General features: G+C 37.4%; 2 protein-coding genes across 2 annotated transcripts; one reads left to right on the top strand and one right to left on the bottom strand.

Annotated features, from left to right (window-relative positions):
- Positions 1 to 80,645: 80,645 nt before the first annotated feature.
- Positions 80,646 to 117,176, bottom strand: LOC149220330 (aspartate/glutamate/uridylate kinase family protein). Its single transcript, XM_089384754.1, has 7 exons — positions 116,219 to 117,176; positions 113,533 to 113,674; positions 113,296 to 113,349; positions 112,910 to 113,001; positions 81,483 to 81,709; positions 81,208 to 81,384; positions 80,646 to 81,095 (listed from the first exon to the last, which is right to left on the bottom strand). The coding sequence occupies exons 1-7, from the start codon at positions 117,076 to 117,078 to the stop codon at positions 80,998 to 81,000; spliced, it is 1,650 nt and encodes a 549-aa protein (XP_089240880.1). The 5' UTR covers positions 117,079 to 117,176; the 3' UTR covers positions 80,646 to 80,997.
- An 8,814-nt stretch (positions 117,177 to 125,990) lies between these two features.
- Positions 125,991 to 126,668, top strand: LOC149220329 (uncharacterized). Its single transcript, XM_089387052.1, has one exon. The coding sequence runs from the start codon at positions 125,991 to 125,993 to the stop codon at positions 126,666 to 126,668; it is 678 nt and encodes a 225-aa protein (XP_089243178.1).
- Positions 126,669 to 144,179: the final 17,511 nt, after the last annotated feature.

Raw genomic sequence — 144,179 nt, 5'->3', positions numbered from 1 at the left:
TATGGAATATATCACGTCTTTGTAGGCTCTTCTAGCTTCTTCTCTCTTCTTATATTGACCACAAATTAGATAAGTGTTATCTTACTTCAATTATGTTAAAGTACCACTTATATATACCTTTTCCAATAGCTTCTTTAAGCCCTTTAAGGTCAACATGAGCAAGCTAGCCGACTTGTCATTTGGAGCCCTTTAGATACCTTCAATTACAAAAATAATATTACTTTCTTTGATCCAAGAGCCCAATAGGGTCTTTTACATAATGACAAAGACACTTTGACTCATGACAATCCCTAAAGGCATGCAATGGAAGCCTTGACCTAGTTTGACCAATGACCCAAGCATGAAAACCATGCTTCAAAATATTTTTTCTTTTACATTTTTCTTATTTTGATCAATACATAAGAATTACATCATGACGTGATTCAAATGGAAATTATGAAGATTGAAACTAGTTACATTGTCCAACACTCCCTCTTAACTAGGGAGGTATTCATAATTGTCCAACTAGTACAAGGACAATACTCCCTTTGAAAAGTTATCATAAGAATATATCCAAATTAATAAGCATCACTCATCATAGCCAGCATGGCCATATTACCAAGGCCTTGATAGGATCCCTCAAAGATATTCAAGACTTCGGACTCATGTAGCTTCAATTTTGGATAGACTTTGGACTGCAATAGCTTCGACTCAGAGTTTCAATTTTGGATCTATTTTTTTAGCAGAAAAGGATAACAAAAAATAAGCCTAATCAGGCCTTAATCAACCCAGAATGTTGGATATCTTATCTCAAACCCTCCTTGGAAAACAACAATCTTTCAGCAACCTAAAACCTTTTCCTTAGCTTTGATATTGTTGTAACATGATTTATTTTTTATAAGTTAGTTTTTATTTTATAAAAGAGGGTATGAAAAAATAAAGAAAAATGAAAATATAAAAAATAGAAAATAAAAAAAGAGATGAAATAAAACCCGTCAAAAGAAAATCAAAAGATTTGTATAAGTGTGCTTGTTTAAATGCCACTTCATGAATAAATTCCATTTGTAATAAATAAAGGTCTGTGTGCAACTTGTTTTTATGCCACGACCTTTTCTTATGATCTAAATCAAACTATTTAATATTGATAAGATCATTTAATTTTTTGTTCTAGACTAGAGAATAATTTCAACCAAACAGTTTAATATTGGTTGAACATTAGAAGATAGAATAGATTAGGATAAATAAAAGGCCTAATATGCTCAAAAATTGGCCTAAGGTTATATTAGATTAGGTTTAGATTAGTTAAATATTTTTAAAAGGGAAGCTAGCCTAAACGTGCCCTAGTTAGATTAATTTTGCATTAGTGTTTAATTACCTCATTAAAAGGGTTATTAATCATTGTAAATAAATATGTTTATAATTCTTTTAGCCAAAGTCATATGCAACAAAAAATTTTGTTGGCAAGTGTTAAAGTTTGGGCAAGAATCAATGGTTATAGGCATCCCCGCCCAGATCAACGGCGGGGAAGCCTCTTCGCACCCCCTCACCATGAAACAAGATAATGACAAGGGGAGGTGCAAACAATGGTTTTTCCCACGCGAGCCCCTCATGTACGTGTTGCCACTTTAGCGCTTCGCACCCCCCTTGCTCCATACCACTTACCGCTACCCCCCCCCAAAAAAAAAAAATTTGTTATCCACACTTCCTGTGCTTCCCGATACCACACCAACAATCACTCCTCCCGTGCCATCCACCTCCAATCACTCCATGCCACATGCCCTCACCCATTGTTTCCTATCCATTCCCGCGTATCCGTTTCCGCCATTAATTCCCTCCCATTGCTGATATTCTTTCCCATTAATGAATTAAATTCCCAATTAGTAATCAGCAACGACTTCTATTGTAATGGTAGACTAATCCATTTATAATATCCATATCCCATATTACAATATCCTTTTCTTCTATTTCTCTTTCACTGTTTCTATTTTATGTTCATTTTCTGCAAATTCTCTGCCAAGCCGAGTCTGCAACTGTAACCTCCCCCTCAACATATCTCTGCAACCTTTCTGCCCTTCACCATTACATTCATGTTATACCATGGTTCCCAAGAAAAACGATAAGCCTTCTGCCATCTCTTCTACAACATAGGAAACCCTAAAGGCTTCTGATGCCTTGGACCTGGACCATATCCCATTAGCTGATCAATATTTTAAAATTGTAGACACCAAATGTGAATTGGAAATGTTTGAATTGCACAATTGGCTGAAGCAAACTTAATTTGATTCTGAGAATGAAATAAACCTATGGGAATCAAATATACCTTTGTATATGTGTCCCCATACTTATTCCTATCTTGATTTAGTTATTTGGTACCAATCCAGGTATAATCCTTTACAGAGAATAGTGGTAGCTCAAAATGGAGACATTCTGATAACTATCACTGCAGAAACCATAAAAAAAATGCTTCTGATACCTGAGAGTGACTTCCTTACATTTTTCTCCATTGCAGCCATAATCAACCTATATCACAAGTTGACCTTCCCTCAGAGAGCTCAAATATTTGAGATCTTTCTCCCTAAATATGTTGAGATCCCCAAAAAGAATCCTCCTTACCCAGCATCTATGTTCCCTAAAAGAGCCAAACATATAATTTCCCTTATTTCTTTCTTATTAGGCTACAAATCACACCAACGGGTAGATGAAGCTATCCTAGGTTATCTGTCCATCTTTTCTAAATAAAACAAGTATTCCTTCATGTATAACTACAATCAATTTTTGGCTAAAGCTATGCATGAACAATTGATGAACCTCACTACTGAAGGAGTGTTTAAATACTCCTCTATCCTATTTCATATGTTTATTTTTTAGTAGGGAGACATGTTGTGTATTGTTTTGCACAAGCAGGATGATCAACAAGAGAATCAAGCAGTTATTCACTGGATCTCATTGATTAGAAAGAACTCAATTGATTTTAGATTTTCAGACTTCATAGATTGTTTCATTCACCCAGTTGCACAACTTCTCATAAGTCAGAGTGAACCCAGAATCAGCATAGAAACTAAAAGGATTCTACACCTCAGTAATCAAGTCAAAACAGGAGACTGGTATCTTTACCAGAATTACAGAGAGATCAGAGTATATGGATGCGAGTTGGCTCAATATAAGTTTCCAAAATATGTTCCAATGAGAATTTTCTCTCTGGAATATATCAAGAAAATGATGAATATGGGTGAGCTTCATTTCATCTCAGGGAAGAGGAGATCACAGTTCAAGATAAAGGCACAGGTTGGATCATTCATTTGTAACACCAAATCAGCTGGTTTAGAGGCAGATGTTATATTAAAACAGATGGGTTTCCAACCCAACTTCACCTGGTCCTATGATCCATTCAATATTATTTCGGACTTGAGGGTGGAACTCAAAATCACTCCTTATAATCATACACCAAGGTCAAAAATTTATAAGTTCATAAATCAAGAACAATGGGAAGAGAATACTCTTCAAGAAGCAGAATAACTGGTTTTACCTCCTTCTACTCTTCAGAATCCTACTTCTCAAACTAAGCATGAAAAGAGGCCTAGGGAAGGATCATCATCATAAGCAATTGGAGAGAAGGAATTCATCAACTATCCGAAAAAATCAAGGACTGAATCAAAGGTAACTACAACTACTACTACTACTCAGGTTCAAAAAGAGCCTATTATCGTCAACCTGGATGATTCACAGGTATCTATAGGGACAAAGGAACCCGTAATTACTACTTCTTCTTCTTCTTCTACTTCAAAAAATTTGCTATAAATTACTCAATTTGCAGGAGCAAGTGAAATAGAGGAGCCAAATTTTTTCACTAACTTCCTTGAAATCAAGCAGAAGAATGAAGCTTTAAGTTTATGCACAGTTTTGGAAGCACACTTCCACTTCACAACACAGGTTGTTAACAACATTTGACAATGAGAAGGGAAGAATGCAAATGGCCTTTCTACAGGCTCAAGTTCCTTTTCCTAAAGGTTCTTCTTATTACAAGAAAATTGTATTTACATTTGATGCTAATCAGATACATCCAATTGATCAAATGGACATGCATAGGCAGTGTGGTGAGATGTTGTTCTCAACCATGATCAACACTGCTATGGCATTGTCAAAGCTTAAAATTGCTTTGTCAAATGTGTTGTCACGATTAAAGATTGAGAAAATATCATCTTTATCTAAGGAAAATAGGGTTAATTCATTGGAGGAATTAGTAATTAAAATTGGATATGACCCTACTGATGTCAAATTTACTGAAGATATTATCATAAAGAAGAACACAGATATTGCAGTGTTGGCCCTCAATTTTGGTCATCTTCACCTATCCTAAATCCATTTATTTACCACCATATTCCATCCTATTTCACCCATATGTGCCTCATTTTAGTCCTATTCTACATATTTAGGTAATTAAATTAAGTTTTTCAATTTTTGAAATTTTTTGTAAAAATTGGGTTTTAAGAGTAAATTTGGACTGCATTAAAAAGTCTTGTAATAGCTCCATTGAATTCATATGTGGAAGACACCTAGGAAATATCTACGCGCATATTTGGAAAGGTTGGGAACCATGGATGAAGAAACGCCTATTGGTTCATTCAAACTGAGCAAAAACAGGCCCGGTCAATGTTGGTCAAACTTAACCTGCCATTCAGGAATCCCTAGTAAAAAGGGGCAAATTTATTATTTTGTGGGATTTTTCCTAAGTTTGTGAACCATACTTGATGATTTCAACCTGTATGGATGGATTAGGATAGATAATTTTGTTAGAGCCATTATAGCAAAGTTTGTTTATGATTTTCTTATTTAAACACAATTTATGGACCATTCAAAGGGAGGAGAGTGTACTTTTGTATTAAGATTATTGGAGACTTTTGAGATAAATTGAATAATAATTTATAACGTTCTATATGTTGTTCATGTTGTGGATGATTTATTAAGTTAGTTGTCATTGAATAGTTCTTCAGCTGTACAAGGAAAGGTTGGAGGGCCCCCATACCAAGCTAAGTACACTTTGGTTAAATTTTGTAAAAAATAGCATAGTTTTGATTCAGTATTTCTTGTTTCAGTTTTATAATTCAGTTACTTAGATGTGTTATGATTTCTATATGATTTTTTGATGATTTTTGTTTAAAATCTAATTTTCGTACGAAAGGACAACCAAGGATTTAAGTTAAATTCTCTTTCTATCAAATTATGAATCACAACTAACAATCATCCTTTTGCATTTCTTGAATTCTTTCTTGAATTCCAATTTATGATTTGATGCAATGGTAATGTTGTTGGAGTATAACTGTGAAGAAGGGAAACCATGACCTCCTAAGTTAGGAGCCCCTTCTCTTGCTTTCTACACATCACAAACTTCTACTCCTTAGTTTCTGTTCTTGAGGACAGTATTGTGGGGAAGGACAACCAAGACCTCATAAGTTATGAGCATGTTCCTTCTCTTATTGCATCTTGAATCAAAGAATTTTTAGTTTCTTTAAACTTAGAAATTATTTGTAATATGCATTTATGTTATCCTTTGAGCCTTTCCTTCTAAAATTAACTTTACCTGAAATCCATATACTTTGGACAGGCTTCCAAGTCTACAAAACCGGATTGACAAGTAAAACACATGTGTTAGTTTACTTAGTAAATTGACCTGACATGCAGCATTGAGAAAATAGTTGAAACTGCCTTCTACAGTGGACCCTCAGACCAAGGAGATAGCAGAAAATGAATAGCACAAGGAAGAAATTCTCAAACTGATAATTGAGAAGAATGTACAAATAAAAACTATGGAGGAGTAGATTGAGAGATTGCTTAAGGAAAAAGAGCAATTTACTCAGTTAGCTATAGCTCCCATCATAGCTCTTCCTATCACAGTGTCCAGAACATCAGGGGAATCTACATCAACCACAAGGGAATCTACATCGACAATGGAGGATTTGAACAAACTCTCACAGGAGCTCACGCACCAGAGGCAAGAGAATGAAAGGCTTCATAAGAAATTCCAAAATCTGGAATCTCAAAAAATAAAGAATGATAATTTGTATGTTGAGGAAATGCATAAAACACACAGGTTGAACAGAAGAATTGAAGAGTTCCAGTGTCTGTCATTGATGGGTTAGATCTTGGCCCAAGCCAAGGAAATCATATGGGCAGATATCATTCAGGCCATAACTAAAGTATGGCCCTCCATTCAGATCATTTTCGAGCATGAGGAACTCATAAACAGATGTCAGGTAGCCATTGATGAAGTGAAGCAGCTTCTTAAAGATAAACCAAGTGAAGTTGCAGACATGATCAAAGTTCTTAACTCGAAAACTAGAGCCGAGTTGGAGCAGATTCAAATTTTGGATAGAACAGAAACCATCTTGGAAATCAAGAAGGTGTTGCAGAAAAATAATTTGATGACTTAGATAGAAACTAAGTGTCAAACCTTGAAGAATTTTGTCAAAAGGTTTAATTTTAAATTTAATTTATTGAATCAGAGAGGACTGCCAGGATTAGTGGCCCCAAATGACATGTTGATCAGTCTGGAAGAATACTACCAGAAGATTTATACCATAGCCACTAATAAATCAAACTTTGCAGGTATAAAGGGGCATATTCCAGGGAAGCAAGCATTAGAAACTTTAGATTTTGATTTGACTATTAAGCATGAAAATAAACCTCTTTTTGTAAATAAGCCCACTTTTGAGAAATACATTGAGGTTGATGAAGTCTACAGAAAATTGGTAAATATTGCCATACCAAGTGAAGATCGATGGGATCACTTGTCTGAAGTTATTAGGTAACTTTCATCAACAACTAAAGGGCAGTTGGGCAGAAATTTTTGGGGACCACATCATCAACAAATTCCTAAAGGATAGTGCCGGCACTTAGCAGTTTTGAAATTCCTACAATTTTGTACTATTTTTGTAATTTTGTTTTGAAGTAGAAATTTTTGTATAAATAACTCCTCCTTCAAGTTATTAAGAGTTGAACCCTTGGATGAGCTTTGAAAACATAATTGTATCCGAGCTGGAGATTTTCCAAGTTAACGAAAGGATTCTGAATTTGCCTTCTATAGTTCTATCTTCTTGTAAGTTTTTCATATGTGCTTATTTCATTATGTATTGCTTCATATATTCAAGTCTTTATGCACAGATCTGGGTAAGATCATACTGAGTACCAGTCAGTCTTGAATCCCCTTTGGAATTATCAACAATAACTAGGGACTAGCTTATAACACTACACGTTATTATAAACTCCCCTATATCAATAAATTGTCACACAAATCTTCATTCGTTTAAATAGATTTTGTTGTACAAGAAACGTTGTTTTCCTGTATCTTTGCTTATAACCAATAAAATATTCTTTCTGGATATTTAGCAAGTTATACTTCAACAATATTATGTTATTCATTCACTTTAAATCAATTAACTATAGCTATACAAATAGCAGCCCTTTCATCTAGCTTAGTAATTGTTAAGGCTTAAGCACATGTTTTCAATAATTCATATCATTGGTCATCCATAAAATTTAAAACCAAAAAAATATTTTAGATTCTCCGGCATGACTAACTGACCTAGAGTCATCTCAGAGGACAACAGATACCATGTTGGAAAATGGATTAGGACAGCATGTTCAAGTTTACATTTTTCTTTACTTGTCATTTACTTATGACGTTAGGTTCTTCTTTAATTTGATTATGCTTATGTTCTTATCATCAAATAAATGCCAAAAAAATTAATATCACATGAACACAAGATATAGGCCCCAATCCAGAGAAAAACCCCTCCAAGGGGAAAACCCACAAGAACTTCTCTTCATATCAACTTCAAAGGAGAATTCCAAGACCAAAACATAAACCAAGGCTCCCACAAAGACCAAGTAGACCAACCTGCCTTCCCACAAAATCTTCCAAAATAGTGAAGCAACATCTCTCCAAAGTTTGTCTTATTCTTCCTGCAACTCAGTTCTTAGGAAAACCTAGCAGAGCCTAGGGAACTCACATAAGTGAACAATGTATGACATATATCAAATATTCGTAGGCTCTTCTAGCCTCTTCACTCTTCTTATCTTAACTGCAACTTAGATGTGTGTTCTCTTACTTCAAGGAGGTCGAAGTACCACTTTTATATACTTTTTCCAAGAGCTTATTTAAGCCCTTCAAGGATGACATGAGCAGGTTGGCCAACTTGTCATTAACATCCCTTTACATACATTCAATTACAAAAATAATATTACTTTATTTTATCTAAGAGCACAATAGGGTATTTTACATAATGGAAAAGACACTTTGAATCATGACAATCCCTAAAGGCATGCAATGTATGCTTTGACCTATTTTGATCAATGAACCAAGAATGAAACCCATGATTCAAAAATAATATTTCTTTTGCATTTTTATTCTTTTGATCAATCATAAGAACTACATCATGACATGAGTCAAATGACAATTATGAAGACCAAAACTAGTCACATTTTCCAACATGATACAGATCCTCAAGGTGCCATCTTTCTTCTTGGCCAATATTACTAAAGAAGCAAAGGGACTAGAACTAAGATGAATGTGGCCCAACCTTAACAACTCCTTAATATTTTTTTGGATCTCGTCCTTGTATACCTTGGAATGGTGGTAAGGGCTAGTTATAAATGCATGAACCCCCTCCTCTAACTCTATAACATGCTCAAACCCTCTATCTAGGGGTCTACCTGGAGAAATACCACCGAATATTTGTTGATGTTTAAGGATTAATACCTAGATATCAACAGGAGGTTGTTGAGGTTGATATGGTGGCTTCCTGTCAGAAATATAGCACTCAAATTCCCACTCAATGTCTCCATGTCGCAACACTTCCTCCATGCTGCAACATTGCATCCATATCATGAGATGATATTATCTTGGGTGGATGCTAATGCATGGCTCGCAAGACTACCTTTTTCCATTATGGTTCGTAAACTCCATCTCCATATTCCTTTGATCATTAGTGTATCTCCCAATGGAATAAGCCACTGAAATCTAAGTACCACATTGGTATCCAGTACATCCAGCATAAAGAAGAAATTTGTCAATGTGTAATTCCCCATGGTTATTTTCAGTTTGGGGTTCCATCTAGTGCACTCCAACTAATAACCACCCGATATTATCACTGTGAAACTATTAAACTCCTCCATCATAATCTCCTTTCGATCCACCATAGTTGCATCTACAAAGTTGTGGGATGCTCCACCATCAATCAATATTGTCACCTTATGCCCCAATAGAACCCCTCTCACTTTGAATGTGTGGTATCTAGCAAGGTCCTGATGGATGCCATAACAGGGCCTTTAGCCCTAGCTTGTGATATCTCCTCTCCTGCTTCTCAGTGCCCTTGTTCCTATACATGTCCTTGTGCAATCTTTTCATCCTCCTCGTCACTATTACTACTCAAATAAACATCAATGTAATGGGCCTTTCCAGCCTTGTCCTTCCATGAACACTTGTGCCCTAGTACCTAAGGCTCTTGACAGATGAAACAATTTTTTCTTCCTCAAATCTTTTTGAGTCTCCTCATCCAACTTGGGTTTTCTAGTCCACTCCTTCTGAAAGGTTTTAACCTCTTTTTTTCTTTTGGGAAGAGGATTATTTAGAAGGGACCTTTCTCCTATGAACAACATCCATTGTGTCTCTAGTTCTACTCATTGCATATTATAGAGTGGAAGGCTTATAAGCCTTAAACCAACCACGTAGAGGCTCAAATAGCCCCTCAAAAAAGGACATCACCAATCATGCATTAGATATATCGGTGACCATCACTACCAGCCTCTGAAAGTCCAAAATATATGACTCTACACTGTTAATATTCTTGAGTAGTGCAAGCTCTCTAAAATGAATCTTTGGGTCCTTCTTGTTAAAGTGTTTAATGAGCTTCTGTGTAAACTCATAGTATGAGGTTATGCTAGCATGACCCAAAGTCGCTAACGCATGGTACCACCACTCATGGGCCTCACCATCCAAATGAAAAGTAGCCAACTTGATGATATTTATCTCCGTCATTTGATGGAGTTGGAAATATGTGTCCAATTTTTGAGCCCATGATCTAGATAAACATTTTGAGCACACACAAAGGTTGGAATGGTCACTTACCCTAATGTCTTTTGTAGCTCCTATTTTTGTAGCAGAGCCTTTGTAGCTCCCTTAGGCATAGTTTTGCATTGGAGGTTGCAAAAATTTGTGAAATTCATGTCAGCATGACATTCATCCCCAACTTCCAATACTCCTCCAAGTAGGCCCCTAAAGGCACATCTTGGTCATCTTGCATCATTTGGCCTATTGTTGTCTTTTCTAAAAACTGTGGCATAGTGGGCCTAGGTTTATTGTTGTATAAGTGTAGGTTTTGCATGCATGGTTTCTTTCTCCACTGTTAGATCCTTCAACGTTAACGGGATCTTTCTTATGTTGTTCCCCTAATGTGTTATTGGCTAATTTCCCCATCAACTCCATCATCACCTTTTCACCCTTGGCTAAATCATTTAGGATGCTAACTAAACTATTATACTCTTGGTTCTCCTTATTTCCCATGACTTCCTTACCCTTTTCAAGTGACACTTCTTCCTCTTCTTCTGGTTCAGAAATTTCTTCTTCCTTTGAAATTGGAGTGGGTTCTCCGACTAGTGTCTCTTATAGGTGGCATATGGGTGGTCTTCAAAACTCATCAACTATTGTTATAAACTGCCCCTCAAACCACACAGTTTTCCAAGACCATGCTTTGATACCACTGTATGATACATCCCTAAGAATATCTCAAAATACCCCACTAAAATTTTTAAGTTTGTTTTAGTTTGTCACTAAGGTATTTCGTCAAACAGTTTTCATGCATATGGTTATAGGTGCATTTCTTTATATTTTTTTAAAACAATTAAACACAATACCAAAATGCACTTCAAACAACAATATAAAGTTTGTATTAAATTTAGAAATTTACATACCATTAATAGATGCTTGTAACAATAGTATCGAAAATAAATTAGAAAGGTACCAACAATAAATGGATTTCTTTAGCAGTGACAACAACATATGTTCGACCTTCAAATCTAGTACACGTACTTATAAAATTATCCCCCATGCACAACAATCCATCTCAGGTCCAAAAGATCAATAACTTGGCACTCATAGAGTAACTTGAACCAAGAAACATAGGTCACTCCTAACAACAAAATCAGTATTTGACCCCTTCACAAAGACTGCTCATGTCCATCCTAAATGGAATGATTTTAACTTGCTAACCAAAAAAGTTACTTGGCTTTGAGCTATAACAAACTCGGCCTTAAAATTTGATCGCTTTCTGTCAATGCCTTCCTCTTTGTCAACAATGAAATGCAATGTCAAAACTTGAATGATTATGCTCCAATACTAGCTAGAGTGTATAGTTTCAACACCAAAACAAGCAACAAGAATGAGAGTTTCCAAAACTCTAGACTCTTTTCTCAAGAGCTCTCCAAAAATCTATTTTTCAAGTGATCAAATGCAAGAATGAGGAGAGATTCCTCATTTCCCTTTTTTATAACTCATTTGACCCTTTTGTCACATTTTTACCTTTTATTTTAATAAAGTCACTTTATTTCCTTTTGTCATTTTATATTTAAAAGTGACTTTTCCATCCCATTTTCCCCCAGTTAGCTTTTATAATGTTTTCTCATAGGCGAATGGTGTTCCCTTGATTAATTTTCCTCGTCCTAGCCTACGGGGACTTAATTAGGCTAACAAAATCTTCCCCTTATGTCTCCTAAGTGAATGGGGACATTACAAGACAAACAAAGAGGTGGCACATTAATGATAGGTTTTGGAAACATTGCCTTAGTTGACCAAGTTAACGTGTCTCCATTAAACTTGCATTTAACTTTTAAAAAATTGAAATTTACATTATAATTTCTTTCATAAACTTATGTTTTTAAAACTACAAATGAAAAGTGGTCCCCTCATCCTCAGTGTTTCATAATGGTCTCAGAGATGGTATAATTTCACTTAATTGGGCCATTTTTCATCATTTCAACACCATATGAGACAAAACAATGTGACCTTTATTTTCTACACCCCATGAAATAAGGATAGAGATCAAAAAATTGTAAAATTGAATCCTTTCCAATAAGGAACAATTTTTTTCTTAGAGAACATGTGTTAGTGATGAGATTAAACACTTCACTACTACATAAGGTTGAACATAAGAATTGTATTATTTGAGTTAGCTACTCAATGATGTACACGCATTGATTCAAAAAAAACCAATATGCCATAGAAACAACTCAAACTAAATAAAACTTTTGTGAATAATAAGAATCACAAGTCATACAAGGGATCACAATAGAACAATGTAGAGCACACTAGACACAACATCCATTATACACTAAATACTTCAAACAAAAAACAATATGTCATGGAACTATTAAACTAAGTAAATAAAACTTGGTAAACAACAGGAATCATGTACCCTTAAAAAAAGTCCAAAACCCTATTGGCTTCACGTGGAGTTTCAACAATGAAAATGTATGATCTTGTAACAACTCTATGCCTTATTCCCCGTGCATGTATGTTATATTATTGTATAGAAGATGAATAGAACAAAACATTTTTCCATTCCTTAATCAAGGTATTTACACTGCTCATGGTATTTTAAATGAATTGTTCAGTTTCTTAAATGTTCATGTTTGGTAACATGCTTTCTACATTCTTTGTTAATCAAATCCAAAGTTGATTTGATGCTAAAAACAATTCCACCAATATGGAGGGGATATTTGTTTAATTCGTTAAATTTATGAATTACATAATATTTATAAAAATTATATAACTTGAAATGAACTTTGTACATTGGCTTCAACTCATGCATTAAGGTAATCCACTCCCCTGAAATCATATTAATAAAGTTGTCAACTTAGCCCCGAAACCCATGAAAAAGTAAATGCTTTACCTAATAATGGATCATAGAAATGCATGGACCAAGTTGAATGTCATTTTTTTTAATTCTATTGTGTGCATATTTATAGTTGTCCAACATTTTGAGTGGACTCACGACCCATTATCAAGGATTGAAGCAAACTATAATGGATCAGGAAAAAGTTTTAGGAGGGTTATAAAGGATTTACGAGGTACATGCAAATATTAATGTTAAATTAAATTAAAAATAGAGATCGATTAAGAAAAAAATCTAGAAAGTTTTAATAAGAAACATTTGATGATCAACCAAATAATTAGAAAGCAATTTGAATTTTTATTTTCTCCAAAATAGAAAAACTCAAGGAGCACTCACCAAAAGAGATTAAGACATTAATAATTATTTAAATAAATTATTAATAATTAAATTAACTTTTACACTAATAATAATATTATTATGAATAGTAATAAAGGAGAGGGAGCAATTTTATTAATAATAAAATAATAAAATATTAACAAGATTTGGCATTACTAAATATTCGACCCTTTGTTCTCTATGTGATTTCTCTGGAAAATCTAAGCATTATATCATGAATCATAGAAGCATAAAATCTGAGATTAAAATAAATTGTTAATAATTAAATTAATAAACATTTAATGTAAAAATAATATTATTAATAGTAAGCCCTTAGGGTTAGTTCAATTGGTCAAGTTCTCGTTGTTAAAACCACTTTTCTAATGGGAGGGCATGAGGTCAATTCTCCTAATGAGCCAGAAGGAAGTGATTCCTTCAGGTGGATTTGCCCAAATATTTTCGTGGATGTAGTGGCCACCGATCCTCAGTGTGCGTGAACCACACTTGAAAATATATATATTATTAATAGTAATAAATAAGAAGGAGCTATTATAATGAGGAAAATCCAATTTTTTTGTTAGATATTAATTTGTAAGGATGGAAAGAGCTAGGGTATTCTGCTATGGAGCCGCGACTATTGTCAACATTGACCAGGAGCATGTTACGGGCGACAGGGGAGGTTCAAGGCAAGGGGAAGTTGAGATTGTTCCTCCTCATGATTAAGGGAGGGTTCTACTGCTGACCTTGCCTACAGAGAAATGGTTGTTCTTTCGCAGTCATGCATGCAATTTGCAATAGGGGAAATGCTTGATCGACGTTGTGGTAGTTTTTAGCGTCATGGATCAATGTGGAAATGGATCCAAGGTTTGTAGATGGTGATTGTATGTCTTTTAAGGACAAGATGGGGTGGGACAAGTTATCATGGTTATGACCCGATCTGTTTTATCCCATTCATCTATACTTATATAGAGCCAAGATGGTATCTCAGCTTATAATGGGACAGATGGATGAGGATGGAACCAAGAAGGGCTCTTAGATCGTGAAGGAGCAACTATCAGGGTTCATGGGGGCCCCATTTGTTCACAATCTGGAGGAGGTTTTTCGGCAGGTTAGCCCTCTTAGACTCCTTTTTCAAATCTCCTTATCTACTAGATTGGGGCTTTCCTACAAATGTTATTATGGGATTTGGCTTCTGTCTATGAAAGGTGGCTTTCTAAGAGTGCATGGGTTGTGCATCGAGTTTTCAATTTTCGATGGTGGTTGCTTTAGTGCTTTCCTTCTTGGATTGAAAGATCTTAGTTTAAAAATCCATATTTTGAGGAGTGCTTTCAGATCGAACTTAGTCCTTCTATGGGTGTCTGAATCTGATCTAGTGGGGGATATAAAACAGAAGATAGAGCATCAGATCAACATCCATGTGACTTTGCAACGCTTATTACAGAAAGGGAAGAAATTAATGGATGTATCTCCCTTGCATGAATATGGTATCTCAAAAAACTCCACCATAATCATGATTGCGAAGATGTGTGGTGGAGCTATGAGAACCAACGAATGAGAAGTTTTAGGATCTTACAAGGAAGTTGCTTGCTTTATAAACACTAGTGGATATCTCTCTTTCAAAGATGAAATGCAAGGGAAGGTGCACATCCCATCAAATCAGATCCAAAACAACCCTAGACCCTACATCATGGAACAAATGGAACAAGCACCAACCATTGAATTTAATCTTCAATAAGTAAATTCTCTTTTCTTTTTCTTTTTCTTTTTTCTGATCTCCAATCCATGGTTGTTATATGCAGATTCAATTGTTTTTGGCCCATATATGACGCATTATACTAGTGTATTTTCTCTACTTGGTATCCCAACTGTGATATCTATTTATGCTCCATAAGTTTTTTCATTGTACAATTTGATACAAAGAAATATCTAGAGTATGTCCTAAATGAGGGGCCTTGATTTTTTGGTAGAGTTGGACTCTTTATTACCCCATGGTTCCCAAATTTTGATGCTATAAATATGTTGGTTTCAACAATGTTAGTTTGGGTAAGATTACCCAATATTCCTCTTCCTCTTCCTTTTTGGTACCATTGGGTCCTAGAGGATATTGGAAATACTTTGGGAAATTCAAAAACATGGACCGAGATATAACAAAAGAAGGTATCTTTACTTTTTCCGTAATTTGTGTGGTGATCGACCTTAACAAAGGTCTACTAAATTGCATCTGACTGAAACATTAAAAAAAATTCAATGGAACCAAGTATTAGATTACGAGAACACGACATTTAGATGTCGAATTTTTTTTTCAAACAAGACACTTGGAAAACACACACCCTTAGGCAAAAAATATCTATTTATGTTCCCTAAAAAGAAAGAGGAAAATCCATAATCCAAAGGGTTGGCAAGTATATAATCCTCATCTTTCTGAAGAAGATGAAGGAGAAACCTTGGAGAATCAACAAAATATGGATGCATAGGCTCAACAAGGTAACCAAGCAGATGGAGGTGTTGTGGATTATTTTGGAACCATAACCCATGTTGGAAATATAGTAGCCATGGTCGGTATTTTCATCATGAAGAAATTGAAAATTTGAAATTTTATTTGGCCTCCTAAATACGATCAAATCAACCTCCTTTTATTAAAGTCGATTGGGCTCCTAAGAGGAACCCATTCGACCCCCTCTTGAAAGACTTAATAGGATATCACTCTTTTTCATTTTGTACATCAATTATGTATCTTGATGTCTATAATCCAATGAAGGAAGAAGAAAAATAGCGGGGTCAGATTTCAGAAGGGTGGCTTGGAGAACTTCATCTTGTTTCTGTTTTGATTGTTCTCTTGATATGGTTACCTCCGATGTATTGATGAAAATTGAACTCTCTTTGTCACATAAGGAAAGACTTATGGGTTTTCCCATTGTGGGTTTTTCCCTAGCCTAAAGCCTAACTTTTTTGTCTCTTGTCTCATGGTTTCATAGTTATTTTTCTACTACTCTTTCATGGTTTAATGGTTGATATGTTATTCTATATAACTTTTTAATGATTTTTTAATGAATATTATGTGAAATTAATGCTAACTATGATCATTGGAAGTAGTTATCATGTAGAAGAAAAATTATTTCTAGCATGTGCCCTAGAAAATCAACATGGTATCATAGGTAGGTTGAAGAGCAGATTGAAGAAAACAACAAATTGGTAAAAGTATAGTTGATTTTATTGCAAGTTTTTGGCATACGAATAAAGTGAAGAAGGTCAAATCTGCAATGAAAACAGAGTTACGAACATGTAATAAAAATTGTGATAGAAGGCAAAATATCATCTGAGGTATGTAACACTTCTTTCAAACCTCTTGGTGGATATATCCGAGAATATTATCTCTTGTGCAAGAATTTCTGAGGTATTGATTCTCTGTGGAAATATGAGCTCTATGACATGATATGTGACATCCTTTATGCTAACTTATGGCATCTTACTTTTTGTGGTATGTGAGCAACCTTTTTGTGGCCATGTTAATCTTTGTTATACAAGTTATTTTGCACCTATGGAAGTTTGTAGACCTAGTTGAGTGGAGATCAAAGTCTATGAAATGAAGAGCCAGTTTTGTGTTGAATCTGAATCCTCCTAAGCTGAATTTTGTATGGTTCATGCACACTCCTAAGGCTCTTAACGACTATGGAATGACACAAAAATCTAAGACCATATACCTATGACTCCATGTGAATTATATAAAGTACATTACACTGTGTTGAAAATGTAACTAGTTTCGGTCTTCATAATTGTTTTACTCATTTCAATATGCATCCTATGTAACAAACAACAGAATAAAATAAAAAATTATTATTATTAAAGCTTGGGTTTCATTCTCATTATTGATGGTCTTCTAGGTAAAAGCATACTCTTTCGTGCTTCTAGGGTTTGTTAGTGCTTAGGATTTATTGCCTTGAGTCAAAGGAGTCAACATCATGTTTATAAGACCCTTCTGGGAAAAACTATATTTGTAAAAAGAATTATTATTTATTCTATAAAGTCATATAAGCTCCAAAGAACAAGTTGGCCCTGGGATCATCAAGTCGGCCTAAATGATGGAATTTGACCCCTTGAGAAGGTTATATAAAGGAGCAATTCGACCTTATTTGAGATACACTCACTCACAAGTTAGATCTATCAAGAAAGTGTTTGATCTGTAGTTGGGAAGAAATAAGAAGAAGAGTGAAATTCAAGGATAAGTTAGAAGGATGAAATATCTTGTTTTTGGGTTCTATTTATCTCATGCAAGCAAAAAATCTAGGTTTTATGGGCTGCAGGAAGAGGCCGAAATTACAGGTCTTAGTTGCAGGAGGACGAAGTGAAGTAACTTGTAGTTGGAAGAGAAAATACTTTGTCCAGACCTCGTTGACCTTGGGAAGAAATGTCTTGCTCTAGTAAGGTCTCAGGAGGAGGTTGTATTAGGGTTTCCCATGAAGCTGCAAAGTTGAAATTGTAGGGTCGAAATTGCAGGATGAGTTGCAGTATCAAAGTTGGTAGGTGAAAGTTGCAGTGTGTAGAATTTTGGTGTAGAATCAAGCAAGGACTTGAGGAAGGGTTGACTTGGTACCAGTAGAAGGAATGTTCTAGGGTTTGGGTCTTTGTATCTCATTTGAAGCAAATTTCTAACAAATAAGGGTTTCTGAGTTTTCCACTTGGAGGTGTTTTTCCCTAACTGAGAGCCTAATATTTGTGTCCTCTATTATTGCAATTTATGTTCTTGATATTTGTTTGATGAAATATATAACTAAAATAACACAATAAAGATAATAAGTTCACAAGAAAATATTAAGGTTAATGACACTAGAAAGAGTTACCTGTCAAGGGGAAGGGAAAAGGAAACTCTTAAGAAAACACTGAAAAACAAGACTTCAAGGAGGATTGAAGACTCATTAGTAGAAAACCAAGAAGTAGGGTTTCTACATTAAAGGAGATCAAGTTTACATCAAGATCGCATCAAAAAAAGATCTATAAGTAAGGGTGTTGATCTCTCTTTGGAAGAATATCTATTTGGAAGGCATCTTTAAAGAAAGCATCAAGGATCTTGGAAGTTGTTTTTGTTGAATACTCTTGAGGAATCTTGAAGGCATCAAAGAAGGTTGAAGGAATCATCAAGGAGAATCGTGATCTCAAGTAACATATTATTACATCATGCCTGAATCTTCAAATCATATGGGTTTTTTTCAAAGAGAGAAACAATCTCATTAAGGAATAAAACTATCTAGCATGGAAGAAAAGAATTTACTTGATACTCACAGAACAAGAGGTGACGGAATATGTTACTGGGGAGATTACCGAACCTGAAAACGATAAGATAAAGAACTAGAAAAATACAAGAAAGGGGAAATAAGAGCTCAAATGATCATATTTGAATCAATTAAGGATTCTCTTGTTTCATTTTTTGCGAATTTGAAGACTTCCAAGGCCATGTATGACAAGCTAGTGAATTTGTATTCAGTAAGTACAACGGGACAAAAGATGTCGTTAAGGAAAAAGTTGTACAGGATGAAGAAATCAAAGGATAAGGATCTGGCATCCTTTCTCGCGAGAGTATCTCAAATAAGAGACCATATGTAAGGACTTGGAGAACCAAACATTGATTATAAGATAACCATCTATGTATTGAATGTATTACCACCAGAATGGAGCAGCTTTGCTACAAGCATCTTCTCCAAGAAGTATTCAACTCCCTTTGATGAGTTGTGGGTGCAATTCATATTGGAAGAATAAAGGATCAAGGTCAAGGATGATATTGGATCAGATGATAAATCTCAAGCCTTTCTGGCCCAAATCAAGAAGTTGAAGAAGGGAAAGTTTGGTAAGTCCAAGAAGAAAGACATGTCCAAAGTGCAAGGTTTTGGATGCAATGAATTTGGACACTTTAAGATGGATTGTCCAAACAAGAAAAACAACAAGAGAAAGGAAAGGATTGAAGCTCATGTAGCCGAGGAAATGGGAGAACCTAAGAAGAAGAAAAAGAAGGAAGAAGTGAAGGATCTTTACTACTAAAGAAATTTCACTAACTGTAGGTTATTTATGAAGACTAATTTTTTTTAGGATCGTATGTTTTGCATGGAATCATAGAAATAAGCATATGATAGTAACATGATGAAGTAAATTTGTAGATATCATCTAAATAAATGGATATATAGACCATTTTTGCATAATGTTCATCCATGTATTATCTAACATTATGTTAGAGGTAGTCATATTTCTTAGGTGGATCATCATGATCCTAGAAGAACCATCATTATGGAAGGTTCTTGGGAAAATCACTATGAAAAGGTTAGTATGCATTCCATATAATGTGGAATCAATACTGCTAAAGGGATGAAGGAATGCAATGGGTCAGGACATAGGATCTTTGTGAGATACATGAATAGTGAGATGATCGGGTGAAAGCGAAGGAATGCATGTTCGATATAAAATTTTGGATAAGATTCATATGTGTAGAATATTGTGGAAAGAAAGTTGGTCATAAAGTATGCTTAGGTGTATGGGTATATGATGCTTGAGAAGAATAGGATTTGCTTTAATTAAGGATGTATAAATAACTTAAGACTTTATCTAGAATATGTATATAATAATGATTAACATCCAGTAGAGTCTCCAGAAGAAAATTTGTAACTCAGTAATCAAGTTAAATCCTTGGGCACTCTGATGCTGAAGGAAGATTCATATGGATATGAACCATGAGGATGTTTATGGATTCATAAATTCATTATGATGAGGTAAGTTTAATTTTTTATTATTGTTGGTTATCTGGTTAACATATTATTTGGCTACCTACAAGAATGTTGCAGGAATATATGATGGCATTTGAGACAATTTCAACTGTATGAATGAAGGATATTGAGGGAAGCTCGATATCTGGTACCTGGAAACTATGAAGGAAAGATATGTACATCTTGGGATTAAAATGTAGTGATGCAAGAACATAACCCAAAGATCAAAGGAAGATCACTTTCAAGGATAAGCTATGATCAACTTGAATTTTGGGAAAGCTAAATGTAATGCATGAATATCAAAGAAGAAAGTGTTGAGCAAGAAGATTGGCCTGGAACCTATCACAAGATTGAAGAGAGAAGGTGGCTCCATGATACCTTGAAAGAAAGAAATCTCAATGATGCAGATGAAAGAGGGAGTCAAACAACTATGAAGAACTAGTAGTTGATGCTCTTATGAAGACAAGTTGTAAGGCTTGTGATGATGACTTCCCAAATAGAATGGAAGTCTAGATCTCCTCTGATTTTGAGAGTGAGTAAAGTAGTCTCCTTGTATAGGATCAAGGTTCTATTCTTGAGACTAAAGGAGAATAGGGGTGTCCTCTCTAGTTGAGAGGGGGTGATGTTGGACATCACATGTGCATTCTCCTCTTCAGGTGATGAAGAGAAAATGGTGGAGGAATGGACAAGCATTTGGGGTTTCCTTGAGGATATAGCATCCAAGAAAGGAAAGGTAATGACACTCTTTGAGGATGGGATAGGTATCCAAGAGAAGAGTGGTCGAAGAGGATTGATATTCTTTGAATACTCGGGATTGGAGGTCCAAGATAAGAATAGTCCTAAAAGGACATGCCTTGTAGACATCCAGATGGGGTATGTACCTTGTATATGTAGTATGATATCACATGTAAAAGCCTCCCAGCATAATTCTCTTGATTAAAATAAAGTTTGTCTAGTTATGCCTCAAGGACAATGTCAAGCATGATGATGATGCTTACAGTATGGCTTATCAATCTCACTCTTCCTATGAGAACTCTTCTATTTGATATATGATGTTGTATTGGTTGTACAATTATGAATACGACTCTAGTTAAGAGAGTGTTGAAAATGTAACTATTTTAGTCTTCATAATTGTTGTACTCATTTCAATATCTATACTATGCAACAAACAAGAGAAAAAAACAAAAATTTATTATTATCAAAGCATGGGTATCATGCTCATTATTGATGGTCTTCTAGGTAAAAGTGTGTTATTTGTGATTCTAGGGTTTATTAGGTATTAGGATTTTGTGTCTTGATTCAAAGGAGTCAACATCATGTTTATAAGACCCTTTCAGTAAAAAATATATTTGTAAAAAGAATTATTTTTTAGGCTAGAAAATCCTAGAAGATCTAAAGAAAAAGTCAGCCATGGAATCATCAAGTTGGACTAAAGGAGGGAATTCAGCCCCTTGAGAAAAATATATAAAGGAGCAGATCGACCTCATTTGAGATACACTCACTCACAAGTTCAATCTATCAAGAAAGAGTTTGATTTGTAGCTGGGAAGCAAGAAGAAGAAGAGTGAAAGTAAAGGAGAAGTTGGAAGGACAAAATCTCTTGTTTTGGGGCTCTATCTCTCTCCAACATGTAAAAATATACGGTTTTTGGGCTGCGGGAAGAGGTTCAAGTTGCAAGAGGATGAAGTGTAGTAACTTGTAGTTGGAAGAGAGAATACTTTGTCCAAACCTCGTTGACCTTGGAAAGAATTATATTGCTCTAGGAAGGTCTCAGGAGGACGTTCAATTATGGTTTCTAAGGAATCTACAAGGTTGAAATTGCAGGGTTGAAGTTGTAGGATGAGTTTTAGTATTGAAGCTGGAAGGTCGAAGTTGCAGTGTGTAGTAGTTTGGTGCAAAATCAAGGAAGGACTTGAGGAAGGGATGACTTGGTGCTATGAGAAGGACTGGTTTAGGGCTTGGGTGTTTATATCTCATTTGAAATAGATACTAAGAAAGAAGATTTTTCGGGTTCTCCCCTTGGAGGGGTTTTGCCCGAGCTGAGAGCCTAATATTTGTGTCCTCTATTGTTGCAGTGCATGTTCTTGATATTTGTTTGATGAAAGATCTAAATAAAATAACACAAGACAGCTAATAAGTTCAAAAGAAAATATTGAGGTTAAGGAAAATAAGATGAATAGTTGCCATTATTGATTTTCCAACACACTAAAGTATGACCAAAATATATATTGATCAAAGCTTCTTGTGGTTTGCAAGTATGGTAAGAAGTTTGAGCCTTCTATTCTCTATGGACGTTTCAGCATCTAAACTTCCGTGATCTAAGATGAAGACCCAAGTTGTCATGAAAATATAATTTGAAGAAGTATCCAATCTTTATCTAAAATCATGATGATGATTCGAATCATATTTGTGTATGCATATTTGAGACTATATCTCTATGAAAATTTTTGAACATGAGGTACCTAATTCTCTATCTAAATTTACAAAATCTATAGTTATATATTTGTGTAACCTTATAAAGGTTATGAAGGTATGAAATTGATCATAAATATGGTTTCTTTATACTTATGCAAGTTTTGGGTAATCTGAACTCTCTAAGGCGACGTGATGTCCTCTTTTTCTTTTTTTTAAGTTCTCTCTAATAAAGTATGCAAATTTGAATAATGAAAAGTCTGGATCATCCTCTGTGATTCAAATATTCGTGGAGGTAGTTAAGAAGGTCAAAATAAGTCTAGCTCAAAGTCAAGAAGTGATCTAAGTTGTCAATGTGGTCCAAAATTAGCTTTGTAATGCAATAATATGAAGGTCTTGTGGCATCATTTATCCAATCCGAGTTCTATGTTGCGGTATGATGATCTGAATTTTAGCCAAGTCCTTGTGAAGGACTTCTGATCTAGCCTAATAAAACCCACTCAAGATAAATGATAATTAAAAATGAAGAGTCTTTGAGAATTTTGATAAATAATGAAGTAAACAATATGCTAATTCCATGTGGAAACGAAGAAGAATCTGAGTTTTATTATGGTACCTTAGCTACTTAGCATCTGAATTAAATAGTGGTGGTTGAAGTGACTTATAGTATGAACTAAATATATATGGCTTAAGACCATTGAGGATTCAGCTCTATGGAGTGACTATGATAATAATAAAAGGTTTATCTCAGTTTATACAATTTCATTGATGCTCAAGCTAAGTTTAAGGGAAAGGACCGATGCCTCATCTTTACAATCTAATCTCAGAATTCAATCCTTAATCAGATGTTTTGATGTAAACCTAAAGAATCCTCTACCCTATTTATAATAGAAGGACAAGAAACTTTGACTTGGGAGTCAACCTGTCTCTGTTGGTCCAGAGATCTAGATTGAAATTTGAAAGCTTGATCCAATCCAAGGAGAAAATCTAAGTTTTGATAATTGGCAAGTTGCAAATCTGAAAATAATATGAAATTTCAAGCACTTAATAAGGCCTGGAAGTTTCTTACATAAATATTTTCTTAATACTTCATGATTTTAGAAGTGTTGTTGAGCCATTCAAGGGCTAAAGGCTGAGAAATTGAAATTTGATGAGACTGCAAAATATAGGGTTTGAAAGTTTGAATGTCTGACCAAATTCTTGGAATAATTTGAGTTTGCAAAAAACCTAATAAGTGTTTGAACAAGGAAGGCCTTGTTAGTTTTTTATAGTTTGGTAGCATCGAACAGATGTTCTAGTCTCAACTTTGGTCAAAAAGGCTTAGAAACACAATAGCTCCATAACCGAGAAAAAGTTTCAGGAGAAAACACCTAAAGATGGCTCAATTAAGTTAATTAATCAGTAATTAAATTTTTCCTAAGTCTAACTTAGGGAAAATGATTAATTAATAGGAATCAATTGATAAAGATGATATTTCTCTAGAAACTCACATGGATCAACTTAATAATTATCTTAGTCATTGATGAGGATTTAATCATGATCATTGGTGAGCCAACGATATATTATAAGAGGAGGTTGATGGAGTTGAAGTGAAATACATGAGAAGTGTGAGTTCCTTAGCAGATCGAGCTACCTAGTTGCATAGATCGAGAAAGGGAAATAAGTTTGAGCTAGAAGGGATGCTACAGTAGCAACATGTAGCAGTAGTGAGACCCTTAGCAGATTGATCTACCCAGTTGCAGAGATTGAGAAGGGAGATAAGTTCGACACATAAAGGATGCAAGTGTATTTGTAGGAGTAGTCGCAGCAATAACACACCAGTGATCAAGGCAAATCAAATTTCTCAGAGAGCTGAGTTCGGCTAGAGAAGATTTTGAGTTAGGGACCGAGTGGTAGTGACTAAGGGAGAATTGTAGTCACTGAGGGAGCATCAGTGACTGAAGGAGCAACAGATTCATTTCTAGTAGAGTTTCTCAGCAACAGAGCAGTAGTAGTTAGGAGGCCGACTTATTTTTGCAAAGAAGTCAAGCAGCTAGAAACCCTAGTTTGAAGTGTCAGAAAGTGACATTTCAGTTGCAAGAGGTCGGGAGATCACCCAGACAGTAGAGTGATTCACTTCTAGGGCCAGAGGGAGGTAGGATGGCTCATCTAGAGCCATATAGTAGGAAATGCAAATTAGTTGGGCCAAGAATTTTTGTTGTTGCATTATAATAATAAAACCCTCATCTGTTGCACCAATTTTCCTACATTGGATTTTTCCGGGGACAATTGTCCAAAAATAACTGTGTCAAAATTTTATTGTATGTGTGCTCTATATTTCTCAGTTCTCATTTTATTTTAACATGGTTTTAATTTGTGAAGAATTGTAGTTTGATTTATTCGTTGTTTTTCATATTTAATAAACTACATAATTTAATCAGTGAAAGAATAAATTTCCATTTGTTGCATTCCAAGGAAATTTTCACACAGTATCAGAGCTAGTTTGTCAGATCGAGAGCTCAGAGGCAGAAGGAAGAATTTGTGCAAATTCAGAGGAAGTATGGCAGATTAATTTCCATATTTGCATAGAGATGGCCAGGCAATTCGAGTTGTTATGCATAGGGTTTGATTTTCTAGTGGAAAGTTGCAGGAAAAAATTGAATTGAACAAGAGAAATTCCAACAATTCCAATAGGTGAGGAAATCATCATTTTCGCAGAGCAGATTCTTGATCCAGGCACAGTTGTTTTTATAGTAGTTTTGCAGCTGTAGAATCAACATTGAGTGGAAGAGAAATTGCACACACTAACGGATTTTTCTCAAAGGGTTTCAAGTTTAGTCTTGAAGGAAATCTAAAATTTCCAATTATAGAGCAGGTATCCAAGCAGGAGAGGAGGAGATCCCTATTTATTTCTCCAGTGTTTGAGTTTCATATATTTTCCTACTTTACAAAGATGGTCATACGATATTATGAGAGGAGGCCATAGGAATTAGCCAGAATGCAAATCTGGGCAACAGGTCAACTTCTAGATAGGTATCAAAGGAAGTACAAGATGTCTAGTGTGAGTTGCAAAGCGAAGAAGGGTCCCAGCCAAGGACAAGGCTAAAAAGAATATTGTGGGGCACCAGATCCAGGTATAGGAGTATGAGACTCCAATGTCCCAAATGGGAAAGGTCCAAATCAGTTACAACAAGAAGATCAGTTAGATCAATTCTATATTGTTGCAGCATGACCATCACTTTTGTTAGAGGAGCCCATAGTATCACAGTAGTAGGGCATAGTGTCAGTAGAGCTAGTTGCAATCAGTACACATGAGATAGTTTCAAAACTAGATGCAGTGAAATGGGAAGTGTGAATTTCCTAATAGCAGTATGCAGGTGCAGTTCCAGCAAGAATATTCCCAGTGTTGAACTATGCAATCTAGTATCTAGTGTAGGAGGATAGTGCGAGTTTCAAGAAGGGAGAAAAGAGATTTCCAATAGGGAGATCAAGACTCAGAGGGAGTCTAGCTTCAGAGGGAGTATCCCTATGGAAGTTGGTGGTTCAAGATATGGGGAGATCAGACTCATTATTGTAGTAGTTGCAGTAGTAGTGCAGAGATAGCAGCAGAGCAGTACCAGTAGAAATGACAATATGAGTAGATCGAAGTTTAGAGTTGCAGATATTTGGGCAAGGTCCAAGGAAAAATGCATCAGACATGTGTTTCTTCTTGGATAGTTACCCTTTCTACAGGGGCCCACAGTATCCAGCAGTGGATGGATCAGTGTTGAGGATGGCACAGTGAGATCTTGAAGGACAATTGCAGTGCTAGTTGCAAACAGGTGTTGAGGGGCACAAAGCAGTTGCACTTTAGACAATTACACAGTAGACTGTTGTTGGAAATAATACTAAGAGGGGGGGTGAATTAGTATTATCAAATCAATGATTTAATTTTCAAAACTGATTTGTATATGCTTCAGTTCAATGAACTAGCGTGTATACGCGACTGTACTTAATGCAACCAGCGTATATGCAGATATCTTTTGATTTACCCAAATTATCATGTATTGGACTTTAATTAGTATATCAGGAATTCATTAGACAGTGCAGTAAAAATTGATTAAAGCATCACACATAAGCAACACATATGAACACCAAGATATAAGGTGGAAACCCAATGTGGATGAAAACCACCTACTACAATTGTCTTTGTCTTCTTTTAATAAGAAAATTCTGTTTACAGTTTTTGTACTGGTGCAGTATTATACCAATACGCAGGCTTCTACCTGCAGAAGGTAACAACCTTCTCTCGTTCTCTAGCTTCTGCTGGAAGGGAGATACAACCCCCTAGCTCTTGTACTAGCCGATGTGTTTACTAGTACGTAGGCGCCGACCTACAGAAGGCTACAACCTTCTCCTTTTTCTTCCAAGGACCACGTTTCATAAATTTTCAAACTAGATCCATCAACAACATCATATCAAATATATCTGCATCAACCAATCACCTTTTGAACCAACCACAACCGAATCAATCAATCACTTTGACAACCCATCAATCTGATCATTTAGAATACTGTCACCAGAATACAGTAACCAGAACCCAAGCCAGAACCCAGAACACTGCAACAGCAAATAGAAGCAACTAAAACATATTTTATAAGGTATACGCTACTTCCATGTGTCGAACCTGCGTGCATATGCACTTTGCTCAAACAAACCAGCGTACAGATTTGCAAATCAAATTTATGATGTATACACTGCTTTGATATGCAGAACCAGCGTGTATACGCTCCTTTTCTAAAGTGAACATGTGTACAGATCTGTAAATGATGATTTAAACATTACAACTATTCCAGACTTCAATCATACCCAGATCATCATATTTACAGATTGCAACATGCGCCAATTATTCAGATACATGATTAAATCACATAAAGATAATTCACTTCAAGCCTTAAGATCCTGATGCATCATTAGATCTTATCTTTCATCAAACGCTAAGGTTCCTCCCTGGTTCAGATCCAGCAATGCACCATAACCTAATTACCTGCATACTAGATGTCACACTTCATCATATATTCAATGCTTGTGTATATTGGCCTAATGATCTTCTCCTCCTTCTATAGTTTTAGGCCTTCCTCAATACCATGGATCAAAACCACTTAGGACCAATACCTTGGATCAAATACCTAGGGTCAATACCTCAGACCCAATACCATGGACCAAAAACTTCAGACCAAAAAACTTAGTTTCCCAAGGTACACGGGCTTTCCTTTCTGTGAAAGTGCGTATGTACGTTATACACTCATTTTGTTCTATTAACCTACGTGTATGCACGGCTTGGTCAATGGTGAACCTGCATATACCTCTCTTTCTTCATTCTGTGAATACTGATCTATCATTCTTTGTTGTTTACCTGCTATACTATGATCTTTTATCTGAGTGAGTTGCCTACTGAACTGATTCCTTGAAGCTACCCTACATTTCATCACATCTGTAAACACTATTGTCATGCATTCTGTCACATCTGATATCTCTTTTGTATATTCATCTAGTTACCATATACAAGTGAGTTGTTCTTCTATAAGTGGGTTGCCATCAAGTACAACACATACATCATAATGCCAACAATCCCCCCCTTTGGACTTGATGGCAAAAACAACCACACCAAGTCACTCTCCCCCTTTGACATCAAGGGAAAAGGGTCCTACTCCCCCTGAGTGCATGCTAAATTTTTTGATATGATGAAATGTGTTGATTGAGCTCCCATGATCGAGTCCATGCTCCCCCTGAGCATAAGCAAGGTCTGCAAAAAGATGTTCTAAAAGAAGAACATGACTCTATACTTACATCACAAATGACCTTCCTATCACCAATGACATACATACATCCATCTCCCAACCAAGTGGGGATATACCAAATTTGACTCATCCACCCAACCAAGTGGGGATATGCCAATTTTTTATACATGTCAAAACAAAACATTACATCATCCATCCCATGCATAGTGGGGTTACTAGTTAGGTCTTTTCATGACCTTTACATTAAAAGATGTACATGACATATATAACAGAGACCAAATATCTTAAACAAGACCACGATAGTCATCAACAACTATCATATGATCTACAACATCAACAGCATCTGTCAATTAACATCCAGACCAGCAACCTGTATATGTCCATCATTAGTTCCCAAACTATCATCAACCATGTTCTCCCCTTGAATCTGTTCCACTTGTTAATTTTCAGATCTGATCATTCCATATGTCAGTAAGAGATATCAAAGCATCATCATCAATCAAATATACAACAAGTTATCAACAACTTTATGAGAACCAATATATTTTCATATGTTATCAGCAGAGTGAAACCAACGTCAAACAGAGCAGATAATTGACAGAACCATGGCAGACCCCTTTTTCCTGAGTCCGGCCCACTTCTTTCCTTCAAACCAACATATACGCGATTGTGCCCACAGAAACCCGCGTATTTACGCGACTACGCTTTATGAAACTTGCGTATATCCACCTTTCTTTGAAGAAAATAGGATTTAATAGTAGGATGATGCAGCAACTACTCCCAGCTTTTGTCTGAGATATTCAAATGTCTTTCTGGGTAGTGGTTTAGTGAATATATCAGCAGCCTGTTCTTTGGAGGGAACATATTCCAGTTTGACTTTTTGTTCAAGCGCTTGTTCACGTAGAAAATGATATTTGATGGGTATGTGCTTGGTTTTGGAGTGCATGACTGGATTCTTTGAAATATTGATGGCACTTGTATTATCACATAGAATGGAGATAGGTGGATTACATGTGATCTAAATGTCTTGCAAGGTTTGAATCATCCAAAGTAGTTGTGTGCAGCAAGATGCAGCAGCCACATATTCTACTTCAGTTGTAGATAATGCAATTGAACTTTGTTTCTTGCTGAACCAAGACACTAACCTGTAACCCATATAGAATGCACCACCACTAGTGCTCTTTCTGTCATCAACACTTCCTGCCCAATCTGCATCTGTATATGCATGAAGTGTAAGATCGGCATCTCTAGGATACCATAAACCAAAGTTTTGTGTTCCTTGAAGATATTTGAAAATCCTTTTGACTACCTGAAGGTGTGTTTCCTTAGGATTTGCTTGGAATCTTCCAACTATTCCCACTGCATGCATGATGTCCAGTCGGGTACCTGTTAGATAAAGTAGGTTGCCAATCATGGATCTATAAGTTGGTTGATGTATTGCTGCTGATTCATCATTTGAGCTAAGACTACATCCTGTTACCATTGGGGTACATACTGGTTTAGAATCTTCCATGCCATACTTTTTCAGGATTTGTTTGAGATATTTGGTTTGTGAGAGAAAAATACCATCTTATTCTATTGAACTTGTAGACCAAGAAAGTAGGTGAGCTCTCTAAGCAAAGACATTTCAAATTCTTGCTGCATTACTGAGGCAAAATTTTGACTCATGGATTATTCATTGCTACCAAAAATGATATCATCAACATACACAACAATTATTAGCAATTTATCAGTGTCCATCTTTGTGTATAGATTGCTATCTGCTAACCCTTTGAAAAACCTTGTTGGTGGAGATATTTGTCAAGACGGTAATACCATGCTCTTGGAGCCTGTTTTAGACCATAGAGAGATTTTCTGAGTTTTCATACAAGTTTTGCATCATTTCCAAGAATGAATCATTCTTGTTGTTCAATATAGACTTCTTCTTCTAAGTCTCCATTAAGAAAAGAAAATTTTACATCCGTTTGGTATACTTTGAATTTTTGAAAACTAGAAAGAGCAAGAAACATTCTTATGGCTTCAAGTCTAGCAACAGGTGCAAATGTTTCTTCAAAATCTATACCTTCTTGTTGAGCATATCCTTTGCAAACAAGTTTGGCCTTGTTTCTAATAACTTCTCCATTTTCGTTCAGCTTATTTTTGAATATCCATTTAGTTCCTATGATATTCTTATCATGAGGTCTAGGAACTAATTCCCAAGTATTATTCTTTTCAATTTTCTCAAGTTCTTCATTCATGGCCTTGACCCAACATTCATCTCTACATGCTTCATTCACATTTTGAGGTTCAGTGGAAGATAGTAATGCTAGATAGCTTGAGGTTTCGGCAATAGTTCTTCTTGTCTGCACACCTGCCCCTTTTTCCCCCAAAATTTGAGTTTCTGGATGATTTTTCTGAACATACCTGGACGGAGTCTTTTCTTCTATCGTTATCTCTTCTTCTGGTGCTTCATTGGTTTCTTCTTCAGAATCAGTGTGATTTGATGTGGGAAAATGATCCTCATCTTCTTCATTGTCATGATCTTTGGTTTTTATCTGTTTTGGATTTTTTCATGCTTCATCAACTACAACATCAATACTTTCAATAATTTTCCCAAGTCTTTTGTTTTTACATTTATATCCTTTACTTCGGGAAGAGTAGCCAAGAAGAATACCTTCATCTGCTCTAGGTTCAAACTTACCAAGTTTTTCATCAGTCCTTTTGATATAACATTTGCTTCCAAAAACTTTGAAGTACTTTACCATAGGAGTTTTACCATACCAAAGTTCATGTGGAGGTTGAGTGTTGTTTACCCAAACATTTGCTTGGTTGAGAATAGTGACGACGATGAATGCAGCTTCACCCCAGAAGGTTGCAAGAGTTCCAGATTCATCTAGCATAGCACGAGCCATTTGTTGAACAGTTCTGTTCATCCTTTCTACCACTCCATTTTGCTTAGGATTCCTTGCGGTGGAGAACTGCCTTTTTATTCCATGTTGTTCACAGAAGTCAAAGAATTCATCCGAGGTAAATTCTCCTCCTCGATCAGATCTAAGGCATTTGATTTTGCGATCTGATTCATTTTCAACCAAAGCTTTGAAGGCTTTGAACTTTTCAAATGTTTCGTCTTTATGCTTTAGAAGACCTATCCAACACATTTTGGAAAAATCATCAATGAACAATATAAAGTATTCTTCTCCACGAGGTGACTTTTTCCTTGATGGTCCACATAAATCAGTATGAACAAGTTCAAGAGGCTTACTAGTTGATCCTTCCTTTTCGATGAATTGAGATCTGGTTTTCTTACTGAATTGACATGATCTTCATATAGTATTTTCAAGAATGTTGATATCTGGAATATCTTGAATAGCCTGGAATCTGCATGCTTTTCTTATTTGAGAAAAGCTTAGATGTCCCAATATTATGTGCCATAGCCAGTTTTCATCATTTTTGCTTAGATAACACTGTTGTTGTCCTCCCTTGAGTATGTATAGGTTGTTTGGAGTTCTTGTACTTTTAATTACGGTTTCTCTTGTATCAAGCTCACGAACAACACATCCATTTGATCGAAACACTACTTCATTTCCTTGATCACACATTTGACTCACACTCAACAGGTTATGTTTTAAGCCATCAACATACATGACATTTCCAACTTTAACTTTTTCTTTCAATAAAATAGAGACTTTATCTTTTATGACAGCAGGAGTGTCGTTTCCAAATGAGACACTCTTTTCCTTTTCTAAGGCATTATATGAGTGTACTTTTTCTCTATCACCTGTCATGTGTTTTGAGCATCCACTGTCGATGTACCACTGGTTTTCTTGTCCTTCTGCATACAAGGCTATACCACATCTTTCTGTTTGTGGTTCTTTCTTTCTCCATATTTTAGGATTTAATGGAGTTTTCTCCTTTTGAAATATTTACCGAAATTTGCTCCTGCATTCAGATTATTCATGGCCAAAGTTGTTACAGATTGAGCATTCTATTTCATTTTCAAGCAAAGAAAAGTTATTATAGGAACTTTTCTTGATCCCTATCACATTCCTCTAATTTTGTACTTCTCTAGTCATGATGGTTTTGTAAGCAATACATTGGACATATTTATGTCCAAAATTATGACATAAGAAACATTGACCATTAAAGAAGTTCCTGCGATTATCGAATCTACTGACCTAGTGATTGTAGTTTCTATTGATATTCATCTTTGAGGAATATTGAGTACGATTTACCTTAGGATGGTTGTGGCTTTTGTTCATTCTTGAAGTAAATTGAGCCTGATTTACCTGGTGATCTGCTTTATGCCTTTGCTGACGATTGTCAAACTATTCACTGCTCTTTGCTACATCAAGATAGCTTTTGGTGGAGGTTGACGGCTTTTGTGATTGAGATGCTTCTTCAGTATATCCAAGACCTGTATTTATCAGAGGAGAATGCTGCACTTTTATAATTTCATTTAAGGTTTCTGATCCTTTAGCAAATCTAAGATTGAGAGCTTTTGTTTTCTCAAGATCCTTTCTTAGACCCACAATTTCACATTCTAGTTTTTCATTGTGTTTTTCTCTTTCTGCAAGTTGGTATGTCAAGGTATCTATAACCATATTCTTTTCTTCTAAACATATTTTGAGTTTAGATATTTCTTCATAAAGGTCATCTTCATCTAAAGCATCCAAAAAATCATCATCTTCATAAGCCATCAAAAGTCTATAGTCATTCCTATTTTCATCTTCATCACTATTTGATAAACCATCGCTATCTTCATGAGTATAGTAGATCTTTTTACTTACACTTTGTTTTCTATTCCATTTTGCATATTCCTTCCCTTTATCAAATTTATCTTTATGAGGACATTTGGCAGCATAATGACCGACTCTACCACAGGCAAAACATTTGAAAGGTAGTTTACCTCTGAATCTTCCGGAAACCTGTTGAAGGTTCTTGACGAAGTTTGCTTCTTCTTCTTCTTCTTAAATATGTCCTAATTAATTTAGTTCTTATTTTCCTTTTGCTGAAGCTTTAAATTCGGCTTCTCTCATATATGATGGACCTCCTTTTCTCATCTCAAAGGTAGTTAAGATTCCGTGAAGCTGTGTCATAGTAATTGTCTGTAGATCCTGCTTTTCTTCTATGGCGGATACTTTTGATTCAAATTTAGCAGACAAGTATCTTAAAACATTTTCAACTAAAGTAACTTCCTTTATCTCTTCACCCAAATTATTCATACAATTAACAACCTCCTCTATACGTAAGAAGTAACTAGCTATACTTTCATCATTGTGCCTCTTGAGAGTTTCATATTGAATTCTGAGAGTTTGCAGTTTAGCACGTTTTACCTGAGAGTCTCCTTCGTAGCTTAGAACGATTTTGTCCCATATTTCTTTGGCGGATTTGAGCTGCATAACTTTGGCAAACTCTGATTGTGACAGACTTCCCAATAATGTATTGACAGCCTTGGCATTGGTTTCATATTGATCTTTACCTACCGTATCTGTAGGAATTGATGATGGAAATGTATATCCTCCTTCCATGGTTTCCTAGACATCTGTTCCAAGAGATTGAAGATAGGTTGTGGTTCTTACCTTCCAATAAACAAAGTTTCTCCCGTCAAATATTGGTAGTCTGATGGATCCCTCGCTTTCTTGATTACTCATAATGATGCATCTTCCTTCAAGCGATCAAGCTTCTTCTAAAGAACTTGGCTCTGATACCAATTCTTGGAAATAATACTGAGAGGGGGGGTGAATCAGTATTTTCAGATCAATGATTTAATTTTCAAAACTGATTTGTATACACGACTTCAGTTCAATGAACTAGCATGTATACGCGACTGTACTTAATGCAACCAACATATATGTAGAGATCCTTTGATTTACCCAAATTATCATGTATTGAACTTTAATCAGTATATCAGGAATTCATTAGAAAGCGCAGTAAAAATAGATTAAAGCATCACACATAAGCAACACATATGAACACCAATATATAAGGTGGAAACCCAATGTGGGTGAAAACCACCTGCTGCAATAGTCTCTGTCTTCTTTTAATAAGAAAATTATGTTTACAGTTTTTGTACTGGTGCAGTCTTATACCAGTACGCAGGCTTCTACCTGCAGAAGGCTACAACCTTCTCTCATTCTCTAGCTTCTACTGGAAGGGAGCTACAACCCCCTAGCTCTTGTACTAGCCGATGTGTTTACTAGTACGTAGGCACCAACCTACAGAAGGCTACAACCTTCTCCTTTTTCTTCGAGGGACCACGTTTCATAAATTTTCAGACTAGATCCATCAACAACATCATATCAAATATATTCGAATCAACCAATCACCTTTTGAACCAACCACTGCCGAATCAATCAATCACTTTGACAACCCATTAATCTAATCATTCAGAATACTATCACCAGAATACAGTAACCAGAACCCAAGCCAGAACCCAGAACACTACAACAAGAAACAAAAGCAACTAAAACATATTTTATAAGGTATATGCTACTTCCATGTATCGCACCTACGTGCATACGCACTTTCCTCAAAGCGAACCAGCGTACAGATCTGCAAATCAAATTTATGATGTATACACTGCTTTAATATGTAGAACCAGCATGTATACGCTCCTTTTCTAAAGTGAACCTACGTACAGATCTGTAAATGATGATTTAAACATTACAACTATTCCATACTTCAGTCATACCCAGATCATCATATTTATAGACTACAACATGCGCCAGTTATTCAAATACATGATCAAATCACATAAAGATAATTCACTTCAAGCCTTGAGATCCTGATGCATCATTAGATCTTATATTTCATCAAATGCTAAGGTTCCTCCTTGGTTCAGATCCAGTAATGCACCATAACCCAATAACCTGCATACTAGATCTCACACTTCATCAAATATTCAATGCTTGTGTATATTGGTCTAATGATCTTCTCCTCCTTGTATAGTTTTAGACCTTCCTCAATACCATGGATCAAAACCACTTAGGACAAATACCTTGGATCAAATACCTAGGGTCAATACCTCAGACCAAATACCATGGATCAAAATACCATGGACCAAAAACTTCGGACCAAAAAACTTAGTTTCCTATGGTATACACGCTTTCCTTTCCGTGAAAGTGTGTGTGTACGTTATATGGTCCTTTTGTTATATTAACCTGCATGTATACGCGGCTTGGTCAATGGTGAACCTACATATACCTCTCTTTCTTCATTCTGTGAAGACTGATCTATCATTCTTTGTTGTTTACCTGCTATACTGTGATCTTTCATCTGAGTGAGTTTCTTTCTGAACTGATTCCTTGAAGCTGCCCTACATTTCATCACATTTGTAAACACTATTGTCATGCATTTTGTCACATCTGATATCTCTTCTGTAGATTCATCTAGTTACCATATACAAGAGATTTATTCTGCTATAAGTGGGTTGCCATTAAGTACAAAAAATACATCATAATGCCAACAAGTGTGTGGAGGCTAGTAACAGCTAGAGACTTAGGAAGCAGTTGTAGAGACACCACTCCAGTGGCATAGTTGATTCAAGTTTTGTTCTTAGTTGTAGTAGTTGCAGCAACAAAAACATGAGATCAGTTGCAACACAGTGCAAAGTTGGCAGCGGTACAGGTTGTCCAGTGCAACATCAGCAGCAACGCAAATGCAGCGTGGTTTAGCTCAGAGTAACAAAAGAATCAGAGTTTCACAATAGCTTGTGGGTAGTGGCAAGTTGTCACAGATGTCAGACATCAGCAGCATGTATGGGAGGATGTTATGAGATCATCTGAAACACCTTCCTCGCTAAGAGGGAGTGTTAGTTTTTGATGGTTTTGTAAAATTGGACAGGTGTTCTTGTCTTAACTTCAGTCAAAGAGGGTTAGAAACACAATAGCTCCAAAAACCAAAAAAGTTTCAAGAGAAAACACCTAGAGATGGTTCAATTATGTTAATTAATCAGTAATTAAATTTTTCCTAGCTCTAACTTAGCGAAAATTATTATTTAATAGGTTTTAATTGAAAAATGTGAGATTTCTCTAGAAACTCACATGGATCAACTCAAAAATGATCATAGTCGTTGATGAGGATTTAATCATGGTCGTTGGTGAGCTGATGATAGATTTAAGAGGAGGTCGATGAGGTTGTAGTGAAACACATGAGAAGTGTGAGTTCCTTGGCAGATCGAGCTACCCAGTTGCAGAGATCGAGCAAGAGAATGAAGTTTGAGCCATAAGGTACGTTGCAGTAGTAGCAACGAGTTCCTTAGCATATCAAGATACCTAGTTGCAGAGATCGAGCATGGAGGGATGTTTGAGCCAAAAAGGATGCAAGTGTATTTGGAGGAGTAGCCTCGGCAGTAACATACCAGTGATTAGGGAAGGTCGAATTTCTCATAAAGTAGAGTTCAACTAGAGAATAATTTGAGCCAGTGATCAAGTGGCAGTGATTGAGGAGCACAGTGACAGAGGGAGAAACGCAGTGACTAAGGGAGTAGAAAAGTCATTTCCAGCAGATTTCCTCGACAGTAGAGCAACAGTAGTTGGGAGGCTGAATTATTTCTATAGAGAGGTTGAGCATCCATAAACCATAGTTCGAAGTGCCGGAAAGTGTTCATTTCAGTTGCAGGAGGCCGAGATATCACCCAGAAGGTAGAGAGACTCACTTCCAGGGCTAAAGGAAGGCAATATGACTCATCCAGAGCTAGATAGTAAGCAGTGTGAATTATTTGGACCAAGCAGTGCACATTTTCGGTCATTTCCAGTTGCCGACAGGAAATACAAATAGGGCTAGAGGGGCCGAGTTTGGTTGCAGAAGCGAGGAATTTCCTCCAAATAATTTTGGCAGTATATTTTGTTGGAGGATATCTAGATTGGTATGAAAATTTGTTCTCAAAATTTTTGTTGTTGTATTATAAAATAAAACCCTCATCTGTTGTACCAATTTTCTACATTGGATTTTTTCGAGGACAATTGTCCAAAAATAATTGTGTCAAATTTTTATTTTATGTGTGTTCTATATTTTCAGCTCCTGTTTTATTTCAGGAATGTTTTTACTTGTTGATAATTTCAATGTGATTTATTTGTTGTTTGTCGTAGCAAATAAACTACATGATTTAATCAGTTATAAGAATATATTTCCAGTTGCTCCATTTCAAGGAAATTTTCACAACCCTAGTTTTATCGATGTTGAAAATGATAAAGTTGAAATAGAATGCAAGGATGCTAAGAATAATGAAAATAAGTGTTACTCATCTAGGGTTTGTAAACCCTATACTAAACATGAACTAAGATTAGGGTTTGGAGTTAAAACCATTTCCATTCAACTATTAACCTTATCTAGTAAAAAAGAAAGTGTTGAAAAATCCTTGGGCTTGTGGTTTTATTGCTTCCACTTATATAGAGAAACCCTAGCTCCTAGAAGTTTTGAAATATTAATGATAAGGTTGATGTGCAGGATGGATGCATGAAGTTAAAATATTAAGAGGGAGTTGTGATGTTCTCAAAAGATAAGTATCTTGTATTTGTTCTATTTTTAAATTGTTAATAATGATGTGGACTCCTTAATGATGATGTATACTCATTGATAATGACGTAATGATGATGATGATGTATACTCATTGATAATGATGTAATGATGATGATGATGTAGACTCCTTGATGTTCTTGATGATGTGGACTCTTTGGTGATGATATGGCCGAGGCCAACTTCTTGATGATGACATAGACTTTGTGATGATATGATGATGATGATGATATGGACTCCTTGATGGTGTGGATTCCTTGATGATGTGGACTACTTGATGATGATATGGATGATATTAAGTTCTTGATGTATTCAACTAGGTTGACTAGACACAAGAAGGTTGTGATAAAGATGCAGTTGACACATTCTCAAGAGATGATTACTTTCTTGATTGTTTCATTATGACTCTCTTGTCCTTGTATGTCTTACTTGGTTGTATTTGTTCTTCCATGGCATCCTAGCGAGGAACAGAGGAACATGATGAAATATGTCAAGATTGTGGCATCGTTGAAAAGATGGAAGAATAAAGTGAAAAGAAGACTCATGATTGGATGGGATTTGGACTCAGAGGGAGTAGAAAAGATCAACCTGATTAAAATATGTTTTGATCAATGATGGTTTGAAGTATTGAATATTAATGACGATCCAAATTTGTTGAACAAGAGCCCGTGATTTTTGTACTATGTATTCATGATGTGTTTCTGACAAGGATTGAGGTACTCTTTGTCCAATGTAAGATGGAGTTGATAGAATAATTGTAAGATTGAAAGTATGGCACGAGCCTGCTAAAATCCTTGTTGAGGATGTGATATAATGGACTATGAGTCCATGAACACTTGCTTAAAGAAAATTTGAAAAAGATGCGAGAATTTGTTCTTGATTTGATGAATCCCTCCGATTGGCTCGCTGAACCACCTAATGCCTGAAATTTCTCCCTATCTGGACTAGATGTATTCTATATGTTGAATTGGTCTGAACAACATGGATGGTACTACTTCATGTAGCACGATTGAAGCTAGAAATGTAGCTAATTTGTGAAGTTGATTGTTGATCTATTTGATCTTGTGCTAGAGAGTAGGTTGTTGATATTTGCTCCTGTGAGAAGCCACTTATTGTCTACTAGATTTGATTATGGAACATTTTTATGTTGATAAGCGAGTTGTGGATATTTGCTTCTGTAAGAAGCCACTTGTCTGCTAGATTCAACCATGGTTATTGATGTTTGCTTCTGTGAGAAGCCCCAACTAAAGCTGAATGAACAACTGGATGTTGTTGTTTGCTTAAATGTTTGATAAAGTAATGAGATCCACCATGGCTACTTTTTTATTATTGATTTGGTTACCGATGTTTATGGAAAGAAATTGGAATGGCTAAGAATCCCTTTGGAGAGGGAGCATTGATTACATAGCATCATGAATATCCCTTAGGTTGTTTTTTGTGAGAGGTTGTAGTCAAGGAAATGCATTGAGATGATGATTCCTCCCTTAGTTATGTGTTGTAGCAGACCTTGTGGTTAGAGAGATGCATTGAGATGGTGATTCCTCCCTTAGGTTTTGTGTTGTGATACCTTGTGGTCGGCGAGATGTATTGAGATGGTGATTCCTCCCTTTAGCTATGTGTTGTGAGGCCTTGTGGTTGAGGAGATGCGTCAAGTTGAGTTGGATGCTATATATATTTCCATTTGATGAGATTGATGATATCTCCCTTGGGTTTTTTGTTGTAAGACATATGGATTGGTTGAGGATATTGATCCTAATAGAGAGAGAGAGAGAGACTTGTATTTTTGATATCTTCCTTAGGTTGTGTGTTGTGAGACCTATGAACTAGTCAAGAAGATTGATCTTGGGAGAGAATGAAAAATACCTCCCTAGCTAAGAGGGAGAATTGGAAATATAGTAGCCATCATCAGTATTTTCACCATGAAGAAATTGAAAATTTTTTTTTTTTTTTGCCTCCTAAATATGATCAAGATGGCCTCCTTTTATTAAAGTCGGTTGGGCTCCTAAGAGGCACCCATTAGACCCCCTCTTGAAAGGATATTAATAGAAGATCACTCCTCTTTATTTTGAACATCGATTTTGTATCTTGATATCTCTGATCCAACGAAGGAAGAATAAAATAAGAGGGTCGAATTTCAAAAGGATGGCCTCGCATGCAAATTTCGGAGCCTACCTTGGATCTTGTGATCGAACGTTCCTTGGTCACTTATTGGTACGCTGATGATCTCAAGCCCCCTCCTTGATCTTAAAAGTTGTTCATGTTCTCATCTTTATGTAGTATGTGTCATCTTTAGGCATCGGGATTATTGTTTGTCGTGCAAAGGGAATGTTGTTCTGCTTCAAGGGGAAATCTTGTGTGTATGGCTTGTTCTCATCACAGAGACATGTTTCACACTCACTTCATGCACTCTTGTCTTGAAGGTTGTTGCATCAAGAAGAGTATGTTTTATATGTTCTAGATGGTTTATGTTGTATAACTAAGTGTTCGTGTGTGATCATAGTCAAGTTCTATCACTATTTACATCGGTTTTAATGATCTCACACTTAGTCAGTTTCCCAAGCAACGTAGCCTCACCCAACTTTCCGAAATTGCACACTTTGCTTCTCCAACCTTCAAGATTTTTCCCTTTCCTGTTGGAACTACGCAATGTGCAGGGACCCCAGCCTCCCTTGGAATCCAAAATTGTGCAATGGTTTCCTCAAATTTCCTTCCCCAACCGGATCCCACTGTCTTTAGAAACTGTGCAGTGTTGTCCCTCAACTGCTCAGTTTGTCTTACAACCTGAAACTATGCAGATGTGTTCTCCTGGGACCCATCCCATAGCAGTGTCTTACATCTCAAAACTGCGCAGTATTTCCCCTCAGTTTCCCAAACTGCCATGTATTCGGAAACTACACAGAGGTGTCATCCACACCCAGCAGTAGTGTCCTGCATCTCAAAATTGTGCAATATTGTCCTCGCTATCCAATCTGCCTTGCACTCAGAAATTGTGTAGACAAGGCAGCCAGCCTTGAACTAGAAAACGATGTAGAGCAGGCCAGTAACCTTGCTCCTAGAAATTGTGCAAAGCATCCCAGCCTTGCTCTGGAAAACTCCACAGAGCAAGCCATCATCTTTTCTCCCAAAAATTGTGCAAAGCAAGCAACCCAACCTTGCTCTGGAAAACTGCATAGATCATTCAAGCAACAATCACTACCCGTTGAAACTATGATGATCTATCTCTCAGTGACTACAAGAAACGCTGACATGCTACATCAATCTCAAGTATTTGAGGAGAAGGACCAAGAAACGAAGTTATGATAAAATATCAGGACCTCATACAAACTCCGTCGAATGCATATCATCTCAAGGGTAAGTATGGTAAGCAAAGTACATATTTTGAAGCACATCTCTTAGTGTAGCTTAAAGGACTACTTGTCATTGTCATATCATTATGTCTTCAATAACATGCATGTTTGAAAGCACTGAAATTTATGCCATGTGTTTTCCCTACATGTCTTGTTTCATTTTCTCTTGTTGAACCAACTGTCGTCTTTGGCATGTTGATTGTTATGTCATTCTTGCGATCTGATTCTTCTGATTTCGAAGGTTTGTCTTTGTGTGTTTGGGTTGTCTTATCTATGTGAACACCCATCGCACTCACACACAAAGTTGTAATCATTGTTGTACAAGTTCCGTCATGGTCATACGAAGGTCTATCCCAAGTGTTGCACTTATTGCTTTCACCATTAGATAGTCCTGCAAGGGGTCATGCTTTGCCATGTGTGTCTTGTTAGTTTAAGGTGTCTTGTTGTCAAGTTATGATAAGTGTGTGATCACAATTTCATGTATGCATGAGTTCAGTTTCTCTCACACTTAGTCAGTTTTCCTGAAATTTGTCGACCAGACAACCCTCCTTCAACCAAACCCCAATTGAGCTGAATTGTTCAGTCTCAGCTCTTAGTGACCCAACTCTGCTGCCCAGAACTACATAGAGTTTGAGGTTGTCCTCCAAGGTAGCCTTCACTACGCAATTCTGGAAGTGAGCCAGCTCACTGCCTCCCAGAACTACGCAGAAGTTGTCCCAAAGTCCGATTCAATTTGTGCTTCCTACAATATCACTCATCAAGCCTCCCTCTGGTCTTTCGGAAAATCTGAACTGAACTGTGACTCGGGGCTGCACTACTCCCCAACATTACAAAAAAGTTTCCCGACTTCCTACCCTACAGAAACTATGGATACATGTTGAGTCAGGCCTCTGCTTCCTGTCACTGCACTGTCCCAAGAAATTGTGCAAATCTAATTGGTAGGCCCCTGTTGGCCTGCTTTGCTCTCCCTCCAGAAATTGCGCAGTTTTGAGTGGCACTTTCCCTGCTACCCCACTTTGCACTTATTTTAGAAACTACGTAGTTATGTCTGGGAGGCCCTACTGCCTATCCCAAACTGTCTCCTAGAATTGCGCAGTTTTGAACAACAACTCCCCGCAGCCCAATCCTACCTTCCTCTGGAAAACTTTGCAGATTTTCCTGCCAACGCTTCCTGTTGCCCACACTTTCTTCCCCACAAAAATTACGCAAATTCTGGACCACAGGATGACCTGCCCAGTCCTCATCTTTAAAACTGCACAAATTGTCCAGTAGTCCCCAGACACTTTGCCATGTCTTCCTCCTAGGAACTGTGCAGTTCTGCCTCCCAGTTGGGTTCTCTCCCGCAACTGTCACTGTTGTCCTAGATTGCAGAAATCTACCTACCAGTGACATCTGCACATTTTTTCCTGACTGTGCCACGAAACCTCTCATCCCAGCTTGAAATGTGCTCTACACAGTCTTAGATCCTTTTCCTCTCTCATGGTCACCTGCACCCGGAACCGAAAGACAATGCATCATGGCAAACTAGGAGATTTCAAATTTGATGTCGTCTCGTAATGAGAGATTGTAGGAAAAAGTATATTGATAGAACATAGTGCGATGAAAAACGAGATGGAGAAGGAGCGCATGCTAAAAGACTTGCTCAGAGTTGAACGTACACATGAAACACATCAAGCAGCAAGCGAAAGGAACACATGCATGGAACCGCCTTGCAAAGACCGAGACCATTGAATACCCCACAGCACCAAGCTATGTGGAGATGAAGACAAAGTACATTCAAAGACACATCCATCACTTAACAACACAGCAGCTTGACATTAACACCACAGTCAGCTATTACATGTCAATAGTGTCATGTCGAGTTGTGTTATGAGTTGTCTCGGACACCTCACTACCATGAGCCGTAACTATTGTAATCTGATGTAATGTAAAGTGAAATTCCAAGTGCCATTAGTGGAATGAAAATAGTCATATGTAATGTAAAGAGTTATATGTAATGAAGTTGAAGAGTCATGAGGGTAATCCAAGAGTCACAAAGGTTAATGTCAAGGGTCACCCCGCCCTTTTCTATATATAGAACCTCATAACTCATAGAATAGGATTTTGGGAGCCAAGCTTTTGCTAGGCATTGTTTAGAAAAGGGCTTGGAGAGTATTGTGACGAGCCTTGGCTTCTCCACAGTGCAGAGTGAGTACATATCTTTGGAAGAGCAGGTGGTGTTGACTATAACATTCCACTATTGGCGCTAGTGGTTGTCTCGTTGTATGTATGGATGGAACTTTCACTTTATATAATATAACAGAGACAACATGTTTCATGCATATGTTGTTATTGTAGTTCGACTATTCTAGTTAATTTAGAAATGTATGTATTTTTAACTTACGCATTTATGTATGGACTATTTTGTATGTGATTATAGGAATCTTATTGAGCCGTGTTCTTGGTTTAACTCGTCACTTTGGATTGTCGACTATTTTGCTTTCCAGTTTGTGATGTCATTCAGCTCATGTGTTTCTTTCAGGTTGCGTACTATTACAGGCTTCTAAGGGATACACTTATTTTCCCCCTCCGTGTGTTAGAACCTCCCCATGCATCTCTCTTGACTTGCTGCAAGGTCACACACTTGCTTCCAACAAGGATATCTTGTTTATCTCTGTGCACTATCGCATTCAAGGCATAGCTTTACTACCCACCGCTGGGACTCCTACTCCAAACACTCTGAGGTCTAGTTGGGACTTCTTACCGGGGAGATCCCATGACATGTTGGCGAGTCTAGCACCGTCAAAATTTTTGGTGCTAAAAGCAAGGCCAGATGACAAGTTGAGTCCTCAAAGTCTGTTTTGAATCTTCACACATCTATCATGACTTATGTTACAGTTTTTCCTCCGAGATGTATGTCTTATGGAAATCAGTTTGAAATCCCAGAGGATCTCTGGAATTACTTGTCACATAAAACATATGAGGGTGAAGGCGGAACAGCTTGGATGGTACACAGAGCTCTCTTGGTAATCCTCTGTCAAAGGTATGGAATCCATGAGGATTACATGATCTGCATGCTGTTCACATTCACGCTTCAAGGACACCCATTGTAATCGTGTTCACACTACCCACCGCTGGGACTCCTACTCCAAACACTCTGAGGTCTAGTTGGGACTTCTTACCGGGGAGATCCCATGACATGTTGGCGAGTCTAGCACCGTCAAAATTTTTGGTGCTAAAAGCAAGGCCAGATGACAAGTTGAGTCCTCAAAGTCTGTTTTGAATCTTCGCACATCTATCATGACTTATGTTACATTTTTTCCTCCGAGATGTATGTCTTATGGAAATCAGTTTGAAATCCCAGAGGATCTCTGGAATTACTTGTCACATAAAACATATGAGGGTGAAGGCGGAACAGCTTGGATGGTACACAGAGCTCTCTTGGTAATCCTCTGTCAAAGGTATGGAATCCATGAGGATTACATGATCTGCATGTTATTCACATTCACGCTTCAAGGACACCCATTGTAATCGTGTTCACACTACCCACCGCTGGGACTCCTACTCCAAACACTCTGAGGTCTAGTTGGGACTTCTTACCGGGGAGATCCCATGACATGTTGGCGAGTCTAGCACCGTCAAAATTTTTGGTGCTAAAAGCAAGGCCAGATGACAAGTTGAGTCCTCAAAGTCTGTTTTGAATCTTCGCACATCTATCATGACTTATGTTACAGTTTTTCCTCCGAGATGTATGTCTTATGGAAATCAGTTTGAAATCCCAGAGGATCTCTGGAATTACTTGTCACATAAAACATATGAGGGTGAAGGCGGAACAGCTTGGATGGTACACAGAGCTCTCTTGGTAATCCTCTGTCAAAGGTATGGAATCCATGAGGATTACATGATCTGCATGTTTTTCACATTCACGCTTCAAGGACACCCATTGTAATCGTGTTCACACTACCTGATAAATCCATTGTCTCTTAATCAGTTCATTGGAGAGGTAGATGATGCTTTACATCATTTTGACCATAAAGCACTCAATAAAGAAATTCTAAAATTACAGAAAGCACCTAATGAATCCATTGAGCTATTTCACACACGCTTTTGTAATCTCGCATTTCGATTTCATGAAGATGAAATTGGTTGGGAATTTCTCGATGGAATATTTAAGTATCTTCTTCACATATCTGAAAATATGTTAATCTTATAATCATTCGAACCCCTCTCGACATACCTCATTGTTAAAGCTACCAAATCTAAGACAAACAAGGTCATTGTCACAAGTGATTGTCCATCCTTTTCTCAGCAAACAACTCTAGCTCCACAGTACGAGCTGGGAGAAGGTGTGCACCCAGTTGTTGAATTGTCACATCCTCCCACCCCACCTACCCTTAATATCTTCGCAGATTTGGCTTGCAAGACTGTTGGTTGTCACTTGGACTTGTTTTCTCAACCTCTATCCCTGCATTCCGTTGATCCTCCAGATTGTATTGTGTTGTGTTCTCCCATTCCAGACTCCACACTTAGTGTTCAGAAGGATCAAGTTGTCGATGGAGTTGGTTTTGTGTAGCCAACTTGCATTGTCATTTATAATGAGTGTGTGTGGGAATCTAAAGAAGAACCCGCGGGGAAGGATGATATCCTTTGATCCGCACGTCCTCCACTCTATCTTGAAATCTCTTGTGATTCTACCACTTTTAATTTTCCTTGTGAAAACCCATCACCGAGTGTTTCTACTTCGATCATTCACAAGACACGCCGGATGTCAGTCTATCATTGCATTGTGGAAAGGACACATCTTTCTCTAAAAATCCATTCGATCTTTCATCTATCATTTCTGGAAATGCTGAGGATGAACATTCTTGTTTCTCATTAACCCCTCTGCGTGATTCATCAAATCATGAGGATGTTGATGAATTTTCTGATCGTGGTTTTCGTGATCTTTGTACTCCATTCGATCACGATGTTGGTTCACTTTTTGTTAATCTTTCTAATCCATTGGTCTTTGATGATCTATCTACTAATGAAGTGGAAACCCTTCAAGTTGTCGAGGTACTTCAGCTGACGCTGATGGTTATGTCAGGCCTTTGTTGTCCTGAGGTCAGTTCCACTCCTGATCCGAAATCTGTTGAAACACCCAAGACTCCTCGTCACTCTCCTGTGTGCATTGAAGATCAATCTAGTTCACAGATTTCACATCCTCCACCAAAATCACAAGATCCCATCACTCATGCATTGGAGGAATCATACACAGCAAGCACTCTTGCTAAGTGTACGTTGTCTTTCTTTCTTATGTTTGCTCATTTGTCACTGTCAAAAGAGAGTATGTTCTTATTTTCTGCGTGTAGTGTGTTGCATAACCATGATAGATCCGCAGGATGTTTATCTTGTGCTTTTACTCTTTTCTCTTTTGTGGACACTTTTAAACTCGGAGCATGCTGGCCTTCACTGTTATATCTTTCTTGTATGATGGTTTTCATGCTTATCCTTCTCTTGAACCATGCCTTCACCAACATGGGTCAACCAATGTGTTGGTGGTTGCATTGGAAATATCACCTTACATGATCGGGCCCATGCACTGTTTAGTTTAGGAGTAGGAGTAGTGTTTGCTTCCCTATTTGTTTTGTTTGAATGTTTGCATGTTTGCATGTTTTCTTGCTTACTTGGTTTGGTTTGCTTGCTTTCTTGCTTTTCTTACTCGTTTTGCTTTCTCTTTACTTCTACTTTTTTCTTTATTGTTTGTTTGTTTGTTTGTACTCATAGGTTTAGCCTCACATGAAACCATGTTTGGCTCTCGAGACAAGCTGGGAAAATATAAGAGGACTTGTACAGCTCTCAAAATTTGGGTATTTGTTTTCCTCTCTCTTTATGAAAAGCTTTTTGTCTTCAGTCGATGATACCTGGATGGAAAATATGTTTTGTTTAGAGTGAGTGTTGGTGAAAACACAATTCTTGCACTGTTAACTAGTACCATCTACTCTAATCGGTTTTTTTTGGGTTAACCCTTGTCAGCTCAGTCAAGTAGAGTAAGGTGAGGGGAAAAACCTTAACATGTATGTTAGAGGTATATATAACATACTTCTCTGAAGGGAAAACCTCTTCTGCTCTCAATAAGTTGAGATCCCTCTTCTGCCTCTAAAATAAATAAGTGCCTATGCACAGTTCTTTGAAAAATGAAAAAATAAAGAAGGCGAAAGAAGAGAAAGGCTTCCTGTGCAGAGAGGTGATGCAAGTAACTCCGTCGGGGTACTATCTAGGCTCGCTGGCAGCAAAGCGATGCTTGTGTTCCTACATGACTCCATCGGGGTACTGTCCAGGCCTGCTGGAAACAGAGCAACACTAGAGATGAAACTAAAAATATGACAGTTATATTACTTGTGCATCCATATACCCCTCATCCCCAATCGAAACAACTCAGTTGACTTGGCTTGGTATGTGTGCTGACTAGTCAAGAGAATGGTAGGGACTACATCTTTCACTCAAGCTAGTGAGGAAGCCATGATGATCAAAGAATTGAACAATACTTCTCGAAGCTTTAGACTCGCTTTTCACTATACAAGATCAATACAAAGATCTCAAGTTCTACCAATCTGTTGTCAGTGTTGTAGCAGCTACAACCACCTTCTGAAATTTTGGCTTGCATGCAAATTTCAGAGCCTACCTTAGACACTATGATCAATCGTTCCTTGGTCTCTTATCAGTAATTGGATGATCTCAAGCCCCCTCCTTGATCTTAAAAGGTGTTCATGTTCTCATATTTATGCAGTGTATTTATCCCAGAAATTGCATAGAGCAGCCCAGCCTTGCTCTGGAAAACTACACAGAGCAAGCCAGCAGCCTTGTTCCCAGACATTGTGCAAAGCGGGCAACCCATCCTTTCTCTGGAAAACTGCGTAGATCATCCCGGCAGCAGTCACTGCCCACTAAAACTGCATTGATCTATCTTTCAATGACTACAAGAAAAGATGACGTGCTACATCACTCTCAAGGAGTTGAGGAGAAGGACTAAGAAATGAAGTTATGATAAAATATCAGGACCTCATGCAAACTTCTTCGGATGCATATCATCTCAAGGGTAGGTATGGCAAGTAAAGTACATATTTTGAAGCACATCTCTTAATGTAGCTTGAAGGACTGCTTGCCATTGTCATATCATTATGTATTCAATAACATGCATGTTTGCAAGCACATAAATTCATTCCATGTGTTTCCCTTATGTATCTTGCTTCCTTTTCGCTTGTTGAACCAACTGTCGTCTTTGGCATGTTGATTTCTATGTCATGATTGTGATCTGGTTCTGGTGATTTCGAAGGTTTGTCTTTGTGTGTTTGGGTTGTCTTAGCTATGTGAACACTCGTCGCACTCACACACAAAGTTGTAAGAACTATCGTGCAAGTGTTGTCACGGTCAACCGAAGGTTTATCCCAAATACACTTGTTGCTTTAACCATTAAACAGTCCTTCAGGGGGTCATGCTTTGCCATGTGTGTCTTGTTGGTTTGATGTGTCTTGTCATCGAGTTATGCCAAGTGTGTGATCACAGTGTCATGTATGCACGAGTTCACTTGATCTCACACTTAGTCATTTTTCCTGAAAATATGTTGACCGGACAATCCTCCTTCAACCGGACCCTGACTGAGTTGTAATGCGCAGTCTCAGCTCTTAGTGATCCTGCTCCACTTCCTAGAACTGCGCAGAGTTTTAGGTTGTCCTCTAAGGAAGCCTACACTATGAAATCATGGAAGTGAACCAACTGACCGCCTCCCAGAACTGTGCAGAATTTGTCCCAAAGTCTAATCCAATCTGTGCTTCCCGGAAGATCACTCATCAAGCCTCCCTCTAGTCTTCTGAAAAAATTGAACTGAACTGTGACTCGAGGCTGCATTGCTTCTCAAAATTGCGCAGAATTTTCCCAGCTACCTGCCCTACACTGCCTACAGAAATCGCACAGACATGTTGAGTCAAGCCTTTGCTGCCTATCACTGCACTATCTTAAGAAATTGCGCATATCTGACTGGTAGGCCTCTTGTTGGCCTGCTCTTCTCTCCCTCCGGAAATTGTGCAGTTTTGACTGCCACTTTCCCTGTTGCTCCTGCTCTGCACTCAGTCCAGAAACTACGTAGTTATGTCTGGGAGGCCCTGATTCCTGTCTGGGACTGTCTCCCATAATTGCGTAATTTTGACTAGCAGCTCCCTGCAACACGATCCTGCCTTCCTCTGGAAAACTGCACAGATTTTCCTGCCAGTGCTTCTTGTTGCCTGCACTGTCTTCCTTGGAGAAACTATGAATATTCCCAACTAGATCCTAGGATGCCCTTCCCATGCCTCATCTTCAAAACCGCGCAGAAATGTCCAACAGTCCTTGGACACCCTACCATGTCTTCCTCCCAAGAACTGCGTAGTTCTGCCTCCCTGTTGGGTTCTCTCCCGCAACTGTCACTGTTATCTCATATTGTGAAAAAACTACCCCCAATTAAATTTGTGCAGTTTTTCTCAATAGTGCCCCAGAGCCTCTCATCCCGGCCTGAAATGTGCTCTGCACGATTTTAGAGCCTTGTCCTCTCTCTCGATCACCTGCACCCGGAACCGAAAGACAATGCATCATGGTAGACTAGGAGATTTCAGATTTGATGTCGTCACGTCATGAGTGATCGCAGGAACAAGTACATCAATAGAACATGGCGTGACGACGAACGGGATGGAGAAGGAGCGCATGCTAAAAGAATTGTTCGCAGTTGAATGTACACACGAAGCACATTAAGAAGCAAGCAAAAGAAACATATGCATGGAATCGCCTTGACAAGACCGAGACCATTGAATACCTTGCAGCACCAAGCTATGTGGAGATGAAGACAAAGTACATTCAAAGACACATCCATCACTTAATAGCACAGCAGCTTGACATGGACACCACAGTCAGCCAGTACATGTCAATAGTGTCATGTTGAGTTGTGTTATGAGTTGTCTTGGCCATCTCACTACTATGAGCCGGTAATTGCTGTAATCAAATGTAATGTAAAGTGAAATTCCAAGTGTCATTAGTGGAATGCAAACAGTCATATGTAATGTAAAGATTTATATGTAACAAAGTTGAAGAGTCATGAGGGTAGTCCAAGAGTCACAAAGAGGAATGTCAAGGGTCACCCCACCCTTTGCTATATATAGAACCTCATAACTCATATAACAGGCTTTTGGGAGCCAATCTTTTGCTAGGCATTACTTAGAAAAGGGCTTGGAGAGTATTGTGACAAGCCTTGGCTTCTCTACAGTGTAGAGCGAGTACATCTCTTTGGAGGAGTAGGCGGTGTTAACTGTAATGTTCCACTATTGGGGCTAGCGGATGTCTTGGTTGTATGTATGGATGGAATTTTCACTTTATATAATATAACATAGCCAACACATTTCATGCATATGTTTTTATTGTAGTTCGATTATTCTGGTTACTTTAGCAATGTATGTAGTTTTAACTTACGCATTTATGTAGGGACCATTCTGTATGTGATTGTATGAATATTATCAAGGCGTGTTGTTGGTTTAACTCATCACTTTGGATTGTTGACTATTTTTCTTTCCATTTTGTGATGTCATTTAGCTCGTGTGTTCCTTTCAGGTTGCATACTATTACAGGCTTCTAAGGGATACACTTATTTTCCCCATCTATGTGTTAGAACCTCCCCATGCATCTCTCCTAACTCGTTGCAAGGTCACACACTTGCTTTCGACAAGGATATCTTGCTTATCTCTCCGTGCTATTGTAGTCAAGGCATAGCTTTACTGCCCACTACTTGGACTCCTACTCCAAATGGCCTGAGGTCTATTTGGGACTTCTTACAGGGGAGATCCCCTGACATGTTGGCGGGTCCAGCACCGTCAACAGACTGTTAGCATTTTTATTATTATTTTTTCTTCCTACATCAAGCAATTATCATAAAACATGAAGACCACAAAATACAATAGAACACCAGATATAGGATGCAAGCCAAGGAAAAACCCCTCCAAGGGGAAAACCCAGAAAATCTCTTCTTATAAAATCAAGTCAAAAGAAATATCCAAGACCCATAACCACAGAAATTCCCACCTTTTAATGCCAAGGTTGGCCTTCCTTCCTTTCAACGGATTCAACAACAAGAGATTAGCAACAAGTCTTCAACTAGGGAGAACTTCCACAAGCCAGATATCAAGAGAGAATCTTCCTCAAACTAGACTTTGGCCCTCCTCTTTTTCGATGTCCCTTTTTGCGATATTTCAGAAGAAATCATTTGAAGTGTGTGTCCAAATGAGCTCTAATGTCTTTCTATTTATACTTGTCCAAGGGGGTGCAAACAATCATGTATTTTGGGGCATGGGCAACTTGTTATGTAAGTATACTTGGCATCTAGAGGGGTTTCTATCCCAAAATTTACATTCAAAAAGTTATTTTTCTTTTTTCTTTTACAATAGGTCCAAAATAGAACTTTGACTCTTTGACTCAAAAACCTAGAAGCATGAAGAACATGCATATCTTGAAAAGTAATAATAATAATTTTTGTTTTTGTTTTCTTTTGTTTTTTACATAAAAACATAATGGTACAAATTATGAAGATCGAAACTAGTTACTTTCTCCAACACTCCCTCTTAACTAGGGAGATATTCATAATTGTACACATGGTACAAGGATATTCTCAAAAAGAAATATTCTCATAAAAAGAGTCAGATTGATAATCCATTTGTAAGCATTAACATTATGACCAACATTGTCATTGAGGCTTCACTTGACAAGCTCAGCGGCATTCAAGAGAATTATGTTGGGAGACTTTACGTGAGATACTACACTACCTCTAAGGCACATACCCCACCTGGAGTTTCACCGGGTGTGTCCTTTTAGGACTATTCTTATCTTGGATTGTTAACCCTCAATCCTCAGAATATTGGTCCTATTCAACCACTTGTATCTTGGATACATGTCCTATCCTCAAAGACTGTTGGTACCTTTCCTTTCTTTGTCTATGTATCCTCAAGGAGACCACATATGCTTTATCAAATTCTCCACCATTCTCCCTCCATGGCCTTCACTTAGACTTATGGTTGTTAGTCCTAGTCAAGTACATGACACATGAAGAATAGAATGCACATGTGATGTTTATCATCACTCCCTCTCAACCAGAGAGGAGATCCTTTCTTCCTTTCAATTGGGAAGTCATAACCACAATCTCTCTACCTTGTTCCCATAAGAATATCAACTACCAATTCTTCATGGAGATAGTCACATGGTTATTTCTTTCTTTCGTATCTCTTCCTTCAATCTAGTGACAGGGTTCGGGCCATCGACCTTTCATATCACTTTCCTTTCTTTATCATCAATGAAGGAATTATATTGAGCCTCAACAAACTTCAAGCCAACCGTAGCTTCTTATGAATGTGATCTTTGTTGTACTAACATGAACTTCATTTTATCTTCTCACTATTGCCTTTCAATCCCAAGATGATAATGTGAACATCTCGACCATATGTGTCAGAACCATATATTCAATCCAAATAGTTTAACTTGACTCAATTGTCATCATGTATTCCTACAATATCCTTCCATGCAGCAAAACAATATGTTAGCCAGATAACCTATAACAAAAATATTAGTATCATACTTACTTTATCATCAAAACATCATTTTTCTTGAGTTCTTCGAGATCAACATCCTTTTGCACGATCCAACTCCACATGAATCCTTCTTCATGAATTCATTTTAATCACAATTCCCATGGATCAAACTTGATTACCAAGTTACAATATCTTCCTTGGAGTTGTTGTTTTTAACTCCCTTTCTTTCTTCCGAAGACTACTCTTGATGTTGATCAATATCTTATGTAATCTTTGTTTCCATACAACCATTTAGCCACGGATATGCTTTTCGAAGATAGAGTTCTTTCCTAGGAGTGGAAAGAATACAACTTGACCATATGCATTCCTTCATCCTTTAGAAGTATTGATTCCATACTAGATGGAATATATACCAATCATGTCATAATGCTTCCTCCATGAAACTCCTAAATAATGGTCCTTATAGGATCTTGATTATCCATCTTTGCAAAATGACTACCTCTAAAACTATGTTAGAAAATGTTCAAAATATGAAATGTGGTCCCAATCTTCTTAATTTTGATAGATAGATGATTTTGTCCAAAACCACTTGATAATGTAGAATCTAATTTTACTATCACAGTGCCATGCTTTATCTTCATACCATAAATTTGTTCCTATGAACTCATCATGTCCATTAGGGTCCTTACAACTACCTCTTTCCATCATGCTCATCATTTAATAATTTGTTAACAAGCACAATAACTACTTTGCATTGCCATCCTTTATTATGTACCTGCAATGACAAATACAACCAAGCAAAAATATACAAAGACAAAAGCATGATGCCAATCTTATCAATCTAGGGTTTCCATGGTGTCCCAAAGGGTGAATTTCTAAGGTTTTTAAATACAAACCCTAAATTTCTTGATCTTACCCTTGATAAGATTTTTACTTTTAGTGGAAACATCAATCCTAGGATTTTTTATGTCGGTTTCTAGGATTTATCCAATTCAATCCTCGCTAAGGTTTTCCATATACCCTAGATTATCTGCAAAACCTACATGTTTTTATTTCAATGGCTAAGGTTTCTATAGAGGAAATAACCAAAATAGGGTTAGGGTTTTTCACCTTCTCTAAGGTTTCCAAATCCCATATAGGGTTTACAAACCCTCGATACCAGAAATGTAAGATTTATTAACCCTATATTTCTATCATACAAAGTATGCTTGCAAAAACCCTAAAGACTATTCAAACCCTTTATCATCATCACAATTTTGACATAAACAAATTATACATACCACTTACCGTGCCTTATTTTTTGCAAGAATCCAGTGCTTCTTCAATTGTTAATGGCCAACATTCGACAAAGGTGTTCCATCCTTTGTTCTTGAGGTTCCCAAGTTCATAGGTTGGGTCCCTCCTTTTTGTCATAGCACGGTGATTCGAACTTCTTTCTTGCAATGACCAAGTGTAAAGACATGGCCAATTACTTCAATGTCATTGATACTCTTAGTGTCATCATTCTAAACATAATCACTATAGAAATATATTTTGGTCTTAAGACAGTGAATTATGTTGCCACTGTAGTTACAAGCATCAATCTTTCAAGGAACTTCGAGACCATTTTTACGTCAACTCTTACACAATGGTTATAAATAATGTTTTCAAACCACATCTCGTAACTTCAAGTCATTTACAAGCTATGTGCCATACAATTTTAGTGAAGTCGCGATGATTAAGTCATTATATCAAATCAATGCGTTATTGGGTCATAGATATAGCATATGATTTGTCACGACTCTCCATTGACTATTATGTGCTTCTCCTGTGAGAAAATTCACTATAAATTGATGGTGTGGCACAGAACCCTTGAGCGACTAAACCATATATATTATTACTGTGTGAGCCATATAATTATGCAAACCATTATATGAAACACAGTCAGACATCAACAAGCCATTCAAAACTAATTATTATATAAGCCACTAGACTGTGACGCGACTACATTGTGATTGTCGACACAAACAGCCCTGCAAGATTCATGCGCCATGTCACAAAAAGAGTGGAGAGTGGCCATTACAATCTTAAAATGAAATGATCCCTTGTAATGAAGTGGGCCACAAAAATTGTAGAGTGTGCCATATGTGATGCTATATATACCATGTAGCTATTGAAGATAGCAACAAGAAATGCTAAAAATAGAAAATGCTAAAAATAGCACTGCTATAAATAGCAGTTCAGCAAGTGTTGGACTTAGCAACAATGGATGAAAAATGAAAGTGTTAAAAATAGCATTTCTATAAATAGCATTTCGGGATCCCTTCCTATTTTAGTCAATCCCTAAACTATAATAGGAAGTAAAATTCGAATTTGAACTTAACAGCTGTTTGAAAATAAATTAATTAATTCACCATGAGTTAATTAGTTGTGAAAAATAAAACATGAAGTCTATGTGAGGACATGCAACAGTTTCTCCATTAATTGAGGAATTTATCCGTCAGTTAAAGAGATAAGGATGAGTTCTAATTTGAGTAGTAATTAGTTGGCTCAATTGACTGAGTCAAGTCCAGTTAGATTGATTTAAACAGTTTGTTTAAATTAATGTAAGTTCAGTTAGTTAATGCACGATTGCATATAACTACTGCTCTTCAGATAATTGAATATTCTCTCATACATAACTCATGCATGTCAGTTCAGACATAGACCCAATTGAGATCAGACGGAGGGACAGTGTACTATCAGTTGCTAGGATATTCCTTGGTGAATATTCCTTGCATGCAGAAGGATTTCTTTCCAAGAGAATTATGTTGTTACTTCTTCTTGTTTAGTGAGTTTGATGAGGCCAATTCACACATGTGGCTTCACTGGACCCCAAGAAAAATTACGCAAAGAAATAGGGGCTTGGAGGACTTGAGGAGGATATATACTTGTCTATTCAGTTTATGAGCTTCATTGTTTTGATTGCAGAGAGAGCAGGATAGCTTTTGAGCTGATTTTTTTTATAACTTGGACAAGATTTCCACTTGTATGATAATACAGAGTTGGGGTTTTAGGTTGGTGCTTTCGCCTGGTTATTTCTTCTGTGTTATGTGTGATTGATTTCTTCTTATCAGTTATATGTGTCCAATTGATCTTGCTTATATTCGATTAAGCTTCCGCATAATTGTTTGTAGAATTAGATCAAGTATTTTGCTTTTGTATATTGCATTATCAAGTGCTCTATAGGTGGGAATTTCTACATGGTATCAAAGCAAAGGTGATCAAGGAAGAATAGTATACAAGGAGGGAGAAGTTCGAAATTTGTGATTCTTGAATATAGAAATCAAGTTCTTATCACATCTCTATTTCACCTATGGCGTTCAGTGGTTTAAGACTCGAGTATGCCCTTGATGGCAGCTCGAATTATATAGCCCAGAAGGATCACATGGAAGCAGTATTAGAAGACAATGGTCTAAAGGAATTCATTGATCAAGAAGTCCCCAAGCCGACTGATGCTACTCAATTGGCGAAATGGAAAAAATGTGTGGCTAGAGCAAGGAGAATCCTTTTGGAGGGAGTTCGAGATCACATAGTCTCGAGTCTCCATGGGAAGGAGACACCGTTTTCAATGTGGAAAACATTGAAAGATCTATATCAGAATACCAGTGATCAGAGGAAGCTGGTGCTGAAAGACAAGCTTCATAAGATCAAGTGTGAAAAGGGTGACACGATCTCTACATATTTGAACAAGCTCACCACCTGCAGGGATGAGCTTGGAAGTGTAGGGATCACGACAGCGAATGATGACACGGTGAGTCTTGCACTCCTCGGTCTTCCTAAGAGCTGGCATAGCTACCAAGACTCGGTTAATGGAAGAGAGAAATTGCCATATTGGGAACGACTTTGGTCAGACCTCATGCAGGAGGAGATAAGAAGAAGCACCAGAGATGGATCCTCATCGAAGCAATATGATGAGGAAAATCTAGCCTTAGCGTGTAAGGCAAGGAAGGGCAAGGGGAAGGCATCCTAATCTAAATCCGGTTCTTCCCATGGTGGGAAGAAGTTTGACAAATTGAAAGTGTGATGCTTTCATTGTCATGAAGTGAGCCATTATGCTACTAATTTTCCACAGAAGAAATCCAAGAAGGGTTCCTCAAAGGGATCTGATGGTGAGGCACTAGCCTCACAGTTTGAGCTGGATTTCTCTCTTATCGCATGCATGGTTTCATCCATGATGAGATGTGTTTGGTACCTGGATAGTGGAGCATCATTCCACATGTCAGGTGACAAGAATCTCTTCAGTACCCTGGAGGAGAAGGATCTCCAGATGCGAATCGAGATGGGTGATGATGGAAAGTACTGTGTCTCGGGTGAAGGTATGGTTGTGTTTCAAAGGGAGCATGGAGCTCCCCTCACCCTGACTAATGTAAAGTATGTACCAGGTCTGAAGAAGAATCTTGTGTCCATTGCTTTATTAGAAGATAAAGGCTATGATGTAGTCTTTAGCAAAGGAAAGGTATTCCTGAGGCATATCGGCGCTGGACAGACAAAGCAAATAGGGATTCAAGTTAAGAATCTCTAGAAGCTGGAGGTATATGATTGTGCTACTTTGAGTTCCAAAGCAGAGATGGTGCAGAGCCAAGATGTTGGCGAGCTATGGCATAGAAGATTAGGCCACTTGCACCATAGATCCCTGAAGATCATGTAGCAGATTTCTATCGGATTACCCAAGGGAAAACTTGAGCAGACAAGTACATGCAAAGGTTGTACCTTGGGTAAGTATGCGAAATATTCCTTTCTGGACCGAACAGTAGAGCTAGAGAAATTCTGGAGCGAGTTCACTCAGATGTTTGTGGACCTTTCTCTATAGCCTCCACTGCTAAACAAAGGTACTATGTTATTTTTATTGATGATTTTTCTCGTAGATGTTGGATCTACTTTATGCAAAAGAAGGATCAGACCTTCTTGAGGTTTTGTGAGTTTAAAGCCTTGGAAGATAAAGAATCAAGAAAGAAAATAAAAGCCTTACATAGTGACAATGGTGGAGAGTATGTCTCCCAGCAATTTAAGGAATTCTGCAATGCAAAGGAATTAAACGGGAATTGACGGCACCCCATAACCCATAGCAGAATGGGTGGCTGAAAGGAAGAACAGATCGATTGTGGGAGAAACTCGAGCAATGTTGCATGACGAAAGCCTACCACTGCATTTGTGGGCTGAGGCATGCAATACAGCAGTATACTTGCTGAACAGAAGCCTGCACCGTTTACTGGGGATGAAGACACCTATGGAGGCCTATTCTGGGAAGTGACCTAATGTAAGTCACTTCTGAATATTTGGATCATCTGTTTACTGTCATGTGACTAAAGATGCCAGAAAGAAGCTAGACCCAACAGCTGAGTTGGGAATACTTGTGGGGTACACGGATACACCTCACAACTATCAGGTGTACCTGCCTTCCACTCAGAGGACTGTGGTACGCAGGGATCTAAAGTTCGACGAGCAGAAAGCCATGCAAGTGTCACTTGAGAGGGAGCTCAAGTTGCATGCAGATGAGGAACCTTCTGTTCCTAAGGAGGAGGAGCCTCAGATTGATGCGGAGTAGCCGCATGCATAGGATCTGGGAGTGGAGACATCCACTCATGCTTAGACTTCCAAAGATGGGTGGAAATGCTCAAGGGAAGCTGACAGGTTGATGCTAGATGTGTGGGAGAATGTGGGATAGCCATCTTCTCAGCACAGACAGAGGAGGTCGCTAGAGCGGTACACTGGTTACATGGCCCTGGTTGGGGAGTGTGTAGATTTTGAGCCTTCTTCATTCGAGGAGGCAGTGCAGCAACCAGTGTGAGTTGATGTAATGGTGGAGGAGTATGACTCCATCATGCGGAATTGTGTTTGGGATGTTGTCCCAAGACCTCAGGACAAGTCGGTGGTGAGTGCCAGATGGCTTTATAAGGTAAAGCATGCAGCTGATGGCAATGTTGAGAAACACGAGGCAAGGTTTGTTGCCCGAGGTTTCTCATAGGTCGAGGAGATCGACTACAATGAGACTTTTTCTCCTGTAGCAAGGTGCTCATCGATTAGATCGATATTGGCACTATCAACTCAGATGGGGTGGAAGATCCACTAGATGGATGTGAAGACAGCATTCCTCAATGGGACGATTGAGGAGGTGTACATTGAGCAGCCAGAAGGTTTCAAAACCTTTGATAGTGAGTCGCATGTGTGCAGACTCAAGAGGGCTCTGTATGGACTGAAGCAAGCACCCTGTGCTTGGTACACCAGGATCGACAGCTATTTCACCAGGTGGGGCTTCACCAAGAGTGAAGCAGATGCAAACCTTTACCACATCATGGTAAAAGGTAAGCCATTTATCATTGTACTTTATGTCAATGATCTGATTTTGACAGGTGATGATCAGCTGAGAGATGGAGAAGTTTTTGTATCTCAAGGCAAGTATGCCAATGAGATCCTCAGGCGGCTCCATATGGAGAAGTGCAAACCCCTGCAAACTTCTCTAGCTGGGAGCTAGAGGAAGGAGTATGCTACTTCAGGTGAGGTACTAGTTGCTACTGTTTATCAACAACTGGTGGGTTCACTTATGTATCTAGTGAACACACGACCCGACTTATGCTTTGCGGTGAACCAATTGAGTCAAGCTATGGTTCAACCTACCAAGCTGTTTTGGAAGGCAGTGAAGCATGTGCAGAGATACCTCAGAGGCACATCTTCTCAGTTTGGATTGTGGTACAGACGGACAGAGGGAGTGAAGCTTCAGGGCTTCACAGATGCGGATTGGACATGGAGTCCATCAAACAGGAAGAGAACTTCTCGAGGAATCTTCAACCTTGGTTCAGTTGTAGTTTCCTAGTACAGCAAGAAACAGAGATCAATTGCACTTAGCTCAATAGAGGCTGAATACATGGCTTCTAATCAGGCTGCATGTGAGGCCATTTGGATGCAGAAGATTCTAGTGGGATTGTTTGGTCAGAGGATGGATCCTACAGTGATCTACTGTGATAATCAGAGTTGCATCAAACTCTCTAAGAATCCAACTTTTCATGACAGATCCAAGCACATTGATATCTGTTATCACCATCTTCGAGACTGTGTGGTCAAGAGGATCATGTTGTTGCTGTATGTTTCGACCGAGGAACAAGATGCAGATATTTTGACAAAGGCATTGTCAAAATGCAAGTTCGAGTTCCACAAAGACAGTATTGGGGTTACTGAAAATCCCTTTCTTATTGAGAGGGAGTGTTGAAGATAGCAACAAGAAATGCTAAAAATTGAAAATGCTAAAAATAGCACTACTATAAATAGCAGTTCAGCCAGTGTTGCACTTAGCAACAATGGATGAAAAATGAAAGTGCTAAAAATAGCTTTCCTATAAATATCATTTCGGGATACCTTCCTATTTTAGTTAGTACCTAAACTATAATAGGAAGTAAAATTCGAATTTGAACTTAACAATTGTTTGAAAATAAATTAATTAATTCACCATGAGTTAATTAGTTGTGAAAAATCAAACATGAAGTCTATGTGAGGACATGCAACAGTTTCTCCATTAATTGAGGAATTTATCCATCAGTTAAAGAGATAAGGATGAGTTCTAATTTGAGTAGTAATTAGTTGGCTCAGTTAACTGAGTCAAGTCCAGTTAGATTGATTTAAACAATTTGTTTAAATTAATGTAAGTTCAGTTAGTTAATGCATGCTTGCATATAATTGTTGCTCTTCAGATAACTGAATATTCTCTCATACATAACTCATGCATGTCAGTTTAGACAGAGACCCAGTTGAGATTAGATGGAGGGACAGTGTACTATCAGTTGCTAGGATATTCCTTGGTGAATATTCCTTGCATGTAAAAGGATTTCTTTCCAAGAGAATTGTGTTGTTACTTCTTCTTGTTCAGTGAGTGTGATGAGGCCAATTCACACATGTGGCTTCACTGGACCCCAAGAAAAATTGCGCAAAAAAATAGGGGCTTGGAGGACTTGAGGAGGATATATACTTGTCTATTCAGTCTATGAGCTCCGTTGTTTTGATTGCAGAAAGAGCGGGATAGCTTTTGAGCTGATTCTTTTTGTAACTTGGACAAGATTTCTAGTTGTATGATAATACAAAGTTGGGGTTTTAGGCTGGTGCTTTCCCCTGGTTATTTCTTCTGTGTTATGTGTGATTGATTTCTTCTTATTATTTATATGTGTTCAATTGATCTTGATCATGTTCGATTAAGCTTCCGCATAATTATTTGTAGAAGTAGATCAAGTATTTTGCTTTAGTATATTGCATTATCAGGTGATCTACGGGTGGGAATTTCTATAGTATCACTGATGTCATTGATCATTGGTGTGATACTACTTGATTGTTGTAGAGATGTCATGAGCCTCATGAAAAATATGTCACAATAAATACACACTACATAGCAATGCCATGCATATGCAAGAACCATACCATCGAGCCATAAAAAAAAAATGTGAGTTACAGAATGTCATCCACAATGAAAAACATCAAAGTTTATCCAGATCGAGCCTTTGTAATACGATGTTATAGAGAATATAAATTGAACCAATTTATATATGATACCACGGAATCACGTGCCATGTCAAATCTTTAGAGATGTGAACCTCAAGGGTATCTAAAACACAAAGTTGTGAGCCTCGAGAAACATATGTGAGTAAAATACTTGCAAACCATAGTATTGTAAATCCATCATGACTGTGATGTGATGTCAATGCCATGATATCAAACCTCGGAGTATGTATCGATACTTCAAGCCTTTGCAATGTCATTGAATGTGACATGCCACATAAATTGTAATGTGAGACCCAAAGATGTGAACGAACAACTTGTTTCAAATGTCAACCATTAATACAATTAGTTTATATAGATCCGAATCACCAAATCAATTTAGACACAAAGAAATAGTGCAAGCCGAATAGCCACATGATCCGATTTCCACAGAGATATGATCATGTGTGCTAGCCATAATCAACAAAACCAAGCCTCTTTCTGTTTTTTGCGAGCTAACAGAAATGATCTTATAAATCTCATCCTTCAGCCTTATCTCTAATACCATGTTGGAAATTTTGAGGCTTTAACTTATCATCAAATTTCCATTACATGATAATTACTTGTGAGACTATTAGCATTTTTATTATTATGTTTTCTTCCTTCATCAAGAAATTGTCATAAAACATGAAGATCATAGAAGACGATAGAACACCAAATATAGGCTCCAAGCTAGGGCAAAACCCCTCCAAGAGGAAAACCCAGAAAATCTCTTCTTATAGAATAAGGTCAAATGAGATATCCAAGTGATCCGAACTTAAACAGGAACACAACAAATTACATATATAACCATAAATACAAAGATGCATTAGAAATAACACTTCATTTCTGTTGAAATGTGGCAACAAGAATATTCCAATTTAATTTGCCCTTGAATTAAATTGAGAATTAAATCGAATTTAGTCTTAACAGCTACTTGGAAATAATTGATTAATTCATTTTGAATTAATTAGTTGGACAAATTCAAGTTAGAAGTCTTTCTGAAGTCATGCAAGAGTTATCCCTAAAATTTAGGAGATAAGGTTGAGTTATATTTGAGTTGTAATTAGTTAGCTCATTTTACTAAGTTAAGTCCAGTTAAATTAGTTCCAAACTGTTTGAGGAACTAATGGTGAGTTATCAGTCAGTTGATGCATGCATGCACTCAACTAGTGTACTCTAGTTAACTAAAGATTCCCTCATCAGAAACTCATGCATGTTTATTCTGAGAAAGACCCAGTTGAGATTAAGTCAAAGACATTGTACTATCAGTTGCATGTGTTTTCCTATAAAGAAAACTCATGCATGCAGAAGGAAAAAATTCCTTGAGGATTGCGCAGTTCTAACAGTGTGTGAGAGCAGTGTTCCACTTGGTGAGGTGAGAATCATCCACTAGGAACAGTGCAAGGAGATAGGAGCTTGGAGGGTAGAGAGGAAGGCTTGAGAGAAGCCATGATTGCCTATGAGCATCTGTGAGAATTGTACTAAGAGATGGCTAGCTGTGAGAGCTAAGGCTTTGTATGATTCCTATGTATTTCCTCCTTGTATGTCAATACAGATAGTGGGGTTTTTAGCTGAGGCTTTCCCCAAAGTATTTTCATGTGTATTGTGCCATTGATTATTCTTCTTCTAGTTATATGTGTTCAACTCGATCTTTAAGCTTCCGCAAATTGATAGTAGAAGTAGGTTATAGTATTTTTCTTTAGTTATATTTCATTATCGGGTTAATCTACAGTCAGATTTTCTACATGGTCTTACAGTGAGATTTGTAGAGAATTTGCAGAATTTCTACATGGTATTAGAGCCAAGTTTATCAGAGTTGTGAACAGTATACTGAGAAGAGAATTTGAAGTTTGAAGTTTGGGGTTGCACGTGCAAATCGAATTCTTATCATACTTCAAGTTTGGCCAATGGTGTTCTATGGCTTGAGACTCGAGTATGCCTTGGAAGGTAGCTCGAATTACATAGCATGGAGAGATAGAACGGAGGTTGTATTAGAAGAAAACGGCTTGAAGGATTTAATTGATCAAGGAATCCCAAAGCCAGCTTCAACTAATGCACAAGAGTTGGTTGAATGGAAGAAGTGTGTGGCGAAGGTGAGACGGATCATCCTTGAGGGAGTTCGAGACCATATTGTCTCGAGTCTCCATGGGAAGGATACTCCATTTTCAATGTGGAAGACATTGAAGGACCTCTACCAGAATAGTAGTGACCAGAGGAAATTGGTGCTCAAGGATAAGCTTCGAAGAATCAAGATGGAGAAGGGCGATACTATTTCCACATATCTGAACAAGCTCACCACATGCAGAGATGAGCTTGGTAGTGTGAGAATAACTATTGTTGATGATGATATGGTGAGCGTTACTCTCCTTGGCCTTCCAAAGAGTTGGAATAGCGACCATGACTCTGTGAATGGAAGGAAGAAACTGTCGGATTGGGAACAACTGTGGTCAGATCTCATGCAGGAGGAGATCAGGAGGAGCACACGAGATGGTTCTTCATCCAAGGATGATGATGAAGTAAATCTGGCCTTAGCAAGTAAGGAAAGGAAATGGAAGGGGAAGGTTTCCCATTCCAAATCGAATTCTTCTCATGGAGGGAAGAAGGGTGACAAGTCTAAAGTGAGATGCATTAATTGTCACGAGATGGGACATTATGCGACTAATTGCCCATCGAAGAAGTCCAAGAAGGGATCCTCGAAAGGATCGGAAGGTGAGGCATTAGCCTCTTAGTTCATAATGGACTTTACCCTCATCGCATGCATGGTGTCATCGATGATGGGTTATGTTTGGTATCTTGACAGTGGAGCCTCATTCCATATGACCGGCGACAAAACTTTATTCAGTACCTTGGAGGAGAAAGACCTCAAGATGCGCATAGAGATGGGTGACGACAGAAAGTATAGTGTTTCAAGAGTGGGCACAGTTGCTTTTCAGAGGGAGCATGGAGCTCCTATCACCTTGAAAGATGTGAAATATGTGCATGGACTGAAGAATAACTTGGTATCGGTCGCGATGTTGGAGGAAAAAGGCTACGATGTTGTCTTCAGTAAAGGAAAGGTGTTCCTAAGACACATAGCCACAGGTCAGACCAAGAGGATAGGGATTCGGGTGAAGAATATTTATAAACTAGAGGTAGATGATTGTGCAGCATTGAGTACGAAAGCATAATTGGTGCAAAGCCAAGACATTGGCGAGTTGTGGCACAGGCGGTTGGGCCATTTGCATCATGGGGATTTGAAGATAATGCAGCAGATATCTACAGGACTTCCCAAAGGTAAACTTGAGCAAGTTGACACATGCAAAGGTTGTACCTTGGGAAAGTACACCAAGTCTTCCTTTCATGAACGAGACAGTCGAACAGAGGTTATCTTAGAGTGAGTTCATACTGATGTGTGTGGACCATTCTCGACGGCATCCATAGCGAAGCAAAGGTATTATGTGATTTTCATTGATGATTATTCGTGTAAATGCTGGATTTATTTCATGCAGAAGAAGGACCAAACCTTCTCAAAGTTTTGTGAGTTCAAAGCTTTGGTCGAGAAAGAGTCAGGGAAGAAGATCAAGACCTTGAGAAGTGACAACAGTGGAGAATATGTCTCTCAAGAGTTTAAGGACTTCTGTGTAGCGGAAGGAATTAAACGGGAGTTGACGGCACCTCATAACTCACAGCAGAATGGGGTGGCTGAGAGGAAGAACAGAACTATTGCAGGGGCGGCAGGGGCGATGCTGCATGACCAAAGCCTACCACTTCACTTGTGGGCTGAGGCATGCAACACAGCAGTATATTTGCAAAATAGAAGCCCACATCGCATACTTGGGATGAAGACACCAAAGGAAGCTTTCTCCAGTAAGAGACTAGATGTGGGTCACTTTAGGATCTTTGGCTCATCAGTATATTGCCATGTGACCAAGGATGCACGGAAGAAGCTTAAGCCAACATCAGAGTTTGGGATATTTGTGGGGTACACTAATACACCTCACAACTATCGGGTGTACTTGCCTACCAGTCGGAGGACAGTGGTTCGCAGAGATCTCAAGTTTGATGAGCAGAAGGCCATGCGAGTTTCCCTTGAGAGGGAGCTCCAACTACATGCTGTGGAGGAACTGTTGGTTCCTAAGGAGGAGGAGCCTCAGACTGATGTGGAGCAGCCGCATGCAGAGGTTCGAGGAGTGGATACATCCACTCAAGCATAGTCTTCCAGAGATGGACGGAAGTGCACGAGAGAAGCTGACAGATTGTTGATGGATGCGAGAGAGAATGTGGGAGCACCATTTTCTCACCGCAAACAGAGGAGGTCACCTGAGAGGTACACTGGATACATGGCCCTTGCTGGGGAATGTGTTGAGATCGAAACATATTCCTTTGAGGAAGCAGTGCAACAGCCGATTTGGGTTGATGCTATGGTGGAGGAATATGACTCCATAGTTCGTAATAGTGTTTGGGACATGGTTCCGAGACTGAAGAACAAGTCAATTGTGAGTTCTCGTTGGCTTTACATGGTAAAGCACGCTGTTAATGATAGTGTGGAGAAGCATAAGGCAAGATGTGTTGCCCGTGGCTTTTCACAGATCGAGGAGGATCATGTTGTTGCAGAGAATATTTCGACAGAGGAGCAAGATGCTGACATTTTGACAAAGGCATTGTCAAAGTGTAAATTTGAGTTCCATAGAGACAGGATCGGGTGGGCAGATAATCCCTTTCTTGTTGAGAGGGAGTGTTGAAATGTGTCAACAAGAATATTCCAATTTAATTTGTCCTTGAATTAAATTGAGAATTAATATCGAATTTAGTCTTAACAGCTACTTGGAAATAATTGATCAATTCATTTTGAATTAATTAGTTGGAGAAATTCAAGTTAGAAGTGTTTCTGAAGTCATGCAAGAGTTATCCCTAAAATTTAGGAGATAAGGTTGAGTTATATTTGAGTTGTAATTAGTTAGCTCAGTTTACTGAGTTAAGTCCAGTTAAATTAGTTCCAAACTATTTGAGGAACTAATGGTGAGTTATTAGTCAGTTGATGCATGCATGCACTCAACTAGTCTACTCCAGTTAACTGAAGATTTCCTCATCAGAAACTCATGCATGTCTATTCTGAGAAAGACCCAGTTGAGATTAAAGTCAAGGATAGCGTACTATCAGTTGCATGTGTTTTCCTATAAATAAAACTCATGCATGCAGAAGGAAAAAATTCCTTGAGGATTGTGCAGTTCTGACAGTGTGTGAGAGCAGTGTTCCATTTGGTGAGGTGAGAATCATCCACTAGGAACAGCGCAAGGAAATAGGAGCTTGGAGTGTAGAGAGGAAGGCTTGAGAGAAGCCAGGATTGCCTGTGAGCATCTGCGAGGATTGTACTGAGAGCTGGCTAGCTGTGAGAGCTAAGGCTTTGTATGATTCCTATGTGTTTCCACCTTGTATGATAATACAGATAGTGGGGTTTTTAGCTGAGGCTTTACCCAAAGTATTTTCATGTGTATTGTGCAATTGATTATTCTTCTTCTGGTTATATGTGTTCAGCTCAATTTTTAAGCTTCCGCAAATTGATAGTAGAAGTAGGTTATAGTATTTTGCTTTAGTTATATTGCATTATCAGGTTAATCTACAGTTAGATTTTCTACATGGTCTTAGAGCGAGATTTGTAGAGAATTTGCAGAATTTCTACAATTTCATTAATATCAAACACTGAAATATTCTTACAAACAGAATGGAAATAAAACTAGCTCAGACGATGGTAGCTTATCTCTGAGAAGAGATGTGGTAGCTACATGCATCTGAACTGAGTTACAATGAGGCTCAAGGACCTTTTTATTATTGAACAATAACAAAAAACCCTAAACAACCAAAACCCTAACCCGAGGAGATGTAACACCAAGAGTTTATGGGCCCCATTGGGGTTAGTTGGGCAGCCAAATTCCCAGGGTCATAACTTGGTCATATTATCTCTGTTTGATGCGTATGATACCTCGTTGGAAAGATCTCTCTGAGAACTATAGCAACCAACATGATTAATATAGAAATTGCTGAGCAGTTTGCCCAAAAAAAACATCGTTTAGGGCCTCAAAACGGCTCCGGAATTTCAGGGCCCAAAAAAAAACCAAAAATAGTAAACTGTGCTACAATTAAGGAAACTGAAAAACTGAGAGAAACAATGGTGAGGGTCCAAGTGGAATAAGAAAGTAGCCACCAATATCCCCTTGGATCAGTGCTCCCCCCTTAGGAAGTAATGGTCTCCATTGCGTTGAGTTACTCCATGAGATGACGAAACTTCTATTGAACTTGGTCCCTTGTGAACCATTTGCCTTGGTGAAGGAGTTGATCTGCTTTGACAACTCAATATAGTTGTATCCTCTATTGTCGAGTGTTCTTGATCTATGTATCCATGATATGATCAGTTGTGGCATGTTCCATGTAGTCCGGGTTGAGCTCTGTTGGTGTGAGTTGTTCTGCAATGTCATATGTTCCCAACAATGGTGGATAGTATGGTTGAAGGTGATCTACATTGAACACTGGGTGCAAGCCAAGGAATGGGGGAATGTTGTGCTCCAAAGCATTATTTCCCACAGCATTGGTAATGGTGTAAGGACAATATCGAAGTGGTTTGAGCTTCTGATGGGCTCTTGTAAGGTGTTCTTTCTATAATTGCAACCAAACTTTGTCGCCCACCCGAAACTTGTGTGGCACCCGATGTTGATCATGTCGCTACTTGTACTTGGCATTTTCCACAATGGAGCGGAAATATACCGACCCGCTGCGTAGAGGTGCTCCAGGAGTCAGATCGAACGAATGCTTGACCTAATAGTGCAACGGTACGCCTGTGGGTGAGGAGAAAATGTCCCTGTATTCTTTCATGACCATATCCACCAGCTTCTACTATGTGGAGGAACCCTTCCCAGGGGCCATGGATGTGGCTACGATCTTTCCCTTAATTTGAGAGCGAACCAGAAAGAAAATAAATTTCCTAGTCTGGGAGATGATCTTACTGCATTTCTTAGTAGAGATCAAAGAGGTGGCGGCAGGTGGGGCTACCTCTTGTATCATGTATAATGTATTACCCAAAGGAATAATCATATAGCGAGGTCTAGACTCATATATAGCATGTCGCTTCCACAAGTATGGTTGTCCTAATAATATATCACAAATGTCGAGAGGAGAAACATCACACAATACCTCATCTGTGAAGGGCTTGATGTTGTAGGGAAGGTGGCACTATTGGCTGACTCAGAGATCTCGTCCTTGGTGAACCCACCCGATGATGTACGGCTACAGGTGTGGTATGGTCAGTAGGCCCAGCCGCTTCACTGCCTCTGTTGAAATGAGATTCTTTTGGCTGCCACTGTCGACAATGAATAGCAATGACTGGGGAAAAATTGGGAGAAACTCAAAGAACTTTATTGGTAGCAAGTCGCTCTTGAACATGACACTTCCACTCCGTGCCTGAGTCGGGTTGGGTTGTTTCATTCACCGGTCACATCGCCATGGTCTTGCCATACCATCCACCTTTGGGGTAAATGCTACCAATCCATCACACAAGTGTCGCCGATATGTTCAAGAGAAGTCATCCAGAGAAGTCAACCGTGTCCCATCCACTACCATACATTATCCTTCATTCTTTTCATGACCGCCACCCTGAACCATATATCATCAGATCGTTTTCACCTCCATCAAAATCATTTGCTCCGTTCCGTGTCACTGATGTGGGATACATTAAGGCCCTCCTTTGACGGATCGCTTCTTGTCGACATCAGCTCATTATCCAAGAAGTTGATCTAGGAACAACCCCTTCAGTACTTTGAAGCTTGCATGCCTCAATGGCAATTTTCTCACTTCCGGCGACAGGTATACATCAATGACCTTCGACCGAAAGATTTTACGTGGTGTTCGACGCCAAGTCCTTTATTCACACCACGTGAATTGTACTGCAGTACCTTGAGGGTCATTATCATTATCGATGATTCCTCTCGCGCTTGTTAACGGTTTACCTCATTGACCGGTAATCAAGCGATGTCTTTCCATGTTCGACTTCAGAACATTTCTCACATGGATCGACTTGTACTTAGAGTGAAGATCGGACGAGTTTGAAGACCCCGGATCTAGTTTCATCCATCCAGGCTGCGATATATATTCAGGAAAGATAAAGACATTGACATGTACAGCATTGCAGCACAGACAATCATCCTACCAAAGGATGATGATTTCATCAAAATTATCAGTCTACCATCAGACGATTGTCTGTTCTATGTACAGAAAAATGAATTTATAAAGTTGAGCATGGGAATGCCCACCTCAGCTAGATCATGAAAGCAGTATGAAAAATAATGTATTGTATTGTATCTTACTACAGGTCTCCTCCCAGCATTGGAAGAACTTCGGATCCTCCTAATAAAGCATTTCACCCGATAAACGGCCTCATACTTTAGGGGGCAACTGTTATAGACATTTTTGTGCCTTACAGCATTGAGCATGCAATGTCCATAATCCAAGGGATCCAAAGTCCCTAAATGAGTTTTTCCTACCCCCTAGAGGAACAAGGTCAACCAATGACAGCTTCTCCCAGAAGTTCTCCACCAAAAACCACTCAGAAACAGTCAATTCAGGATCAATTCAGAGGCTCCACTAGCTGTCTGCGCTGAAATGCAAAGATTACACTGGCTAGGTGCATTGCAACGCAGGTAGAAGCACTACCAGGGTGCGCTGAGCGGGAAATGACAAATGGCAAGTTCATTCAACGAGGTGGAAAGACCCTGGAAGCTTCCAGAATCTTCTCCAATGACACTTGCCTCAATGAATTCGACTAGTGATGAGTAAGAGGTTCTCAACCTCCAAGTGGAAGCAAGAACTGACAGAGAGAAGCCACAAGTCAAAACATAAGCTGACTCATCCTCTCTGCTTACATCTATATATGGATCTCTCACCCAGAGGTTCAGGAGGCTGGAATTTTGTACTTTGCAGAGAATTGCTGTTGGTTTGAGATTGAGATTAGCACATTGGGTGATTTATGCTTTGTTGGAGGAGAGGAAGGGATTCCTTTGCTGGGAGGCAGATGCTGGATCGACACTCACTTGGTTGTATCTCCTCCTGGACTTTATTATCTGATCAATAAACTATTTGAGTTTCTCCTACATGATGTATACCAATGATGTTTTGTTATGCTTACATGTTTAGCTTAATCTGATCTTGAGCTTTTTATGAATGTATATCTGTATCTTTGTGTAGTTTCTCTCTCTTGTGATCTTGCAGGAATTCGGTGAAGCTGGGCCGGTGAAGGAGCAAGAAGCTGGGAGCTACTGAAGAGAGGAGTGATTTGGGTCGACAAACTAGCGGAAGATACAGGTTAGTTAAATCCTTCTTCCTCACTTACATTTCATAAAGAAGAATACTCAAATAAGTTTACCTGTTTGTTGCTAAGGCACTATCACCTCTTAGAGTGGGATAGGGGCATTCCGTATTGGATACTTTTCCCAACAACAGTAGGCAGTCGTGATATTTGAATACCAAATGCCGCTCAGAATCCTTGATACCCAACTTTGTGCGAAGGGTATGAAAAATATTGGTAAACTCCGACATGTCTTGGTCCCTTCCCTGCCACAGTGTGGTCCACTTTATGTATTTATCTTCATAGCTTCCGACAGGGTAGTACTACTCCTTGATGACATCCTGGAAAGAATTCCAAGTGGGTGCGGCTGAAAACAGTGAGGTCGTACTGTCATCCTTCTGCTCGCAGTAGGTTTCCCACCAGTCCTTGACGTTAGGGGCGGCTTTGAGAAGTGAAAAAGTTATCTTTTCTCGGCTAGAAAAATCATGAACAGGAAAATATTCTTCTAGCAGATTTAACCATTTATCTATGGCATCTATCTATCCCTCAAATATGGGAATGTCAAAGTAAATTTGTACCTTAAAAGGTGTGGCATTTCAGACTAGCTGTTGGAAGTAGATGCGTCGCCCTTGGGTAGTCACAGAAGGATCTGGGAAAAGTTGTCCATCATTGCGTTCCTTTGTCGCTCAAGGGATTCTTCGAGCAAGATTTTGATAGGATCTCCTATTCCCTCGTCTTTCTTTTCATCCGTCATGGGAGGTCATTGGGATTTGTGAGGTTGGTCTTGCAATGGTTCGATCAGTTCAAGCCCTAACTCCTTATATCTGACCTCGTTGGGGACATGCAAAGAAAAATAAAGAAAGAGAAGACTGCTCTGATACCACTGATCCGAACTTAAACATGAATGCAACAAATTACAGATATAACCATAAATACAGAGATGCAGCAGAACCTCATTTCATTAATATCAAATACTGAAATATGCTTACAAATAGAATGGAAATATGACTAGCTTAGGCGATGGTAGCTTATCTCTAAACTGAGTTACAATGAGGCTCAATGGCCTTTTTATTATTGAACAATAAGAGAAAACCCTAAACAACCAAAACCCTAACTCGAGGAGATGTAACACCAAGATTTTATGGGCCCCGTTAGGGTTAGTTGGGCAGCCAACTTCTCAGGGTCGTAACTTGCTCATATTATCTCTGTTTGATGCATATGATACCTCGTTGGGAAGATATCTACGAGGAATAAAGCGATCAAAGTGATTTCTATAGAAATTGCCAAGCAATTTTTCCAAAAAAAAAACATCGTTTAGGGCCTCAAAATGGCTCCGAAAGTTCAGGACCCAAAAAAATGCCAAAAATAGTAAATTGTGCTACAATTAAGGAAACTAAAAAACTGAGAGAAACAATGGTGAGGGTCCAAGTGGAATAGGCAGGTGGCCAACAATATCCACTTGGATCACCAAGACACATAACCAAAGAAATTCCCAACTCTAGATGCCAAGACTGACCTTCCTTCCTTTCAGCGGATTCAACAGCAAGATAACAACAAGAAGTCTTCAACTAGGCAGAACTTCCACAAGACAAATATCAATATAGAATCTTCCTCAAACCAGACTTCAGCCCTCCTCTTTTTTGATGTCCCTTTTTGCGATATTTTAGAAGAAATCATGTGAAATGTGTTGTCCAAATGAGCTCCAACTTCCTTCTATTTATACTTGTCCAAGGGGTGCAGATAGTCATGTCTTTTGGGGCAGGGTCGACTTGTCATGTAGGTCGATTGGCATCTAGAGCGGTTTTTGTCCCAAAATTTACATTCAAAAATTTATTTTTCTCTTACAATAGGTCCAAAATTGGACTTTGAAACTTTGACTCAAAAACCTAAAAGCATGAAGAACATGCTTATCTAGAAAAAATAATAATAATAATTTTTCTTTTTCTTTTTCTTTTTCTTTTTCTTTTTCTTTTTCTTTTTCTTTTTCTTTTTACATAATGATACAAATTATGAAGACTGAAACTAGTTACTTTCTTCAACATTCCCCTTATAGGTTTTTCCCTGGCCTCTCGCCTAATTTATGTGTCTCTTGTCTCACGGTTTCATGGTTATTCTTTTACTACACTTTCATGGTTTAATGGTTGATATTTTCTTCTGTATAATTATTTAATGGTTTTTAATGAATACTATGTGAAATGAATGCTAACTAATCATTGGAAGTAGTTATCATGTAGAAGAAAAATTATTTCTAGCATGTGCCCTAGAAAATAACCAAACCATATGGAGAAGGGTACGGAATTAGTAGATATCCAAGCATCAGAGTAGCAGAAGAAGGAACCACATAATGAAAAGGGCATGGGGGGTATAAAGAGAACTCATGTCTCTGAAAACTCGGATTCAAACAAAGTTCCTTTGCAGATAGCTTGAAATGAATTGGCAATGGTAATAGTTGATCCCAGCCATGGGGTGTGGCAAAAGGTTAAGAAAAAAAATGAATTTTATCACACTTAACTCTATCATAATTTATGAAATTTTTTATAGTTTTTTTTATTATTTTTCAGCCAAAATATTGACAAGACCAAATGATTTCAGCATCTACATAATGTAATTTTGTTCTTTGTTTTTCAGGTTGAATAAAATTACAATTTTTTCCTTGGAAAAAAAATAAAGAGGAAAAACCAAAAGTAGAGAGAAGAATTAGAAGAAGGAATGATATCAATAATATTAAAAGGGGAACAAAAGGAAGTACCAAATAGTATTAAACCTATAGTTATGTTAGATTTTTAATAGTACTATATAGTTTTAGGATTATATGTGCAATTATAAAACATATCAATGGATAATTAAGGATAGATGGAAAGATGACAAAGTGGGGAGATCAAGGAGCTTAAGGTAAGAAATAGATTTTAAATTAAATTAAAAGGGTCTCAATACCTAAGGGGGGGGAATCCTAGAGAGGGAGGGTGTGGCAATTTTTTAAAAAGGAGAGAAATAAGGCAAGGAAAAAGAAGGTTCAGAAAAAGGGGGTAGGTAGAGAATAGGGGGAAGAAATGAGATGGAGAACAAAAGAATCATTAAAAGAAAGACAGTGGATAAGGGGTTTCCAAGAGTCACCAAGTTTGTAGTCATCTTCCTTATTGAAGTTATCCGAGTGCTTTTTTTATCTCAAGAGCTTCACGAATAAGGCAAGTGGACTGGAAAGGTGCAGGTGCCAGGATCTTGGTCTGGTCAAAGCTAATGAGGTATTTGGTTTCGAAGGAGTGCTCAGCCAAAGCTAACTTCAAGACTCGATTATGAGTCATGTAAGCGAAGTGCTCCTTCAAACAGGGTTTAAAGACCTACTAGTCTAGCCAACATAAGACTTGCCACACGAACATGTAATTTGGTAAACTCCTAGACCACATTCCATGTTCGTGTGGCAAGTCTTACATTGGACAAACTGGTAGGTCTTTTAAATCCCATTTGAAGGAGAACATTTCCAATACAACTCACAACTAGGTCTTGAAGTAAGCTCTAGTTGAACACTCCTTCAAAACCAAGCACCTCATTAGCTTTGACTAAACTAAGATCCTGGCCCCTACACCTTTCCAGTCCACCTATCTTACTCGTGAAGCTCTTGAGATTGAAAAGCACCTAGATAACTTCAATAGGGAAGATGGCTACAAACTTAGCGACTCTTGGAAACCCCTTATCCACTGCCTTAGTCAAAAATCGGCCTACCTTTCTTTTAATTATTCAAACAGGATTTAAAAGACCTACCAGTTTGGCCAACATAAGACTTGCCACACGAAGAGGGAATTTAGTAAACTCATGGACCACATTCCATGTTCGTGTAGCAAGTATTACATTGGACAATCTTGTAGGCCTTTTAAAGCTTGTTTGAAGGAGCACATTGCCAACACAACTCACAATCAGGTCCTGAAGTCAACTCTTGTTGAACACTCTTTCAAAACCAAGCACGTCGTTAGCTTTAACCAAACTAAGATCATGGCCCTACACCTTTCCAATCCACCCAGCTTACTCGTGAAGCTCTTGAAATTGAAAAGCACTTGAATAACTTCATTAAAGAAGATGACTACAAACATAGAAACTCTTGGAAACCCCTTATCCATTGCCTTAGTCAACAACAAACCCACCTTTCCTTTAATGATTTTTTTGTTCACCCTCTCCCCCTCTTACCCCTCCTCTCATCCCTTCCCTTTGTTCTCTCCCTACCCCCCTTTTTTGCACCCTCATTTTTCTTGCTTTATCTCCTCTTTAGTTGATATCCAAGCATCAGAGTAGCAAAAGAAGGAACCACATAATGAAAAGGGCATTGGGGGTATAAAGAGAACTCATGTCTTTGAAAACTCGGATTCAAACAAAGCTCCTTTGTAGATAGCTTGAAATGAATTGGCAATGGTAACATTTGATCCCAACCATGGGGTGTGGCAAAATGTTAAGAAAAAAAAAGAAGTTAAGTGATTTTTATCACACTTAACTCCGTCATAATTTATGCAAATTTTTTATAGTTTCTTTACTTATTCGTTAGCCAAAAGACTGACAAGACCGAATGATTTCAGCATCTACATAATGTAATTTTGTTCTTTGTGTTGGCTCAGATGAGTCATCAAGGAAAAGACCCTGGGTTGAGGCACGAAAGGCCAACAATGGTCCAATGTAGTCTAGGACATCGCTAGCATTTTCACCTCACCCTGAAGGGCAAAGAGTCTCACCCAAAGCACGCTGTGACCAAAGGGGGGAAGGCTCAGCATGGAATCAAGGGGATCTAAGTTAGACACAGGCGGTAATACATATATGTGTTCATAATACATGGAATAGAGATAATGATATCCTAAACTCATACACAAGGACTCATCGTACATGCCATAGAACTAACAGCATACTAGTATCGATCTAGCAAGCACTAGCTTCATGCAACAAGGAGACTATTTAAAATTTTAATAAACCACAGAACATGATGCACAATACACTATGAGTCTTAACAATCATCAACTCAGATTACATTAAAGCAACATAACAGAATACATTATAACTTGGCCTCTCGCCATCAACAATACATAAAATACCTAGCTCAATAGCTCGGGTCAAATCTGCTCCTCAACCCAGTTCCTTAGTTCTAGCTCTTCCTACTTCTGCTCTTATGTTTGCGTACCTCCTCGGCAACCCAATCCTTCAGTGTCCGGCAGGTTCGTCCTCAGCAACAACCCCGACGATCAACGAAACCCAACAACAACAGTAGCAACACCAACAACAACCAACCTCTTCCTTTCTGTTCTTCCTCTTTTTATATCCTTCTCGGCTGCCTGGACTGCTAGTTCTCGCTCAGCTGCTTGCTTCCTTGGCTACCTCTGCGCCTTCCCATCTCCTCGGCTGCCTTTGCCTTCCGCTGCCACCTTGCCATCATCTTCCTACAACTACTTGTTCTGCTGCCCAATCATCGCTACCATTTGTCCTTTCCCGCCCTACAATTGGTCAAAACTGGTAAAACTCTTCAAAATTAACAAAGGCTCCGACACTTTGTTTTTCAGGTTGAATAAAATTACAATTTTTTCCTTGGGAAAAAAATAATGAGGAAAAACCAAAAGGAGAGAGAAGAATTAGAAGAAGGAATGATATCAATAAGATTAAAAGGGGAAAAATGAAGTACCAAATAATATTAAACCTGTAGTTATGTTAGATTCTTAATAGTACTATATGGTTTTAGGATTATATGTGCAAATATTAAACATATCAATGGATAATTAAGGATAGATGGAAAGATGAGAAAGGGGGGAGATCAAGGAGCTTAAGATAAGAAATAGATTTTAAATTAATTAGAAGGGTCTCAAGACCTAAGGGGGGGAATCCCAGAGAGGGAGGGTGGAACAGTTTTAAAAAGAGGAGAGAGATAAGGTAAGGAAAATGAAGGTTCAGTAAAAGGGGCTAGGTAGAGAACAAGGGGAAGAGATGAGATGGGGAACAAAAGAATCATTAAAAGAAAGGCAATGGATAAGGGGTTTCCAAGAGTCACCAAGTTTGTAGTCATCTTCCCTATTGAAGTTATCAGAGTGTTTTTTTATCTCAAGAGCTTCACAAATAAGGCAAGTGGAGTGGAAAGGTGCAAGTGACAAGATCTTAGTCTGGTCAAAACTAATGAGGTATTTGGTTATGAAGGAGTGTTCAGCCAGAGCTAACTTCAAGACTCGATTATGAGTCATGTCAGTGATGTGCTCCTTCAAACAGGGTTTAAAAGACCTACTAGTTTGGCCAACATAAAACTTGCCACACGAACATGTAATTTGGTAAACTCCTAAACCACATTCCATGTTTGTGTGGCAAGTCTTACATTGGACAAACTGGTAGGTCTTTTAAATCCCATTTGAAGGAGCACCTCACCAATACAACTCACAATTGGGTCCGGAAGTAAGCTCTAGTTGAACACTCCTTCAAAGCCAAGCACCTCATTAGCTTTGACTAAACTAAGATCCTGGGCCCTACACCTTTCCAGTCCACCCATCTTACTAGTGAATCTCTTGAGATTGAAAAGGCACCTAGATAACTTCAATAGGGAAGATGGCTGCAAAATTAGTGACTCTTGGAAACCCCTTGCCAACTACCTTAGTCAACAATCAGCCTACCTTTCTTTTAATGATTAAAACAGGCTTTCAAAGATCTACCAATTTGTCCAACATAAGACTTGTCACACAAACGGGAAATTTGGTAAACTCGTAGACCATATTCCATGTTTGTGTGGCAAGTCTTACATTGGACAATTTAGTAGGCCTTTCAAAGCTTGTTTGAAGGAGCACATTGCCAACACGACTCACAATCGAGTCTTGAAGTCAGCTATGGTTGAACACTCTTTCAAAACGAAGCACCTCATTAGATTTGACCAAACTAAGATCTTGGTCCCTACACATTTCGAGTCCACCCGTCTTGCTCGTGAAGCCCTTGAAACCGAAAAGAACCTAAATAACTTCAATAAGGAAGATGATTACAAACATAGCGACTCTTGGAAACCCCCTATCCACTGTCTTAGTCAACAACAGACCTACCTTTATTTTAATGATCCTTTTGTTCGCCCGCTCCCCCTCTTACTGCTCCTTTCATCCCTTCGCTTTCTTCTCTCCCTACCCCCCTTTTTTGCACCCTCCCTTTTCTTGCTTTATCTCCTCTACTTTGTCTCTCCTTTTAGTTTTTCTTCATTATAATAACTCTCTTTTATTAATATTATGATATTATTCTTACATTAAATTTTTATTAATTTAATTATTAATATTTTATTTTAAATATTTTATTAATCTTTTATTATTAATAAAATAGCTCGAACTCCTTTATTATTATTAATAATAATATTATTATTATTATTATTATTAATATATTATTATTATTATATATTATTATTACAACAAAAATTATCTTAATTATTAATAATTTATTTTAATAATTATAAATCCTTTGATCTCTTTTGTCGAGTTTTTTTGCACCCTCCCTTTTCTTGCTTTCTCTCTTCTATTTTGTCTCTCCTTTTAGTTTTTCTTCATTATAATAACTCTCTTTTATTACTATTATAATATTGTTCTTACATTAAATTTTTATTAATTTAATTATTAATAATTTATTTTAAATATTTTATTGTTTTATTAATCTTTTATTAGTAATAAAATAGCTCCGACTCCTTTATTGCTATTAATAATAATATTATTATTACAACAAAGATTATTTTTATTGTTAATAATTTGTTATAATAATTACAAATCTTTGGATCTCTTTTGTTGAGTGCTCCTTGAATTCTTCTCTTTTGGAAATAAAAGAAGAAAAAAATCAAATTGTTTTTTACCTTTTTTTTTGAAGTGGGAAATCTATCATAATTTTGTCATCAAATCAACAGTGGGACAACAATTACTAGCTGCTATCTGTGAATGTGAATGTTCGTTGACCCATAACTGAATGTGAATGTTCATTGACCCGTAACTGTTATTCAAGAAACCGTTGGTGGTCCATAAGGGGGCAAGTTCTTACTCCTAACAGATGCCTTTGAGTCTTCAATTGTTAACCTGTTTCCTTACATCTGAGGAAGATGAGCTCTTAGCGAACGCAGAACCACTTTTAGGGCATACTCCAGGCCTGTGCTTTCTACTTTTTTGATCTATTGTCAAATATTTTAGTATTTTATTATTAAAAAATTATAGGTAATTTTTTTTATTCAATTGAACTCTATTTTTAATTTCATTTAGCATTCATATTATTGTTGTTTGCACCTTTTACATTCTTTATAACCCTCTTGACATCACTAGCTTCTACAATTACTAGCTGCTATCTGTGAATGTGAATGTTCGTTGACCCATAACTGAATGTGAATGTTCATTGACCCGTAACTGTTATTCAAGAAACCGTTGGTGGTCCATAAGGGGGCAAGTTCTTACTCCTAAGAGAGCCTTTGAGTCTTCAATTGTTAACCTGTTTCCTTACATCTGAGGAAGATGAGCTCTTAGCGAACGCAAAACCACTTTTAGGGCATACTCCAGGCCTGTGCTTTCTACTTTTTTGATCTATTGTCAAATATTTTAGTATTTTATTATTAAAAAATTATAGGTAATTTTTTTTATTCAATTGAACTCTATTTTTAATTTCATTTAGCATTCATATTATTGTTGTTTGCACCTTTTACATTCTTTATAACCCTCTTGACATCACTAGCTTCTATCTGTGAATGTTCACTGACTCGTGACTGTTATTTAAGGAAAACCACATCCCCTGGAATTACCCGCTGGTGGTCCGTAAGGAGGCAGTTTCTTACTCCTGCCAGATGCTTCTGGGTCTTGGGTTGTTAACCTGTTTCCTTATGCCCAAGGAAGACGAGTTCTTAGCAAACGCAGAAGCAATTTTAGGACATACTTCAAGCCTGTGCTTTTTACTTGTTTAGTCTATCGTCAAATATTTTAGTACTTTTTAATCAATTGATCTCTATTTTTATTTTCATTTAGCATTCATATTATTGTTGTTCTTTAAAACCCTCTTCCACTTTTTTATGGTCCACTATGCTTTGTTCCCATCCCTAATGATAGGTGATAAGTCCACCCAAAACTTTGGACAACTCTTAAATCTTCACACTATTAAAATGATTATTGGTCGTGAAAACATACACAGATAATGCATGGACCGAGAATTGTATTCTAAACTCAAAACTTGTCTGGTCAGTAATTAAAATAATAAAATGATAATAGCATTTTTTACGACTCATTAAATGATGGTAAACACCCATTTCTCATGAAACATGTCTATAGAAAATAAGTTTAGAGGTTGAAAATATATCTCCAAAAAATGATGGAGTCTTGACAAATTCAAATATTATCTTCGGATCATGGTGGATGCGTCTCATTTTTCATGGAACATCTCCATGGGAGATACTTTTTAATATTATAAATTACATTTCCAAAAATGGTAATGGTTTTAGCTAATGGTATTAGTCTTCTTGTATTATAGATGACTTTTTAATACTATGAATTACATTTCCAAAAATTATAATGGTCTTAGCGAATGGCAATAGTCTTGTATTATACATTATTTAGACACTGTTAACCCACGTGGCTGTACATAATTACCTTTATAGCATGAAGACAACAATTTTTCCTAAACCATATCCTGTTAGAGTCATTCATCATCTCATCATTCTTCAATGATTTTGAAATGGTATTTTTTATAGGAGGGGAAAAGGGTAAATAGTAGACAAACTTTCTTAAGCCGTCTCTGGTTAGCATCATTCATCTTCTGAATACGCTTCATTGCCTATGAAATGGCCATTCTTAATAACAAATTACTGGAAATATGGTAAATCATAGACATATTAGAGTTCAATAATATTATAGTAGCAAATTACAAAGCCAATGACTATGATAAAAATTTATAAAACATAACAACCATCTATGTTATAATGTTCATCGAACTCAACATGAGGGCCATTGACAGAATCCATGGCTCAAGTTTGTAACCTCATGTCACAACTCAAGTTCATAACCTATCCTTGCAATTTCCAAATTCATGATAACAATTTTTATTTTTATATTTATCGATGTTGAGATATATAGGCAAACCTCGTATTTCAATCAAACCTAATCATTGCCAAACCAGAATTTGAACCTGAATTGTGTGACTTAAATAGCCATGAAACCCAACATTGCTAGGTAAGAAACATCTATCATATTCAGATACGAACTTTTCTATTGGATTTTATAACGAATAACCTGAGGGAAAAAATTAAACAAGGATTCAACACAAAAGAATCACAACAGAAATTGATGCAATTTTTATATCATTAGCAAACCAGTGACTCTTCTAAAGAGCCAAAAAATAATGTTATCTAACATATACAAAATGGCCCCATACTTGTGGCAAACAGATATAAACCACGCATATTGATGAGACCATATCAATTTACAAATTCCATCCTGGTCGAGTAACCATTTTGCTGAATACCAGTCGTTTGCGCGTCCCCATGATTTGCAGTATCCATTCATCTCAGAGTCATGGATGCATAATCATTGTGATTCATGTCTCATTCGACACCATACTGCCTGGGAAGCAAGCTGCATCTCCAAATGATTCTATAGTTCGTTTCTTGGAAATAAACATGCTTAGCCAATCTTTCCCGTCTGGTTAATCAAAGTGCCAATTTGTTCTCCAGTGAGAGCCCTTGAAATATTTCCCGGCTCATGCAAATTAAAAATGACAACTGCAAGCAAACAATCTTCAATTTCAAAATAAGAAAAGCAATATTCTATTCACAGGTTACATACAATGTATGAAAACAATACAGGAATAAAAAATTATACACCATAAATCACCTGGCATGCAATTTTCTTCACAGAAGGTTATAGCTGTCAAGTCCATAGCAGTTGCCTGAAGACCTTTGGCAACAAAATCCCTATATGATATGTGATCAAGGATAATATTATTCTTTCTGGGATCAGGATCATAGACTCCATCTACATTTGTTCCTTTTAGGACCACCTCTGCATTAACTGCAAACACAAAAAACTCTAAATAAATCCCTATGCCTCTACCATAAGATGCTTTCGAGCTCAAATTATTTCTTCAGTTAATAGAAACAATATCATACTCTCAGAAGCTCTAAGAGCAGCTGCTGTATCGGTGCTGAAAAAAGGATTGCCAGTCCCAGCACCAAATATAACAACTCTCCCTTTCTCAAGATGACGGATTGCACGTCGTCGAATGTATGGCTCTGCAATCTCTGACATTTTGAAAGCGGTCTGAACACGAGTTTGAATGCCCAAATTCTCCATGTCAGCCTGAAGAATAATGGAATTCATGACAGTTGCCATCATCCTGGATGACAGAGCAAATTTTATAAGCATAGATTTTGCGAAAATACAAGGGCTTGCCACTTGCCAGATTAGCAGCATCATTAAACACAAAAGCGTGACATAATATGTGAATAAGACACCTATGTCTCTGCAAATCTCTGAAGTATGCCTGCGCTAGAAAGTTATTAACGTTGCACACAAATAAACAAGAATGGTTCAAACATATTTGCATCGAATAGAAAATTCGTTTTCAAAACAGCAATGTAGAAGTTTCTTTGAAAAATACTTAATGACAAAGAATGGATATAAAACGACAAAGGTAGTGATGAGATAGAAGAGGGCAAATAATCCCCCGGGAAATAACAGAAAAACTTAGAAATATTAAGGAATGCACGAAAAAGAAAAGACCATCTCTCAAATACATAGAATGGTTGGAATAAAAAGCCATATTGGGGTTAAGACCCTCTAGTGGGAGAGCCAAGTGACCTAGATGTACCACCTATAGATATCCTCTCTAATCACTCAATTCAGTCATATTTAGATGGTAACCTAAGGAGCCTTAAGAGAACTTGAAAAAGGAAAGTTGATTAAGAGAAATGGCGACAACCAAGAGTAACCAAGGAGCCTCTAAAAACCAACATCATGTTTTGAAGGGGACCTGCAGGGGAAATAGACTCGAAAGAACAAAGAGCAATGTAGGGGTACCAATCCCTAGCGGGAGCAGAGTCCCCTACAGTCTGGACATTGGACTTTTTGAAGGAAATAGAAAAGATGGCCTTGAGGCATAAAGGATGGGCCACAAACTTCCCCTAGGCATTGAATTGAGGAACTGTCCATTTGCAACAAATGATGTGTTGTAGTAGAAGAGTCTAGACTTTCCTCATCCTAGCTCAATCAACTCAAAGCAAACTGGTCCCCAAACCTTGGAACCATAAAGGACTATGGGTCTAATCATTGATGATTGTGCAACAAATGCATATTGGACAAGGTACCTTGGAAGCGACTCTAAAAGCACTCCGCAAGGCATTTGTTAAGTAGAGTCGACAAATCATGTCTTAGCCTAAACTGAGGCCTTAAACAGGACCCTCAAGTATGTATGGATCATGGTGATCTCGATCTCATCCCCTCAAAAGTTGGAGTGGTAGTCATAGAGAGCACACTTCAACACATTGAAGATCATATCCTTAGTCTTACTCACGTTTACTATCAACTATCAAAGATCACAAAAGCTAAATAGAGTGTCAATTTGTCTATGCAGCCCCTCAAGTGAGAAGGCCAAAAGGATCACATCATTGACATTGAAGAAAGGAGACAAGATGTGGTGTAAAATACGATCGTTCTTGTCTTATATATGCTCCTTAAGAAAGAACACCAACTCATCAATATAAATCCCAAAGAGAGCCAACAAGAGAGGGTCTCCTAACAAAGTTCAAGAGACCATGTACAATGCGGAAATGACTAAGAAACATCTCATAAAGTCTCATGATGCCAAATAAAAGTGTTTCTGAAATACCAATGTCAAATAGCCTTTGAAACAAGGCCTCTCTTGATACCTTGCCAAACACCTACTAAAATTCAACAAAACATAAAAGCTTTTCAAACAGAGATGGCAAGCTTCCTCAATAATGGCACGAAGAGTGAAGATGCGATGATCCAATCCAAATCATGCAATGTCCTTTAGCCTTAAGGTGCCTCTTCTTAAGTTCATCCAATAGCAATATGTGGAGAATTGTAGCATGAATCTTGGCAAAGTTGTGTCCAATCACAATTATTCTCTATTTGTTAGGATTTGATCACATTCTCACCCTCCAAGCCATTCTCAAGCATGGGTTAGACTTTATCAAGGGCACCGTTGGAGCCAAGCGAGGCCTCTCCCAACACCTTTTTGGGGACCTATATTGGGGGTGCAATTCTTAGGGCCACAATTTGGTCTAAGCCCCCTTGAATCAACAAGGGCTATGACTCCTTTTCTCTTCTCAAGAGATAGTGTTTTCAAAACTATTTTGACGGCACACAATCCAAGATGTACCTCATGGACTCCATTATTAGGCCCATGGTCTTGAACGGTTCAGAGGATTGTGGGGCTAGTCCTTTTGATTTTGATTAAGACAAGAGAGTTCAACTCCTCATGATTTGATGTATTATTAAATGCAAGTGAGTTGTTCCCTCACCTATTATTCAATCAGAGTTGGTGGCCCATCCCTTTGGGTTGAATCCATTTTCAGCTCAGTGTCACTCTTGCAACATGTATGGAGCTTCACTGACTCTACCATGAGTAGGGATCGCTATCCATACTTGGCATATTGTTCATCAAAGTCCATTACTTTGTCCAACCCAACCACATGGATTTACTACTAGCTTTTAGAGGTCATGCAACTACTATAGTCAATTGTTATCTTAATGGATTGCCTGCCCTCATTCAAGTATCATTTGAATAGGGGATTTACCAAGGACATCTATAAGCAATTACGCCACACAAGTTGCCACGCTATGCAGATTGAGTCCCAAGATGGCCTTCTATGTAGAGCACTACTAAGAGTTGAACAACAATGTCATTATTAAACCTCCATATAGGTGTTTTTTGCCGTTGGATGCATGCTCTCTGATCCCCTTCGCCCAATTTTAAGTTCCTCACATAAGATTAAGGATCACTATACAAAATTTGCCAACATTAACACCCTTTGAAATTAAAACCAAGGAGCACTTCATATTCCATTCTCCCATTTATTATGAGATCAAAGGGAAATAAGCTTTCTTTTCCCATTTCCACTTGTCAGCACATTTACATAAAGGCTCACTAAAGAGGGATGCTTCTATGGGAGAATGCTTGGGTAAAAATTCCAAGTGATAAGGATACGGTATGACCTACAATATTGTCAATGAAGTAATGCATAGGTGGAAGGGCATTCATTTGCACATCACACATAATTGAGCATGGATGGAAGCAATGATATATGGAATCACTTTCTTATATGCACATAGCATACAAATGAAAAATATGAAATCACTTATGTATATGTACATTGCACACTGCATAAGGAGGCAAGGCATAAGCATAAGCACTACCGTATATGAAGCATATAAATTCACATACATGGAAGTCGCACATATATGTAAGCACTTCCATATATCCATGTAGCATACAAATGTGCTCATTTGCTAGATCTTGTATATGTGCATTTGTATGGGAGCACTTTCATATATGTACATTTGCATGGAAGTGATTTCATGCAACTATGGAAGCACGAACAGAAGTGACTTCCATAGCATGAAGCGATGCATAGATAGAACGGCTTTTGTATATGCATGTAGCATACAAATAAATTCACATTTACAAGTATCTACTTTTATATATGGGTATTTGTATGCTATGGGTACTTGTATGCTATGTGCATACACAAGAACACGTTTTCTTATATGCCACTTGCATATATGTGCACTAGTATGGAAGTGCATAAATAAAAGCAGGGTTTTGTATATGCACAAGGAATACAAATGAATGTGCAAATACAAGACTTCACTTCTATATATACACAATTGTATGCTCTACATGCATATGCAAAATCCCTTCCATATATGATCCACTTTTGTATATGTGCATTTATATGCTACATATATGAAAGTGCATATGCATGTGCACTGCGTTCGTATGATGTGTGCAATGCATATATATGAAAGTAATTTTGTAATGTGTATATATGGAATCAATTCAATATAAACAATGCATTTGTATGCGAAACTTGAAAGAATTCATTGTCTCCATGTGATCTAGAGATATAACTAGAAATTGGAAAACACCGAGTTAGGGAGGTTCACTAGATCAAATGCTTATATATCCATATGATATCATCCTTCCTACCATGCAATGTTGCAAACATTCCGATTTTATAGCAAAAATATTGCCTAGTCGATGTTTGCCCATTTTCACTGATGTTTTCTCAATTTTTACGATTTTTTAGTTTTCCAAACCCTTGTCAATTTATGTGATATCCGTTGAGTATATAAACTTGGATTTAATTTATTGGAAGGTAGATCAAACAAATTAGTTTGTGATCTACTAAACAAATTGTTGATTAAGGTAGCCAAGGGAATCAATGAAAGCAAGAAGTGGCTAGAGCATAACAGAATGAGATGAGATGCAATGAATAGTTGACTATGGAGAGTGGAAGCCTTGCAGAAGCCTAGAGTTGTGTGAGGTTTGGTAAAAGCCCAAGGTAGTCGAAAATGATGGTGAAGCAAGTGATGTGTTAGTTGGATGGATAACATAGATAAGATAAGACAAATGTATTAATGTCCAACAAATGACCACTAAAGTAGATCAATGGAACTGTTACGTACAATAATGTCTATACAAAGTAGGAACACTAAAACAACTCCTATCAAAAAGCAAGAAGTAGAACGGAAACTAAGTTGCACGAAGCGTTGAAATATTTTGAGTTCCCGAAACAGGTACATTCAGAAACGTCACCTCCCAAAAATGGAAACATCGGTCGAAACATTGATATATAAGTGAATAACAAAATATCTTGCAAGAATAAAGAGAATAAGACCCATAGATGACAACTTAGAAGGAAAACCAACTCTATATTAACTCTTATAGATGATTACATGATGGTCAAGTTTTGGAGTTTCGGGTACAGGTACGTCCCAAAACGTCGTTCCTAGAAGTTTCATGCAACATAGAAAGGAAAGACGCATAATGGAAATCCAATCTAGGACCTAGAGGGTTGTCTTAAAAAATGAAGAGGCAATCTAGGAAGAGGTGTACAAGGTGAGTGTCACATATCTGTGGCACCAATGGTAGGACGCTGATCTCGTCCACTACAACTATCTCTGCTCGGATCTAGGGCCAAATGAAAAAAACTTGAAATAAATGTTTGTCTAGAAGAAGAATCAAAAGAGGAGTTGGAATGAGAGTTGTGATGTTGTCTAGAAGGAAGGTCCCGTCACTATGCTCTAGAAGATCTCCTAGTCTAATGACATTATGGTCTCACTGAGGTAGCAATAATGTCATGTAACCTCACTGATTTGATATCATTTATATCTATCTGTTGTTTTGTGGCCCTAGTCTTGAGCACCATAAAAAAGGAAGCAATTTGTTGGGTAGGTGCTAGTCCATGACGTGGATGTCATTGGAGGATAAAAGAGAGGAGATGGAGGGCCTCCATGCATAAGAACAGGGCATTTCTAATTAGGATACCATTGATAATTTCCTCTATGTTGCAAAATTCTAAAAAAACATTGCCAAGATAGGGAGGTATCACATGGAAGGAAAGGAGGAAAGATTTTGATTGCTGCCAAAATGCACTCCAATTATCTAACTGAGCCTCTCACACCTTCATCTTCATTGGCATATGACAATAATGAAATGGAGGACTGCTTTAGATGTTTGCTACAATCAATGAGACCTTTTGTTGACTTATCACATGGATGAGAAAGCAGTTTGACGAAAAGGACCTTCCCAATGGACCTTTGTAGGTTTTGTTGTTGGCACCTTTATAATTTGTTAACTAATTGTTCATTCTTGGATTGTTAGATATATTGTTGTCCTTGTTTGACGACACGACCTGGACTATAAGGTCATGGTATCTATGATCTAGCAAGGAGGAAGATGATTTAGTGGATCAACTTGGAAAATTTGTTGTTTTAATTGATATGTAGGACATGTTGTTGAGGATTTCGTAGCCTTTGGAAAGGTATTTAGAAGTTGTTGATGGCAAGGACAAGCGTAAGAACATTCACAAATTTAGTAGAGCCTGGCAATGGTAGTTGTAAAAAGATCACAAGGATTGAGGTGGAGCATTAGCAGAAACATGTGGAGGCCTACTAATTGAAGACATGAAGAAATCACATGTGAAAACTCTAGTTCAATCAAATTACCAACGTAAGGTTGGGAAGTGGCTGTTTGACCCCATAGACCTAGATGATAAAATTGAGGGGGGTAGCCATGGAAATTTAGAGGGGGATTAATGTCTATCCCAAGTTAAGTTTAAAAGGGGGATTGTTGGATTAATCTTGACTCAGTCAAAGGTGATTATGTTAATCTCGATGGATTTGTTGTAGCTATTTTCACAACCCATGACAATTAGTGGCACGTGAATTTAGCCCATGGTATTCCCCTATAATGAAGCCTATTAAGAGGCTTGATGTCTCCATCATAACGAGCTTAGGTGGCCAATGTTAGCCACAACTTGGCTATACTTACCAAGGGATTAACAAATATATCCCAATAAGAGGTTTCCAAGGTAAATATTGGTCTTCAACTTGTACTTCATGCACTTTTTGTTTCTCCCTCTTCAAATTTTAATATTGCTAGTTACCAATCATTATATTTCTTTTACACATGTTATTCTATAGATGGCTAGCCATCAACTATGTGCCATGAAATGATTGATGTGGGAATTAGAAGTCACTAGCAACGATCTTATGCCAATGTTGCAGTTTGAGGTCATTTATTAAGTTTTCTCTCAATGAGCTCTTTTTCTTTCATCAAATATAGATATGTTTAGTAGTGGTGTTACCGTATTTTCCAATTATCATCAACAGAGTGGAGCATACAATGTATACATTCTTAATGCAATTTTCTCCTTGTAATGAATGTTCAAACCATGTTAAAATTGGCAACTAGGGCCAAACTCCATGTGGGTCATCTTATTTATGGCAACTGATATTTTTCTTGGATCCCTCTCATCGAGAGGTGTAGGATTGATCTAAAGATCATCCGATTCCAATTCCGATTCCAATAAGTATTCATGGAGTTATGAATTTATTTGTGTTATAAGACAATTTGTCAAGGTCGGCCAGTGACCAAATAAACCCCACATGTGCTCAACGTTTTAGTATAAACAGAGGTGGCCTTCAAGTCATTTCAACACACTTGGGATCTCTTCCTCTCTCTACTTGTCTTTGGGTTTTAATAGGAGAGATCCTAAGGAATAACGTTGCCTTAATCCAGAGGGCAAAAAGTCGAAACTGCCGGAACTGTCAGAAAAGCCGAAATTGCCGGAACTGCCGGAAAAGTTGATACTGCCGGAACTGCCAAAAAAGCCAGAAAAGCCAAAGCTGTCAGAACCGTCGAAAAAGCCAAAACCGCCGGAAAAGCTGGAGCTGTCGGAAAAGCCGGAACTGCTAGAAAAGCCGGAAAAGCCGAAACTGCGGGAAAAGCCAGAACTGCCGGAACTGCCGAAAATGCTGAAACTGCCGAAACTGTCGGAAAAGCAGGAACTGCCGGAAAAGCCAGAACCGTCGAAACTGTCGGAAAAGCCAGAACTGTCGGAAAAGTCGGAGAAGCCGGAACTGCCGGAAAAGCAGGAACAGACAGAAAAGTCGGAGGAGCCGGAAAAGTCGGAACTACCGGAAAAGCCAGAAAAGCTGGAACTGCCGAAAAAGCCAGAAAAGCTAGAACTGCCGAAAAAGCTGAAACTGCCGAAAAATCCAAAAAGGCCGAAAAATCTGGAACTATCGGAACTGTAGGTCAGAACTGCCGAGAATAGCCGGAACGACCGGAACTGCCGGGAACAACCAGAACTGCCGAGAACTGTTGGAACTGTCGGAGCATCTGTCTCCGTAGGAGAGCAGCATGCAAGGGACAACTAACTAACATTGGGACAGTTGTATGGTACTTCGCAAAAAATACACAAAGCATGCAATATTACAGCTAGCATGCAAGGGACAACTAGCATGCAACAGCAAGCATGCTACGGACAACAAGCATGCTAGGAACAACAAGCAAGCAAGGGACAACAAACAAGCAAGGTGCAACCAACACATAGGCCAGGATGGCAACATGGTGCAGCAATGGCACATAATGCAATACAGTGATGGGTACAGTCATGATTAATGAAGCGTGATGAGATGCAACATAGTGATGATGGGTGCAGGATGGTGCAACGTGGGTGAGGTGCAGCATGATGACAAAATGCAGCTCAACGATAGGTAAAGCAGTCACCTTGGAGAATCATTTGAAGCAACATGTCTTCAACTGATCTCATGTATCATCTTCTTAGAGATGATCTATGCTCTTATCTAGATAAGTCAAAGTGTTGACTTTGGTTGTAAACATACTATCTCTCTCTCTCTCTCTCTACTGAACTATTGAAGAACATATAAGAAGAATTGATCAAGGGTTCCCCACATTAGGGTTTTTCCCTGGCTAGCACCACATCTTGTGTCCTCTTGTCTTGGCTTGTCTTCTGCAATTTATGTTCTATCTGTTGTTTAATTTAATACTGATGTGATTGCTAATCTGGAAAAGATATGGAGCTAACTGTGAAAATTGAAATAAATTGCTCTAAGCATAGAACATACCTAAAATTAACATGGTATCAAAGCTGAGGTGAAGACAATGCCCAAGCAAGAGTGAAAGAGCAATCATCGAAGACAGTTGGGAAAGGACAAAAGGATCAATGGATTCCTTATCCCTCTTTAAATTCACCAAGGGTGAAGTCGAAGCAGAGAATATTATCAGAATGGCGCAACGGAATATGGCCTACCTAAAGATCACTTCTTTGGAAGACTGGATCTCTGGGTGGAAGGAAAGGCAGATAACTAGTTCGACCATTATGCGAAGGAGTGTCCGAATGGCAAGGACACATCACTTGATGATGATAACAATCATTCCAAGGACATCTTCAATGATCAAAGGAATGATAGGTAATGCGTGTCACCAAGGAAATGGCCGACTCTTCAAAGAAAGCAAGGAACCCCAGGTATGAAGAATCAAATGTTGTTTTTGATAAGATAAAGAAGTGTTATCTTGTATTGGCCCTCTCCTTCAGATTCTTTGGGAATCTGGCTTATTGATTGTAGTGCTTCAAGGCACTTCATCGGATAGAAGGGTGCACTCTCTAATTTGGTAGAGATGGAAACAATTGTGGGATTATACTTGGAGCCGATGCCACTTATCCCGGAAAGGGTGTAAGGAATGTTACCCCTCAATTGAGTGAGGGTAACTCAATTCATTTATAGAATCTCTTTTATGTACCTGATCGCAAGAAGAACCTGGTGTCCATCTCGGAAATGGAAGTCAAAGGTTTCAGGGTGGCATTCATTGATGGAAAGGTACGTGTTAAAAAATAGAATTTCCAAAGATGTTTTTTCTCATGGGTTCAACGTTGGCAATTTGTATCAAGTTGCAGGATGGTCCATTAGGGATCATGTCAATTGACATATCGCATCTATAACACCGGAGGTCTACCTATGGGGCCCTACCCGATGTGAGTCAGATGGTGATAGGGATGACTAAATTCAAGAAGAGAATGAAGGTACATGTCTGAGATGTACCGAAGGAAAATATTATAAGGGGACCATTCCCCTCATGCAGCAGGTTCACAGGTTTGGAACAACCCGAGGAGTTTGAGATTCATGATCGGGAATCTCATGTATACAAGTGGAAGAAAGCACTCTATGGCTTGAAGCAAAACACCCCGGGCGTAGTATGAGAGGACTGATAGTTGTCTAATGAAGTTGAGATTCACTAGGAGTGAAACCGATCCAAACCATTACCCGAAGGTTGTGGATGATAGACCTCTCATACCGGCACCTTATGAGGACGACCTATCTCTGACAGGTGCGGACCCTCTCATTTGCAGAAGGAAGAGGGAGTTGGATTCCGGATGTGGAATGATAAACTGCAAGCATATGACTACCTCGAGGATCTTAACTTTCAGAAGTTATATGGTAGTGATGTCGAACCAGATTTGGGAAATTCCTCTGAGTTTCATAAACTCATTTGCGTTGATGTTCTTAGTGAACTTCTGCCCGGACATATGTTTTGTAGTTAGCATGGTGAGCTCATATTTGGTTGAGCCTCACTGAATTGGTGCCAAGAATCTTGTGAGATATCTTTGGGGCACAATCTCTCATGGATTGAGATACACTGCCGGAAATATGAAACTGCATGATTATTCGAATGGCGACTGGGCAAGCAGTGTGAAGGATCACTAGAGCACTTCTCAATGCTGGTTCTCTTTGGATTATGCTTCGATATCATGGATGAGCAAGAAGCAGAAGTCGGTTGCTATAAGCACCACCGAGACCGAATACATAGCTACGAGTATGATCTCGTGTGAAGCTACATGGTTGCAGAAGCTCTTAAGTGAGTTGTTTGTTCACATGATGAATACCACTGTGATTCTCTGTGACAACCAGAGGGGGGATTCGATTATTGAGGAATCCCGTATTCGATGATTGCTCCAGCAGATATACATCAAGTACTGCCTTATCTGGTCTATGGTAAGTCGACGAGCGAGGAGGCTCCATCGCATTGAGACTAATGTACAGGTCGCAGACATTTTGTCAAAGCCCCAGGAAAAGTTCAAATCTGTGACTTTCCCGAATGACTTGGCGTCGTTGAGAGACCTTCTTATAAGGGTCCTGCATGTTGCATGCATTGAGCTCTGGGAGCTCTGAGGGGCTTGGGGTACTTACTGGAGCAACATACGACCACAGGGTGACTCACCCTCCCCTGGTGGTGCGCTATGAACAAGATGATTAGTTCTTATGTGGGTCGGGATGATTAGTTCTCTCATGGCAACTGTGGAATAGGATGATTAGTTCTCCTGTGGGCCAGGATGATTTGTTCTCCGTGGCGACTATGGAACAGGATGATTAGTTCTCCTGTGGGCCAAGATGATTTGTTCTCCGTGGCAACTGTGGAATAGGATGATTAGTTCTCCTGTGGACCAGGATGATTAGTTCTCCGTGGCATCCACTGACAGGATGATTCGTTCTCCAGTGGATAGGATGATTAGTTCTCCTGTCGAGGCATCCTACAGATGCAGTCTGGGACTCATGGGAAGTACCTCTCATCTAATCAATGAGCAGGAAAATGAGGATAGGGACCATAGTAGTACTATCAATGGACGCATCGTTGTATCTACCGTACTCCCTATGCTAGGGTGACCTCCATTGATCTGAGATCAATGAAACTAATCTGGGATCAGTATGAGTGGTTTGAGACACTCTCTTGTGACATTGATCTGGGATCAATGAAATTGATTTGGGATCAGTATGAGTGGTTTGAGACACTCTCTTGTGACATTGATCTAGGATCAGTATGAGTGGTTTGAGACATTCTCTTGTGATATTGATCTGGGATCAATAAAACTAACTTCGGGTCAGTAAGAGTGATGTGACACACTCTCTTCAGATGAAACTGAATTCGAGTCAATAGAGAATGGTATGAGACATTCTCGATCAATTATTCTTCTACATGGTTCAGCAAAGCAAAGCTCAGCAAATCAGAGCAGTGCAGGGCACTAATGGCAGAGATAGTACAGTGAGACATATGGATCAGTTGATGGAGTTCTCCCTAGTTGAGAGGGAGTGTTAAAATTGGCAACAAGGGCCAAACTCCATGTGGGTCATCTTATTTATGGCAGTGGATATTTTTCTTGGATCCCTCTCATCGAGAGGTGTAGGATTGATCTAAAGATCATCCGATTCCGATTCTGATAAGTATTCATGGAGTTATGAATTTATTTGCGTTATAAGACAATTCGTCAAGTTCAGCCAGCAACCAAATAAACCCCACATGTGCTCAACGTTTTAGTATAAATAGAGGTGGCCTTCAAGTCATTTCAACACACTTGGGATCTCTTCCTCTCTCTACTTGTCTTTGGGTTTTACTAGGAGGAGAGATCCTAAGGAATAACGTTGCCCTGATCCTGAGGGCAGAACGTCGGAACTGTCGGAAAAGCCGAAACTGTCGAAACTTCCGGAACTGCTGGAAACGCCGAAACTGCCGAAAAAGCCGGAACTGTCGGAAAAGCCAGAACCATCGAATCCGCTAGAAAAGTCGGAACTGTCGGAAAAGCCGAAACTGCCACAAAAGCCGAAACTGCCGAAAAAGCCGAAACTACCGGAAAAGCCAGAACTGCCAGAAAAGCCGGAACTGCTGGAAAAGCCAGAACCGCCGGAACTGCCAGAAAAGCCTGAACTACTGGAAAAGCCGAAACTACCAGAAAAGTCGAAACTGTCGGAATTACCGGAACTGCCGAAACTGCTGGAATTGCCGGGAACTGCCAAAACAGCCGAGAACTGCCAAAACAGCCGGAGCATCTGCCTCCAAGGGAGAGCAGCATGCAAGGGACAACTAACTAACATTGGGACAGTTGTATGGTGCTTAGCAGCAAATACACCAAGCATGCAATGTTACAGCTAGCATGCAAGGGACAACTAGCATGCAACAGCAAGCATGCTAAGGACAACAAGCATGCTAGGGACAACAAGCAAGCAAGGGACAACAAGCAAGAAAGGTGCAACCAACACATAGGTCAGGATGGCAACATGGTGCAGCGATGGCACATAATGCAATACAGTGATGGGTACAGTCATGATTAATGAAGCGTGATGAGACGCAGCATAGTGATGATGGGTGCAACATGGTGCAGCGTGGTGAGGTGCAACATGATGACGAAATGCAGCTCAACGATAGGTGAAGGAGTCACCTTGGAGAATCAGTTGAAGCAACATGTCTTCAACTGATCTCATGTATCATCTTCTTAGAGATGATCTATGCTCTTATCTAGATAAGTCAAAGTGTTAACTTCTGTTGTAAACATACTATCTCTCTCTCTCTCTGCTGAACTATTGAAGAACATATAAGAAGAATTGATCAAGGGTTTCCCCACATCGGGGTTTTTCCTTGCCTAGTGCCACATCTTGTATCCTCTTGTCTTGGCTTGTCTTCTGCTATTTATGTTTATGTTCTATTTGTAATTTACTTTAATGCTGATGTGATTGCTAATATGGAAAAGATATGGAGCTAACTGTGAAAATTGAAATAAATTGCTCTAAGCATATAACATACCTAAAATTAACATGATAACACATGTAGTAGGTAGACTACAAACCCCTCTTTTCTTTGAGTCAAGATGTTCCTTGGTGAGCCATGTAGGTTGCCAAGTGTCAAAATGCAAATTGTATGATGATTACGTGACCTCCATGTAGTATTTTCATAACGCTAAGAATATGTGTTAGTGGGTCATGCCCCCATCCTTGATCACTCGATATTAATCAAATGTTAAGTGCATTCCAACACCTTTAATCAAACAATAAGTGCATTCTAAAGAAACTTTGCCACTGATATTTCCCCAGTATTGTGTCCATCATCAATTTTTGTTTTGAATGATCATCATTCCACCATGAAGACCCATCTTTAATCATGTATAAGAGGTAGGTAAAAGTTTTAATGGATGATTGATGTATTTTTGTCACCAGCAAGCCCACCCTCTATAGATATCTTTTGATCCAATAAAGGGAACATCATGATCAAACCACATGTTCTATTGATTTGGGGACAATTACTGATTCTCATATCTTATTGCCCCACTTTGAAACATAGTGATATGACAATTGAATCTTTATTTGTCAATGGTTTGTTGACTCTTGAAACCATGTGTCATAATGAAGTAACATTGAAGATCCCTCAATCGATATTTCTCAAATTCGATGCTCACTTACCCATAGAGTAACAACAAAGGTAATGATAATCTTAATTCCCAACCTAGGAGAGTCAATGTAATAAGGATGATAGATTTGAGGTAGATGGATCATTCAATGAAGGTGGGGTCAAAGTACAAACTAATTATTCTCACATCCGCATGAAGGTATCCTCAAACCAAACTACAAATCAATGGATTAACAAAGTTTTATAGTTTTTGGAAATCAGTTCTAAAAGAAATCCCCCTTATATAGAAAACCCTAATAGTTGAGCAAGAGAGCTTAGCTTTGGTTGGGGAAGCTATTAGTTTGTATCAACACCAATTTGATAAAATAATTAGGGTTAAAAGGTAAATGTAGTGTCCTAAGGCAATTTTTCCCTTAGGGTTCCCCTTTCTTCAATAAATCATCACATTCATAAACAATGTGTATGCACATATACAACAAATTTCATCAACCAGATAATGTTTTCCTTGGGTTTGAACTTTGGTTTTCTTCAATAAATCAGAAAAGGTTTCACAACAGCAGTACACTCTCATTAATCCCTCTAATAGTAGGTATCATTGAATAAATTAGCAATAAATATCCCCACAACAATATGATTTTTAACGACATAATGAGTTAGGGCTAACTGTCCAAGACGATAATCCACCAGTATAATTTAGTGCCAGTATTTAGTAAACCACTATTGTAGTTCACATTAACATTATTTAATTCTACTATGTTATACGATTATGACTCATGTCTACTTGTTTGCTTATTAAGGGAGGCATGTGACAGTCCAGACCAATGTGGCATTCAACAATCTTTTATTATACTGACCAGAGCAACATGTTAATCCCTAGAGGAGTAATCTGCAACCACTTAGACTCTTGTAGCTATGTTTTGTTTACTAGAAGCTCTTCAATCAATTCTACCTAGCTTTGGAGGGTCATAAATGGATATTCGTTGCGCAGATCCACATGTCAATTTCTGGAAACATAATCTACAGCCTTTTAGACAGTGACAGATAGAAAATTCAGCCTTGTGACCTGAAACCTCTACCTTGTTACAGCTGACCCACAACCCTATTTTTGATAGCTTGAAACGTGGTTGTGTGTTAATATAACTAACTTCCAATTTAATAAATTAAATTTACTTACTTTTAAGCCCCTTGTCCTAGTCCATCTAACTGTTCCCCAGTCAAATTTATCTGTTAGTCAATATAGCCGTTGCCTGGTCATGAATTATAGCCGTTGGAGGTCTACTCTGTCTATTTAACATTCATAGCTTGATCTGTTTCTTCAACTTGTCCTGACGATGAACCACACTGGTTGGTTCGAAACGCGTCGACAAATGAAATATCATGTGATTTACGTCGAAAAATCTCTCATAAACTTGATATGGATCACAGAAGCCTCAATTCAACAGATGATCCCTTTGCTGGAAGTTATAAGTTCATTGTAGTTTCCATAATTTGCCCCTAGTTTTTTGTTGCCTTCACATTTCTTGAACACAACTTACATGGTTAGCCTTTTAATGTCTTCTTGCAAGTGAAGGACCGTTGTGAAGGATTGATGACAATATGGCTTCTTGCAACCTTGCAATCACTTGACCCTAGCAAGAAACTTTTGGCAGCTTAAATTGCATGACGTCTCTTTAGAAGTTAGGAGGATCAACTTCACGGTCCTATGATGTAGCAGCCTTTGCTACCAAACTCTTTCCATGCTTTTTATGATGTTTCTATCTTGTGTTCCCTTCTTTAATCAAGTTGTCATGAACTTCAAAAAAATTTGTTGTTGAAATTTGTTTTTCCTTGTGGCCTTTGTCATCAATGTTTAGCCTGCTCCTCTCGATGTTTGTGCAATTCCTTTCTTGAGGATGAGACTCCCATGTGACTTCAACTGGTTTGTTGGGTGTGGTCCCACGTAGCCTTTTTTTGTGTGGATTTGGGAACAAAATATATTTTGTCTTCAAAGAAAATGATCCCATCTTCCACTTGGTACCTGTCATCCTGGGTGAGTCCATCCAATAATTTGCAAGCAAACATATTTTTGGAGTACTCTACTGAGAGGTGGGCTCCCAATCTCTCAAGAATGTGTCATGCTCAGCATTCTCTTTATATCCCGACTCATTAGATTGTAAGTTGTTACTTGTACTTCTACAAGTTGCCATGCAAATTACTTCACCCTATTTGGGTGTGACCTCCATTTGCTTGGTTGTTACAACTCGGGTAACCCCATTGATCATGCCTCTTAGTACTACCTTGTTGTCATTTGGGTCTCGGAATTCCATTTCCATCGCTTGGTAGTTCATTACAAATCTTCCTAATGAGTACAACCATTGTACTCCCAACACCACATTAGTATCTACCAATTCTATCACATAAAAATCATCAGTAAATATATACTTACCTAGTGTGACACTCAATTGTGGAACTACCTATGTGCATGTCATATGATACCCTTCAGTTGCCCTCACTTCAAAGCCTTCAAAGTCTTGAGCAGGGATACCTCTCTTTGCCACCATGGCTACATCAATGAAGTTGTACGTTGCTCCACCATCAACCACTGCTATGATTCGTCACCCTTGTATGGCACCCTTGATTTTGAAGGTGTGATATTTTGGAACTTCGAAGTAAGTGGTGATAGTACCTCCTTCAATTCTCAAACATGGCTTCTTAGCCTCTTTCAGGGATGGTGCTTCTTCAAAAATGCTAGGCTCCTTGCTTGGTGTCTGTGTTGTATCACTCTCATTGTCACGATTAGGCAATAGTTCAATGTAGTGAATCTTTCCCTTTCCCAAACATCGGGGAACAGGTTCCCGTGGCTCTTTGCAAGTGATACAGAGCTTCTTTTTTCTAAGTTCACTTTGAGTTTCTTCATCCAACTAATCCTTCTTAGTTTCGTCTTTCAGAGATGTTTTCTAGTCCTTATCTTTTAAAGGAATTTGTGGTATGGGTGGAATCTTCACTTTTTGTTAAATTTGGCAACTAGGGCCAAACTCCACCTTGAATAGCTCATATGATGCAGCTAATATTTTTATTAGATTCCTCTTTCCGGGAGGTGTAGGATTGATCTAAAGATCATCTCATTCTGACATGTACAAATGGAATTATGAATTTATTTCTATTATGGACAAATTGTCAAGGTCGGCCAACCATCTAATTTAGACCCTCAAGCCCACAACGTTGCATATAAATAGGAGCCTCCTCCTCATTTAGACACTTCACTCACATATCTCTCTCTCCTTTCATGATTGGGTACGGATTTCTGAGGCAGCTCTTCACACGTGTTAAGAAGGACGGTTCTTTTCTGTTCTTGCATTGACCTGTTTAACTGCGTTTTTGTGAGGGATATCTTTGTTTGGGCAGGCCGCATTTTTGGGCACATAAATCGAGGCAAATCGTACTATTTGATTAGCATTGACTACAGAAGGGTTTGACTATGGCATTGACTTTCGTTGACCAAGTTTGACTGAATATTTTTCAGACTATTTTTGGGCTGATTTGATTTGCTATTGGAGGCCGAGTTGACCAAGTTTGACTGAGGTGTTTTGGAGGTCAAAATCTGCCCTGTTGACCAGCATTGACTTTCCGGTTAGGGCTTTATGTGGTTGTTGTTTGTCTGGTCATATTTCACTTTGATTGGGAAAGTGAATATTGCATATTGTACTCTCTCTCTCTCTGCTAAACTTTTGAAGAATAATAAGAAGAATTTATCAAAGGGTTTCCCCACATTGGGGTTTGTCCCTGGCTGGCACCATATCTTGTGTCCTCTTGTCTTGGCTTGTCTTCTACTGTTTTATTTATGTTCTATCTGCATTTGCCATTTACTATCATGTTAATGTGATTGCTAATCTAGAAAATGATATTGGGCTATTAAGAAAATTGAAGTAAATTGCTCTTAAGAATAGAACATACCATTGTTATCTAAAATTAACACTTTTGGTGTTGCACCTCCCATATCTCGAGTCTTGGTGATGGCCTCCTATAATGTGGTAGGTATGAAGGTCTTGACACATCCTTTTAATGGTTTAGCTAGACCTTCTACAAAGTGCATGACTCGCCTTTGCTTTGAGATGTCATTCACCATGATTGTTATCCATTTGAATCCTATGATGTACTCGTCTCGTGTCCCTGTCTATTTGACTTGTGCCAATTCTTTAAATGCATATCAGGAAACTTCCGAACCAAATCCTCTATCAATCTTTGGGTGAAGTCCATATAAGATGTTATGTTGGAGTGTCCCAAGGTGACTAGTCCATGGTACCACCATTCATGTGCCAGTGCTTCCCCTTCCAAATGTAAAGTGGCAAAATCTATAATGTTTGTCTCCTGCATGGGATTAAGTCAAAAATAGGTGTCCAACCTTTTGTACCCAAGCCCTTGCAGGACATTTTTTATGACCTATCAAAGGAGGGGATACGCAACTTTCCTACCTTGTGCATGAAATCCTGATTTCATTATTCCCTAGGCCTATTTTGGTATTTGATGTTGTTGTATTCTCGGAAATATATGGTTGCTTGTGTATTTTTTTTCTAGTGTTTCTTTTTAACAAGATCGGTCACTGATATTTCTATTCCAAAAAAAAAAAAAGAAGCTTGCTCCCATTACAAAAAGCCTTCTGAAGGTAGGCATTCAAAATGTTAGGTCCCTATACTACTAGTGTAACCCCTTATTGTTATTAGTACAACCCCCTTATTATATTGTTTGTGCCCATGTATTCCCCATATCATTATTATTGTGCCCCACATAAGCCCACTATTGTTATTATTGTGCCCTTACATTATTATTATCATGTCGGCTCTGATTATATTATGACCCCTTAGACTCCTATATATAGAAATGAGGTCTTTTCATTTGTATCATCCAAGAATTGTTTATTTGTGGAATGTAAAGGAGGTTGCCCCCTCAAAGAGGCTGATTTTGAAGGCGTTTATCTATCTTTTCTATCTTTTTGTGAGCTAGTTTCATAACACAAAAAGAGAAAGGAAAGGGAGCACAGTCCCTGGATTCCATGCCTCACCTCCATTGTTTCTTGGATTTCCTAATACATCTTTCTTATATATCCGAACAAACTGATTTAGCATATATTTACATTTACAATACATATATAACTTATGAACGTTGTGACATAGGACTGGAGGGAGGCCTGATCTTGAACCTTCTAATACTGATTAACTGAAGGCTCCTGCTGGGATCGAATTTTGCTACCTTGATAATTGGAATTTTCTCCTGTCTGATTGATGATTAGTCCCTTGAGGTATTTGATATATTCCTCCAAATGCTTGCATTTATCTTTGAGGGCAACCATTTTTGTGTTCTTATCATTCAATTGCTTCTTGAGAAGAGCGTTCTCAGACTTTGACTAGATCTTGTAATCCTTGATTGTCTCTCTGCGCTGGTCAATCATAAATTTATTGGCCCTGCAAACTACACATTTGTCGTTCTGCGAGGCTCTGTCAAGCAGATTCATTTCCATCGTTGCTCTATGAGTTGTGTAAACACTCCAGAGAAGGAATAAGATGACAAGCAACAACAAGGAAAAATACGAGGGGAGACCCTTAGAAGAGAAGCACAACAGATGAGGGAAGATGACTGAGGGACTATGAGGATGGATGGAGAGCACACATAACAAAGCAGCACACAAGAGGCCCTTGACTATGAAAGTTAATGAGAAGATCAAACTGATCTTGTATCCACCTATAATATGAAAACTCAGAAGGATAGGCCTGCAATGGGGAAATGTGAGCCTGAATCTGCGCAAAAGGTAGCTCATGAGGCCGTAGAACAGAGGGAGGAGAGAACTTAACGCAACCAGAAGTAACAGAGGCCGAATAACAAAGGGAGGAGAGAAATTTGCGTTGCCAAAGGAAAGGATGCTACAACAAGGGGTGAGAAAAAGCATTGTTAGAGCTCGAACAAATAGAGGAAAGGTTAAGAGGATCATGAGGGTGGCCTTTGGAGGTTCACGGAAGTCATATGCACCCACGAGATGATTGGGAAGCGAGATTTGATAGAGATGGGTGTCGATAAAGATTTTTCTGAGATTTGAATTCAGAGAATATTGTCGAGATGAGATTTTTGTCAACCACCAATCCCAAAGCTGACGTAACATTGGCTATATTTGACAACAAGGGCACTTATAAAATTGATATTTGTGCTTGCTCATTCGAAATTCTTAACCCACAGGGAGAACGGGATACTGCTAGATTGGATTGATTGGTTGTTATTCTATTGTTCTCTCTCAATATATATTTAAGAGACCTTTCCCATATTCACCAAATTTTGCCTTATCCTTTTAATGATTTGACTCAGAGCCTTATTCGAATGAGTGCTTCTCTCAACCATTGCTTGGGTAATGATGGCCGAGTCACGCAAGATAAATGGGTTCTGCATGTTCCTTTCATCTTAATATCACTGATCCTAATAGCAGTCCATAAACTTCTGCTCTATTATTTGAAATTTCCCCTAGACCCCATTCATATGTAGTTGGATTAATTCCACTTGGGTCAAATAAGATGCCTCCAGCTCCAACTTTGCCAGGGTTTGTCTTGGATGCACCATCAAATAGGAGGCATGGTCTATTTAGATTTTTCATCCACAGGATGAATTCCTCACCTTTTAATCTCATTTTCCATTTCTGAATGTTAGGATTTGGATTGATGGCGGTTGGTCTTTTGTGCCTGCTTAGAGCAAAATCAATCCAAGTTCTCTCCTCTTGTTGGATCTGGTTGGTATCTATTGATTTCACTCCTTTTGATGATAAAATTCTATTGTCAGACTCCATATCCTTGACAATACATTCTTGATGCTTACAGGGTGATCTTTGAAAATTTGTTGGTTTTTTGCCAGCCAGAGTTGCCAACACAAAAAGGAGGGAAGGCTATTCCAATACCTTTTATTGTTTCCTTTTCTTTAAAGAGTATGGATAATTCATGTTCCAAGTAGAGAAGAATTCATTGAAAGACTATGATAGTTGCATGTTAAACTCTAGAGGACTTACTAGAAGGTGCCAACATTCTTGTGCAAAGGCGCATTCAAGAAAAAGATGTTGAATGCTTTCTTCACTTGAGAGACACATTGGACATCTAGATGGGCCTGCAAATCCCTTCTTTTAAGGTTGTCAGTTGTTAAGACTTTACCTTTAAGGAGGGTCCAAATGAATATTTTGACGTTTGGCAAACTTTCAGTTTTCCACACATTTCTACAATAAGCCCATTCTTGATTTACCTTGTTGAGATTGTATGGTAATATAACCAGACTTCACTGTGTACTCTCCACCATTCGGATCCCATCTGAAAGAATCTTTGGAAACATGGCTTAGAGGGGCAGCTCCCTTGAGAAGAATTGCTAAAGAATTCCATTGTGTTTTAAGGTTTTGGGGAAGATTATTGATCCTCCAATCTGCCCAATCCCCATCTTGCCATTGAGAGATCTTTTAATGTGCTAATTCCATTTTCTCTCATCCAACCTCTTAAGTTTTGAAGGTTTTCTTGATTGGCTAGGGGAGGGTTTCCCATAATGCTATCTTCCCAGATTTTGACGCTCTTTCCATTCCCGCGGATTTTAGAAGAGTTCTCCTTGATGATGGGAACAAATCCTCCTTGATTTTCTGAGATTATATCTAGGAGGATAGACTTTATTCTGATTGCTATTATCTTTGTGATGATTTTATATGAAGATGCCCTTGCCTCTTTTGGTACCAGAGCTAGATAGGAAGAGTTTGTAAATCATCCTAAATTATTTTTCCTAGATGCATTTCTTATCATTCTGATCAGATCTTTTTTAATTATATTCCAGTTATTTCGATAGAAAGCAATGGCAAATGCATCTGGACCTGGTGCCTTGTCCGGATGGAGATCCCACACAGCTGAATAAATCTCCTTTTCTTCCACTTCTTTGGTTAGTTCTTTGTTTGTTTCTTCACTGATATTTTTGGGAATGTGTTGTACGAAAGCTTCATAATCGGGATTTTCTGCTGTAGTTGTTAAAAGATTTTTAAACTAGTTGTGTGCTTCCTTCTTTATCTCCTCTTGTCCTCTGATTTCTTTGCCATCATTGTATTTTATGCTATCGATCTGATTGTTTATTCTCCTCATCCTTGTAGTATTATGAAAGAATATTGTGTTTTTGTCACCAGCCTTCAGCCAGAGACTACGGGATTTTAGTCTCCACTCCTCTTCTTCATCTTGATTTTCTCTATACATTTCCCAATAGATTTGCTTTTCCTGAAGTTGGTTTTCCTTTGTTTCTTCTTGCTGTTCTTTTGCCTGTTGTACTATCTCCATTTTTTATATTATCTCTACCTTCCTTTCTCGAGTTTCTTTTTGGTTGTTTTTTGCCCAGTTTTTCAATTCATTTCTCAATGCTTTTAGTTTGGACTCCCATACATAGCTTGGTGAACCTATTATCTGATTTGTGCACACTTCAGCTATTATCTTTTTTGCATCCTCTCTATCGTTCCATATTGGGCTATATTGAAAAGGTGTTGGGCCTAAGTTCCATTGGGGGTAAAATAATTTGCCTCCATTGAAAAGGTCTGGAGCAAGGGGGCCCAATGGAGGAGAGCAAAGAGGCAAATGCAGCCGTGTTTTCATCTTGTTGTGCTGAAGGGACTACTGGAACGGAATCACCGTCCGGAGGAGGCTCCGGAGGGACCATCAAGAGCTCAGAAACCGGGCATAGCCCACTGGGAGCAGGAGGCCCCGAGAGCCAGGGGAGGAGAGCGTGCAATGTTCTTCAAATCGCAGCAGCGGGAAAAAATTAATTGGCTTTTTCTGTTTCTAGTGTTGCATACTCCTGAAAGTACTCAATAAAGACTCAAGAGTCCATACTGTTATGTTGTTCCTTGGGTTACAGTTGGCTGATTGTCCAAAAACCGAGGAAGTAAGGGTCTATGGTTACTTCCATTGGTTGCCCTGGCATTAGACTGTGCAAAAGTATTTGATGTGGCCAGGATTATGCCTGTTGCTCCCTTCAGTACTAGTCCTGTTACCAACATTCAAACCATTAGTCATATTATTACCAAGATTGTTTATGGCCTGCAGGAGCTATGTCATTTGTTGTTGTCCCTGTTGTTGCCCTTGTATTAACAAATTAGTTACCCCAGTTTGCCCATGAATTAACACATGTAAGGTATCATTGAGATCTGGTCCTCCTACTTCTTCCCTATCCCCCACGGTTGTATTGCAGTTAATTCTTTTCATTCTGACTATAACATTACTTGTATCCCCTGGAAGCACACAAGGCTCATACACTAACACGCCGGCAGGATTCCAGCTTTGACGCCACAGTAGTGTCCTAGGGCAATTTTGCCCTTAAGGTTCCCCTTCAATAAATCATCACATTCATAACAGTCTGTATGCACGTATAACAAGAATTTCATCAACCAAATTATGTTTGGATAGGGTTTGATTTTCTTCAATAAACCAAAAAAGATTTCACAACAATAGTACATTCATTAATCCCTCTAACATTAGGTATCACTGAATAACGCAGCAGTAAATATCCCCACAACAATATGCTTTTTAACAACACAGTGGGTAAGGGCTAACACGATAATCCACTAGTATAATTCAGAGCCAGTATTTAGTAAACCGGTACTGTAGTTCACATTAACATCATTCAATTCTACTGTGTTATACAATTATGACTCACTGTCTACTTGTTTGCTTATTAATGGAGGCCTGTGACAGTCCAGACCAATGTGGCATTCAATAATCCTTTATTATACTAACTAGAGCAACATGTTAATCCCTGGAGCAGTAATACACAACCTCTTAGACTCTCACAGCTGTGTTTTGTTTACTAGAAGCTCTTCAATCAATTATGCCCAGCTTCAGAGGGTCAGAAATGGATGCCTATTGCCTAGATCCACATGTCAATTTCTGGAAACGTAATCTGCAGCCTCTTCAATGGCAATAGATAGAAAATTTAGCCCTGCGGCCTGCACCTGCAACCTCCACCTTGTTACCAATGACCCGCAACCCTATTTCCCATAGCCTGAAACGTAATTGAGCTTACAGGAAACCATAGAGAGATGTCTAGCTACCTCAGAGAACTTGTGGAGATACTGTTTAAACCAGCTATGACTTCAGTGCCCTACCTTAGCTTCAATCCAAAGTGTTGGTGCCCAGAATAGACCCTTCTGCTACGAAATTTGCCCACCGAAATTCACAGAGAGAGATTTGCTGCATACAGTTCTCAATAATCAAATAGTCCACCAGACCAAATCAAATATGCTCCAATTCTATTGTTGTACTTGTGCCAGAACAAGAAAAAAAAGAGTGTCTAAGGAGGGTGGGATCAGCAACACCGGAACCAGAAAGAAAATCAGATAGGGCGGGATCACCTCCACCGAAGCTAATCAAAGAGAAGGAGTCTTAAACCCTCAGAGCCTCAGCTCAAGAGAATAGAGATATCCAATCCAAATTGATGATGAAAAATGACTCCATCTCTCCTTTATTTACAGATTTCCCCATGGGGTTCCTCTAATGTGAGGGGTTGCAATAGTCTCCTTTATTTAAAGATTTCCCCATGGGGTTCCTCTAATGTGAGGGGTTGCAATTGTATTGCAACCCCCAATTTGGGCTTTTTGCCCCAGACAACCCAAAATTTACCCAACTTTGCCCCAAACACTAGATAATTGGGTTTTCAACTTTTCCCTTTTTATCAAGATTCAAGACTATAGCCTACGGGGTTGGATAGGCTACTTCGTCCTCCTGTGGGCAAATAATCCATAGTGGACATTACAATCAAAATCCTCCAAGCATACCACATCTGATAAAAAAAAAAAGAGGAAACGTATTAGGATTAAGAAAGAATAAATATGGTTTTAGGGGAGGATATAGTTACAGACCAAGTAAAGGAGATGGAGAGCAAAACCCTTTATAGGGAAAAGCTTGTGATAGAAAAACTATATAGATCTAAACTCTTTTAACATGACGTAAATTGACATTAACAACTTGTAATAGAATAGATATACAAACCTCAACATTTTATGGCAGTTTGTGTTTTTTCCCCACTTTTTTTAGATTTAGGGTGATAGATGTCTCAAATACCAAGCATTTTGAAGCTTAAATGCCAATGCAACCTACAATATCTATACACAAACATACTAATACATTGTTAAATGGGTTTAGCTCAAGTGGTTAGGGAGGAGAAATGTTATCCTCCTCGTTTGGTTCAAACTTCAAACGGATATGTGTATATGTATATGTATGTATATGAATATATTTTATATGTAGCTAAGCATCCCACTCTCCACCCTATAAGCAAGGTAACCAACTATTGATTAGACCATGTAACTAACCATATCTAATGTAATGGTGAATATCTAAATTTTATTTTTTTCATTATAACCATGTATTATATTTTATTACTAGAATGAGCATGCATGAATGTGAGGCCAATGTCATAAAAGCTCCACTTCCCAACGTCAACATTAATGCATGAACTACTCTAGTCATAAACAAACAACATACATGAATATGATGTCAATGTCATGAAAGCTCCACTTCCCAATGTCAACATTAATGCATGTTCATTCTAGTAATGAAAATAATACATGGTTATAACTGAAAAGATTAAATTTAGATATTCACCATAACATTAGATATGAGGTCTAATCAATGGGTGGCTACTTGGAAATGACCGCATACGTGTTTCTAACTAGGAAAGACCTTGAAACTTCTTCCAAACGATTGTTACTTTACTATTATATCCACATGGATATATCTATCTCACATATTAGTTAAGATGCTTTTAGTTGTGATATTAGTTATGATGTGGAATGCACTAAATTGCCTAATGTTTTAAATTACTTTTCTTCCAATCAGATATGATTAGTCAAATTGTTTGAGCCATCAATTTGATGTACACAACTTGACATACAAGTCCAATTGATTCTTTAACCACAAGAATTATATGCTCCCATTGTCATACAACTTACAAAGGTTCATATACCCATGTGAGAAAGCACCTCTATGGGAATATGCTATGTGGTGAAAGTATGACTATGAGCATGTGCCAATCAAAGATAAGAACAAATACAAGAAGGAAGAGGAGGCCACCCAAAACAAATCTGAAAAATTAAGGTTTGAATCTGAGAGTCAAACCTCAAGCTCACAAAGAATATTCATTAGTCAAACCCAATCCTCTTGTGCTAGTGGATTATCATCTGTCACCTGTGCATTCAGGGCATAGAACAATATTAGATTTCCTTGACCAAGATTGTAGGGGTGATGTGGATGCAAAAGTTTCTAGTTTTCTTTATGCATGTGATGTACCATTCAATGTTCTTCACTCACCCCATTGGCATGAAATGGTACAAGTCGTGTTTACCAGCGGTATGCCATTCCTTTCAGCTCATGACTACTCAAACCATGGCAAGACTGGTATTGATATTGTAGAACCGTTAATTAAAACCATTCAAGAGATTAGGCTGTAGATACTAAAATGTCATTCCAATCATCATTGATATGCTATTAATTGTAAGGAAATGGGAGCAACTATTGAGGATATGTAACCTAACATATTTTGGTCAATGTGTTTGGTTCACACATTGAACCTTTTGATGCCTGATATTGGTTTTTTCCAAAAAGAATTTATATATATATATATATATAGATATACACGTGAGAAGAATATACATGTTATTGTCCCCAAAAGGGTTGATGATTGATCAAAAGGATCCCAGCGCTTCCTTACACTAAGAGCTTCTAGAAGCTCTCATTATTATACCACCATGTACAAGATACATACAGCATGATGCATGATACTGTTAAGATGAAGGACTATGATTATAGCCAGAATGGTGCATTGTAAAAGAGAAGGAAGAAAATGATAAATTTACAAACAATCATATGATGGCACAACACATTTTCTACAATCACTCAGTTTAACTTGCTAAAGATTGCGAAGGCTAATTTGCTAGTTATTGCAGTATTACCTCACCTTAAGGCACCTTTTGAAATTAAGAGAGGCATTGGTTAGCATGTTCTCAAGTGATTCATGGCACAGTTTGAAAGACAAGGGTGCATTTGCATCTAAAAGACATGGAATTTTAGGAGGTGAAGGATATAGTGCTTGATGGTCAATTTTGTCAATAGATTAGGTGTGTTCTGTAGTTCACCAAGCCCATTGATAGTGTGATTTGGTTTGCAGATACAAATCAATCAATAAGTGGGGAGGTGTATGAGTAGATGGACAACATGCTAAACCAAAACAAAGACAAAGATGATTGACAGATGCAATCTTGTATGATAATAACCATAAACATGTGGTCAAAAGGTGGGGTAATCTGAATGTTCCCCTCCATGCCCTAGAATATGTCCTTAAATATTGTTCTAGATCTTGGGTAGCCCAACCAACATCTAGGGGTCAAGTTAGGAGAAAATCACACACAAATCCAGAGGTACAAAATGGGCATATGATTTGCATTAAACAAGTTGGTCTCTGATGAAGAGGAGTCTGCCTCAAGTGCAATGCCAATTGAGCAACTCCATAAGTGAACATGTAGTCTTTGCTAACATGCGTGCAACTAAAGATCAAGATACGTTGAATCCTATCAAATAGTGGAACATCTATGGCTTCTCACACAGAGAGTGTTTTCACAGGTTATTAACACTTCTACTACATAGGTATTGGAGTGCCAATAGCTTCATCCACAACATGAAGAGAAACATCTTAAATTAGACTGGGTGGAAAGCTTGGTTTATGTGCACTACAACTTGAGCTTGTTGTCCCATTATTTGAGGCACTAAAAAATTATAGAACATGCGTGACTTCAAACAATAGTCCAGAGGTGAATAACTTGAAGGGTGGAGCAATAGTTTTAAGGCACTAGGAAGCTGAACTTTTGGGTGATTATGATGGTGACATGCCACCACCATCCACTAGGATGTTTCCAGATGTAGTAGCTTCACCTTTAGCTTCACAATGTCTAGCGTTACGTGGGGGCCATGTGGCTACTAATTGTGTTCCACGAACACTTTCACCTACTCCTATTCATCTTCTTCATAGATCACAGGAAAAGAAACTAGAAGTTTCTTGTGGCAAGAGGAAAGATTAGCAGATACCAGATCTCTTTTTCTTTTTCTTTTTCTTGTTTAGTAATTTCTAGAACTTAGTACTTTGTCTTTATTATGACCTATTTTGTAAGCACTATATGACAATTTAAGTTTGAACTTTGAATTTTGAACCTACCTTTGAATTGTTCAATGTTTGACTAAATCCCACAACCCTTTGGTAATGCATGTGATGCTCAATTTAATTTCATGGTTAATGTTATTTGTATTATAAATAAATAATATATTAAAACATATATTATAAAAAACTCTCCAGAAATTATCCACTCCCAGAATTTTTTTAAAATTGCACTTATTGCTCTTCCTTCCCACTCCCAACAGCTTTGATCTCATCATTCAACTCATTTTGCTTGGCGTTTCCTTCCAGACATTCCTAAATAGAGGCTAATAATTCCTCTCTAATCTTCAGGTCAACATCAAGGTATGATCTAATTCCCATGAAAGCCAACTCAGTATTCTTGCACTCTTATGAACCCCCCCAAGCCCCTCTTCTCATTTCCTTACAATATTTGCAAAATTTTCTCCCATCTCCCATTCTTAGGAACCATGATAATGTCTCAAACATCCAAAACAAATATACAAATGCAAAATCTATCCTTATTTCAAACCAACAAGGCTTAGAAATATTTCTGACAAATATTTGAATGGGCACAACTATCTAGCCACAAATCTCCTCCAAACTTGTAAAGGATATGTAGGAAGCTCATGGAGATGCCCAATCCATCATGAGCAACCCAAAAACAATGTCAAATTAGCTCCAAGCTTGCTCCCAAATCAACTCTCATCACTGCAGCTTTGCAATCTCCAAATGCTCACAAATGATCAATGAGAGATGTGTAAGGAAAAGAAGGGGGCATCATTACATAATTATGAATTATGGTTTTGGAGGCACCAGCACTTTTTTCTTGCTTGTTGCTTCAAAAATAAATTGGCCATGGGAGCACATGGGTGGGTCCGAGTTCATTGAGGGCTGCAATGGAATTTGAACAAATCATTAATGGACAAAACAAACCTCCAGTCCAACTCACCCCCCCTTCACATATGATCCACATTGGACTAGTCAATTATGTTCAAGTCAAAGGGTTTCATGACTTTGATTTGAAGGGTGTAATTGAATTTTTTTTGTTGAACTCCATTACATGTCTGAAGAAAAACAAAATACCATCACCCATATACCACAACACTTTAAAGAATCATAAGACACGCTCCTTACATTAAAAAACAAATGATTCTAAAGTGTGAGAAACATTGACACCATCCCTAGACTACTACCCAAGGACTCGAGAGTCGAGACTATTATTTTATTTAATGATACTGAGAGGTAGATCCAAGAGATAACGCTTCCAAGGCTTCTTAACACATCCTAAAGATCATCACCAAACATACAGGCTAAAGGGCCAAATTAAAATTCACAAGGTAGCACAACCAAGCTTGGTGATTTTCCCTTGGCCATCTCTCATCAAGCTCCAAAAATACAAGAAAAACTACTCATCTTAGGAACTTTAACAAGACTCAAGAGTTACATTCAGATGAGTTGCTTGGCTCCATTACGATTAATCACATAACCTCTAAAAGGGCATTCTTTAAATGTGATTGAAATATATTTTATTCTATCCTCACATTTAGTCAACCTTATCTTCATCTTAAGAATAACAATAATTTCAAAGGCATTCTTTCATCTAGTATTAAAAATATGTTTTCATGGCATCACAAACCTCCTTATCCTAGTCAATCTTTACCCTGACTCTAGCCCCTTGGGTTTTATAATCCTCGAAAGCGCAAAACTGATACAATAATCCTTAACACAACTACTTTGTTGGATTGATAAGATTCTCGTTATTTCTCTCTAACATGGCTTTGCTAAGTTATGAGATACATTTTCATAGCCTTACTTCTTGCAATCATTCACCCCACATCATGAGGAACATTTTTTTGAATAGTAACTTCCTACCAAAAGATCCATCTTGAGTTGGTATACTTGTGAAATAGCTTAGTATGCTCTAAGGGATGCAAAAGTGAGGCATTCGATTTTTAAGGCAACATGGATGCACAACCAACTTTATCTCCAATAATATTGGTGGTACAAATAGGTAAATGATATGACTTTGTTACAAAATCCTTCACTAAGACATGTCTACAATTGGTTGCGAAGAAGGCCATGCACAAATTCACATCGAATCAATCTAAGATTCTAATCACAATTGGAATCAACTCAATCCACTTTGCTGATTGGATTATGTATACCAACTTCCTTATTCTAGTCATTTCTGCTGAGGATTAATATTTGAAATCCTTAAAACAAACTTAAACTTACAATGTGTCCAGCCCTAGCTTTGTATGGGCTTGAGAGTAAAACTTGGCCCAAAACTCAATTCACCATAAGATTGAAATTCATGGGCACACTTCATCAAGCCTCCACTTGAAGGCTGATACAGTTCCCATTATGTTGGATGATATTAATCGAACCTTGGAATGGGTGGAGTCGTCTCACATAGTAGAGTTTGATCTTGATTTTGATATTGATGACTTGGAGTTGGGGGGAATTGGTTTGGATCTAGATCCACTAGTAGGAGCAGACGTAGCATCAAGCATGGCACATGCAAGCACTAGCTGTGCAGCTCAGCTTGCTCTTGCTTCTACTAGTACTACTATAACCCACTGAAATTGCAGATGTCCCTGAGGAGTCTGAAAACTCTGAGGTAGAGAATGATTTTGTAGCTCCTGTTGAGGATCCCATTCATAGCAATGGTGATAAGTTTGATGGTTGATCATGTTGATCAATGATATGTACTATGTGATAATGTATTATGTAGTAGGCCAGACTCCAGTAGCTTGTAGCATGTTTTTTGGACTCTTGAGGCCATTTAGAGTGGCAAAGCCTCATTGATTATGTATTTTCTTGATATATGTATTGCACTCGGTGCCATTTTGATATATTCACCCTGGCATAGCATATACATGAGTAGACTTCACATTTTTTGTCTCTAATGGTTTGAAATCTTTGAAATATAATTTTTCGTTAAAATTTAAATATTTTTCTGTATTTTTTTAGTAAACCAAATCACTGAAATCAGATCAGTCCTAGTCAATCTGAGTCAAGTCCAAGTCCAAATCGACCCTCAACCAATTCCAAAGCCAAGTCCAAGTTTTAAAATATTGGCATGCACAGACCAAGAATATGAATACCCTCTTGAGCAATGACACCAAAGATAACACGTTGCAGTCTCAACCAATAGAAGATTCCAAATGCCAGGTTATGGTTTCAATTACATGGAGTTGGACTGCTTTCTAAAAGAATATAGGCCCAAGTTCCATCAAAAGATGTACTGAATAATGTCAAAATTCAAACACATACATCAATATCCTTCAAAAGTTTGGGCTATGGCGAATTTAATTTTATAAGCCTCTTGGCAAAATAATGAATACAAATCATGCATCTCATTTAACTAGCAGTGAGATGTTCTATATACGATTCTCTGCAGTAGAACATAAACAAGAAATATTATAGCCTGTTCCAAACAGGATCCTAGGTTGCTGATACTTTAACACGTGTTCTGTATTCTTTAGACAGTTTTATAAGCGAAATCAAAATTTATAGCACAATGAGATTTGATAAACATAGAAAAAATTCAAAAAAATGACTTCAAAATATAACTATCCACAAGAAAACACAACAAAACTGGAATAAAGGGAGGTAATTTTACATCACCCTATCTGATCTGCAGAAGCTCTATCCAGACCTGTAGATTGCACCCATGAAGCTCCACAAAAGAAGTTCCGCCCTCCTACAACAACTGCAACCTGAGAAAGATCATTACGTTTTGAGTCAACTGGCAAGCATGAAATGTATATAACACTGTAACAGTAGTCTTTCCCACCAATGAAGTCTTATATATATATATATATATATATTCTGGATCTGTTTTTGGCATAAAAGGAATCAAAAGAAACATGACTGTGACCATGTGTTTATATAAGCAAAATGCAACTAAAGAAATAATTACTAACAAAGATAGATTCCCTCCTCCACTACAGATTTGTTTGTAGAATCTGGAGAAAATGAAAATTTTCTGTAAATGTTAAAAATTAAAATACCTCTACACCAAGGCGATTAACTGCTGCAATTTCTCTGGCTATTGATGATGTCACCTGTGCAAAAAGAAGATGAAGTTCCAATTGTCAAACAGTCTCCATAAATACTAAACCCCTTACAATTTAGGCAGCAAGGAGGGTAATATCCTTCAGAGATACAGTTGTACAAAAATAGTATCTACATTCCATTCAACCATCCAGGAAGTGATTTAAAGAAGCAGCCATGGAATATTTATATACCTTAGGGTCGACATTTTGTGCATTCCCTGCTAAAGCAGTCCCACTTATTTTCAGAAGCACTCTACGCCATCTTGGGGTTTGCAATGTTTTAGGTTTCAAATTATTGGAAAGGCCAACAGGAGAGGGTGTAACTGCTGCAAACCTGCATAAAGGGGAACAATGCAGATTCAAAGCAAGAAATAGCAAGGTCACAGTATCTTTTACCCATCAAATTATTGGGAAGGCCAACAGGAAAGAATGTAACTGCTGCAAACCTGCATAAAGAGGAATAATGCAGATTCAACACGAGAAATAACAAGTTCATAGTATCATTTACCCGTCAGTGACCCTGAATTAGATCAAAAATTCAAATTCAGTGTCAAATGGCCCTAAATGGCCAAAAAATTCCAAAAACTGATCGTTGCCAGTCAGTGATCTCAAATAGTCAGTATTTAACCAAAGTAGCAGAATGGACCCAAGCGAGAAACTATTATTCAGTGTTACCAGCACCTCATCCAATCCAAGGAGGATGTCGTTAAGTTTTTAACATTCTCCTATATAAAGTTCACAGATGCAACTAACAGAAGGCAGAGGTGTTTTTCAAAATATAGTTTCAGCCTAGCACCATATGGATAAGATCCGTACTCTCCTCAGAATTCTTCAAGTTGAAAAAAAGCAAGGGTTATTCAAGGTGGGAGAAAAAAGAGATTTAAAATTTATGAAACCAAATAGTCGAATAACCATGGGACTGGGCAGATTTCCAATTTGATGGTACAAGAACTTCTATGGTCTGAGACCAAGCTCTGTAATATTGTCCCAACTGTCTCCTAAAATTGGAACCTCCCCCGCCTTTGAGCTCACAGGTCTTACCATGTGCAACAACCTTTTCCTGCAAAAAGGAATAAGGCCATTCTATCCCCTATCCAAAGAGAATGGGTTGCCAAAGCCCCAATGTAATTGAACAAGAAAGACAACTCATACTTGGGAATTTTAGAAGGAACCACACTCTAATACTATTGTATGTTTCTAGAATTGAGAGAACTTAATGAACAGATGTACCCAATAATTTATTTTATTACCACTGAGATTAACCAATAGATAAAGATACCTTGAGTAAGCACATGACTAAAGAGAATGGGTTGCCAAAGCCCCAATGTAATTGGACAAGAAAGACAACTCATACTTGGGAATTTTAGAAGGAACCACACTCTAATACTATTGTATGTTTCTAGAATTGAGACGACTTAATGAACAGATGTACCCAATAATTTATTTTATTACCACTGAGATTAACCAATAGATAAAGATACCTTGAGTAAGCACATGACTAGAAGCATTCATAAACTCGTTTATGGGAGCAAAACGTTTCAAATCCCATTCTTTTTTCTTGCAAAATCTATTCCGTCATGCACATTTCTACTATCGGTAAAGCATGTAATATAATCATATGTTGAAAGGCTTTGAAGGTGGAATTCTTTTCTAAAAGCACCCCTTGGTTAGAAATACAATGACACATTTCCATGATTTCCGCTGAACTTTATTGTTGCTATCATTAAATTTGTCAAAGCTTCTCTTTCCAAATGCAAACTTTAGCACAAATGCCAGGTATGGAGCCTATTTAGTCTCAGTGCAAAGGAACTAAACGCCCTCTAAATCAAAATCCACTTAAAACATGTCACATTGCCTTGTCTAATCAAGTGTGAGGATATCATTCCATCTATGTCATCAATAGAAGAAATGCAACTAAGTGCAATCATGATTTGGCTTTGGCCAAGCGTTATTACACTAATAGGAAGTAGTTAGTCTTAGTTTTGCCCCATTGGATACTATGATGCCATGTTTGAACATATAAATCACTATCCAAATTAAATATGTACTAGCTCCTAACTACCAATTAAAGAATAATTTGTCAACTTTGAACGGGTGTATGTGTCAACTCATGTGGGATGGATCCTAGAATTCTGGTAAAATAATGCTCACTAACATTTTCTCTCATTTTTCAGGACTCCTTATTTCATAGAGACAGTTTTGTAGGCAAATGAGTTAAATGATTGACCTGCAATTTTTAATTTATATATCTATATCATTCAGTTAGACATTACGGTCTGGTCCATGCTGGTCAATCTGAAAGCATTGAAGGGGTTGTCCACATCAAGAAGATAGTTTCAATTTCCTTCAGAAGATAATAGCCCACCTCGGACCTGGATAATATCAAATTATATATATATATATATATATATATATATATATATATATATATATATATACTGAATTAATGCTACATATAAAATCCCTCAACTCGGCTGACCTTAAATCCAGGGTTTTGTGCTCACTAGAGATTGAACCAGGGTCATTAATGTGATGACGCTCCATCTCAACCAGTAGACCATAGCCAGACTGACATTTAAATATATTTTTTTCGAGAGAGCGAGAGACTACCAATTTTAAATTACGTGTCAATATATCAATTCATCTATGTTGGATACTAGAAATAGTGATCACTGATATTTTTCCAATTTCAAGGATGAAATTTTGTAGTGGTCAATTTGTAGGTAAATGAGTGATATGATTAGCATCCCAATTTTCAGTCTGAATACTAGGAAATTAAGAGGGAGCTCAACCAATTATTCTCTTAAAAAACAAAGAGAATGCAGAATCCAGCATAATAAGGGGTAAAAGAAAAATGAAAAATGGCAGGCCTTTGTACCTTTTGACAGGCCTTGCCATATTCATAGCACTGTTACCACCAACCATGGACTTATCTTCATCAGAAGCGGTCTTAGACACTGAAGAACCAACAATCTGATCCATCTTCTTGTACCAAGGCCAATGGCTGATAGTAGCACTCCCACTAACCAGTCTATGCCTCTCGGACTTATATCTCTTCTTCAGATTATCCACCTTGTTCTTACACTGTTCGATGCTCTTTGCCGACTTCTGCCTCTCGCAGCGCTCGCTAACGATACAGGCCACCTCCTCCCAATCCCGTCCACGCAAATTCCCCCGATTCAGCTTCACATATTTCTCAGTGTAGGCATCCAACAGGCAACCAATGGCACTGTCGCTCCACTCTTCGCGATCCTTCTTATAATCTCCCCCTCCTCCTCCTCCGCCTTTCGGTTTCTTGTGGTAATAAGTACCACCGTCGCTCAATTCCTCACGGGAATCCTTCATCTTCCCCTGGCCTGCCCGACTCCGGCTCTTGGCCCCCGAGGGCTTAACGTCGTCGCCGGTTCGAAACCCCTCGTCGCCAAAGCATTCATGGTGATGATGGTGGTGGTGGGGACCGATCTCTTGGACAAAATCCGGGGAGCATTTGGGATCGCCCTGCGAGCAGAAGGCAGCATCGCTGTAATCCTCATCTTCTCCTGGGACCTTCTTCCGGCTCTCCACGCTGTTGATGCCATGGGCGTCAATGTGACCATGAGGGAGTGTCTGCTGCTGCTTGTTGGGAAGGTATTGAGGGGACTGGAAAGCCTGAGGATGGTGATGGTGATGGTGTGTGAGCTGGTGAGCCTGGTGAGAGTGAGCCGCTTCCAGCATAACAAAATCTTCCTCGCAGGCCATGCAGAATGAAGAGTATGGGGAAACCAGGGCCTAGGGTTTCAAGGTGGCTAGGGTTTCAAGGAAGAAAACGGAAGGCGTGGACGACGTTAGTGCCAGGGCCGCGAGGAGTTTTAAGGTGTAACGGTCGCCGTCGACGGCGGGCCAGGTTACCGTCACGGCGGGTCACGGCGATTCACGGTGCCGTTTACCAACTTCCGGCTTTCCCATCGGTGGGACCTTGCCGGTTGGGTGTTGGCCGAAAGTCCCCTCCCATTGGGCTGTTTTTTTTATCCTGTTTCTCAACTTTAAATGTCTGAGTATTAAAAAAATAATATCCACCATATGTAAATATTAAATTCACATGTGGTATCTGTTTTATAAAATAATTCTTTGAAACATGAAAAAATGAAATTCACATGAGATATGTTTTACAAAAGAAGTAAGAAGGGTGGCATCAATAACCTCACCAAGCATCAAGAACGACAGATTCGTCCATTGTGAGCCATTCATGTTTGTGACTTTGTTTATAGTTAGAGTCCATTGCAAGTGTTTGAGAGTCATTGGTGCTTGTGACTTTGTTTATACTTTAAGTGTAAAGTGTTGGATGATTTTGGGAAAATAAATATTTTACTTATAATGTTTAAATAAAATTATTTTAATCTTAATGATATAATTTTTTTTAGAGTAATTATATTTTTTTTAAATTAAAATAAGGAAATGTATTATTATGAAATAAAATAAAATTAGTGATGAAAATAATTTTTATAAGTTTTTTATAATAGATTTCTTTGGGTTTTTAAATAAATTTTAATATAACAAATACCATGGGTTGTATTGCCCAAACCTCAAGCCTAAAAACAACAAATAGTAAATGTTTTTTTTTTTTTATTTGAAGTCAAAATGTTTATGTTTATATTACAATATCTCTTTCATATCAGGTTGGAGAGCGTCTCTGGACACAATTAAAGAAATACAAATTATTGGGTTGAGAGGTGCTCTCAACACAATTTGGAAGAGATGTTGTAATGTAATGTTATGTTATGCAAACATTTTGACTTGGTCAAAAAAAAATAGTAAAAATGAAATAATATTGCTGTGTTAAGAGACCTAGTATGGAAGAGATGTTGTAAAGTTATGTTATGTTATGTAAACATTTTGACTCGATCAAATTACATAAAAATAAAACTAGCAATTGCACTAGATGTTGCAAAGGAAACAACACCGTAAGGCATAAATTTGAGAAGAATCGTAGTACATTTGATGTTGAGATTATTTCCTTCCACAGAGGTTTCGTGCATATTTATTTCTCCTTTCCTAGTAGTTTCTTACCATTTTTCAATATTTGAGAAGAATCATAGTACATTTGATGTTGAGATTGTTTCCTTCCACACGGGATTCGTGCATATTATTTATTTCTCCTTTCCTAGTAGTTTCTTACCATTTTTCAATATTGAACAGTGTCACGTGAAAAAAAACTTTCAATCTCTTACATTCTACCAACACATAATTTGTTTCTAAATGTGTTGATTTTTGCATTATTGTATGTCAAGGTCCAATGAAGGAGAAGGATTGGTGTCATATGAACTTTCCAAATTCCAAGGCTCTTATCTTAAACTTTTATCCAAGTGAACAATTTCTTCCACAATTTATGTAATCAATGCATAACTTAACGGTTCCGATAATTGTTTATCATAATTTTAATCATGCTACACTCCAAGGCTTATTAGTGTTGTCTTCATTAACTTGGCTAAAAATTGTTCAGATAGAGAGAGTAATTCTTCCTCCCCTTCAAAAATACTTTCAATCCTAACAAAAATTATAGAAGTTATCGTTGATTCTATGTGAGGGTTGTGGAAATATGACCATATTATATAGAGGGTTGTGTTTGGAGTTCCCCATCTTCTCGAGTTCATTATTGATCATTGTAACAATTTGGAGGAAATGCCTTCAAGTATATATAATATGACTTTCCTTCAATAGTTGTCCATCACAAACTGCCATGATCTTCACAAGTTATCCAATGATATAGGAGATCTCAGCTCACTGAAAATGCTCAAATTGTACGCATGTCCAAGTTTAGAAGAACTACCATATTCAGTTTGTAAACTTAAACAATTGCATTCCCTTGATATTTCGTTGTGTGGGCTCCTAAAATAGTTCCCAGATCAATTGGGGCAATTATCTAGCTTAAAAGAACTTGATATGAGGGAGTGTTCTCATGTGAGGCAACTTCCTAAATCGGCTAGGGACTTAAGGTCTCTGGTGCATGTCATTTGTGATGAACAGATTGAGCATCAATGGTTAGATATCAAGGCCTCTAGCATTTCTGGTCTTTGGGTGGAAGTTGCAGAGGAACACTTCACGATTGATTCATTGATCATATTTATGAAAAGCACTTAGAACAGTTCTCTATTATGTTTGAGACTTGAGTTTTGCTAGTTCAACACTGGAATAAAATAAAATCTCAGCATAATAAGTCAAGTGGGAATAGTGCACAGTTTGTCGAGTAGGTCCTAGAGGGATGTTCATGTCAACCCTACAAGGCTATTCACAATGAATAATAAAGACAATTAATTGAGTATGGGAAAGCACTATCATGAGGCTTTGGAATTTTGTTAACTGATGTAAAGTAAGTTATGAAGTATAAATTTTGTACATGATTATTTTATTGTCTTATCAAGTTTACATCATGTAATATGAACAAATTTTTCCAGCGTTAGTAAAGGCTAGTGTACTTCTTATTGCAAATACTGATTTAAACAATTCATTTCATTGTCTTACTTGTGTATGATTTTTTTTCCCTCTATGTGTCGTTGCACTGGATCAACTAAATTCATTAATGTGGCTTTGAGGAGGGTAGCTCTTCACAGAGCAAAAGCAACATAATTTTAACATTTAACCGTTAAATGGATAACAAGGTAATGTAAAACATTTACAAAGAGAGGACTGCTAGGCCTCAAAATCTACAAGATGAGGAGCAAGGTACATGCATCAAGTAAAGCACAATGAAGGCATTATCAATGGAGGTGAATTTGTTAGGCATGTATTATACATATATTTCAAAGTTATGATCCCATATAATTGGTTGGCCTTCCTTTTCATTTCATCTCTCATATTCTCTCATACAATTGCCCCATTTATGCTAGCAACCATGCATAATACACATAGACACTAGCATACTTTCAAAAACTACAAAGACATGTTTTACATCACTGTACTTTTCTCAATGTTTGCAATCATTTTTCTGCATTTCTTAACTTCACTTTTCGAAACAACTAATGAAACATTTCAACAATACCCTGTGTCCTATGGTTGAACATAAAGATAATAATGACAATGTTTTTCATTTTATTTAGATGATTAATGATAGACAAGTCATACTGCCTTCGCCTTCCAACATACCTTATCATTGACCACATACCTAAAGAGTATCATTTGTTGCATTAAGTGTTTGTTGAGTAAAATTTCATTTTTTTATTAGGTGATTGCGTAAAATATGTTAGCTTTCCTCAAAACATAACCTAACCTTGTATATAGCTTGTAATTCAACATTCAGGACCTGATCAAATTGTGTTTCACTGACTCCATCTTTGTAACAATGACCACATTAGTAACTGTCTGAAATGTCTAAAAGAACTTAAAAAAACTCATTCAATTACAAACGTAGATAATGATGACAACACATCAAAATTTAACAAACTTTATCGGGGGCACACTTTGGGGAGAGACTAACATTACACTGTAATTCAATCAAAGTTTACAATTATTGCTATGCATTATAATAGACAAACTATATTCTATATGAACTTTTCAAAATAATTCATGAAGCACTCCAACAATAGCCCTTTGTACAATGATTGCACGCACTCTGGGCAGAGCTTAAACTACATTATCGTTTACTCAATGTTTCTGTAATGACTATCTGGGGCACACTTTGGGGAGATACTAAAATCCAATTGTAATTTAATTGATGTTTGCAATTCTTTATATGCATTATAACATACTTATATTCTATATCCACTTTTCAAAATAATAGACCTCTGTAATTGAGACATGCTCATCAATGTTTGCAACCATTGTTATGCATTTCTTAACTTCACTTTTCGAAACAACTAATGAAACATTTCAACAATACCCTGTGTCCTAGGTTTGCACATAAAGATAATAATGATGATGTTTCTCATTTTATTTAGATGATCAATGATAGACAAGTCATACTGCCTTGGCCTTCCAACATACCTTATCAATGACCACATACCTGAAGAGTATCATTTGTTGTGGTAAGTGTTTGTTGAGTAAAATTTCACTTTTTTATCAGGTGATTGTGTAATATTATATTGTAATTCAATCAAAGTTTACAATTCTTGTTCTGCATTATAATAGATAGACTATATTCTATATGAACTTTTAAAAATAATTCATAAAGCACTCCAACAATATCCCTTTGTACAATGATTGCACACACTCTAGGCAAATACTTAAACTACATTGTCGTTTAGTCAATGTTTCTGTAATGACTATCTGTAGTGACTCACTCAAATTCCAGGTTTCTTAGATTCCCTAATCAATCTGGTAGAGACCTCACCAAAGACTCATTTTCGGAAGCCTGTTAACTCCAACACCTTCAAATATTGTTTAAAAAAATTATGTATATATAATATAAAGTTATTTAAAAAAAAAAGTTTTATGGTTAAAACTCCTTTTTACAGTTTGGCCCTTTTTAAAATATATGGTTTTTTTTAAACCCAACAAAGAGTTTTTGGAATTACAAGTTTTACTTCATATAGCATTTAAAAATACAATTTAAATAATGAAAAATTACACAATGTATTTTGTATTCCAAAAAAAGTTTGCACCTAAAGAAATTTGATCCTCGCTTATGTTAGATTCGGAATTAGATGAATCTATGCTAGTTATATTAATAACAATAACAATTAAATTTATATATTGATAACAATTGAGTTGTGAAACATTTCTACAATTATGTTAAACGCCACCACTGTCTTTCTAAACCCAAGCTTGTTTATGCTAGAATTATACTCTCTTTTCAAAATAAAACATATATTTTATTTTATTCTTTTGTGGAGGCGTGTATCAATCTCTTTATATTTTTTTTAAGGAGAAGTCAAAATATTATCCAAAGAAACTCACAAAGGAAAAATTCATTTGAATGGTGTATATATGTACCAATTTGACATAGGGAAGGCTCTATTTACACAACCTTTCACAATATCTCATCAATCATAAAAATACAAATTATGGACATTTCAAATTCCTTAGTCAGAAGGATCACATCATTAAAAGCAATACTCATTGTAATTTAGAACCATTATATCGAGTGAACAATAGACTCAAGGTCCGTACAATAGGAATGGAACCTTCCTTCAACAATCTTGATTAAAGTTGGAAATTCAATAGTGGACCTGAATGGAATTATAATTTGCTAATTTCATATTTACACTTGCAGCTAAAGTCCCAAAACATTAATTCTAGACATCTTTACAAGAATGTGATATTAAAACAAATCTAATAAAATATGGCATGTAACTTCCTAAGCCAACGAAACTATAAAGGTGGTGTCTCACTTAAACAACGCTCCTTGACTTCAGATAAAGAATGCCATAGTGGCCTGGGCAATACAGTAAAACTACATAATGCTTAATTGTTTCTAATCTTGTTTCTTTTAAAAGGAAATTGGAAGGTATGAAATCATGATGATTGACTTTAGTCTTACCAACATCACATGAACTTCAGTCAAGGTATACAACTCGAATTAGCACCCTAATGCATCTGATAGTGCAGTAATATGGACATGATCACTCTTTTCTCCCATGCAGACAACTTAAATGATCAAAAGACTTAAACTACATTGTCGTTTAGTCAATGTTTCTATAATGACTATCTGTAGTGACTTACTCAAGTTCTAGGTTTCTTAGATTCCCTAATCAATCTGGTAGAGACCTCATTTTTGGGAAGCCTATTAACTCCAACAACTTCAATGACACCAAGTTACCAAATTCTTTTGGCAGTTCTTGCAGTAACCTCGTTGTTGCAAGAACTGCCAAAAGAATTTGGTAACTTGGTGTAACTGCAAGAACTGCCATTCTAGTTGCTTCAACTTTACTATGTACTTCTAAATATTTGAGAGTGGAGCAAAAACCTGTGACCTGCATTATGTTGATGGGTTATAATTATTTTTATTTTAAAGATCAAAAAGTTGAATGGTTGCACAAATCAATATTTGGTTGAAAGTTAACGAAGTGGGATCTAAAGGTGGAAGAACTTCCAATCGTCTAATAATGGATCTGACGGTGAAATTACTAAAACATAAACAAAATAATACACTTTGAAATTTATGTTATAAATATTTTTTAAAAATAACATAATAATATAACTCATCTTATAAAATAGATTAGTGATAGCTCTTTTCTTAGTACTAGATAGATTAAAATTTGATATTTATCTTAAAAGTAGTTATACTCCTTTTACCTTTTTAATTAAATTAATTAATAAAAAAATGTTATATGAACAAGTGTCATATGAAGTGAGTTATGGTTTTTTGGACATGTGTTATTGATAAACCATGGTACTGTAACAAATTTTATTTACAAGTCAAGAATCACCATGATAAAGTAGGGTTGAATTTCCATGATTAAGAATATTGTTACATGTTTTATGGTTTTTTAAATGTATATATGTTTAACTCAAATTAGATTTTATTACAATTAATAATAATAATAATAACAATGGTTTAAATTAAAGTCATAATTTAATTAGTTTTTATAATTTTTAAATTTTTTGTAATGTGTTATATATTATAAATCCAATAACTTACTACAAATTGATATCTATCAATTATTATCAATTATTTAATTTATATGACTAAAATGCTATAATAAAACACATAAACGAATATGAAATGTTGTTCAATTAGTTGTCCAAATGACATAATATAATATTTAAATTAACTATTTGAAGGTCTATGTTAACTATGTATCTATCCATATGTAGAAAAAAATGTTTAAAAAAAAATTATTGCATATAATAAAATTATTCAATGTGGATTTAAAAATATACTAATAAAAAAAAACTTGATGCACATGCTTTGTAAAATATTTTAATGACAAGTATATATATATATATAATTACGTATATATAATATAAAGTTATTTAAAAAAAAAAAGGTTTTATTGTTAAAACTCATTTTTACAGTTTGGCCCTTCTTAAGATGTATGGTTTTTTTGTCTAAATCCAACAAAGATTTTTTGGAATTACAAGTTTTACTTCATATAGCGTTCGTTCAAATATACAATTTAAATAATGAAAAATTACACCTTGTATTTTGTATTCCAAAAAAGGTTTGCACCTGAAGAAATTTGATTATCTCAGCTTATGTTAGATTCGGAGTTATATGAATCTAGGCTGGTATATTAATAGCAATAAAATTTATATATTAATAGCAATATAAATTAAATTTATATAGTGATAACAATTGAGTTGTAAAACACTTCTACATTTATGTTAAAGGTCATCACTATCTTTCTAAACCTAGACTTGTTTACGCTATAATTATACTCTCTTTTCAAAATAAAACATATATTTTATTTTATTATTTGCATAGGCATGTATCAATCTCTTTATAAATTTTTTAAGGAGAAAACAAAGTTTTATCCAAAGCATTTCAAATTCCTTAGTCATAAGTTTCACATCATTAAAAGCAATGCTCATTGTAATTTAGAACCATTATATTGGGTGAACAATGACTCATCTATCATATAAAATCAGTCTTTCAAATATAACCTGCCACAACTTAACAGACTTGGGTTCCATACAATTGGAATGGAACCTTCCTTCAACAGTCTTGATTAAAGTTGGAAAGTCAACAGTGGCGCTGAATGGAATTATAATTTGCCAATATTTACACTTGCAACTAAAATCCCAAAACATTAATTTCAGACATCTTTACAAGAATGTGATATTCAAGCAAATTCAATAAAATCAGGCATGCAACTTCCTAATCCATCAAAATTATAAAGGTGATGTCTCACTTAAACAACGCCCCTTGATCTCAGATAAAGAATGTCATAATGGCCCGAGCAATATAGTAAAACTACATAGTGCTCAATTGTTTATGATCCCGATTCTTTTAAAAGGAAATTGGAAGGTATGAAATCATGATGATTGACATCAGTCTTACTAGCATCACATGAACTTCGGTCAAGGTATACAACTCAAATTGGCAACCCAATGCATCTCATAGTGCAATAATATGGACATGGTCACTCTCTTCTCCCATGTAGACAACTTAAATGATCAAAAGACTTAAACTACATTGTCATTTAGTCAATGTTTCTATAATGACTATCTGTAGTGACTCACTCAAAATCCAGGTTTCTTATATTCCCTAATCAATCTAGTAAAGACCTCATTTTTGGTAAGCATGTTAACTCCAACACCTTCAATGACCCTAGGTTACCAAATTCTTTTGCCAATTCTTGTAACAATGAGGGCTCTGCACCTGGCAGCCAAGCGTCATTGACGATGATCCATTTTAGTTGCTTCAACTTTACTATAGACTTCCAAATATTTGAGAGAGGGGAAAAAACATGTGACCTGCATTATGTTGATGGGTTATAATTATTTTTATTTTAACGATCAACAAGTTGAATGGTTGCACAAATCAAGATTTGGTTGAAAGTTAACGCAGTGGGATCTAATAACATAATAATATAACCCATCTTATAATAACGACATATCATACTTGACCTAGCAGCCATTGTTGCCTCTTGCAGCCCCTCTTCTTGGCAGCCTCCTGCTGTTGAGCTCTCCTAAGCTCGGGCTTGGCCCCTCTCTGATGCATTCCCTCTCCCTGCACAGCCTCCTGCTGTTTTCTTTCCTCTTGGTAGCCTCTTGCTGTTGAGTTCTCCCTCACTATGCCCCTCTCTGCAGGGGGAGATTCTTCCTCCCAGCAAGGAACAGATGATCACGAAGCAGCCTTTGCTTCTCTATTAGTAGAAAATGGAGCTCCAAAAGCCAGGCCAACCGCTAGTAAATTCGTGAAGAAGTTAGCAGACATTCCAGAGATCTCATTACCTCCAACACTCCCCAGAAAAGCTACTATCTCTTTAGCTGAACGTGGTTTGGTGGGACAATTTACAGGGTTGTGGCCCTCTCCCAGAGCAGTCCAAAAATGGGTAGAGAGAAACTGGAGTGCAAATATCCAAGGGAAAATAGCCATAAGATTTTGTGGAAGGGGATATTTTACTTTTCTATTCGAAACTAAGGAAGACAGGAATCTAATATTTAGAAATGGACCCTATTTTATGGATTCAAGAGGCTTATATTTGAACAGATGGTCTCCAGATTTTGATCCAGAGATGGACATCCCAAGTGCTGTTCCGGTTTGGGTCAGGTTGCCTCATCTTCCCCTTCACTGTTGGGGCGATGAGTCGGTGAAAGCAATCGGAAATGCGGTAGGCAAGTACATAGACAGATGTGAACCAAAAGATAATATGCACGCTTGTGCTAGAATCTGCGTGGAAGTAGACCTGGGGAAAGGGCTACCGGAGGCTATTAAAATCAAGGTGGATCAATGGACACACATCCAGTAGCTAGACTACGAACAAATCCCATTCAAATGTAAGGTATGCCATGAATACGATCATTTTGCAAATAGATGTAGTAAGCTAAAAGAAGTAGAGAATGCTGAGAATGTTGAAGCTCAAGAAGATACTTGGGAACAAGTAAAAAGAAAGAAACCCCATAATAAACAAGCTGCCACTAATTCCTCTCAGCCTCATGAAACCAATGCAACAGCCTCTATCCCCCCAATAAACATGGCCCCTCCAGCAAATCCTTCCTCAAATCCATTCGAACTTCTGGGAGAAGACCTGCCATCCCCTCATTCTCCTTCCCAAGCTAATGCATTAGCCATCATCTCATCCCCCACCCAGAGCCCATTCTCTCCCCCACCCACAGTTGACCGAATTCTTACAAGAAACAAAGTAAAAGAAAACAACCAAGCATGGGAACAACCAAAAAAAGTCGAAAGGAAATCCAACAAAGAAATAAGGGACGAGGCAATAGCAAAGGAAATGGCCATAGGCACCCAACAGCCAATGGACTCTTTTCTCGGCAAACAGAAGGGAAGTGGAGAGAAAAATCAGCAAAAGGAAAAGGGAGGGACCCATCATAAATCTAGTAAATAATGATTGCGGTCTCTTGGAATAGCAGGGGTCTGGGATCTGCTTTGAAAATCAATGCAGTACGAGACATAATAAAACAGGAACAACCAGATATTCTTATGATCCAAGAGACCAAAGTCAGCAATCAAGAGGTTCAAAAACTGATCAAAACTCAAAAAAAAATTGAAGGAACAGCCATGGACTCCAATGGAGCCTCAGGCGGTATATGCACAATTTGGAACAAATGGAAATGGGAACTTGTTAATCAAAAACTCAATAACTATTGGGTAAGAACATATTTAAAAAAAAAAAGAACACGAATGAAGAGTATACCTTCATAAATATATACTCTCCAAACCATTATAGAGATAAAGCTCAATGCTGGAAATCAGTAAAAGAAGAAGCACAAGAAGGACAGAGGGGAAAATTAGTGATAAGAGGGGATCTAAATTTGATTAGAAATATAGATGAGAAGCTGGGAGGTAATTATTTCAGCAATCCCTCAAGAGCAGCACTGGAAGAACTTATAGAAGAGCACAAACTCCTTGATATTCCTCCAAGTAATGGAAAATTCACCTGGAGTAATAAAAGATCAGGGGCACACAATATAAAGGAAAGATTAGATAGAATCCTGATACAAGAAAATTTGGCAGCAACCTTCTCCATAATCAAAAGCAAAATAGTGCATGCTTCAGCCTCTGACCATAAGCCTGTTGTGTTGATATTGGATAGATTGGAGAATCAAGGTCCGATACCTTTCAAATACAACAAAATCTAGGACAACAAGGAAGATTTTGGTAAACTAATAAGGGAAAGCTGGGAAACCAATGTAATAGGCTCCCCCCATTATGTATGGGAAACCAAGTTGAAAAATTTAAGATTACAACTAAAAGCATGGGCAAGAGAAAACACTCTCAAGGAAAAAAAAAATAGAGCTGCAAGAGAAACTCGAAAAAATGAGCAAGGAAAAAGAGAATCAGCAAGATAGTGAGCAAGAGCATGCTCAGGAAAAAGAAATTTTCATGGACCTATACAAGCAAAACAGGCTAGAGGAGGAGGAAATTAGGCAAAAGTCAAGATGTTTATGGCTAAAAGCGGGGGACAAAAACACCGCCTTTTTCCATAACAACCTTAAGATAAGAAGAGCAGGTAACCAAATCGAAAAAATTCAAGTGGAAGGACAGGAAATAAGGGAAACGGAAGCTATCAAAAAGGCTGCCCATAACTACTATAAAAACCTTCTATCAGTAGGGGACCAGCAAGTGGACAACGAAGACTTTCTTCAGCAAATTAGCAGCAAAATCAATGAACAGCAAAACAGAGAGCTCGAGAAAGAGGTCACAGAGGAGGAAATAAGAGAGGCAATTTGGAGTATGCACCCGGAAAAAGCTCCAGGGCCGGATGGTTTTACAATTGCTTTCTACAAGAACCATTGGATGACAATAAAAAAAGATCTAGTAAGAATGATAAAAAATGTTTAAAAAAAATAAAGTGGGAGAAAATACCAAAGCTTCTCATCTGGCTCTCATCCCAAAAGATCTGAATCCTATCTCCTTTGATAGATACAGGCCTATCTCTTTATGCAACTCCTCCTATAAAATCATCACGAAAATCTTGGCAAATAGACTGAAAAGAATTCTGCCTTACATCATCTCTGAAAACCAAGGTGGCTTTGTCCCAAAAAGACAGATTACAGATAATGTTATTATAGTGCAGGAGGCCATACACAGCAGTATTCAAAGAAAGGAAAAGGGCATGGTCATAAAGCTGGATATGGCCAATGCTTTCGACAGAGTAAATCATAATTTCCTTGTAGTTGTCCTTCAAAAGTTTGGCATCTCTCCTAAGTTCATAGGTATTGTTATGGCATGCATCTCCACCCCTTGGATAGCACCGTTGATCAACGGGAGGCCAAGCAGATATTTTCGCAGCACAAGAGGTCTGAGGCAAGGGTGCCCGCTTTCTCCTTTCCTCTACATCTTAATGGCAGAAACATTGAGTATTCAACTAGAAAACCAAAGAGTAAAGAGGAAAATCACAGGTATTAGAATCGCCAGAGGAGTTAAAGAAATAAACCACTCGCTTTTTGCTGACGATACTCTTCTCATTGGGGGAGCCTCCAGTATAATTGCCAGGCGGTTTAAAAAAGTTCTAGATGATTTCCTTGATGTTTCAGGAGGCCTTCTAAACAATAAAAAATGCAGAATCTACACTTGGAATGTGCCAATTAACATTATGCAGAGGATTTCTCAAATAATGGATATTCTGATTCAGCTAAACTGGAGCCATTTTACTTATCTAGGTTTACCTTTGGCAAAAGAAGTGGTTAAGTCAGAGGTCTGGAACAAACATATTGAAAAAATGAGGGGGAAAATACAAAGTTGGGGAATGACGTGGTTAAATCTAGCAGGCAGAACAATATTAATCAAAGCTCTTCTTTCAGCCTTGCCAATATATCAGTTTGCCATAATTATGGCCCCGGCAAGCACCCACAAACAAATGGAATTAATCATTAGAGGCTTTCTATGGCAAGGAGGAAAACAAGAATCCAAAAGATTCAGTCTGGTTCGTTGGGATCAAGTGACTCTTCCATTTGAAAAAGGAGGTATCTCTATTAGAATTCCAGGTTTGTCAAATAATGCACTTGGGATCAAGTTAGTTTGGAGAATGTTAAATGGGAAGGATCATTGGTGGGGCGAAGCACTTTCAAGGAAATACCTCAACTGTCAACACTGAAATTATCCCTGATCATCCTTGTACTCAAGTATGGAAACTCATCAAAAAAATTATTCCTCAAGTTAGAGACCAAATCTCCAAGAACCCGGGGAATGGGAACTCTACCTCTATTTGGGATGACAGGATCATGGGAACAACTCCCTTGAATCAATATCAAAACTTAAGAGGACTGAAAGATTGGTTGGAGGAGAAAGGCACTACTTCATTATACTCCATATCAGAGTGGGAACAAAACAGATGGACAGCTTGGAGAGTGCAGTTTCTTCCAGATAGACTGAAAAATCAGTGGGAAGAATTGAAGCTTTTACTTGCAGGAGCAGCCCCAATAAATAAAGAGAGCCAAGATAGTTATATATGGGACCCAATTGGAGGAAAATTTACAGTAAAATCAGGCTACAATTTTCTGCAAAAATACCACAATTATGAAAACTGGAATCTTTGGACAGCAGCATGGAAGAATGAATGTTTACCCAAAATATTTTTTTTTGCATGGACTCTTCTTAAAGGCAAGATTCTTACGGCGGAAAATTTAAGGAAAAAAGGTTTTCAAGGCCCTTCTATATGTGTTATGTGTCAAAGGGAAGAAGAAAGTATTCAGCATTTATTTTTGAAATGCATTATTGCCAGACAATGCTGGAAGCAAATCATCAGTCCTCTTGAAATGAACATTGACACATTTGAGCAGCTGACAACTCTAAATGTAAATTGGGAGGAAAGTTATCCTTATGCAAGGAAAAAAATGGTCATAAATTGAATCTGGAAGTGCCTCCCCTCCACTTTGTGTTGGCATTTATGGCTAGCCAGGAATAAGTGTATCTTTAAAGGCCAAAAGCCAAATATTGGGACCATTTTAGCCAAGAAATGGGGTCAAATTTCAGAAATGATAAGTGCAAATGGAGTGCCAAGTTTGGACCAAAACAGTTTGCAGCAAGAAGAAAAGGATTGGTATAAAAAATCCCTCATTGAAGACTCAGCAAGGAATCAATTACCAAAGAAGGTAGGAAGAAAAATCAGAGATTGGAAGCTTCATGGGAACGACAAGGAGATGGAGGAATGGATTAAAAATCAAAGAAATCACATTCTTTTCTTTGATGGAGCCTCAAAGAACAACCCTGGAAGAGCAGGGGCAGGCGGATTAATTTTGGATCCGAAAGGCGAGACAATAGCTACTTATGAATGGGGGCTAGGAACAATGACAAACAATAGGGCAGAGGCATATAGTTTGCTAATGGGCACCAATATCCTCAAAAAATATCAGTTAAAAGATCCTATTATAATTGGCGACTCGGCAATTATAATAGCAGCAATGGAAGCAGGGAGAGACTTCAAAAATCTAGCTTTAAATAAAATTTGACAAAGAATTATGGACAACATAAAGAAGCTGGGGAATGTTGTTTTTAAACACGTTCTTAGAACCCAAAACAAGGAGGCCGACTCACTGGCCAACAAGGCAGTGGAACGGAGAGCCGGAATGGCGAAAGAAAACCATGAAATCTATGAACAAGCAATCCCATAATTCGTTCCCTCAAAGGGACAGGCCTAAGACTCAAAGCATAGTTAATCACATCAAATCAATTGCAGCAAGGAATCAAAATATGAATAAGCAACAGGAGATCCATCTGTACATGATTGGCAGAAAAATCTTAGCCAATCCTTCTCGAACAGTGAGGAGAATCCTCATAATTAAGAATTGGAGGCATCGTGATTTACAACAGAGAAAGAATCGCCCCCAAGATCAGCACATAGCAGCTAAAGGTCAAATCAATCTTGGCAGTGTTCGTTCTGAGCTGAATGGAAAATCGGGCAAGCACTGTAGTCAGCGAGATATTCATGAGTAGGCCGAGAAGAGTCACGAGCTCAGCATGCTCAATCAAGCCTTTAAAAATAACCTCAAGCACAAGAACCTTCATTATCAGAGGTAGCATCAGGAAATAGAAATTAGAGAGCAGCGAACTTCAATTATCAATACACAGGAGCTAAGCAGAGGACAGTGCAGAAGGAGTAGAGAAAAACATCAAGGAAGAGAATGTACAGCACAACAAGGAATCCACAACCATCAGGAAATCCAAAAAAACTCGGATAGTCAAAGGAAAAATCATGACAGCGAGGAACGACACATGATAGATGTCAGTGATGGCAGCTCGGACCACAATTTTCATGAGAAAAGCAGAGGCACTGGGAAAAAGTGAGGCAGATTGAAGGAACAGCAGAAGAAGGAACAACAAAAAGACGAAGGAACAATGGTAGAAAGAACAACAACCAGAAGGAATAACAACCAAAAGGAACAAAAACAGAAGGAACAATAGCTGAAGGAACAACAGGCCAAAGGAAAAACGGGCCGAAGGAATAGCAGCAGAAGGAACAACAGTAGAAGGAACAACAAATAGAAGGAACAACAACAGAAGGAACATCAACCAAAAGGAACAACAACAACAGAAGGAGCAGCAGTCAAAGGAACAACAGGTCGAAGGAATAGCAGACTGAAGGAATGGCAAGCCGAAGGAACAACAACAAGGAACAGCAAGCAAAACGAACAACAGAAAAAGGAACAACAGCATAAGGAACAACAGATGAAAGAAAAACAGACCAAAGGAACAACAAGTCGATGGAACAACAACAAGGAACAATAAGTAGAACGAATAACAGCACAAGGAACAGTAAACTTAAGGAACAGAATTTACTCTTCCAGCCTACAAACCATAAATTTTTGTGAAATATGCGATGTAAATTTGTTTTGTTAGCAGGTTAATATGTTAAACAGTACTCTAGAATAGCTAAAAACACTTCTGAAGTTTTGATACCAAGCACAGGAGAAAGGTCTGTGTGCCTATTCAACCGCTCAGTCTATCATATCAAAACAGCGAAATGTAAAAGGAGCTTGCTCCAAAATCTTTTTTTGATAATATAACAACTATCTGATCTTGTTAAAAATATATATATAACCCATCTTATAAAATAGATCAATGATAGCTCTTTTCTTAGTACTAGAGAGATTAGAATTTGATATTTATCTTGAAGTAGTTATGCTCCTTTTACCTTTTTAATTAAATTGATTAATAAAAGAAATGTTATATGAATAAGTGTCATGTGAAATGGGTTATGATTTTTTTCGACATGTGTTATTGATAAAGCCATGGTATTGTAACAAATCTTATTTACAAGTCAAGAATCACCATGGTAAAGTAGGGTTGAATTTCCATGATTAAGAATCTTGTTACATATTTTATGGTTTTTTAAATGTATATATGTTTAACTCATAAATTAAATTTTATTATAATTAATAATTATAATAATAACAATAGTTTAAATTAAAGTCATAATTTAGTTAATTTTTATGATTTTTTAAATTTTTGTAATGTATTATATATTATAAATCCAATAACTTACTACAAATTGATATATATCAATTATTACCAAATATTTAATTTATATGACTAAAATGCTATAAAACACAAAAACGAATATGATAGTTGTCCAAATGACATAATATAATATTGAAGTAAACTATTTGAAGATCTATGTTAACTATGTATCTATCTATATATATAAAAAATGTTAAAAAAATAAAACAATATTGTATGTAATAAAATATTCAATGTGGGTTTAAAAATATATTAATAAAAAAAATAATGCACATGTTTTGTAAAATATTTTAATGCCAAGTATGTATATATTATATATTGTTTTAAAAAATAAAGTATATATAATATAAAATTATTTAAAAACAATAAAGTTTTAAGCTATATGGTTTTTTTGTCTAAATCCAACAAAGGGTTTTTGGAATTACAAGTTTTACTTCATATAGCATTCAAAAATACGATTTAAATAATGAAAAATTACACAATGTATTTTGTATTCCAAAAAAAGTTTGCACCTGAATAAATTTGATCCTCTCCGCTTATGTTAGATTCGAAGTTAAATCAATCTAGAGTGGTATATTAAGAACAATAAAATTTATATATTAACAAGGTCGCATAGCTAGCATTTCCCTCCCACTTGGTTCAATTATTTGAATCTTGAAATGTATGAACTAACTATTGTATTAAAAGTAATTGACCAAAAAAAAAACAATATGACTTATCTTCTTCTTCTTCTTCTTCTTTTCTCTTTTCTTTTTCTTTTTCTTTTTTTTTTGAATTTGTTTACTCCTATATTGATACAAAAATATGATTACAGAGAGGCATATGCCTCGAGAGTTCTAGCCCAAGAGATGGCATTCTTACAAAAGACGCTTGATGTACTAACTAGAGGACCTGCATAGTGACTTACTTCAGGACTTGAAGTTTCTGAAAACATTAGACTCAGTACCATGACAGTGACCAAAATCTGACCCAGACATTGACCAAAACTAACCTGTAAACAGCAAGCCCCTAAACAGAGACCAACATACAAGAGAATGCCGCCCACACAGGGGAAACCGACAAGTAAAAGTTGAAAGAGACCTGATTCTGGGAGCTTAAAAACATGAAAAACTATGTATCTAGAGGGGATTGAGCATCTTCCTTCAACAACTGACCAAAACCAAAAGGCGCGGACCTGTTCAATCTTCATGCGAGGTTGTTGGCTGTTCTTCAACAATGCGGCACCCGAATTGGTCTGGGTCTTCAAACTCAGAGGGATGGCCCTCTATACCTGAAGGACCGCCTCCTGCTGGTGCGCTCGGGCCGGCGTGTGTAGTCGAATTCAGAATTGCCGAGCCACCTGTATCTCTGCGCTGAGAAACGTTCTGGTCTGCCATCCGAGGTTCCAGAGGAGCCCCTGGACTGACCTCCCCCGAACCCACAGCATCCTCACACATCTCTATGGTGACTGACACGATGAAGGATGAATTTCCTAGAGTACAGGGGAAGCGGAAGTGAGCTGTGTGCGAATGTGAGTGGTGAGAGCAAACTTCTGTTATGACTTGCCCTCTTCCCCTGCCCCTGCCACTTCTGGTTGCAGGATATCTATTACAGCAGAACTCTGAAGCCTCAGACGAGGGGTCCGAGGTTGTGGAGGAAGGCTGGCGGGATACACAGCCTCGAGAGCTGCCTCGTCTGCAACCCATCCTGGTGCGCTCTCTGGGCATTTTAAAGTGAGCAGAACAAACAACCGAAGAGGGAATGGCGAGGTGGCTACAGAGGAAGATGCAAACCGGATGAATAGGAGCCTGAATGCACTGATAACTGTCAGCACCTTGAGCCAGAGCCCGACAGTGCCCTGTTCTGTTTTGAGAGCGAGGAGCTGCCACCTTGCTGAACCTGAAGGAGCGCGGAGGGGAAACAAGAATGAAGACCAGGCCGAGCGCCATTGCAAATAAATCAAAATCAAGGGAGAGCAGCGTTAATGCTGCATTTAAGATGTTTGTGTGAAACCATAACTCATGCCTCCTGCGAATCCATCTGGCGGCTGTGAGTGGCCACGTGCCCACCCTCCACGCCACCTTCGTACCACTATCCGGACTACTCACCCGCATCCGGGAAACAATATGACTTATCTTAATAAGTAATAACAATTTATTAACTACTATTTTCAAAAATTAACCTAATTAACTACAATGTCTATACATAGTAACTTGGTCTTTTAAAAGATCCAACTTGCATCACGCGTTGGTCAAGTCAAACGAGTGTTTGTCTTATACCAATAAGAAATTTTATATAATTTTTATATGCTAGGGGAAATGGAATAGTTACATTTTTTTATATCGAGGAGAATGAACCCACAATATCAAGAAGAAGATTTGTGTTTGGTTCCTCGTGATTCGTATTCGGTGTTGACACGACACTGAGGTTAGTTTAATAACTCTTTCAATATTCATTCAAATGAACAATGAAACTCCATTGAGGCAAATCTTGGATTGGTATTCAAAAATACAGATGCGAAATGAGATATCGTACCATTTCCATTAAATGCCTTGACGGCTAATTTGCTGACGATTGACTGTCATAGTGCCAAGTACAATGATGGCACAATAAGGCTCTAACCAATAGATATTCAGATAAATAAATTAAATTAATAATAAATAAAATAAATTTAAATACTATAATGTAAACTTTGTGAAATCATTTTTAATTTTTGGTCACTTTAAAATTAATATCAACATCAATGTTTTTTGAATAAGTTATTACCCTGCTATGGCAGGGAATAATAAGCAACTATTCAGACAAAATATATCAATACAACTTCAAGAATTAAACTTAAAATTAATATACATTAATTGTGACAATTATTATATCAGTCTTAGCAGTGATATATAGTGATCGCGATTTGCTATTAATTTGACCGTACTGATATTTTTATTTTTATTTTATTTTTTTTCATGTTTTACATAGTTTAACTTTGATATTTGAGGTTTGCGGGTGGTGACGTGCCCACCCACCACCACGAGGGGCCAAAGCCCAATGTATGGCATCAACAACGGTGTTTTATGAAGAATGAATCCCAATAACCTTCCTTCTCCATTACGGAAGCTAGTTGTTGTAGGTATACAACATCTGAATGCACATGGGATAAAAGCTCTCGCGTTGAGTGGATAAACGATAAACATATTCCATCGAATCCAAAGCAGCCAACTGTTACAAATCCTTTCAACAATTTAACATGGGTATGTTTTAAAATCCACTCAATCGTACATTTTTAAGGTGTATTTTTTTAGTGGCATTTACCGTTTCCATTAAATGCCCTGATGGCTAATTTGCTGACAAATGATTGCGATAGTGCCAAGTACAATGATGGCACAATAAGGCTCTAACCAATAGATATTCATATAAACAAATTAAATTAATAATAAATAAAAACAAATTTAAATATTATAATGTAAACTTTGTGAAATCATTTTTAATTTTTGGTCACTTTAAAATTAATGTCAACATCAATATTTTTTGAATATGTTATTACCCTGCTTGGCAGGGAATAATAACAATAATAATTAAAGTTATATATTAATAACAATTAAGTTGTAAATTTATAACATGCTACCTGAAGAGAATCCCCCCGCCCCGCCTCGTATCATCAGACCTGTGCCCATCGATAAATCAATTCCTTGGGCTTTTTTCGATGGCTCTGCCCAAGAAGAGGGCTGCGGGGGTGGTGCTATTCTCCATCTAAATGAAAGGCACTGCTTCAAGCTTCAAATCAATCTCGGTAGAGGCACTAATAATTATGCCGAACTATGCACGGCCAAACATATCATTCACTTTGCTATCCATAAACATTGCAGACACCTACAACTATTTGGAGACTCTAAAATTGTTTGCAATTGGCTGAATGATGCATCTCATTGTCATGCATTTTCTTTGAGACACATACTTGATGAAGCAAAGAGATTGACTACTTCCTTTGAATCTTTTGTCTGCCATCACGTTTACAGGGAACAGAACACCGTCGCCGACCAGCTCTCCAAAGAGGCCGCGCACAGAGAAGACGAAGACTGGTTGATCCAAGAGGAAATCGACGGCACATACTACCAGCACTACCACAGACCTTTTGACGATCAGATGGACGATGGGCTATAAAGCCCATATATTATCAGTTTAACTTTTGTTTATAGCATGTACATAGACACTGGCTAGATATAAGTTCAGTTCAAATCTTATTGTTTATATTCAGCATATATATTGCTCTCTGCGAAGAGCACAGTCACATTTTTTACCACTGATAGACATACTAGTTTTTTTGGAAATGCTCCCTGCGTGGAGACATCTTGGTTTTACTCTCTCTAGATCTACAGTTTTTATGAACTCGACAGGCAAGGCTGCCTCCATATGAATATGCTTCGGCATCTGCAAAATGTAATTTCTTAATACTTAATGGAAATTACGATTTTTTCCCAGGGGAAAAAAAAAACAATTAAGTTGTAAAACATTAGGCCACCACTATCTTTCTAAACCCAAGCTTGTTTACACTACAAATATACTCTCTTTTCAAAATAAAACATATATTTTATTTTATTCTTTGCGGAGGCATGTATCAATCTCTTTATATTTTTTATTTTATTTTTTTAGAATAAATCAAAGTTTTATCCAAAGAAACTCACGAAGGAAAAAGTCATTTGAATGGTGTATATACGTACCAAATTGACAGATAGAAGGCTCTATTTACACAACCTTTCACAATATATCATCAATCATAAAACTACAAATTATGGCCATTTCAAATTTTTTTGTCAAAAGGATCACATCATTAAAAGCAACACTCATTGTAATTTAGAACCATTATATCGGGTGAACAATGACTCGTCCATCATATGAAATCAATATTTCAAATATAACCTGCCACAACTTAATAGAATCAGGTTCCATATAATAGGAATGGAATCGTCCTTCAATAGTCTTGATTAAATTTGGAAAGTCAACAGTGAACCTAAATGGAATTATAATTTGCCAATTGCCTATTAACACTTGCAACTAAAATCCTAAAACATTAATTCCTGACATATTTACAAGAATGTGATATTCAAGCAAATCCAATAAAATCAGGTGTGTAACTTCCTATGGCAACCAAATTATAAAGGTGATGTCTCACTTAAACAACACTCCTTGACCTCGGATAAAGAATGTCATAATGGCCCAAGCAATACAGCAAAACTACCTAATGTGAAATTGTTTGTCATCCCGGTTCTTTTAAAAGGCAATTGGAAGGTATGAAATCATGATGATTGACATCTGTCTTACCAACATCACATGAACTTCGGTCAAGGTATACAACTCGAATTGGCACCCCAATGCATCTGATAGTGCAGTAATATGGACATGATCACTCTCTTCTCCCATGCAGACAACTTAAATGATCAAAAGATGTTTAACTATACTAGTGAATATTTAAAAAATGGAACATGATAGGTATGATATGTAAAGAAAAACATATTGTAATGCTTATATTGGTTAGAATTTATTTTCTCTTGTTATAAAATTTATTTATACCATTCTCAGCGTTATCTTCGGTATATCAAAAAATTCTTTCAATATTTTACCAAATTTGCTTAAATTCAAGGGAAAACCCTCCTAGGATTTAAATAGTGTTCTAAATATAGAAATTACTGTCTAAATTTTAACAAATTTACCTAAATTCAACCGCAAAGCTTCCTCTGAAGGGTTGATTTAAGTAATTCAATAAAGAACAAAATAATTCTATATAAATTTGCATCTCCTGAGCGTATTCTTGATTTCTTAAAAGATTTGCAGGCCAGATTCACCGAGCACCGACTGCAAGTTGTTCCATAATTTGCCTCTACGAAAGCTTTAAACTCTCATGCACTTTTCAAGATTGTATGTCTCCTGCAATTTAACAATTTTATCGCACAATTTCTTGCATATTTGCTACAAATAAAGAAATCACAATGTGTAACAAGGCCATAAAATGATTACACGAAATTTTAAGGCATAATTGGTTCCTTAATCTAAATAGGCATAATTGCTCTCGATTCACATATCTTACCCGACACATTGACGTCCCGAACGAATTCGTGAACAACACCGACCACTGAACTTTTCATTTTTAATAGGTTGTCGTCGCCCAACCTTGCAGTTGCTTCAACTTTACTATGGACTTCTGAATATTTGAGAGTGGATCAAAAAGTCGTAATTCCAATAACTGCAAAAGTATTTCACCTGCATTATTTTCATGGGTTATAATTATTTTTATTCTAAAGATCAACAAGTTGAACGGTTGTACAAATCAAGATTCGGTTGACAGTTAATGTAGTGGGATCTAATGGTGGAAGAACTCCCAATCGTCTAACAATAGATCTGATGGTGAAGAGTGGTGCAAAGTGGCATATGGAGGAGTTCTCCCCGAAGGGAAATGCCTTACCAGGTAATATATATATATATATATATATATATATATATATATATATATATATATATATAGAGAGAGAGAGAGAGAGAGAGAGAGAGAGAGAGAGAGAGAGAGACTTTTGTGATCCATAATGTAGCTATAAGTCTTTCGGATTAATTTGAAAGACTTTTATCTTAATTATAATTATTAATTAAAACAAATTGATTCGGTCAAATTACATAAAATAAAATTAACAATTATTATTTTTAATTAAACCAGCCTCGATCCATCTTAAATTCAGATCTATAAGTGTCGAGAGGGATCAAATCTCTAAAGGTGCAAACATTTCCTCAAGTTTTGCACTCAAAAAAGAGGTTGCATCGAGAGACGCTCTCCAAACTAGTATGAAAAAGATGTTGTAATATAATGTTATGTAAACATTTTGACTCGATTAAATAAAAATAAAAAGTAAAGTAAATAAAATAATATAATACAATGTAATTGCATCGATAGGCACTCTCCAACGTAGTATGGTAGAGATGTTGTAATGTCTTGTAAACATTTTAACTTGGTCAAAGTAAAATAAAAATAACCCTAAGTTAAAATAAAAATAACTTCAAACTAAAATAATAAAAATAAGAATTATACTTTATTGTTATTATTTTTATTAATTTTTGTTTAGTTGCTGAGGTAAACTTGACTTGGTCAGGTTATCAGTGGTTTTTGAGCTTGAGGTTTATAAGAACCCACGGTATTGGCCCATGGTATTCATGTGGAATACCGTCTATTTAAAAAGGGAAATTAAACCAACCTATATCCATCTTAGAGTGAGAAGAGATTTGATCCTTCTCGGCATTGGGTAGATCTGGAGTGAAGATGGATACTAGTGCACTATGGAAGAGATGTCGTGTTATGTTATGTTTGACTCGGACAAAATAAAATATAATAAAATAAAATAAAACTAGCGTGGATCCATCTTAACTCCAAATCTATCAAATGTCGTGAGGGATCAAATCTCTCAAGGTGCAAACCTATTTTTTGAGTGCAAAACTCGCGGAAAGATTTATACCTCAAGAGATTTGATCCTTATCAACACTTGATAGATTCAGATTTAAGATGGATCTATTAGAAAATAAAGAGAGCGAGAGAAAGATTGTTCACACAACATAAAACACATTGTGATTTTATTGATCTCATAGACATTACATATATAAGAATACATGATACTTCTAGATCCGAGAATGGTGGATCTAGATTACTAAAAATAGTTAGTACAACTATTAACCTAGGAACTCACATAATTACAACTCACAACAACTTGGAAGTCATGGAAGCATTACTTCCAATACCCTCCCTTAATGATTACATGACAAAACTAGAAAGTAGACATTACAACAATGAATGAATCTCTATCAAATTTGTTTGATATGGTCATCACTAGCACTCATATCCACTCTAAAATCTCACGATTTCTTCTCTTTTCTTCACCATAGTTTCAAGCTTCCCACTTGATTCATTTAAGACATAACCACTTTAGACCATCGTTGAAATGCTTTGCAAAATTAACGCTTCTCAACCTCCTGAAGCGCAATGGGCCAATCTCGATACTGAACCATCCTATGGAACTGCCACCATTTGTTGAATATATGGATTTCCGCTATATTCACCAGTTATCTAGGATAGCCTTCTGGGTACGTAATGTCTTCAGCAGACAATTCTACAACTTCAACATGAATAAAATAACCTGTACTGATGCTCCAAGAGCACGACGGGCCACACCAGCTTGACCTTATTAAGAACTACCTGTGACTAATGCTACCGGAGCATGATGGGTCACATTAGTCTGTTGAATAGTTGGCTTGTTCTTTGTGGTTCTGCATCATTTGATTCTTGCACAATATAATAACACAATACTACTTTAATTCACACCACAAACACACTGCAACTTAATAAACTACACCATAAAAAATTCCAACGAGCAACCTCCTTTTTTTTTATAATAAAAAATAGACCACGAACTCATAAAAGATTATTATTTACACAGACAGTAGCATAATGTTAACAATGTTGTCAGATCCCACAATTAAAAAAAAATCATACCCCTGACATAAAGTTGATACGATGCTCCATAACCCTACTCTAAATGACAATGACGGTATGGGCAATTGATGATATGAACATAAATTCCTTTTACATAAATGGTACTATGGTCATTCTGTATTTCTGAGGTTGTGGGAGTAAACACATAGGACAACATCAAAACCACTTTGAAAGCTAAGATCTAGCCCTGCCAGCTTCAAAGAGGGATCTCTTTGTGAAATTTAGCTTTGTTTTATGTGAATTTTAGGTTAGTTATGATTATAGGGTAAAAGCATGTTAATGTGTCTCATTATATGGCAAAAGCAAAAAAGTACTCAAATGAAAAAAGATAAAAAAAAATAATATAAAAATATCAATTAAATGAGTTGAGTTTCATACTTGTTAATTATAAAAAATAAATGCTAAATTTGTAACAAAGCTAACTCACAATAAATTTTGGTAAAAGCTATAGTGAACCTATTTAATGGGTTTAGAAAATATAAATAATGTTATAAAAAGTAAATACTAAATTTGCAAATAAGTCAACTGATAGTAAATATTGGTAAAAACTATGGTTAATCACTCACAAAATATAAATAACTTTATGTAAAGTTAAATGAAATGCTAAAACTCTTTAAAAATATATATAAAAATAGAAGTAGAATTTCTAAACAAATAATTTTATATATTATATTTTGAATAATATAAAATACGTTATTATAATCATAATTAAAAATTTTATTATAAAAAATATAAAATATATTTTAAAATTTTTCAAAAAATAATTTTAACATTTTGTTATATGTTATTTTCAAATTTCTATTAAAAAAAATTGATTTTATAAACTTGAAAGGGTAGTTTCTTGGGTCGCGGTTTTATATATACGAAAATATGATCATTTTTACTAGTATTTTAATAATAATTAAAAAATATGCTTACTTTTTATTTTTAAATTTGTTTAGCAATCTTTAGAATGTTTACAACACATCTCTTAAATAAATTGGAATTAAAAAACATAAATCAATAGAGAAATGGGGGGTCGCGCTTTTGTCACTACTTAAAAATTTATGTAAAATATTAATGATACCTTTTAAAGAAAATGAATAAATTAGATAAAAATTATATATTAAATTTTAGAAAAAATATGACATGAAATTGAATTTAAATTGACATCTTTTGTCTTCTTTTACCACCACCTAGTTTTTGATTATTTTGTAAATTTAAGAGTAAACATTCCAACTCCACCTATTTTTATAAAACTTCTTTGCCACAAAAAGGGAAAAAATGATACACATTAACATGCTTTTACCCTATACTTGTTTGCTTTGATTTGATTGGTTTGGTTGATTTAAGTGTTATAATTCCATTAGGCTATGGAGTCTATAAATTAAACTAGATTTTTCATCAATTTTTAGAGGAGTTCTCACAAGGCAAGCTAGGTTGCACTATTTGGATCTTTTTAGAAATTAAATGAATTGTGAAATAGCAGAAGTATAAGGTTCAGTGGAAATAAAGGAGCAATTAAGAATTCCTTAATTTGACTTCAGTGGAAAACATGGAAATTACCAACAGCCAAAATAGGGTGCTCTAAGTAACAAATCCTATTTATCACAGTTTTGTTAAGTAATTTATATATTCAGAATAACAGAGAAAGAAAAACAATGTTTAAACAAATAAACAGAAGAAACACAACACCATTTGGTACACCACATGAATCATGTGAAAGGTCCTTGTATTATGGATGCTCCAGTACTTTGAAAATTACAATATGCAAAGGAATTACATTCAGAAATCAACCCTTAATACTTCAAACAATGAAGTATTTATACTAATAATTACAAAATCATTGTCAAACCGTCAGTGTATTATTAGCCTAATTAGAAACAATATGATTCATTCCTCGCAGAAAAATAGGCCACGTAGACATCTGGAAGGCAAGGTGGCTCTCTTTGTCAACCTGAAACTATGTTGCGTTAGTGTACTGACTGTCGTACTGGCTGATGTGTTGGCCGTTGTCTTACTGCACCTGAATTACTCTTCAATCTAGTAAATCAGAGAGCTCTTCCCATCTCTTTTCATCGGGTATGGTCAATTTTATTACCCTCCAGTAAATTTCATCTACCTCTATGTATTTGGAAAAATTCAGATTTACAGTAAAAATATGTTTTACCTCATTCTGTATGTGGAAGTCATTTGACATGGTTTCCAAAAATGCCTTTGCTATCATACTGCCTTTTATCCCACTGACCTTGATATTGCTTCTGGCCATTTCTTTCATCTTCGAGACATAATCTTCTTGAGTGACCAGTTTATGGGCAACCCTTTCTGGATCAATGTTTCAATTCTGTTGCAGAACCTGTTTACTCC

The sequence above is a fragment of the Pinus tabuliformis genome, chromosome Q, assembly GCF_031772625.1.
Source record: "Pinus tabuliformis cultivar Carrire ecotype Pingquan chromosome Q, CPIR1, whole genome shotgun sequence".
NCBI lineage: Eukaryota > Viridiplantae > Streptophyta > Pinopsida > Pinales > Pinaceae > Pinus > Pinus tabuliformis.
Note: the sequence above shows the minus strand (reverse complement) of the source record. Positions and strands in the feature narration are given on the sequence as shown.

Bases quoted from the DNA above. Each gene is read 5' to 3' on its own strand.
- LOC149220329 (XM_089387052.1), top strand. From the start codon at position 125,991: ATGCCCCTCTCTGCAGGGGGAGATTCTTCCTCCCAGCAAGGAACAGAT.
- LOC149220330 (XM_089384754.1), bottom strand. From the start codon at position 117,078: ATGGCCTGCGAGGAAGATTTTGTTATGCTGGAAGCGGCTCACTCTCAC. The intron at 81,710-112,909 runs GTGATGTAAAAT...TCTGTCATCCAG, and splicing joins GCTTCTGCAGATCAGATAGG to GATGATGGCAACTGTCATGA. The intron at 81,096-81,207 runs GTGATTTATGGT...GTTTGCTTGCAG, and splicing joins TGAAGAAAATTGCATGCCAG to TTGTCATTTTTAATTTGCAT.